Source organism: Leuresthes tenuis, unplaced genomic scaffold (genome assembly GCF_036924035.1).
Source record: "Leuresthes tenuis unplaced genomic scaffold, fLeuTen1.0.hap1 SCAF_9, whole genome shotgun sequence".
Lineage (NCBI taxonomy): Eukaryota > Metazoa > Chordata > Actinopteri > Atheriniformes > Atherinopsidae > Leuresthes > Leuresthes tenuis.
In genome coordinates this window covers 13,691,915-13,814,337 of record NW_027325363.1, presented here as the reverse complement: position 1 = coordinate 13,814,337, position 122,423 = coordinate 13,691,915, and the positions used below count along the sequence as shown (strand labels likewise).

The 122,423-nt window shown below is 40.2% G+C and overlaps 6 protein-coding genes across 7 annotated transcripts; 2 read left to right on the top strand and 4 right to left on the bottom strand.

The window, feature by feature from the left end:
* The first annotated feature begins 8,094 nt into the window (after positions 1-8,094).
* Positions 8,095-10,589, top strand: LOC140313742 (prolactin-releasing peptide receptor). Its single transcript, XM_072391729.1, has 3 exons — positions 8,095-8,551; positions 8,782-9,179; positions 9,875-10,589. Exons 1-3 carry the CDS (start codon positions 8,095-8,097, stop codon positions 10,100-10,102), a joined length of 1,083 nt encoding a protein of 360 aa, XP_072247830.1. The 3' UTR covers positions 10,103-10,589.
* A 7,075-nt stretch (positions 10,590-17,664) lies between these two features.
* gpr184 (G protein-coupled receptor 184) lies at positions 17,665-22,002 on the bottom strand. Its single transcript, XM_072392438.1, has 2 exons — positions 21,680-22,002; positions 17,665-19,534 (listed from the first exon to the last, which is right to left on the bottom strand). The coding sequence occupies exon 2, from the start codon at positions 19,500-19,502 to the stop codon at positions 18,471-18,473; it is 1,032 nt and encodes a 343-aa protein (XP_072248539.1). The 5' UTR covers positions 19,503-19,534; positions 21,680-22,002; the 3' UTR covers positions 17,665-18,470.
* Positions 22,003-33,306: 11,304 nt separating this feature from the next.
* On the bottom strand, positions 33,307-65,485 carry prkd2 (protein kinase D2). 2 transcript variants are annotated; one of them, XM_072392445.1, is made up of 19 exons: positions 64,508-65,485; positions 43,597-43,735; positions 43,026-43,157; positions 42,657-42,856; positions 41,763-41,946; positions 41,609-41,680; positions 41,421-41,438; positions 41,084-41,243; positions 40,265-40,376; positions 39,516-39,593; positions 39,101-39,419; positions 38,801-38,853; positions 38,627-38,699; positions 38,257-38,363; positions 36,986-37,147; positions 36,627-36,725; positions 36,106-36,373; positions 35,561-35,646; positions 33,307-34,854 (listed from the first exon to the last, which is right to left on the bottom strand). In XM_072392445.1, exons 1-19 carry the CDS (start codon positions 64,832-64,834, stop codon positions 34,630-34,632), a joined length of 2,814 nt encoding a protein of 937 aa, XP_072248546.1. In that variant the 5' UTR covers positions 64,835-65,485; the 3' UTR covers positions 33,307-34,629. The 2 variants fall into 2 exon arrangements, with proteins under 2 accessions (XP_072248546.1, XP_072248548.1); XM_072392447.1 differs by lacking the exon at positions 64,508-65,485 and adding an exon at positions 52,242-52,272.
* A 3,296-nt stretch (positions 65,486-68,781) lies between these two features.
* Positions 68,782-84,901, bottom strand: strn4 (striatin, calmodulin binding protein 4). The gene is made up of 18 exons (XM_072392437.1): positions 84,410-84,901; positions 77,592-77,695; positions 77,371-77,447; positions 77,116-77,194; positions 76,804-76,989; positions 74,937-75,114; positions 74,695-74,851; positions 74,015-74,110; positions 73,553-73,671; positions 73,267-73,442; positions 73,039-73,086; positions 72,811-72,932; positions 72,554-72,721; positions 71,997-72,137; positions 71,787-71,885; positions 71,321-71,407; positions 70,959-71,147; positions 68,782-70,178 (listed from the first exon to the last, which is right to left on the bottom strand). The coding sequence occupies exons 1-17, from the start codon at positions 84,722-84,724 to the stop codon at positions 70,978-70,980; spliced, it is 2,322 nt and encodes a 773-aa protein (XP_072248538.1). The 5' UTR covers positions 84,725-84,901; the 3' UTR covers positions 68,782-70,178; positions 70,959-70,977.
* A 783-nt stretch (positions 84,902-85,684) lies between these two features.
* On the top strand, positions 85,685-89,377 carry fkrp (fukutin related protein). Its single transcript, XM_072392436.1, has 2 exons — positions 85,685-86,067; positions 86,282-89,377. Exon 2 carries the CDS (start codon positions 86,401-86,403, stop codon positions 87,994-87,996), a length of 1,596 nt encoding a protein of 531 aa, XP_072248537.1. The 5' UTR covers positions 85,685-86,067; positions 86,282-86,400; the 3' UTR covers positions 87,997-89,377.
* A 562-nt stretch (positions 89,378-89,939) lies between these two features.
* Positions 89,940-99,020, bottom strand: slc1a5 (solute carrier family 1 member 5). The gene is made up of 8 exons (XM_072392435.1): positions 98,416-99,020; positions 94,781-94,823; positions 94,585-94,653; positions 94,306-94,472; positions 93,531-93,764; positions 93,176-93,370; positions 92,955-93,089; positions 89,940-92,852 (listed from the first exon to the last, which is right to left on the bottom strand). Exons 1-8 carry the CDS (start codon positions 98,946-98,948, stop codon positions 92,612-92,614), a joined length of 1,617 nt encoding a protein of 538 aa, XP_072248536.1. The 5' UTR covers positions 98,949-99,020; the 3' UTR covers positions 89,940-92,611.
* Between the last annotated feature and the right edge of the window lie 23,403 nt (positions 99,021-122,423).

The following is a 122,423-nucleotide window of genomic DNA, read 5'->3' as shown; positions in this document are numbered from 1 at the left end:
TTTATATTGGTTCAAATCTTTTAATCTTGTAAAATTTCCTCTTTTGACATGACAAGCATATCTGATTAAAAAAAAAAATCGTTGAGGATTTTGACAGTGCTTTTTAACTTTGTGGTCTAGAGTCTAAAAGCAATGTCCGGTTGGTACAGCTGTCACATTTTAAATTTATCAGAACCTCTTATTGTTTCTACTTTAATCTTCTTATAATCCCCTCATGCTAAGAAAAAAATCTATTCCTTAACATCCTTAAGATGTTATTTGTGTTAGGATAAATCACCAGTGTCATGGCTGAGGATTCTTGATTCTGCATTTGGAGGAACCACTGACAATCAATCCTGTCTACTTGTGGGGATGGGCTTTACAGTCCTCTGAGGAACAAATTAAATGACAAGCTACCAAGCTATGAGGAGAAGTTATTACTTCAAGATGCAGAACATGACAGAGCACTATGCGGGCTGAGGGAGATGGTGATAACCTCAATCACTTGCTCTCAGTGGAACAAAACCCACTAGCTTTAGAAACACTCAGAGATCTGTAGCTAGTAGAGCTAGCCCTATTTCCAGGTATCAAGTTCAGCTCTTAGTTGTTTAGTAGAGGTAGTTGTTTCTTGTCAGCTGGCAGCCCGGCTGAGACTTCACTCTGATAGCTAGCAGAGTAACCCAGCACTTCCGGAGCAAACAGAGTTTGCAGTCAACCTTGGTTCTGCAGCTAATCCCAGGAACTGGATTACCTCCAGGGGTGCTGGGCCAGCACCGGAACTGCTGAAAGCATAGAAACTGAATACATCTGAATACTATCAATCAATCACTTGCACAGACAGCGGTGACACTTAGATAACAAGGTAAAGGAGATGTCAGCTAACATTAAACTGTGAGTGCTGAGACCTTTTCCATTTATATATTACAAACAGTTGATTGTGAATAAAACATTATGTAATTGCTTGTCACTCAGACAAGTCTATTCATCTATTCATGTTCCTCTGATGTGTTTATCTTTATTAATCATATCTCAAAACCATCAGCAGAAAATCTTCTTTTTCGCTTTAAATTCTTTTCGCTATAGTGATACAAACCAATCAAATTTTCAGTTTTCTGTCAACTGCCTACAATAAAACCTGGCACCCAGACTTCTTCTTCTGAAATATAGCAATAACTGTGTCTTTTCACTCTGCCTTTTTGCTCAGCGCTCACATGGGTCGACAAAATAGATCATACCATTGAGTGCTCTGTCTTGTAGTGAATCTGTCTCCTAAATTGCTGTGTTGAGAAGTGGTCAGAGAGAACCTGTAGAGCAGATTTCTGTGCTCCAGTGTCAGATCCTCAACACACACTCAGCATTAGTGATAAGGAACAGCCTCTATCAGAGACAGACTGTGAAAACAGAACAACAGTCTCAGCATTATTAGATGCTGCTTTCATTGCAGCCAAGATCAATGTAACAGCAGGGTTCCTCTGTGAAAGGTTTATGTCACAAAGAAAAGAACAAGGACAAATTGGCAGAGGAGTGATACTATGGATTTTCAAATGCTGCCTGGTATAGAAAAGCTCCTGTTTGTAGGTGTTAATACCTTTAAAATTTGACTTTTTTCATGATTTATAGAGTGTAAAGAAGATAAGTCAGTTGTAATCAGTTGTATTTATTGTTCATTGTAAATTACAAAGAGAAAATGAATTAACTTAATTTGATATATTCTACGACTTCTCATTTTAGTATGCATTTGCATGTATGATTTCTGCTTTTTCAGCGGTAGTAACTGTACAGTGAACCTTCTTCCATATCCTGGAAATGACACAGCGATGATTATGATCCGGTCCTTTTATCCGATCCTTTTATCACACGAATGACCAGTTTTTTTCCCCGGTACTCTACAGGTGTGGGAATATCTGCAGGCGCTCAAGGCTTTCAAATACACCAAAAAGATTAGGTTTTTCTCAACATGAAGCTAAATAACAGGTTGCTGTTGCTGTTTTTGTGTATCTGTGAAGTGTGGATGTGTGTGGATGCAGACACAATAAAGGAGAAAATGTGGGAGGGTGAACATTTTGTACGGACTTGAGGGAGAGAGGAAATGTGGGTCCCTTCCCTCTCCCTTTCTCTGTCATTTTCACTCAGCACTGAATGAGAAACACCATCTCCTTGCCTGACGCCCAACATCTTTGTGGAATCTTCCCTGCATCATCTAAGCTGCAGGGAAGCATTTCGAAATTTAAGCTCTGTAAGTAAAGGAAGGGAGACAAATAACTAGAAAAAGAAAAGTAACCCCATTTCCTGAAGTGAAGAAGAAACACACAAGGAATTTTCTGTAATTTGCACAGGTAAGATACTTTATCTGCTGATTAATGAAATACATAAATGATTTCTTCTTTTTGGTTAAAATGAAAAAATAATTATTTTCTGGGGTACATAGTTTGCATATCTGCCTGTGAACAGGTTTTATTTGCTAAAAAATGACTGTGTCAAGTTGCTGATTCACAAATAGAATTATTAAAGAAATATCTTGGTCCTGGATAAAATAAAGCATTAAACACCATATGCAGCAGAAGATTACCACAGTCTGATATTGTTTAATTACACCTAAGAACAGCAGTGTAATTTGGCCTGATTCAGGAAGGCTAATTAGCTGCATCTGTTATCTTTGAAGGTGGTCTTGCAATAAAGGAGCTTTAGTGAAACGAAAGCATTAGTGAGAAATTGCAGCATTTTTCTGTTTTGTTGACTTACACAATATATTTTGTTCTTATGTTGTATGGAATTTAGGGTAGTTTGATACTCTGTATGTTGTCAGCTCACATCCATGCAATAAATATATAGATATAGATGTAGATATAGATATAGATGTAAATATATCGATATTAAGCTGCCAACCATTTTAGCCAACCATTTTAGCCATTTTGTGTGTTTATTTCTCTTTTGGGTCCTTGTGAAGTTTATTGGTTGAAACCTGAGGAGCACCACAGCTATATCTAGATATACACACATCTAGATATAGTTGTGGTGCTCCTCCTGTACTGTATATATGTATATGTATAATTATTATTTTTTTAAACTGTTAGGTATTGCATGAATGACAAGTTTCAAGCCAAACAAACATGTTCATTAGTGGACAAAACGTTTTGGGACCTATTAATTCTGTTAAATGGAAGGTCAGCTTAACGTGGCTAACCTTAAAGCCATAAGTGTTAAGTTGTTGCTTGACAGAGCCAATACTATTAGAGAGGCTTTCAGCTCTGGTAATGAAATGGTCAGCAGGCGATAATAGCATTTAGCCAGCAGTTGATCATCAGCCCTGCAGACCAGGAGACACAGTTGAGCAGCATTGAGAAAGTTCAATTACTGACTTTAAGGCACCTCTTGTCACTATATAGTTTAAACTATTAAAACACATACATTCACAATAAACATTCAAACATTGTGGGCATTGCATTGCAATTTAGAGAGACAAATATCTGTTATTCAAATAAACAGGGACTACCACATGAGTATTAGCACTGAAATAATCCTACTTTCTGAATGCCAATGATCCAGAGTCTGCCAGACCTTCCCATTTCAGACAATTAGGAACCAATTAAGTTGTCTCATCAGAACTGTTTAGAATCCCCTTTGTCCTCATTTGTGTTTCACATTTGCCCCTTCTCTGCCTCCAGCTTGTCTGGATGCCCCAGCAGGCACAGAATGATGGACATAGGAAATTCATACGAAGTGCTCATCTTAGGAAATGTCAGTGGAGTTAGAGAACAAAAATGTGAAATTATATAAGGCAGACTAAACAAGATGAGAGAGCATTTATTGGAGTCGTCCTTCCTGTTTTGCATTTTGAGGGTGCTCAATTCTCATCACGATTCACAAATTAACTGTAGGGTCTGGATGATTTCCACAAAGGCCATGGCAACAGCGTTACTAGGCAAGGGTGGGTTTCTTCGAAACTGTCAGATAAGGTAGATGCTTGTGAGACCAGATGGGATCAAGAAGCATGCTCCTGCTGTGGAATATGGACATGGGCATAACAAATTAGGAATTGAAGACATAGTGCAGTCTGCCACTGAGTCAAGCAGCTCCTAAAAGGAGAGTGATGCTAAGAGTCGGACGTGCTGCTACAGTACACATCAAGTCATTCAAGTAGATCCATCTGCTAAAGATTTTATCAGCTTACTTAATTATATATTCTTGCTGTGAAGAAACTAAGCTGTCACCTTTCTCAACCCAGACTTTATGACGTTTGTAAGAGTAATTATATGTGTAGACAGAGCAATCTTAGCATTGTAAGTGGTGTTCAGTCTCATCTAATTGGGATCATTACAATTTGTTAAGCTAAAAAAAAACAAAACAGAATTCAACATGACTCAATTACATTGGATGTGGGCATTGTTGTCTTAAAACATGCTTTCTTCAGGTTTTGTTTGTTACTTTGTAACTGTAAAGGTCCTCAATTGGTCTAACATACGGGGCTGAAATGCCCCACTGATGTTCAGTTTCTTTAATCCTTAATGACTCGGGAGCCAACAGCATGTTAGCTACATCATTTCATAGCCTATGAACAAATTAGTGACTTCTACCACTCTACAAAAATCAAGAACATGAGATGACAGCAGACTGCCAAGAATTGTTGATCTTGATTAAATGCAAAATTACCAAACTGACCTTTGTGAATTTACACCCCCTGATTAGCTGAAATTAGCTCACTTGATCCAACTACAGTTGGACTTCACTGGTCTCCTTTTATCAACTTTCTCATGCCTGAAAAAAGTCATTTGATGTATAGTTGTTAGAAAGATTATATCTGCTTCATCTCCTTTAAGATGTGAGCTCATCTGTGTTTGAAAGACTGATTATGTAACATGTATTATCAAAAATAACTGCAATGAGCTGCCAGATATCAAGATTCCACCAGGAGAGCTTGATCAGGGAAACTGCAACCACATTCAAAACAAATAACACTATCACACTTCATCGACTAACCTTTCAGACTAAATAGTAAAAGTATAGACTCATAAATATTTGGGCTAGTGTTGCTGAACGTTACTGAGGAAAAAACAACCTAAAACAAACCATCTCTCTAAACGTTCCCTCTTTCAAAGCACAGAAGAAGGCTGACACTTTGCTTTTGTTCCTGTATAAATGCTGCTCCCTGGCTGGCTGGCAGGCACAGTGTACAAAAATACTTTGTACCTGGTATCCTGGGTAAACAGGGATATTGGACGTGTAGAAACTAGTAGGAACTGAATGATGCAAAACACAAAATCGCTCTTCACCTCTGTGATAGTTTTGAAATGTAAAGCTTTTTTAACCCTTCGAAAGCTCCTCTAAAGTGACACCTCAAACATTATAAAGGAAATAAAAGTGCAATAACTCACTAAGACCCAACTGTAGACTACTCAGCTCCAGTTATTTCTTCTTTTCAGTTCTCCAACTCATGACATTAATACATGGGCATTCATAAGATAAATATTGTTCTAGGGTGGGTAAATCATATGACATGCTGTATTGCAGGTATTTACAATGGCTACGGGAATACTTGAGAAGAAAGACATTTGATGCACAGTAAAGTTAGTTCTCCATGCAGTAGGCCAAGTCAGTGCATTATGAATCTGTTTAGCGTCAGCAGGAAATAATCAGCTTTTAAAGGATACAGAATTTGGAGTTAGTCTGACGGGCTACAAGTTGCACACTGATGGTGGGATGGCATCAGTATCAGACTGTGGCTGCAAAATAATAATAATCTTTCCTAATAATCTGTACAAATTCATCTGCCTGCACAACTCTGCCTTACACCAGAAAGTGTATTAGCTGGGTTGGTCAAGAATGCAAAATGTAGCAGTTGAGCTAAGATAAGATAAGATAAGATGAGTGAAGTTAAGATGAGTGATCTGTGAAAGTGGCGCATGCTCAAAATCTGTAACTAAAACTGATATGGGCTTCAAAAGCATTGCATGTCTATGTTTTCCTTTGCAAATTGTAATCTTTCTCCATTGCACATTAGCTTTAGACTTAAAAATACATGTTTAGGTTTGAATATTAATAAATACAAAGCAAGGATTGGATATCAATAACTATATGAATACAAATTATCATCATATGAAGTGAGAACTGGTCCATACTATTGTATCATCTCACAATTTCTGCACTTTTATTGTGGAACAGCTCCTTGGAGATGATGAAACTTGCCTATTGCACTTCACTTCTAAGGGTGGGCAGAAGTGCAGTATCTTGATTAACCTTTCATTTAATGTATATTTTCAATTGCACTCAAACTGCTTTTTGACTCAAATATCTTGCGGGAAAAACAACAAATCTATCTAACAGCAAATAGTAATAAATATATAGAATGGAAACACTGTTATATGGATAAAGGTCAACATTTTGATTCCAAATAAGAGAGAAGTAGACTTTAATGAAAGAGCTTCACTGACATCTGAAGTGTATGCAGCGATTTACTTTATAGCCAGTGCAGCTGTTTGCTCTTTTATTACCAGCCAAAACTTAAAGGCCACGTGGTGATGGGGAGCAGCCACCTCAGCTCTGTGCTAGATGAGAATGTGTCCTGCATGTGGTAAATAAAAATGCCAATAAATACAGAGCCAAATAAGATCAAAACTAATTCAAATTGTACCACGATGTAAGTATATCAGAAATATGATTTGAAATCTCATTTTGCTCAGAAAAATCTAAATGCAGCTGAAAGAATTTGTTATTTTTAACATATAAAGATCTCTAAATCCACCTCAGATATCTTGCCAAATGTTATTGAAATCAGCTCTCTGAGCTTATGATATCTGGACATGTCTGTGTTCACTGTTGCACAGTAAATTGATTGTAATTGCTTTTACCAGACACTAGTATCACTTTCATTTCAAATTATGGGAAAATGACTAATCCTATCTTTGATATTAATGCAAACAATACCAAATAGAATTTAACTGATTTCCCCTCTTCATGACATTTTCATGTCTGTGCGCACTGTGGATCTAACAGCTGCACTGAGCATCAGCCAGAAATGGAATTTGGCAGCGAGTTGAAGGAAAAGCCCTGAGTGAATATAATGTTTAAACGCATGATACATCACCAGGCCCTGGGACACACAAAAAAATTCCATCACATGAAATAGCTCCATGGACATGTCACAAAAAGCCTTTCAAACCTTCCTCAAGAAACGCAATTACCAAAGTTAATTTTCTCTACACACACAAAAAGTTAAAAGGAAAAATTCCCCTCTTCCCATGACAGTTTAGTTATGTATATTATATGAAGTATCACAGAAGACCCAGTTTAGCATGGAGAAGTTATGAATCTGTGAAATTCCTGTGAAAGTGAAGCTGATCCCACATAGCTAAGAGCCAAAAGATAAAATACAGGAGTTAATGTAAATCCAATATCCATCGCAGTCAGGAGCATTTTAGAATGTGTTTTGAACAGTAACAGCATGCCATCTTGATATATTCACTTACTCCAATGGTCCATACAACCAAAAGATTTAGTAGAAGAGAGACGTAGCTATGTGAGAGGTGATTTATAAAGCACAGATGCAAAAACATATTTTTGATATATACAATCTGAGGTTGTATCTATGTTGAAGAGCTAATGATCTCTTAAATCCTATTATAAAAAACATTTTAAGTACAATAGGGTGTACTTCTTGTTCCTCATTATATTTGGAGGCCCCACTTTTTCTGAATTCAATAGACAGGAAAAACATTGAAATGAAAATAGCTGTTTACATTTCCCCAAGTTAAAAAATGTGGAAGATTTTCACGTCAAAAGAGTACGTAAGCTTGGTCACTCTTGCCAATGAATCTGTTGCTATTGCACTTTCACTTGGCTTTTCAGGAAACTTTAAAAGAAACACTTATTTGTTGTTTTGGAGATTTTTGGCTGTCTGGTGAGTCTGTTTTTATCTATGCTTTGAAACAAAAGTCTCAGTAAGTTGCTGTAGAATTGCAGTAATAGGGAATTTGATTGCTCTCCATTTAAAACCTACTCTAAACCATTTCATCTTTCTCTTTCTCTCTCAGATCTTATGTGATCCACACAGAAACTATTTCTGCTTACTTACTTTTTGGTTCCAGTACTTGTGGATTCATTTCGTTTACCAGCAGGGGCATGGAGATTTTCACAGGTGACAACTTGACCACGAGTGCTAACACCAGCCATGAAACAGGAGGAGAAGAAGGCAGTAAAGTCCAAGGACTCAACCACAGTGACCCCTTAGACATGTTTGTAGGCATGGAGCTTCTTCTGCGATTCAGACCTCTTTTCCTGCCTCTCTACTCCGTCGTAGTCATTGTTGCCGGAGTTGGAAACTCATTCCTGCTGGCTTGCATCTTGGCTGACAAGAAACTCCACAATGCCACCAACTTTTTCATTGGTAATTTAGCAGCCGGCGACCTGCTAATGTGTTTGAGTTGTGTTCCACTGACTGTGTCGTATGCCTTCGACAGCCATGGCTGGGCTTTTGGAAGACCACTCTGCCACTTAGTCCCCTTGCTGCAATGTGCCACAGTGTTTGCCTCAGTGCTCTCACTCACTGCCATTGCTGTGGACCGCTACACTGTTGTAGGTAAAAGACTTAAAATTATTGTATGTTCATTGAAATGTATTCTTTGATGTATGTTGAAATCTGCAATAATTTGAAAATAGCATCCAATGGGTATTGATGGAGGTCATAGTTCAGACTAATAATTTACAAATCTGACTCAGTGTGATGATGATGAGTTGTTCAGGGTGCATTTGAAAAAAGATAAGTGTTTCCTTCACACCGTAACTTATGTTTCTTTTTTCTTGTTTCAGCTCACCCAGTACGGAGGAGAATCTCTCTGTGGAGTTGTGGTGCAGTGACTCTTGGTGTCTGGCTTTTATCTTTGGTCCTGGCTGCACCTCCGTCTTTCTACACACGCTACCTGGACCTGCGGCCCAACGGCATTGACCTAGTGGTGTGTGAGGAATTCTGGCCGAATAGTGGCAATCTACGGTTGCTTTATTCCTGCTTCATTCTCACAACCACCTATATGATCCCACTGCTGTCTGTCAGCATATCCTACTGTGCCATCACCGTCAGCCTCAAACGCTATTCAGTACCCGGGGAACTATCCAGCAGTCAGCAACGCTGGAGTCAAAGGAGGAGGAAGACCTTCTCTCTGCTGGTGGCCTCAGTCCTGGCCTTTGCTCTCTGTTGGCTGCCTCTCCAGGTGATTGTAAGACAAAATTAAAATCAAAGTACAAGTTAATTCAAGCCAAACTATGTTTGCATTTTACTGTTTATCTCAACTCTTCAGTTGAATTTAAGGTAGATGTTGAGGGAAACTTCTTCATTCTGCTATTACAATCTACCAGCAAATCGTGAACTCGATAGTAGTGAAATGACATGAAGCAAATCTTTTACTGCCTGTGAAACAATTCGATTTCTGGCATCATTTAACAAGGAGACCCATCATCAAGTAATTGTGTCTCTAAAACCAACATTATTTCCTCAGTGAGCCATGAAGGAGGCAAAAGGATTAGGCTGTCATCATCATATTGATTGAAGGAGAGGATGAAGTTGACAGTGTGCTGCATTTGCAGAGAACAAATGTTTTTGCATGCATAGCTTGCATGTGACGAATGTGTCACGAATGGTGGTTGAATCTCATTTGCATGTTGCATGCAAATTGCAGGCATTTGTTTTAATCTTCCGAGGCTGTTGAAAGACTTCGTGTTGGCACAAGTATTGCATTTGTTAACATAAGATGATAAAATTTCATAAATTACCACTTGCATATTGCCAATTTGGAAAAATAGGCTCAGTGACGTCTACATTTCATAGCCTAAATCGCCCTTTGAAGCAAAGCAAAGACAATAAACCACAGCTGGGGTAAAGTCTAATTGTTTTTATTTTGCCCTGTAGGTGCTGAACCTGTTACTGGATCTGGACCCGGATTTCCTCATAATAGGGAAGCGTTATATAAATGTCTTACAAGTCTGCTGTCATTTAGTCGCAATGAGCTCTGCGTGTTACAACCCATTCATCTATGCCTCGCTGCACAGTAAGGTGCGCTTGCACCTGAAAGGCTACTTCTGTCCTTGCCGCAACCGCCAGAGGGGAATGGTGGAGGGAGCGACATCCAGGAGCTGATTTTTTGGGAACAAATTCTATAGCAATACCTGAGAAGCAGAGCACATCTTTACCCACAAACCAGCATTTCCATCTGAACACCAGTGTTAATTATGGAGATGAAGGAGAATACAACAATTCTGCTCAACGCTCTTTTAAACTATTTTTCTCCATGCCTTTCCAGCATTTTGTGATTTCAAGACATTTGGTCCTTTACTGACCCTCACCAGATCTAGAGCTAAATATGGCTTATTAGCCTCAAAAACAAGTGAAGAAGCAGATCCAGACAGGGTTGTATAATGTGACGTATGATGATGAAGCAGAGGAAAGATTAAGTCACCCATTTGGATCCTGCTGTTGTTCTTGGAATGCAGACCTGCTGGCATTGGCATTAAGCAAATTCTGCAGCTTAAAAAAAAACAAAAACAGCAGAAGCATAAACTAGCCCTGAGGCTGAGCGACAGTGTAAAAGACACATGGTGGCGGTTTAGACCTGGGATGGTTACACTGGTTGAAAGACTTGGCAATACTTGCTGTAAACACATAACTTCAGACACTTTACTGAATAAGGAACTCACTCACTCCCCAAGGATTACAGGGTTAGGGAAGAAATGTGAAAGAGACATTTGATTGTTTTATTTTGCCTATGATAAAAGTCTGTATTTCACAGTGATTTTTAAAGTCAACTACATCTCATTTACATTAAATTGAATCTACATTTCATTAATTTTGTTGAAATACTCAATAAATGGCTTATTTTTTTGTTACCATATGCTATTCTTAGATAGTAGTGTGTTTCTTAGACATTATGATTCACAGCAGCACCACAATCACATGTGTACACATGGAAATTTATGGAAATGTAGGATTGAATTTGTGTATATAGATAAATTAATCACTGCTTATGGGGGCATGGGTCAAAAACATCAGTGTTGACAGAGGTGAAAGATGAATAATGAAGCTTTTATGATACCTTCTGACCCAATCATTTAAATTCTAATCAGTGCCATATTTATAAAGATGTTCCCTAACAAACACAGACAGTACTTTGGATCTGTCTGGAAAATAAGACTGAGACAATGGTCAACTTAATATTCAGAGCATGGACAATGCAGTCGCTCATAAGAATCTCTGTGCTTAAGTTCCCATCAAATGATTAATGCTTTCAAAGCTTGTATATCAGATAAGTTTTAGACACACCAGTGAACTGGCTACTATGGTCAAATTTACATGTAACCAGAATTAATGTTCAGTAATAGCTTTCAGTGTTGCTTATTATATATATATAAAAAAAGGACCATGATTTTTTTCTGCTGCTCACTATAAAATTAGAAAAAGGATTGAAAATAAACATTACATACAATAATTGGTCTGAATGCCCATCAACAGACATAATCAAACCATAAATACTATTTATGTGCCCCTGCTAGATGAGCAAAATACCCAGCCCAGCTTTAGTGCCTCTCCAGCTGCCCAGCCAATGCTGCTGAAGCCAGCTGTCAGTTTTTAACATTCTGAAAACTCTGCTGTCTGTTTCCCAGCAGCTGGATTATCTCCTCATTTATTTTCTCTCTAAGTGAACCTTACAAAAGGATTCAGCTCTAGTTGTTTTATTTTGGTCCAGGTGCTCGCTGTGAGAGATTTATAGTTTTAATCTGTAGAGGATATGTCATTGTTTTAAAGGTGAATTTTGTGTCCAGTTTCCCCCAATGCCCCAATGCCTCATAACCTAATGTTCCAGATGCTTTACACGGAACCATTTGTAAAGTTGTGTAGCACTGAATAGTAAAGAAAAGGCTCTTTCAAATAGTACTACGCAATGGGATGACACTTATCACCGTCTAGCTTCAACCAGTCATATCTAAAAAAAAAAAATAATTTTTTTTTTTTTAAATGATGACAGTTTAGGAAGTAATCGGCTCCAAAACTGCAAAGTGGGTAATGGACAAACATCTCATGCAGCATAATCAAAGGCAAATTATTACACTGTGGGTGTAAAATGTCTGTATTATCTCTCTGCCTTTCATAGTCAGCGGTGACAAGCAGATAATGCCTAAACACTAAGTGGACAGACATCTTGTTAATAGAGCCCTGATTGCCAATTCAATTTAACCCCAAAGCCTTTTCACAGTATCCGCTGTTGTTTGGATAAGTTATGCATCACCTCCCCAGCTTCAAATTCAAATATAACAATGCATGGGTACAAGCTTGTTAACACTAGCACGAATGTGTGTGGATACTGGCAAATAATTTCATCTTTCTTAAACTTAGATGCGGCAAATTGTCACCCTGAATTACCTAAAAAGGTGTTCATATGGAAAAAGTCATATCAAAAACATAGCCTGTGTAATTTTTTGGGTAAACTGGATCATACAATTACCACAAGGACAGGAAATGAAGTATTGCTGTGGGATAATCAATGCAGTGACTTTCGATAATAGGCTAAATGTCTAACTTTGGCAAACAGATATTGTTAGCTTCTGGTGTCTTTGTGCCTTTTTCTTGGGTTTTTGAGAATGTCAGTTCTATTTAAGCACATGTCTCGCATAGATTTGCAAGTTCATTGGTTCACAAAAAAAAAAAAAAACAGATGTAGAAAGTGTCGTGATCAGTTCTGAATGATTTCTTTCTTGTCTGCCAATTAAAACTGGGAACTTATTTTCTGTTGTTATTTTTCTATACATGAACACTTACTACACATCATTAACAGAACCCTGAGATGAATGAAAGTACGTGTGAACAAGAGCAAATCATTGTTAAGATGGAGAACTTCTACCAGTTGTTCTCATACTGATTTATGTTCAGATGCAACAGCTATTTTTCCAAAGCTCAAACAACAACAAACAATCTCGTGCAAATGGATGGAATGACCTGGTATAACTTTGGCAATGAAGGAAATAGGGGGATGATTTAGCACTGGAATTGGTCAAAGTTGGCTACCAATAATTATAAAATGAACGCCCAAGGATTCTACTGAGGCATGACCTACAGATTTAAAGTGCTTCATTTCATCTTCATTTTTAGCAAGTGGGTGCCAATGACTGTAAAACTCAACAGTCAGATTGTTTGAGCAAAACACAACAATCTGTGTGTATAATTTTCCCTTTTTTTTTTTAATCAAGCCACTCTTTATCAGCTTTAATGGAGGAGCTGCCATCGTTGATTTGCATCCTTTGACATGACTTTCTCTTGTTTTTCATATAAATGGACAAAAAATATCACAGTTCATAGAAATGTAATCTAAAAAAAATGTCCCAAATTGAGTTTTTAAATCAGCTGTGACAGGAGAAAAAAGAAAGAAAGGAGTGTGCAGTGGTGGAGCAATACTTATCTGTCATTCAGGACCCAGTACTTTGAATTTGATGAAATTAATTTACTTTTCCTGTGTGTGTGTGTGTGTGTGGGGGGGGGGGGGGGGGGGGGGTGGTAGTCTGTGGTACTCACAGCTTTCACCACCCTCCGCAGTGCCTTCTTCTCTACCGCAGAGCAGTGATGCAGGAACAGAGGACGCTCTCCACCACACATTTGTAGAACGATGACAGGACTGAGCTCCCAAGTCTGTCGCGTCTCAATCTCCTGAGGAAGTAAAGGCGCTGGGGTGCCTTCCTCATCAGGCACAAGTGTTGTGTCAAATAGGATACTGACTTCAACACTGTCATCAACATGCCTCAGTGTTGTTCTAGTGCTGCTCTTTCATATTGTTTTCTGTTACATCAACGTAATCTAACATTGACTCAATAAAGAACATTTGTCTTTTACAGTAATCTATTGTGAAATGTCAAATAATCATTCTAAACTACTGGCTGGAAAACACTGGAGAACACAAGTCTGCGCTACTACGACTTTCTCTCGATAGCTTTGTGTGTTTGCTTTAGTTAGCTCATTTTCAACAGCATCGCTGAAGAGGTTGTGAGTACCACAGACCTTTAATGTATTGATCTTCTGATGTTGTGGCTATTTAGATACAACTGATCCAGTTTCAGCAGAGCAACTTAGTGCTCCACTCAGTGTCCGTTTAGAAACCTTCAATCTCTTAAGCTTACGAAGCCCTATGTTGCTTGAAATAACACTTTGACTTTTAGACTCTTTCAGTCATACATTTCCAATATCATAATGCTACTTAGTAAACACTGCAAGCACTGCTTATTTTTAGAGAACACAATTCTACAAATGACAAATACCAAAATTAATAGATAGCACTAAAGACCTAATTTGCAATGAATACAAACTCAAAAAGCTTATAGTATAAATGTGTAAACATTTACTTTGGAACAAAATGTTGTACTTTACCAGTGAGAGTCGCGATCTATATCATAAGAGAAAATGTATAATTATTCTATTTGTATTGTTGATTAATTATCATTACACAATTATAGAGCATTTTGGTTCTCTAATAAATTGAGTCTGAATATCAATACTTGCTGTTTAGTTTAAATGACACAATAACATCAGTGGCAGGAGAGTAGCAATCCAATGGTAATAAAATCAAGAAGTATAAAGTGAGTAGTGATTGTCCATTGTGGGAGAAGAAATTTTAAAAAAATAATTGTTTGTCTCACAATATGTGCCTGGGTACTAAAAGAGTCCAAGAATAGCCTGTCTGTACATTGCATTTAAGACCAACCTTGAGCTATGAGTCATAACAGCTAATCAATGAAACCATACTGTATTGATTTTCAAGGAGTTCAGTAACCGCCTGAGTTGGCCCATTAAAAGCTGAGTCTGGAGAAAATGGATTTGTAATATCTTCTACCTAATGCTCCCGGATGATTGACTGCAATTTTATTTTCTTCAAACTTGACAGCGTTTTAACATTTGCAAACATGAACTGCATTTCTTTTCAGGTTGTGCTTTACCGCTTTGCCTCAGGCTTACACTTTTAAGAGTATTTTGGGGAAACAACAGAAAGACGGAGGAACAACGCTCATTGTGAGCCTTACAAGACCTTCAACTTTTTTCTCCTATCTGTACCTTTCTTTCTCTTGGCAAATAATCTCAGCACAGTTGTCAGAATAGAATGTTGGTATTTTACACAGACTGCGATTTTTTTTGTATGTAAACTATACTGGGATGAACTGAGACAGCAACTGTGCTGCTTCATAGGCTGAAAGGTTCTGTCTATGACAAACACCTCTTTCTCCTCAATTTGACTGTTGTTGTTGTTATGTCAGTGTTACCGCTTTTATCAGTCACTCCTTCACATGAGGAAAACCGTTTTCAATATATAGAGAGACTGCTTGCAGATTTACGGTACTGTTGGAGAGGAACTTGATTTTCATAACCTGCTCATATGGAGCAGAATGCTCAGTTCTGCTAGTGAGCAAAGAGTCTTCATGAGGGGTCGATTGACGAAACGTTTGGACCTGAGATCAGCTGAGAAATGGAAAGAAGAGACTAGAATTAAATCTCTGCCCTTCCCAAATATATTGCTGGAGGTGGTGACTGGCAGTCGTCCCAGTCTTTTCACTTAGACATTTAGAGAAAAATTTCATTGAAAGATTACCCAATTGTTTGGCTTGAATTTCCACCATTATCTATTCTGCAGTGCAGGATCAAGAGGAAGGTGGGACTCTTCTTTCTTTCAAGTCTCAAGGTATCTTTATTCAAGTCTAAAATATCTTTATTGTGTGTCACTGGCCAGCGTCTGTGAGTCGAGGTCTGGTGTGTTGGCACCTGAGTCATCTCCCAGAGGTACTGGAGGTTCCTGTACAAACCTCCTACAGATGAATTCACTGTGGATCATCAGTGGAGGGTGGTGCATCCCTCCTGTGGCTATGAACAGACATGTGGCAAATACTGGTCATAGGTCAGAGAGTCAGTGTTATATTTTAAACTGAGGAAGCCTTACAACATCTTAGCTCTCCTCAATATGTATGGTGCCTCATTTTTATTTTGGGACCTAAATACTCTGCAGCACAGCATAAGAATTTTTGTTTAGTTGGATTTTAATATGTTAAGCAGAAATTAAGGAGGACTAAAATGAGGAGGGGAGACTACATAAGTTTGGTGTCGGCACGCTCACCTTAGAGAAAACTAAGTCTGGTTGAGAAGATTTTCTTCACATTTGGGGAGTTAGGTTAGAGGTTAATGGACACCAGTCCATTACAGGGCCCACAAAGACACAAACAATCATGCTGCTCTAACGCGCTCTTAAGATCAATTCAAAATCCCCATTTGACCGTTTTCGTGAGTGTGAGAAATCTGGGGGGAACCAGAGCATGTGCAGAGGGCGCATGTACACTCCACAGAGAAGACCACAGCTGAGATTCAAACAAGAAACCTTCCTACTGTGAGGTGACAGCTCTAAGCTCCACATCACTGTGCAGCTATAGACAGTCTCTTCAATCTCTTCACTGCAGATTTTGTGGGTGTTAATTAGTATTGCATTTTGCTTGGGCATTTGCAGTCTGACTTACATCTAGCAGCAGCCACTGTCTCGTGTAAACAAAGGCTAGTAAGGCTGTAACTGTCACGGTTTATGTTTTAATATTCTTGTTTTCAGGTTCTTCATGTTTCAGGCTCTTGTCATGTTTTTCCCCTGCCACTTAGTTTGACTCTAGTCACCTGTTTTCTGTTCCACAGCTGCACATCATCACCAATCACTTCCCCGCAGTATTTACTTTCCAGGTTCAGTCCCAGTCTTTGCAGAATCCTCACTTACCCTTCATGCCACAGTCACGAAATGCTAAGTCTGGTTTTGCCTCACAGTTTCATAGTTTATTTAATCATCGTCTTGCTAACCACAGTCAAGTTAAATCCATAGTCTTGTTTATCATAGTCTTGTTGTTTATCCACAGTCTTGTTTTGCTACCGTTAAGTATTTAGGATAATCCGACTCAGCCGCGCTTTCTGTTTTTGCCTTTTTGCCTTCTAGAAATAAACCTTTATTAAATTTTGAAGACTGCATCTGGGTCCTACCTTCCTCCATCGTTCCTGAAAGTAACACACATGTATCACAATATATTTTATTTACAGATGCCAAAAGACCAAGATAAACAGCACTCATTCATCTCATGCCTAATCTACAGAAAGAGTGCTCTCTCATACACATATGCAGACAGATGTTTTTTCCACAGTCGCTGTATTAGTCCTCTATAGCATTAAAGAGGGAGCAAAGTCTTTTCCCACCCCTTACTTCCACACTGACTGTGGTACCTTCAAAACTACAATGAAATTCAAACATTCTAATACATTGAACATGAACAGGACACTAAGCACAGGTACATAAACCAAACACTTAACTCCACTATTTACAAGTACATGGAAAGATAAATCTTTACAACATCATGCCAAAAGCCTGCATCACTTTTCAAATTTGCTAAAGTTTACAATGCCATTTCTTTCCCATGCATTAATTTAATTTATTTTCCTTACCCGTTTAATCTTATTCAAGCTCCCATTTTTTCCCCCCCAGGACGTTAATCTCGATAAAAGAAAAGTAAAAGCATCTTTCTTGTAACAGCAATTCCAGTAAATCTTTTCAGGAAGATGATGGGCTTGCATTTTAATGAAAAAGCATTTTTCAAATCACTTTGATAGTCTTATTTTAGGAAAGTAACTTAACAAATTAGGACAACATTACTGTTTATAATGATGGGATGCCTTCTATTTTTTTTTTCATATTTTTTCAATTGTGCACCAAAATCACAGAATTTTGAATCTTTTCTCACTGGGAATAAAATTATGTCTCCATCACACTAGAACTCATACCAAGGCCTCTAGATTATTCTCCTCAGTCACTTGACAAATATGAAGCACACAGCTGTGCTGAATTTATGATTACCTTTATGACCAAGTACTTTGGTGTACGGGCTTAACATGTTTTACCCCTAACTCTGCATATGTTTTAAATGCCAGCTACAAAAGTATTCCTTACATATTCTAACCATAATTTAGACAATCTAAAACCAAATCACTTGTTCAAACCACTGCTGTATTTTGTCTCCCATTATACAGTGATGCAAATTTAGGCACAACCCACCTGCTTTTGAATAAATGCATATTTAGTTGTATGGGGGTCATACCTTTTTTTTTAATAGATGGAAAACAAGAGAACTCTTCAGTTCAAGCAGTCCAACAATAAACCAAAAGTGGTTCCAAATGGAGAGGTCTGTGGAACCACAGCGTTACAATCTAAGTGCACAGCTCTGAGATACGTATATTATTCAGCCCCCTCCTCCACTCTGTGCAAAAAAAGAGAGAGAGAAAATGAACAGACAAATTCACAGCATGGGCTCTCAATGGATTTCAAGTTGTTTATACAAAAAGGGATGTTGACAGGATGGATTTTAAAAATCAAAAATTGATGCTGAACACTTATAAAAGGCTACATGCATAATCATATGCTTACATGCAATGCAAACACAGTTTTTCACACACAGCCTGTTTTTTATATTAAGTCACTTTTAGTAGGCTTTTCTCTGCTATATTTAGTTAAAGCATAGTCTTCTGTTGATGTCTGGTTACGCTTTCTACAGCACAGTTTGAATTTCTCCTTTAGTCCATTAGTGACCAACACATACAACACAGGGTCCACCACACTGTTCAGACTGGACATCGCCAGCGTGCTTGAGAAATAGAAGTGCATAGCTTGTTCAAACTTGCAGTAACTTCCTTCTGCTGAGGTGTCATTGGCATTGTAGAAGACAAGTGAGCGTATGAGCAAGAGAATGTGATATGGAGCAAAGCAAACTGAGAAGATACCGATTACTCCGAAAGAAAGCAGACGGACCTTCCTCTTAGCCTGGGCACTCAGGCCAGGACTTTGGCCCACAGTGGCCAGTATCCTCCAGTAGCTCACTGCCAACACCAGCAGGGGAAGAAAGAAGCCGATGCCCACTCTGAGCAGGTTAAACAGGGCCACAGGTTTCTCCATGGGGTAATTCTCATAACAGCGGTCATTGTTGTTTTTGTCATCATGGGCGTCTTTGAGGTTGTCATGGATTAACACAAAGATGTGCATTGTTACCACTCCAATATAAACAACAGCACACTGGATCCAAGCATAGCGAGATGTTCGGTGGGTCTTGAAGTGCAGTGGGTAACAGACCACCAGGCAACGATCCACAGATATACAACAGAGCAAGAAGATGCTGATATACATGTTGGAGTAATAGAAAAAGCCAGCTACACTGCAGGATGCAACACCTAGCTTCCAGTGGTGGTCATTTTGGTAATAGTTGATCCAAAGGGGCATGGTGCAGATGAAAAGGAAGTCAGATATGGAAAGGCTGAGCAGGAAGATGCCGAGAATATTTTGCTGCCTTACTTGTTGAATAATGGGGCACAGAGTCAGTACATTAAAGATCAAACCAAAGATAAAAGCCAGTATGTAAACAGACATGAGGAAGTCACTGAAGGCACTTTCTCCAATGCGAACACACATTGAATTAGGGACTGATGTGTTGTTGTTCATTGTCATGTTTTCAGTCCCTTTCCTGGTTAGAGATTTACCTGCAAAAGAAATGAATAAAAAAAATACAGTGACTTTCATTTTTTTTATGCACACCTGGGTTGTGACCTCACTCCTACTATACCTAGTACAGCTAATCTTTTTTTTTTTATGTCCCATCCCATTTTGTAGTTCAGTGAGCACAAGACATACAATCATGTTCACCAAATGTGAGGCAGTCACATAAAGAAAACTTGTTTTACATTTCTTTTTGTAAAAAATATTGGTTCTATGGAAACTGAGCACATTAAGGAACTATTGTCCCTTTCAGATTCATTTGATGTGTTCTCACCTCCAGAAAACTGATTACTTCATATTTTTTATATCAAAACACTTTTTTGTTACAAAATCAAATAACTTTTCCTCTTTTGATACCATCCATTAATTTTCTATACCCACTCCAATGCAGGGTTGTGGAAGGGGAGCTGGGTCCTATCCCAGCTCTCATTGGGGGAGATGCAGGGTACACTTTGAACAGGTTGCCAGTCCATCCCAGGGCCACACAGAGACAAACGACCAACCACACTCCCATTCACTCCTAGTACTCTTAGGATCAATTTAGAGTCACAAATTAACCTAACATGCATGTTTTTTGGGAACTGGGAGAAACCGGAGTAGCCAGAGAGAGCCCACACATACACGTGGAGAACATGCATCCCCCATCTGGGATTCAAACCACGAGCGCTCTTGCTGTTAGGCGACAGCGCTAATCAACACACCACCATGCAGCCCACTCTTGATATCGTATTATCTAAATCTGAGTGGCAGACCAGGACAGATCAGCTCAAACTAGTAGTTAGTGTTTGCCTTTGGCAGTAACCATTACATAATGTAACTTATATGCAAATTTTCAGTGCAATAAGAATTTGTGATTCTGTGGGGACAGAGCAAGATTTTAATTAATCCTCCCAGAGACAGACTGACAGTTAAGTTAATTCTCTAGCCCTAATTTAAGAGCATTTGCTGTGCGATCCCCATCTACTCATTAGACAGATACTAGATATTTATGTGATACTTCCTATGCGAAACTTTCCATTCCTAAAATAGCAGAAGAAGGCCAAAACTCACCACTATTACCACTAACAGTCACCAGATTATGAAAAATAATATTAATGATAATATATAATATCATGAACTGATATTAAAAAACCCAAATTGTAGACTGCTTCTATGTAACATTCTTTGATAATTGTTTCCTGTCTGTGTTGGGCTCCATCTGGCTAAGACCTGTGTGTGTTTATAGGGTCAGGAAGCATCTAACACAATTAACGTCCGGAAAACTCAATAATGGAGAAGCCATCCAGTCAGTCCATCTTTAGAGAATGATAATGTCAGGCTTTAAATGTGTGCATGTGTGTGCAGCTGTGTTTGAAGCAGGTTTGATTTAATGTATTCGTTTTTAAACCAGACATGCATTTGGTACTACAGTGCTATTGGAAAATATGAATGTGCTTCTAAAATCCCTCACAGGCTGTGTAGTCATAAGTCTGGGTGCTATGACTAATCACACATTGGTATTCCCCTTTTGACTTTTTTGGTTACTGTTAGTTTCTGTTCTTGTGCGTTACCGTTTTGGTTCATTAGTTCATTATATCATCACACAGCTGACAATTCACTTTTTCATTCAACAGAGCCAATTCTGTTTGTCCATAACATAAGTTGACTTGAGCCTGTTTTTTTGGTAGAATGTTTCTGACATCCATGAGCTTTTAAAAGAAAAAAACATTTATTTTCTCTCAACAAGGGGGTATGTTGAATGCCACATTTGCTCCTTCTAGCCATGTGGAAATATATTTTCATTATATGTTTCAAAGCTTGCTGTAGTGAGCTTGAATCTAACTATAAATTTTGCTTCTTGTCAACCAGCTTTCTGTTGTGCTACTCTCAAATGTTCTATGGTGACCACCACTGGGAGAAAAGCTAATAAATATTCAACAGTGCAGAAATTCAACATTCCAACCTAATTACTTTTAATAATTCATGAAAAACACCGCTTGCATTATCACTTTTCCCTCGGTAACAGCTCACTCAAGGTTAGATAAAACTCAATTCACAATATGCACTTTAAAAACCAAAGAGCAAACGCTCTGCTGGCAAACATGAGCAAAATACTTCACATACAGAACTTTAGTAAATAATGACCTCACCTGTGTTTTTTTAAGGAGGGGTGTCTTGTTTGTCAAAGAAAGGTCTCCAGGTGGCAAAAATCTTTAGACGCATTCCACGGCTGCTTTGGACTCAGGCAAGGCAGGTCAGACAAACAGTGTCTTCAGAGCTTCTGACATGCAGACAAGTAACAACACTCCCACGCGGTCGTCTTAGAGGTCAAATAGTTTGAAAATGATCAGATTTTACACTAACTAAATATTGCACTGGTTTCTTTTTCTTTCTCCATCTGATAATTTTGTTTTGAGATAGCTTCCTGTTGAGAGCAACAGCTGAAATGTCAGGAGGAAGCATGCACAGGGAGTGAGACACAGAGAGGGGAAGAATTATAGACAGCCGTGGGAGGGAGGTTTAGTTCTGCTCACATGCTTTAAGGAAGTAAGGCATGGGCCAAAGGTAGGCTGTGACGGAACAGAAATTGTATATATGTTATAATGCCTGAGAGATAGTAAGTCCATATTTTAGCCAAAGTCCATATATGAGTTGAATTTGTGTGGAAAGACATCCACAACACATTACATGTTCTGGCAACACTTCACAGTGATAAAAAGCTTCTTATATTGTGAAGTTAGTTTTGCTTTATCATTTCTTTCCCTCAGTCTAAATTTGTTTTCAAATTAGTTGTTTTTTTTTAAAAACCAAAGAACTTCCATTGCGTCACAGCAGACTGGTGAAGATATGAGAGTGATTCACATGCAGGAAGGTCTGTACCAGGTGAAATTAATCTTGAAACTTGTGTTTTTAAAGATACAAGAACCACTGTGAGGCAGTGCAGTCTCCATTGCTCTTTTTATGTTTATGAACAGTCTGTAATGGCAGCTTGCTTCAATCTGTTAATGTCTTAAGTAAACACTGAGACCAACTGTAAACTTTGCATATTTGGTCTTTTTAGAGCAAAAATGCATACCTGAGGTAAGCTACAGAGAAGCAGAAACAGGATGTTTAAATAGGGAAAACATCTGGGTTTTTTAAAGTTTTTTTTCACCAGACCAGAATGATCTAAACAGGGCTTCCCCTGTCATTTTTTTTTGTTAAAATATCTTTGTGGTATCTTCTTTGTACCATTTTGTTTCAGTTCCTACTTCCTACTAATGAGTGTTGGGGGGTCAACCCCACTTAGAGGAACTATTCCTACACATCACTGTGTAATAAAAGTGATACAAAAGACTTTCAATCACATTTAGGATCATTCATAGAGACATACCATTTAGAATAAGATGAATGCTGCACCTCATTCTAAATTCTGATTCTGTTTCCTACCCTTTGCTATGTTTGTACTCAGTTTATAATGTTACATGTAATTAGTTTTACAGCCTTGCGCAGTAACAGTCAGTTAAATTATAGCCCCATAAAATCATTGTTTTACTGGCCGTCCATTCCCAGGTTGTATGGTCAACGATTTGGTACCATAAATTTGACTTATTATTCACAGAATTATTTCTGTTAAAGTTTCAACAAGACTGCTGCTGCTCAGGATTGGCTGTTAGTTGACACTTTAAAAGCATCATTTGCTGAGTAAAGTTCCTTGTAGATTTTATTTCTAAAATGGTGTAGTGCTAAATGTTATATTTCTTAAGTTCTCTTCTGTCTATTCAGCATGTTATGCTGCAATATTGAAAATAAATGCTGCTGGCAATTAGATAATGAAAAAGAAAGAACGTAAAATGGCCACCTATGTTTGGATGCATCTCATATTCAAATGATTTCCAACTACAGCAACGTCACTTCACTCTTTTGTGGGTAGCATAGTTTAGTTCATGCAATTCATAAATAAAGACTTTCCTTTTGACAAGGTAGTGACTCTTTAATGGTCACCACAGTTTTTCACTAAATATCACTACACAGAAAAAGACAGAGACGTGACTAACTGGATGGACACTTTTACTCGTGATGGGATCGTTTGCCATCATAAAACTAAGTATCATAGTCAAACAAAACTGGTATGAAACAGCACAACACTGTCTTCCGGAAAAATAATCCACTTTTAGGTAACTTAGAACACAATTAAACACAACTTTTGCTTCACAAACACAGTGTCACAAAGCATGCTGGGAAGGCTCCTTTCAGATGCTCCCCTAAAATACTATAATATCAACACAGAGTTTATCGTGTTGTTGACCGCTGCCACAAAATGTCAGACTATGCTGTGCTTCCACTGCTACATAGAGCATGATATCACAAGTAAAACAACAGAACCAGCTGTTTTGAACTCCTGGCATGTATATTTCTCTGACAGGTCAAATCTGTTTAGCATGTGGTTTAGTGTCTGAATGAGAAAAAAACTGATGTAATCAGCAACAGATAAGTTAACTGTGAAGGCAGAGTGATGATAAAAATAGTTTTATTTTTAACACTAATCTCATTTTACTGAACTTTTCGCAAACTGAGAAATGCACCAGTCAACTGCAACATTATCTCCTTCCAATCAATGTTCCGCTGAGAAAACTTGCATGGTGGCATTTCACATCAACTTTACTTTGACTTTACCTTTTACCTGCCTAAAATATTTTGAAACAGCACTGTTGTGGACCCTGCAAAAATTGCTTAGGAAGGGCTCGAAGAGCACAGCAAACTAACTCACAGTGCCTAAAGGCTCTACTTTGAATGTCTAATAATCTTTTATTATTAACATTTATTGTTAATTTCTGTATTAATTAATGTAATTTCTTTAAACTTTGTTGAATGAATTTATGTTAATCACCTAACGTTCTTGAGTCTTTGACCCACAGCATTACTGGGCTTAGTGTTGTGCACGACTGTGCTAAAATCATCACATTCATTAGCAGCACTCTAAAGAAAGAATTCAATAAAACTCCAACTCCACCTTCTCCATTTACCCAAGACGGAGCCTCAACAGAAGCCCAGCACAAGCATCTAGACTCTGGGCCTTTCTTATCATCCATCATCTGAAGTCTTGCCTTGATGCACCACCGGAGGCTAAACATCAAATTGTACATAAAGCTTTTTCTGATTATTTTACAGCAACAAATGTGTCAGCCTTTCATTTGTTCTCTCCTATTGAACTTAAAATAAACTCAGCTCTCATTCATAGCACTGGATAACATTCTTGTCACCAGTTGCTGAGTTGCGCCTGCATGTCCACTGATGCAGTGGAAGCCTTTAATCCTTGCAATGATTTCGGCACCAAATAAAGACATGACTCCATGTCCAACTAATGCAACTGCATTAGGACAATTACAGACAGGTACTATTACAAGTTGTGTAGCAACAATTTTTACAGACCACACCCAATGTCAAGGTTAGTGGAGTAAGCGGATCCAAGAGTAAACAATGAAGAGAGAGGCGTCTGATCTGGTTTGATGAATACTCACTGTGAAAACGAAGGCAGACAAACAGAGTCCAGAAATCCTATAGGTGACGTGAAAAGCAGCAACAAGAACAGGAGGGAGGAAACGAAAACCAGAAAAATGTAATGGTGGGAGGGAAAAAATTAACAAGGATCAGATGAGGCAATCTGCAAATTAAGACCTGGTATGAGGCAAAAGCAGAAGTCAATTCAATAGGGTACATTGGGGGGGCTCTTCAAAATAAAACAGGAAGAAAGGAAACTGAATATCAAAAACAGAAGTTTAACTAGAATATGAAACCATATGAAACCATAACATGGCATCGAACAAGCTCTACAGAGACAAAAACTGACATAAGTGGTGCACCGCAGTGAGGCCTTGCAGATGAATCTGATGTTTTATTGGATGACTTTGCGCATCAGAAAGCCAGAGCACCAGAGAGAGTACCAGTAATGGAAGATTAACTTTTGTTTTGGCCTTTGCGCAGATGGCTGCACATGAATCTGTGTCATGATTCTTATCTCTTCTACTGTTAGTGTGATATTAATAGTGAGACTGATGCAATTTCACTGGGCCTCTGCAGAATAGCAGGCTTTCACTGGTGTGCCAAAATGGTTACAAATGGTGGAGAGCACATTGGATAGTAAGCTTTGTATTTAGATGCATTGTGATGAGCAGAGCCTGCTTTGGCATTGGAGCACAGTACGTCTGTTTTTTTAAATGAAATATTTAATTTGATGTATGATGAATCAAAGCTCATTTGAGCTCTGCAGTTTGTGATCATTGAGAGTCATTCATGTGTTATACAACACGACAGAGGTAGAATCTCTGTGATAAGAATGGTAACATGAAAGTGACATCTGCACTTAAGCTCGATCAAATAAGGAAGGCAATGAAAATGTTGTTTTTAATTAGAGTATGATTTTGAGTGTCTTGATAGTGATAAAATGTGTAAATGCAGAGTTGCGCATGCATCTGCTCAGATGGCCATGATGCCCCTGTTCATGTGCTCCATAGCACTATGTACCATAAAGTGGGGATAATTCAGAGAAGCTCATACAAAAATAAGAAATTAACTCAAATTCTTCATTTTGTGAACTTGTGACTCATGATAACAAATGGTGAACTCTAAATGTGAATGTGATTAATTTTACTAAGTTCAGTGACTATATTTTATCTTAAAAATACCTGACAGATGTTTAATTTTGTGCAAAATAGACTTAACATATGATCATTTATTTAAAATCTTTTTTATGCAAAAGATATTTTTTTCACAAAAATTTTTGTGATCCATAAATCCTCATAAGTCTTCCCAGTCATTGTACCAATATTCTTCCTCTTCTCAAGTAATTTCTAAAAATCACTGAGCCTAAAATCTTTTCATTATATTAATGGATTAAGCTCCGTACAGAACTGTTGACTAATTTTGTCCAGGCCCAAATTTACAGCGGGAGTAACATTTTAAACATTTTGAATGAAAATTGTATAGCTTTCTGCAAAACATTTGGTATTTTCCCATCATTGCAAAGGGCTTATGTGAAACACTTGAAATGAGTTTGAATGATGCAAATACAGCACACATATTTTCAAAATCAGGAAATTAAGCAGCTAATCTGAAGAATGTGAGCTGATAATATCTGCTGCTGTGAGTACTTTTTTGTGCTCACCGGTTCACTGATAGTACAAAGTAGTACAAAAATCCAACAGAAAATCGTCTGCCTCTCTAAACTCTGTGGTTTCCTCTGCATACATTCGGCTTCCTGTACACACAGTATTTTCAGTCATCAACAGCGTCTCGTAAATCAACACCCCTTTACATAAGCAGTTGGAGATTGCAGAGACTCTGCTTGTACTCAGTCTATGATACTTGCTACTGAGCAACAGGAACACGCATGCAATCAGACCTAAGCAGGAGGGGGACAAAGTAAACACACACAGCAGACCTTTTTCTGTCATTTTCTCATGCTTACCTTTTTTTCTACCAACAATTTCTACATTTTTATCACTGTAGGGTCAAACTGACCACAACAATGAGTTCTCAATGAAAACAGAAACTAGCAGGGGAGTTAAACTCAAGTCAAATAATGAATTCACTGTTCCGTATTCCTATTAATAAAAGCTGAAAATGGGTCAAATTGACCCAAACACTACACAAAAGAGGATTTACAAAATTATTCACATATCTTTATTATGGACCTATCCTGTAACAAGCTATTCTAGAAATACCTTAGAATGTAATGTACACCCTCACTTTTGTGATTAAGTATGAGCCAAAAATTATCCTATTGTAATTGTTTTCAAATAAAGTTGGAATGAAGTTGTTGCCATGGTAGACTGATGTGATACAAGGAGCTTGTATTACTGTATCTGTTTGAAAACCACTACTGCACTGCAGTTTTTTGTAATTTTGTACATTGTCTTACACAGTTGATCTATTATCTTTTAAACTGCATTATGCCTAAGTGCAAGGGCAGACTCAGCAGATGGACTTGCTTGTTAATGCACTTGATGGCAAAACAGCCAATCGTGTGTTCTGTAGCTAAAGCTCATGAGAAGAGTGCAATCAGAATTTGGGATCAGGTTACACACTTACAGACTAAACATTTCCTGAGCAACCAAAATTTTTGTATAGTTTGTTCACAACAACCTGTCAGTTAATGGTTATCTCAGGAAGCATCTTTAAGCAGAATTATCTTGATGATGGCAAAGACTAAAAAGCCCATCATAGTTCAAATACCATCCATTAAACCTACACTTCCCTGGAAATAACGTGCTGATGTGCAATTTGTGTGACATTCAATTAAGTCTGGAAATATGAGCTTCTTACCAAAACATATTCAAGTTACAGTTAAATAATAATGAAAATGGGCTTAAAGTGCAGACTATCAGCTTTGAATTGAGAGTATTCACAGCTTAGGTGAAGGAAGCATTTAGGAATTACAGCACTTTAACTAGTCAACCATTCTCTGTCAGTGGCTCACATGTAACTTAACAAATTAACATGTAAATAAAATATTAATTTCTTATTCTTATTTTCTTATTGTTTGCACGCAATCCCTGTCTGGAACCCGTGAACATTTTCTCCGCTGTGCTGCTTTCCAAGGTCTTTACTGCACTGGTTATTATTAGTTAATTTGTGGCTCTTTGTGCCTTTAATTTTGCCTTTATCGAGTGAAATGCAGCACAGTCGGGTTGTGATGAGGTGATTGACTGAGCCATTGCAACAAATTATACTTCAACTATATTATACTATACAATCAAAACTTCTCAATTATGGGATATTGTTCATCTGTACTACGAGGCACCATCAAGCATACACCTCAAAATTTTGATTCACCAAGCTGCCTCTGTCTCTGTCATTATCAATAAAAATGACCCACTGGCATTTAAGTCACGCATGCTAATGCCATCACACTGCCTCCACACGTTTTACAGATTATGTTTGCTTCTGATCTAGCTCATACTCCAGAGAATTATTGCCATTTTACACAGTGATAGTTTGTGAGGAGCTTACAGATTTTGTAATTGCTGTACAATCCCAAGTCCCAAAAAGTTGTCTGACTATCATAGATCAAAACTGGCATCTCTGATGGTATGGGGGTGCATCCGTACCTATGGAACTGGCAAGTTGCACATCTGGAAAGACACCATTGATGCTGAAATGCATGTACAGGTTTTAGAGCAACATGTGAGCCCATACAGACAGTGTATTGTGTTTGCAGAAAAGAACAAAACAAAAGAGTAACATAGCTCCTTAAAGCACATATACATGATACACAAGGGTAACCACTGCTATGTCATCTTGAAAATCAACATGGCAGCCTATTTTCTAGAGACAGGGTGATGTTTTTCAAGAGCTATTCCAGTACTTTATTCCTATTTCTTCCCCTCATTCAGGCAAAAGTAGATCTTACTTTCATCTCTCCGGAGAATCCAAAACTCACCTAGCTGTTTGGATGCGTTTTGGCAAAGTCTGATCTGGCTTTTTCTCTTCTTAGACATTTGCATGGTTTACAACTTGTGTTGAATCTTATTTGCACTTACTAACCTATCTCTTTATGGGTGGGTGCTGTTCACTGAACCGGATGTTGGGAGATGTTTTGTTTTTTACCATGAAAAGAATGCTGCAGTCATCAGCCACTGTCATCTTCTGAGGACATTCAGGACTTTTAAAGTGCATCAGTGTTTTCCTTTTTTCTTATGCACCATGTTGTGGTTTGTCGCTATAGCTTTCAAAAGCAATGTCACTCTTGGAATCAAGTCCATACCTTTTAACTGCTGAACTAATTATTGATGTATATAAAAGGAAAAATCTATACCTATCAATAAAACAGTTTTTTAAGTCAATTATACATTGTAACCGTGCCTATTAAAAGTGTATGTGTTTTACAAAGCTTTAATTCTAAAACCCTTTCTCAAATGAATAGGTCTGCACCTTCATTAGTATAGCATGTTTTAGGAAACAACTCATCCTCACTCCTAGCTAGTGATATAGTGACACTTGGTCATGTTGCATCCCTTTTCAACTTGTTGAGTAACCCCAAAAGTGTGCCTTTTACAAGCTTTTCTAATCAAACTATGTTTTAACACCTAGTTATGCTGCTTTTCTAACCTCAACCAAGTCCATTTAATGTGTAAGGGAACAGTAGTAAACGGAAGGAAGTCAAAATGAAATGATCCCAGGTCCCATAGTCAGGCAACTATACCCCGCCTCAACCTCTTTACATCTCGTTATTTGCAGTTTTAGTTTTTTTTTTTGCCGCCATTGCTTTTATCACTTTTGTTTCATTACTTTTGTTTAGATAAGGGCAAACATTGTAACATCGTCTCACTGTGCTCAGAGATTATTTTCAGTGATTCTAAATCAATCACTTGAACAACTAATCAGCCAATTAGTAATCATAAGTTGTAGTCTCTATTTATTACAACAAAACCATTTTTCATCACATTTACATCTTTACGTATGAATAATATATTGATATATTATAAAACTCTGGCATTTAATTATCAGTATTATCATAACCATGAACCACAAAGATCGCTTTTGTAAGAGTCTCCAGATTCCTGACTATTCTGGTTTGTTTGAAAAAGAAGAGTAAGCTAGTAAAAGTTTGAAGCTAAGATGGCTGTGTCATGAGGCATGTTGAGTGGAGATAGAGGACCCTCATGCAGAGCCAAGTAAGCAAAAGCCAAGCAGGGACCAGAACCACAAGCTTTACTGAAACTAAACAAAAATTGTTGCCAGAGCGAGGACTACAGGGGCTGAATGTTAAAACTCACAAAACAAAGAAGGCTGACTGACAAAGGGGAAGGGACCACAATGATGAAAAGGATTTAGCAGGGAACATAGGAATCTGGGCAGAATACATACTGATGGGAAACTAATGACAAATGCATTACAGATGTGTAACAAACAGTTCATTTGGACCAGATGAGCAACAAGTGTTAGGATGAACTGTTTGTAGGGAAGGTCCAAAATAACTGACAACTTGGTTTTTATTCACAGGTGATCATAAAAGTCTGAATACTACTGGAGGAAAATGAACTCTGATCTGTGAGTTTCCCCGGAAGGCAGGTGAGAGTCTGAGAGACGAGAGGTGTTTTAATCCGAGTCTTTCCAATGGAGATTTCCAATGAGGCTTTGTTCCAGAATTGTTTGTACTGACAGGTTAATTGTTGGATGAGACTTTGAGTACTTTCCAGAAAAGATTCTTGCGTAATGAAACAGAATTTGTAGCAGAAGCGGTAGCGATACAGAGTGGCTTCTCCTTCTGGTAATGGTTTGACAAAGCACTGGTTGTCCTGATCACAGTCTCTCTGAAAGGGAAGTACAGAAGTCTTATCAGATTCCACAATAAACGTAATATGATGCAAACTTTTCGATCAGAAATGTTTGAATACGTTCTGAGAGTGATCATAGCAATCTGAGCACTCGAGAGTTTACCTCTGATTATTGAAGGAAAAAAGATTGATCTGTAAATTTGTTTTTCAGATTAATAAAAATGCACATGTATTCTTTAGTCATGCACACAATACAGAGTCCGTATGCACATATGAGAATCTGTTATTTATGTTATGAATTGTCTGCTGAACTTCTAAATGTCTTTAAAAACAAGGAGTTGTGACGTGCGTTTGGCTGCTGTAGTAGTAACAACTTCAGAATTCTATTTACTGTCGGTGTGGCAGGTGTCAGCTTTATGGAACAGTAAACTCATCTGTTAATCCTTTTTTTCTGGGTCGTGGGGTAAATGAAGTCCTCCCAGCTGCCACTGGGCTTAAGAGAGGGAACACCCAGGACATATTGCCTGTTCATCACATGGCACAAACAACCATGCAAGCTTAAACTCACTGTTATGGTCAATTCAAAATCACCAACTAACTTAACATGCATGTTTTTAGAGTACCGGGAGAGAACCCTCACTTGCACGGAAAGAACATGCAAGCGCCAAACAGAAAGGTCTCAGCTGGGATTCAAATCAGGAACCTTCAAACTATAGAGGTAAAAGTGCAGCCCTACACCACTGTGCAGCCCCATGGTGAGTAAGCTTCAGTATGTGATGAGTTTAGGCGTTTAACTAAAAGGAAACATTTTCTGGGCCCACATTTCTAAGTGATTACAATCCAAACTTGCACCTTATTAGTGAATTGGACAATCCTGCAGATCAGGACCTTGTATGGCAGCTCTGCAACAGCTTGTGAGTATGGGTGTGTCTATCTTTTATTTATCTATTGCATGGTTTATTTATCTATGGATGAAGGATAAACATTGTCAAGAGCACTTTGTGATACCTGTCTAAGGTAAAAGGTGCTTTTAAAGTGCAGACCGTTTACCATTTAAAGCAAGCTCTTTGTGGTGTCATTTGATCGATACGATACTCTTGACACTCCCGATAACCTCTTGAGCACACAGGGAATTAAATTTTGATGAAAATATGTCTTTTTCCCCCACAGACTTTATTGAAACAGATAACTTCTCAGCTAACCATACACAAAATTCAATTGCTCCTGCTGGCTATAATCAATTGGCTTGGTGGGTGTTGTGTGCATGAGTGTCGCTTCTCATCCCAGACAGAGCTAGAACACAACACTAGACATAAATGAAATGAGCCTAGGGGGGTCTCAGAGGTTTGAAGGACCTAAAACAAGCAACAGTACAAAGAAATCATAGCATTCCCTGCCAAGCCAGAGTTTGCACTGATACACAATTTTATTAAGTATCATGTACATGGACAATTTACAAATTATCCCCAATAAGTGCACTATTCATGTTAATTCTTTATGCTGGCAATTATCAGATATGCTCATATCTACTGTTATGTTTCACTACAGATCTGACGAAAAAGATGCTACTATGATAGCTGAATGCAAGAATAATTTCAGAAAAGAGCCACCTATTTTAAAAATCCTACAACCCTGGTACAATGCTGCTTTTAGTGGGAAATTTATCAAGTCATCATCCTCTTCTGGTTTGACTGACATGTCTTTTCGGGACTCAATTGAGGCAAAATAAAAATGTAATTTCCAGTTCCAGGTTTGTGGTTTAGCTTATTTTCTTTTGCTTTCATTCTCTACTTGCCATTGCAAATATAATAGCTCGTAGCACGGCTCATAGCATAGACATAAAACTGCCAATACTTTAAAGAAACTAAAAGAAACAGAAAGAGTGAAAGAATGTGTCATTTGACATAGTTTGGCAATGATGATGGAATACAGGAGGAACAAGGATGCTTTTTCACCAGAACTGGCTGAAGTGCATCGATCACAAAATGGAAAACAAATTACTGTTCTCGCCTCTGAAGCCACAGAGAGCTCTTCAGTGCCATTCAGTCTGCGGGAGTTAAAAAAATAAAACAAAGAAAAAAACTGCGGGCACATAAATTCTTAAGTCCATCATATCTATAATTAAGTCTGTGTTGGGCCCATATGAGAACTGTGTTCAGGCACTGATGCCAGTATATCTGGGCAGAAATTACAACAGGCACATCTAGAATAATTTGCGCTTCTTCAGAGAGGGAAAAAAAAAAAACTGCTCATCAGTCAGTGAGGTGAGAGGTAATTTATTGCTGCTGTGCAAATGGTCCTCACTCCCTTGTTATGTGCTATTCAAAGCAAGCCTAAGCTATAGAAACCTTGACTGACAGTTTCTCTTGTAAAAATTGTTGTGAAAAAGCTATTGTCTGATCGTGGCAGAGAACAATTTAATTAGTGAATCCCTATTTGTTCAGTTTTGAGCATGGCTTCTCTTATGAATGCTAAAAATGTAAATGGGTGGATATATAAATAATTCAGGACAAGCAGGACACTGTTGAATTTTTGTATTAGCTGTCATAAGGGTCAGGATCACCATTTAAACATGTAAAACACAGTCTACACATACTGCACAGTTATATAAACTTCAGGTTATACATTTATATGATAGACCATCATTACTACAGAACATTCAGTGGTACATCTAGATAATTCTACACAGAAACACTTAACATATTGACAAGAATAGTCAATAAATGAACTAGATACACATTAAATCTAGTTTAGGGACCCAAGCTGTTCATCTAACCACGTCTTCTGCTGCTCACGTCTGCTGCTGGTAAAACACATCCACTTATCTGCTTGTCATTAAAAGTATAATACAGTCACTTGTGAAGAAATCTTAGTCATCACTGCGATAAACTGCTTGAATTCAGAGATAGATCGGCATTTCCACACAACGGCAGCAATTTTCACCACTCAGAAAATGCTGCTGAAGCTCAAGTTGAATAATCTGTTGGGTGCAGGTAGAAAGAAAGAAAAAGAAGAAAAGGTTTGATAATGGAAGGAAATACATAACCAAAATCAAGAGTTCATTTAAACCCACAATGGCATCTTTAATTACACAAGGAACCTACTGTGGCTTGAAAATAGGGGTAATTACTGGAAGATTTGCTTTCGCCAGATCAATACTTCCAGTTTTTAGGCTACTGCAGGACATGAATTTATGGGAATACATTTGAGAAAACAAATGGCTTTCATGCATGCACTCACTTTAGCAATTACCAGAAGAGAGGAAGTCATTTGTCACTGTAAAGAGCCCCATCACTTAAAGACATTGTGAGGATATTAATAGTTTTGTATTGAGGGTATACGTTGAAGGCATTAGTTTATATTTGACTATTTGCATGAGAAAAAGAAAAGAAAAACACACCTGCAGACTTCAGCTTGTGGTGAAATGCTATTTCCAGATTAACACTGAATCACATTTCAGGGGAACAAAAATAACATCCTGCTACTCATTTCCATGACAAATTTAGACTTGCCATGTCATGTGCAGAGAGAATGTGAAATAGAGTTAGGCAGTCTTTGTGGTAAAAAGAATTCAACTATTCAAAAGATGACAGAAGATATACAAGCAGAGGTAATTGCTACAAATTAAAAGAAGTACTGAGGATCTCCGACTGGAAGAGAGATAATGGATTTATTGCAGTAAAACTGGCACACAGCAGATTCAGAGCATGAAAAGTCTAAACAGCTAGGCACTCTTCTTGTTGGAATCATATTATTCTCTGCAGCTTCCTGTGCATTCAGACTCTAGGTAAACTGCAGCACACTGTGTCTCATTTCTAAATAAGTCCGTTGTTTCATCGAGGTCAGAGAATGCTGACTCTCTCGGTGAGGCCTTGCACATCTGCATCCTCCCCACAGTACTCATCATCAGAGGCTGACGCAGGGGGAGGGGGCACAAAGTGAGCTGGGTATGGCAAGGTGTGTTCACGGGCAAACATTTGCCAGCGGCTGTCGTCACTCTCATGGGTGATGTAACGCTCGCCCAGTTTAGTCTCCAGCTCCCGCAAGTCCAGCCACGTCTGGTAATCCTGAGAAAAGATGAAACAGCACAAGGATGACGTTTCAGTTTCAGGGGCTTTGAAATCAGATAGAAGTTCAAGGGGCTTTCATTGGTTTGTAGTGCACCATCCAGCAATTATTTTAGGTTGTTTGTGTGTTTATCTGCATGAGTCCGCCAAAGAACTAAAGAACGAGAATAGCCCTGAAATTATAAATGACATTTTATCCAGTTAGGGAGACTGTGACAGACTAATTAATGCATGGACATTCTTGCAACAAAAACAACAACATTAGGCTGGTTTTAATCTCTAGAGAAGGCTGTCTGTTTTTCCACTGCTACATGCTGTATTTTCCTTTGAAGACATTTAAGAGTCAGTCAAAGAAAACACATTTCATAGCTAATCTCTCCTCTCATATCCGCCACAGATTTATCAGGAGCAGCTTTGAGTTTGCATGTCAATGCCTTGACATGGATGCATAGTCCTTGTTTTTAATTCTGCTGCTTTTCCTAAACTGGAGTGGATTTTAACGAGGTGATCTCAAGATCTTCAGCTATTGCTTTGCCTCTATGATAGTGTCTGTGGAGAGGCAGCTACATCTTTCATCTTTAATTGGGGACTATAGTTGTACCGGAAATCTGAGGAAAATAACCAAAGGCAGACCATCTCCCTCTTTCATGGATATGTGTGAGCAGTGTGTGCATTTGAGTCCACATGAGTAGTTCCTTTACATTACCTGTAAATATGTATGGCTGAGACTTTTGTCGACACTGTAGCGTTTCCTCATCTTAACTTGCAGCAGGTTGTTAATCAAGTCGATTGCTGGAAACAGAAAAAGTACTCAGATTATTCCATAAAAACAAACTGACTTCTTGCATTAAAAAGCTTCTCCTTTTAACTGTGTATTCGGAAATTAAATTCGGATTTATCAAGCAGAACAAGGTCACATTACACAATCTATTGTGAAAGAATTTCTCTCTTATTTTTGGTCAGTTTTGCTTTAATACCCTTTCTTATTCGCAGTTGATAGTTTATCAGCTACACATAATTAAAAGGTAGCATTGCATCATCTCATGTTTCATTTAGTATTTCATGACAATTATACAAGTGTTTTATGGCATTATGTAAAGAGGTGTTTCCAACATTTAGCATACCCTTACTGGCATAAATGACGTGGAAAAAAATTTAAAATGTATGATTATTTCTTTTATAAGATAGCTTTTGACTAATGTACACATCATTAATAATACAACTCTCTGTTCCCTGCTACTTCCAGTTTACCATCTTTCGAGATCTGCTTCCAGGGATTGGGAGGATACATGAAGGCTGCGTTATGGATCTGATCATTGATATCCTCGTCTTCATTGAACGGGAAAGTCCCGCTGAGACTGACGTACATAATAACGCCGACTGACCACATGTCCAGTGAGCGGTTATAGCCCTGGTTCAGCAGAACCTCTGGGGCCAGATAGGCAGGTGTGCCCACCACTGAGCGGCGGAAAGACTTCTCACCGATGATACGAGCAAAGCCAAAGTCACATAGCTTCACCTGAGAGGAGAAACCAGACAAAAATGGTGAGCAAGGAGGGAGGCAGTATCAAAAGACATGTGTATGAAACAATGAAACTGGTGAAGTAATGGATTCATTTGCAAACGGTAAATAGATGTGAGAAACCACTTAGCAACTGCACATCAAGTACTCTGATGTATTCCTTGCAGAGTGTGAAAACCACAACTACTGCTCAGTTTTTAATTATATAAACTGTATATATATCACAATGTGTTTGTCCACATAGTGGTACCTGTGGGAAAGGATCTGCAGAGGCAAGCAGCACATTCTCAGGTTTCAGGTCACAGTGAACGATGTTCTTGAAGTGCAGATGTCTGAGAGCAGCGAGGATCTGCTCAAACACACATCAACATACACACAGGCATGACCATAACCACAAAAACAGGAAATGACTGAGGCAGAATGCACTATGAAAGCACGTTACACGTTTGAATACTGCTCACATAGGAAATACGAACAAAGACAAAGCAACATCAAAATATCATTGATACATATCCTACATGCAGACACACTTAACAACAAATGCAACACTTTGCCTATCGTAATGTATACTACAAACGTACTTCTACTTTGCTGAGGTAACATACGCACCTGTGTGATGAGGAACTTGGTGAGCCTCTCAGGCAGTCTGCCTCTCTCACTGGAGAGGATCATCTCCAACATGTCACCATGAAGCTTCTCCATCACCACAAATACTTTCTCTGGAGTTTCAAACATGCACTCCAGGTTCACAATGCCAAGGTGGCGTAAACTCTGAAAATAGCACACAGGGGAGAAGAGGGGGGAAATATTGAGGTGTGTTTTGACACAAAAAAAGAAAAAGGAAGTTGTGAAAGAGAAGTATCGACTTAGTTCACCTGAAAATTGCGAGAACACATACTGTTATGAGAGAAAGGGACAGTGAGACCGAATAGGATTTACAGTTCAGATGGAAAACGGTAAACTGATCAGTAATACAGTTATAAACCAAAAATGCCCTGAACTAGTCCTACGATGGCTATTTCATTTAATCTTTTTTTCAGAGAAAGACCTATTTTATATTAATTTATTACTATTTAAAGACATTTTTTTTACTGGAATTCTATGAACGTTGAAGTCCAGTTGATTGAAGCCAAAGGGAAACTAACTGTAGTTAGTTTAGAACAAATAAAGACTTTTGAGTCTCTGTCTCCATCTGCTGTGGAATAATGTTCAGTGCATTTAAGCATGAACCCATTGCAAACCAAATAAATCCAGCAGCAATGCTGAATGAATAGTAATAATAGTAACGATAATAATAGAAAAAGAGTTTATTATTACTATTATTATCATAACAGCATCATATAATGTGTCTAAATCCCAACAAAAAGAAACACTATAAAACAACAGAAAGGCCATTACCCCCATTCCTTTATTGTCTTCAAATAGCTCACAATTTGCATTGGAGGTCCTTTTTTTTTGATAGTCCCCAATTTTGGTAATTATTATTTCATAAGTTAGTTATTTCCTGTTTGTTGACAAATTTATTTATTTAACTATTTATTTAGTTGTTGGGTTTTTTTTTCAACATAATTTTTCAAAATAAGCCAAACATGGAAGCTTCGGGGAAATATTAAGTTCTGCGATTGCTTTAAAATCTATTATACCTGAGAGCAAACACATTATCAGCTGGTTTCCAAGTAGACTGGAACAACATGTCAAATACAAAATAAATATTGGCAATGACTGCTGGCAACATCTAAAATATAAAAAAGTCATAAAAGTCATAAAAAACTTTACACTGTAGCTTTTATATCTTCTTAGATGGAAATTTGGCTATTGGCTAACTGTGCAACACATGGTCAAATGAACATGCAGTATATGTACATTACGTGCATGCTCACCTGTAGGATGGCCACTTCATTCCTCAACTGGCTCTCTTGCTTGGTGGGAAATCGAAGTTTGTCGATAACTTTGACAGCAACATCTCTCCCCGTCTTTCTGTGTTTTCCTAGAATTAGTTGAGATTTATTAGGAGATGTGACTCCGAAGTGAATATGACTTTGTGATGTGTGATAAAGAGTTCTCCAGTAATAAAACAGATCTTGAATGAAACTGTCAAACTCGCGATGAACATTTTTTTTAAAACATGTTCAAAATTTAAAGTCAAATCCAGGCATTTACATTGTTTATTGGCATAAAACCTATTCATCTTTGTTACTTAAAATGCAGCAACCTACAACTCGGTCACTATCACTGAGCAAGCCTCCATACCTCCATAAACTACTCCAAACTGCCCAGATCCTAGCACTTCATCAGCAAAAATCTGATACACAGTGCCAATATCCTGTAAGAAAGGAAAATTCCATTCAGTCAATATCATACATAATGTATAACGCACTAAACATTTGAAGGACCTTGCTAAAATGGATAAAATGGAAGTCATACCACATTTTCTTGAATTTGACTGTTGGACACAGATATGCTGATAGAGGCTTGTCCTAATAAAAATAGAAAAAACACAGGAATGTACAGGTTGTACAGTATGATGTCAAGTTCTAAAGGGGGGGGGTAACATCTGAATCTATCTAAGCAGTATGTTGCACACACTGTTTACTAAGAACTTTGCTCAAACTTAGATCCACAAACTACACTTGTAAAGGGGCACTTTGGCAAGCCAGCTTATTTGGCAAGCCAGCTTCCTCTAAATGCCTGCTCTTTATTTAACAAAAATATTTCCTGACTTACTGTGAGGTGTGTTCCCTTCAGCTGGCGGCGCATCTTGAAAAATGACTGGCATGAGTGCCTGGCGAATGGCAGTCTCCCATGCCTTTGCCACCTCACGTCCAATGCCACTGTTAGGCGCCACCTGACTAGGGGAGGGTGGCGCCTGAGGGAGAGTCTGTGGGTTGTTTGGAGACACAGTGGGGAGGGTGTTGGGGTCCTCCCCTACAAAGTAGCACATAGTGCCTGTAATAAACTCGAAGCAGTGGGGATTGGTGCCTTGTGGGACAAGGGTGAAGTTACTGGCAGGACGCACCTCCAGAATCTCAGACAGAGGGATTTCCTGCACGAGAATGGATGTGTAGGTTAGGGAAATAAAGGTGCACACTTAAATATATGTCTTGGCATCAGAGCTTGTAATTTAATAAATCAAACTTACCTTGTAGTATTTGTTGGAGGTGTTATTCTGGAAAAGGATAATGCACTTACAGTCCAGGCGCCAGTAGTGCCTCTTCCTCTGTTGGAGAGTCAGGGGGGATGGGAGGGGACAACAAAGGTAAGACAGGACGATGAGGAGTGTAATGGGCAGAGGGCAGCAAATAAGGGATTGGGTGATGATAAGCAGTACATTTTAAAAGGAATAGGAAGGTGTAAAGTGGCCAGATAAGAGGGAATATGAGTGAGAGTACAAGCTGCAGGATGCAAGGGAGGAAAAAAGAGAGAGGAAAAAGAAACAAAGGGAAAAGGAAGAAAAAGAGTGTTACTGCAGCCAGAAAGGAAAAGTGTGAAAAAGACCACACACTGATCTTTAAAGATGAAATATAGTAAAAATATTAGGGGAATGAAAAGGCAGAAAATTGTATTTTACAATGAGTGAACCATATATATGCTGAGTGTGATTGTGTTGTCAGAGAAAGTCAACTTCGTCATCAGTCTCCAGATTTTCCTTCCATACACATACGCACCAACACACACTCCCAACATCCACATCGGAATAAAAAGAAACAGAGGAAGCAATAAAGGCAGAGATCAAATGAACAACGTCACAGCTGCTGTAAGAGAAACTGTTGAACAGAGAAAATTAATTGATTCCTATTTTGTGAGTGACTGGAAAGTAAAGTGAAAAGAATAAGGAAAGTTAATCCATTCATCTGAATTGATTTATACTGATATTTAGTGGCCTTTTACCAGTGTGTCCTTATTGCTGTAGTGAACCATCCATCCTTCCTTGATAGCTGTGCTGGACCGACGGGTTGTCTGCCTCACCGACTGGACCACCCTCATTAGAGGGATGTAAACACTAAAAAAGAACAGAATTCAGGTGAAATATGTTGTAGAGCTTCTTTATGTGCTGTTATTTTCTAAAACTAGTTCTATTAGGGTTAGGGTTTATGGGTTAGGTTAGTCCGAAGCAACTGGGTGTCTCTATTGGTTCTTGAGGATGTTTAATCTCTCATCAAAAAGGCTTCCTTAGTTCTAACTGGACTTCTAAGTGAATTTAACTTTCAAAGCAACAGATTTTTCAGAGATGTGTGCAATTTATAAGATCACAATCACAAGAAAATCCATCTTGCCTGGCTAGAAGCTTTATGTTTTTTACTTCCTACAGTCAAGGCCCTTATTGCCAACCATGGGTGGGTTTCACGTGTGACAACAATCAACAATGGTGGCTCCCATTTGCTGATCGGTTCCATGTGGTTCCATTCGGTCCGTTGGATTGGATAAAGTTTGCTCAAGAATTTGAAATAAGGGTCTTTTGTCCAATCAACAGCTATACATTGTGCCTATTCTTTCCCAAACGGTTTCCAGGTTGTTCTTTGGAACACACCATCTTGCACTCTAGGTTAGTAGGTTGTCTGTTGAATAAGAGATTCGATGTTCTCCAACAGCCAAAAGAGAAATACAGGTCCTTTCTTGTGGAGCTTTTAGGACAACTGTGACCTGGATAACTGAAAACCTACTCAGATTTGTTTGTGGTTTATCTGAACATTCAAAATCTTCTCATACCTTTGGTCTCCACTGGTTCCATCTTGGTTGTTGTCAGGAGAAAAGGACCCAGGGATGCTACAAGCTTCATCTGAGTCATCCATTGAAGACTTGTCTGAGGCATCGTACTCACTGCTGTAGTCCATGGGCACCTCAGGGTCTGCACTGGGACTCAACATGTCTACGGCAACAACAAAAGGGAGAAAGGGTTGCGTTTGGCCTTATTCAAATTGATATATGCTGTGAAAACACATCACTACTTGCAGCTGCCATAACAACCACTAAAACCATCAGCAACTATGTATAAAGGGAAAGTACAGCTTTGCATGCATCTGTACAGAGAGCCAATTATACTTACCAGAGTTACTTCTGTTGTCTGAGAAGATAAAGAGATTAGTGCCAGTGAGTTTTATTGTTAGACAGTGAGTTACAACATGTATGGTTATTAGTGTTGACAATGACATGCACAGTAAAAATATTATGAAATACGTGCAGGTTTAAGAGAATCATGAACACTTTAGGATGGTGAGTCATATTTTCCCTCACCTCCGATTGTCTCCCCGAGGCAGTCATTAGGAACCTTGTATGCACAGCGTTTATGGCAGTTGAACTTACAGTCTGAAAGGAAGGCAGCAAAGTTGTAGAATACTTTGGATACCATTGGATATACAGAAATAACTTTGTTTTTGTCTACACTCACCTTTGCACTGTAGACCCTGCCTGAACAGTCCTCTAAGAAGCCTTTTGCAGTACTGGCACACCGTTGGCCGTGTGTACGAGTGAACAGCAAACGTGTGAGGCACCTTCACCTTGCTCATCAGCATCTTATCCAGATGGACTGGTCGGCCTGTGTAGAAACGTCGCGCATCACTTGGGGTCCGTGGCTAGCAGAGTAGAGAAGACATCAAAATTATTTGTAAATGAAGATACAAACAGGTTTGGCTTTAACATGAAAATCTATTAAACTAATCAATTATAAAATGTGTCGAAAATTGTTGATTTTAAGATGTGATTTAAAACTTGAAAACTTTTAAATGAGACGGGTTGTTTTTCTCTGGGAAACTTAAGGGCCGAAACATATTTCTCTGTACTGTCTCCATCTACATGTTATAACATTTTAAGACCACTTGATTGCAGTATCATATGTGGAACAATCTGAGCAACGTGCTACACTTGGTTGTGTTAGTGCTGCTGTTGGTCCTTCAGCTTTGATCCACTGTGGAAAAGACAGAAGTTAAAGAAAGAAAGATCTGCTTTGTGATTGAGCGAAACTCATTACTCATTAACTAATTAGGACTGTCCAGTGCAGCTATTGTCAGGACTTTTCACCCGTACCTCTTTGCTATACATGATTTTTGGAGCTTTGTTGTAAAATCAGTTGTTGTCTGTGTCCCTTTTCAGTTGTAAGTTAATTCAATTAATGTATTAGTGAACAGCTGGTCATTTACACGTCCAGTTGTTACAGACCAAATATGAGTCAAGTTTTTGTGGGTCTGCCTTTATGAGATCAAATAAATGTTGTTCACCGGAAACATTTATCAATTCCAATAACCTAAGAGTGACCAAAACATTGTGTGAATGACATAAGCAGTACCATTTGTGTGTGAGAGCGAATGAGACTGATCTCTTCTGTACAGGTGGAGGCCGTCCCAACACTGTACACTGACTCAGTGGTTGAGAGACGCAGAGACTGGCTGCTGCTCAGAGAGGTGGTGGACAGACGTCGTTTGCGAGCTCCACTGCAGTTATTTGGAATGCTGAAGGCACAACGCTTGTGGTAGTTCAGTCCACATCCTGCAGGGGGCGGCATGGATCAAAGTGTCAGTGAGCAGAACATCAACAAAGCAGCAGAGTGGAGAAGAGAGCATATTTGATGAGTGTTACAGTTAATTTCACAGAGACATTCTCACATTTCAACAAAACGTCTTTTCTAATTCACACTTCGTCTCTCTGTCTTTCTTACCGTCACACTTAAGTCCTTGTCTGACCAGTCCAAACAGCATCTCTCCACAGTGATCACAGAAGGCTGGGGCCCGGTAGGAGTGAACATTGAGCGCGTGGGGCCGAATCTGGAAATCTTCAAAGGTGGCTGCCGCTAAATGAGATAACAGGGGCACAATGGGGTAAGAGTGGGTGTCAAGATACAATCGCACTTGTGCAACTGGACAAACTGTAGAATGATTAGATGGATAAGTTGGAACCTGGATCAGAAAATAGATTGGTTCCTTTCTGATGGAGGAACAGTAAAGACACTATAGTTTGAAACAATAAAAGAGAGATTAACCTTGAGGAAGATACAACCTGTAGTAAAATAAGCTGATGGGAGATAAAGGAGGAACACCAAAGGAAGGAAGAAGGAAGGATATTTATATTTTAATATTGTTATTATGTGCTGTGATGGGGAATAAGAGCCACAAGAGAAGAGAAGAGAAGAGAAGAGAAGAGAAGAGAAGAGAAGAGAAGAGAAGAGAAGAGAAGAGAAGAGAAGAGAAGAGAAGAGAAGAGAAGAGAAGAGAAGAGAAGAGAAGACTTACCAGAGAGCACCACTTCTACCATGTCTCCCTCCTGAATGTCACTTGCAGCTTTAACAAGTTGCAGGATGTTATTGGTGGTTGTGTCATGCTTAAACAGCAAAATCTTGTCATAAATGCCATAAAAGCCGCATTCAGGGAACTACGACATAGAAAAAAAGAAAAGAGAAATCATAAGTAAAGCAATAGAAACCAATGAAGCACTTAAACATCCATCACAAAAAAATAAATAAATAAATTAACAAAATAAGTCGAATTCTGTCAGCAACAGTTATACATTCATACAGTTCTGTTGTGTTGTATGAGTCGGGGGCATTAGAGAAGAACTATGAACTACAGTCTTATCTTCCTGAGCACATTTGTGAGATATGAAAAACTAAAAGTCTATTTTACTCCCAACACTGTAAATTACACCGTAAAACAAACACTCAGTCCCACCAATGTCACTGCAGCCATTCTTAAAATTCTCAACTGCAACTGCAATAAACGAAATAGTCTGAATTTTCATCGTCAGGTGCTCGTTAGCTGTCGTGCTGCTTGTTGTTCATTCTGTAACAAACCAAGTAATCAGCTGCAACATCTACTTGGCTAAAACAGCTGCCCTTAAATTTGGAGGACGGCCGTAACATAATCATCATGATAACTCGCCAATACAGTGTCTTCCTTCTCGGAAACTGCAGTGGGATGGGATCATGTGAGAGAAAGTGACTAAGGCTGCTTCATTTTTCATAAGGCGCTTTCTGAAAATAGTAGCTAAAAGGATTTGGGGAAAAAATGTTTCGAAGTCTAAAACTTACTGAAATGAGTTGGCAGTGTTAACCCAACAAGCATTGCCCCATTGCATGATTGATCCGGGCGCGTGTGCATTACGATGGGAGAGACTGATGTAATGTACATGTGAGAGAGAGATAGATTTCCCTTCATTATTATTGATTATAACAAATATAAACAAGTGGGTAAGATACAAAATATGCTTGTCTGGCTTACTCAGGTATTAGCATTGTGTGAAAAACCCTGACCAGTAAGCTGTTAAGACAGACAAAAACCAGCTGATTAAAGCCAATGAATACAAAACACACGTTAATACTTGGACAAGAGGAGGCTCTATTTATGCCCACATGGTTCAAGACGTCATAACTCGAGGACCTAAACTGAATATTGAGTTAACAATCAGAGGAACTTTTAGGGGGATTGATTTTATTTTCATTAGACTGATTATAATTTTATAACTAACACAAAGCCACTGTGTTAAATTTGAACTTAAACAGTATCCCAAAACAAAAAGGATAATATCGAAACAGAATACCAAAAAGGCCAGTTGGGGTCTTTATGGAAATATGGAAGAGCATGCCCATGTAGCCTGCAACCAAAGTTTGAAATAAAAATGAGAATGGTCTGAAAAAAATATATCTTTTTAGGAATCTGGAAGAATTCTAAAAAAGATGTAAAAAATAGCTACTTTTTATGCTCTAAATAGCCTTTTAAACTTCCACATGTGAACAGCAGGCAAGGTCTCCGCAAAACTATTGGACCTCAGAAGTACAAAGGGCTCCCTTTGGTCCCCACAACTACAGTAAACACAAAACCAAGCAGATAGGTGTAACCACTGTTACACAAGAAACTCAGGTTGAATCCACATATCAAGCAACTCAATCAAAGTGGAAAGTAAGACAAAGGGGAAACTTTATCCTATGTTCTGATCAGTTATACAAGAGCACTCACTCAAACACACTCACACACACACACATACACACACAGGTGTTTCCATGAAGCTCTCCCACAAATATGAGAGATGAAAGTGTCAGTCAGAAATCAGCAGAGCGAGGGAGGCTGTCATAGGAAAACCCTGCTCTCCTGAATAGTTAATACTGCCTGGTTCACTTCAGTGGCCACAACACATGACACCACAGGTCCACACACACACAGATTCATACACACAGGAATACTTTTAGGGGCTTTAAAATCAATTAATCTCTTAGTAAGTACATGTGAGATGCGACAGGAAGATGAAAAAATGGCTTAAGTCCTACATTTTCCACAGATTTCTCCCCCCACACACTTGCTCACACAAACACACAAAGTAGTCATCCCTGCTCCCTTGTTGCTTTTCCCTTGCGGAGTCAAGATTCACAGTCTTGCCAGGCTCTAACAACTTACAGGAAGGGGAACCCTGGTCTCCACCTTGGAACGACACAATGATACACACATACACCTCCTCACTTAACAACAGACACACCCTCCTTATAAACAGCGACACACACCCTGTCTTTCCTCCAACCCCCCACCCCTTCTCAGCATATACACAGTCTGCCTTTCAGTTTCCCAACAGGCTCTCAACACTACCACATCTGAAATGCAGGCCTGGCTTGTACTGCTGCCAAGCTACACAACAAGGCCACCACGCCCCAGCTGTGGGCTACTGCTGCTGACCACAGTCAACAACGAGACACAAAAAAGCACTTTATTTCAACATCAACAGAAGCTCTTTCACTTATCTAACAGCATCCACATATGATAAAGGAAAAGACATACAGCTTGATGGAGATACAGCAGCTTGGCAGGGATAATGACTTCTAAGGATATATCGAACGGCTGTAGCGTAACCATCCAAATGATGCCTTCAGTGTTTGCAGTGTTTTTTTGCTGGAAAAAGCTGGTTGTCTTATTTCCACAAAAATCTGATGAGAGGAATGAAACAAACTTCACCAAACCAAAATTATAGACCATGAAACCAAACCAATGTGCTCAGGGACAATGTGACATTCAGTAAGTGACTTTCAGTTTTATGGTGATGGGTTAGGGTTAAGGGTTATTCAAGAGGGCATCTGATAAAAGTGTTTAATGCAAAGCTCCGATTAGTGCTGCTTTAAATAATGGCTTTATTCATCTGCATTAGGTCTACTGGTGTCTGGCCGCATACATGGTTCTCATTTTGTTTGACAAAGTTAAGAGATATGCATCTCTGATGTTTCATTGTTGACAAGTTGCAGTAAGAGATGTGAACAACTGGGTTGTCATGGACAGATGATGAAACAACAAGGCCCTGCACAAGCACAAACGTGTGCAAAGTTGCCAGTCTTCCTTTTGAAGACTAAGACATCCAGGCTGAAACAACCACACAGCCACACACGATGCAGATACAAATTCTGGTTGTGAGTTATGTTTGTGTATCTTAAGACAGATTCAGCAAAATTCGCCGTCACTTTGCAGTAGTTTTGCAACTCTTTATAATGCATCTCTATATGCTGGGGCCTTTCTGTGTGGTTTGCACGACCGTTTTTGACTTGGACATAATACTTCTAGGAGAAAACTAAAGGGGACCCAGACTCCTCGAGTCATTGAGTCTGTGCATGGTGCGCTCTTCCGGTTGTTTGCCTATGGAGTATTTCACCGAAGTAAGGAGTGTTGCCCGAAATTAACTGCACGGTGCTCAGAGTGACGCGGGTCATAGGGCAGCAGAGTGCCATAGTAACTTACTAAGTTTTGACATGGCTTGGGGAACATTTTAGCAAACCAGTTACTGAAATTTCCTTTCGCCCAAACAAAATAAGAGGATAATTTTTACAGGATTAATACCTTGCATCCAGGCTTGACATTGTCAATCATAGCAGTGAAGCTGCAAGCTCAGTAAAGCAAGGTGTGGTGTGAGGAAGACTCAGAAGCCTGAGGTCAATGCAAGGAAGAAGATGAGATTGGCCTTGCTAATGTTGGATGAACACCAGATACCAGAGGCAGTAAGCGACCATGGAGCCTTCAGGCATGCCGTAAAAGAGTAAACACCTAACCTTCTATAATTAAAAGGGCAGGTTGGACATGTGTTGCAGTGAGATAATGCCATGCGAGTGTAGTGGCAAGGCGCTTCACTTCATTAGTGGTGATCAAAAAATGTAAAAGAAAATTCAGTTGCATCATGACTTCTAAGAATCACTAAAGCCTTTCTTCATCTCCATAAAATATGCTGCAACAGTATCAATTGGTCGTAGTTACTGTGAAAAGCGAGCTGTTAGGCATATGGATTATGCAGTGCGAGCTGGGAAGAAATGCCTCTGTTTAATTTTTGCACATTTTTGTTATGTTCTTCATCTCCTTAAGTCATTAACAATGGAAGACAGTTCATAAATATCTCTGGCTTTGGGTCAGTGAGATGATACAGACAAAAAACTTTCCCAACAGTTTTTGTCAGACTTGAACGCCCATGAGCTCTCTGAGAGAAGTGATTAATGTAATAACTACATGCATCAGTACTTAGGATGGCCACAAAGAGGCAGACCGACTGCTGCCATTTGTAATTGCAAACACCCACAGAGCCCAGATCAGAAGAAACTTTAAGCTCTGCCCAAATCAACTGTCAACCAACTTCTGCAGGCACTGTTTAATGCCAGACCATCTGCTATTAACCCCAGATTATTACTGCTACCGCTCACTGCTTTCTGGCTGAGCAACTCAAGAAACAAGGCGAGTCATATTATCCTGCACCTATTTTCCAAAACATACACAATGCGCCGACCACAACTGCAGCTGCCACGTCTGTACAGACCACAAGTCTTTACAGCTTCACTGACGAGCATGATATCCAAACTTCCCAAAACCACCGTTCCCTCAGAGAAAATAACCATTTTCTTCTTTTTTCACTCTCCCTGTTTAAGTTTTCAGCAAAAGTACAGACTAGAATGAGCATATCCACCACTTATTACTTCCATGTGTATAGCAGCCTGGTGAGAATTTGCATTATTTGACTTGCAATTATGTAATCGTCTCCATATATTTGTGCATACACTGTGCATATATCATTGAGGGTAAAGGTTTGAGGTATTATTAACATGAGATTGCATGTACGTGTGTGTACAGTGTGCAAACAAAAAGGCTGGCAGTATCATCCTATACATTATACTGTAGTAGGTAGAGTGGTTTGCCTGAAGGCAGGGTGGGTCTCTGGCCGCTTTCTTTAGGTTGTCAGGGATCAGGTTGCTCGGTGTTTCCTGCACTATTCCTGCAGCTCTTCGGACCAATGAACCCATAGCAAGTTAAATGAATTATGGACTAGTCTATCTTTACCCCGTCAACTGCCTTTGTTTCCCATCACTTTTATAATCCCTTGAGGGTTAAACTCTGGTCCTACAGAACTAATTACAGTATATGTGTCTTAAAGTTATTCATAAAGACTCTAAGAGTACATTCATGTTCACTGACAATTAGTTTAAGACCCTTTTGAAGTGAAAAAAAAACAATAATAAATTGAAGGAAGTCAAGAGACAACATGTCAAACTCTCAGAGTTAAGAATTTATTTGTATTTTTTAACAAATATAAGCTCATTTTGAGTTTGATACCAGACAAAATTTAGAAAAAAGATAAATTGAAAGGAGGCATGTCTGCGTCGCACCGTCTCTTATTTTGTATGCATAAATTTTGGAAAGTGGAGGGACCGATTGCATTACTTTTAAAACCCGGAAAGAACCCACGCATACATGGGGAGAACGTGCAAACTCCACACAGAAGGAGCCCCAGCCGGGATTCGAACCAGGAATCCCCTTGCCGAGTAAATCTATGTATTGTTTGCGAGCTAAGGCCCAGAGAGCGTGTCTGTATTTCTGCATCTTGTTTGTTTTCTGCCTTTGTATGGTAGAGTTCATACTCCTGTTCATGGATGCAGCTATGAACAGTTGTGTCTGTTTTTAATGCAGCGCTGCTTGAGAGCTGGAACATCTTGACCATTTCACAAGAGTTTCCTGAATCTTTCCATCATATTATGAACTGCAGACAAAAAAAATCAGGAATTCTGCAATTCAATTTAAACTATTTTGTCTGACAATCTTTCACAGAGTGGGATGACTTCATCCCTAAAGGTTGATTATCAAACATGCTATGAACTGGTATCACCTTAGTTATCTTTGTACCTTAGATAACCTTACTCAGTGGCAGTGAGGAAGTTATTCAAATGGAAACTGGAACTGCAAAAGCGATCAATTTGCAGCTGATGCAGCCACCACGATCATCAATCTCCATGTTGTAAACTGTGACTTTTTGTTGCTGTGGATGTAAGTGCTGTTGCTACTGTCAAATGTCATTAGGGGCAAGCAACTTTCTCCAGATTATCTGTAAGTCATTTATAAGAACATTTATCTATTTGAAACATCCTCATGTCATAGCAGTTTGATGCCACAAGGACTGCCTCTTGTGAGAGATAAACGAGCTCAAAAACTTTACATTCAAATACAACGTATGGCTGCTATTTCCTCTATGCTTGCTTGTGCTTCCATCCTGTTGGTTTGTTTATGTCTTTGTTGACCACCTAAGCCTGTACTGAAGATTCCATGCCTAGAGGTGATGACTGAGATGGTGTTTCTGACAGCAACAAGCACAAACAAACTGGAACCTGTATAGTACCTCCTTCTTCTACTTTAGGTCTTTGCTCTTACATTGTAGACGCATACATCAGATTAATGTAATCATTAAGTTTTCATTCAAGGTTTAATTTAACAAAACAAGCAATAAGCAATAAATTTAAGGTTACCGCCTTAATAAAGCATTGTTGCTTGCACACAAGCTCAAGCAGAGATGTCTTGAGTTGGATTTATTTCAACCTTGTGGGCCTGTCAAACGCTATAGGGTTGCTCTTCTTTATATAGGACCTCTTTATATATAGATGCAGCATGTGTGAAGACTTTTATGTCCCGCTGAGAAAGCTTGTCGCTTCTGCTTTTCATTCTCCTCATCACTTCCCCTCTGGCAGTTCAGCATGAGCCACCTTTGACCACCAAGCCGCACAGACACACAAGCATGCATACCCAGGCACCTACAAAATTATATAGAGTTGACTTCTGTGTCAACAAGCTATCGCTTTACAGCTTATAGAACGCAACGAACTAACTGTGCATCAACACTGATGTCAAAAATCAACCTTCGAACTGATCTTGCATTTCTACAGCTCCATGATTCTTTTTGGATCTAGTGAGAGAAACATTTGCCCAACTTGGTTTCACATTATTTCAGAGATGCAAAATGGCTTGAGTGACAGGAGCTTTAAATAACTACATGATACTTAGGGTGTAACTTGTACCCTAGCCAAGGGCTTCATTAGCTATTAGTACTGGTTGCTGGGGATTTCTTTGACACAAACATATGGTCCAAAAACTAAAAACAAATTGACTTTTATGGCTGCTTTAGGGCAGGGGATCTCTAATCCACACAAGTTGCTTCAGAACTGTATTGGTAACATTTTATGCAACATATTCCTAAACTATTATTTTGGTACATTTGAGTAGTAAGTTGCTGTTGTGGCAGTAGAATTCGTGGTATGACTGATATTTCATGTGTGTATCTTATGAGTGTATTAACAATATTTGTCATTTCAACTCTGTCCATGACACAGGACGCTGCAAACCTGAGCGTGTGGTTTATAGCTCTCAAAGGTGTAAGGAAGCCTGCATGTAAAGATGTAATTAATAGGTCGCCTCATGAAAGAATTACGACGTTAAAACTATGTCACGGTCACAGAAAATACGAATGCACACAATTAGCTGTGAATATCATTTAAAAAAAAAAAAACTATGGCTTAGGCTATTTCAATATTCAAATCTAAATAGTGCTTTATGGTCTAAAAGGCATGGTCAGATTAAAAAACTAATGTAAAAAGCAAAAAAAGAATCAACACAGATTTTTATGTTTGGCGTATAACTCAATTTATCATCTTTTGATCGCATGGCAGATCATTTCAAGATCCAAGACTGAAAACACACATCAGAACTGACTGAATAGTTAGTTTTAAGTCTCTAGAACAAGGAGTAAAGTTTTAAACTGTATATGGTCGCTTTATTTTTGTATGGGTCCAATGACGAATGACTGGAGAAGTGAGATGTTACAGAATGACAGAGGCCGGGTTTGTGTTTACACAGTTCTGTACGTGAGAAAAACAACACAGTTTGGCAGAATCAACTGGGCCAATCTTCAGTGATGACAACACATGCCTAATAAGTGGGAATCAGCGTGCTGTGTATGACATTTAACACCGAGCTCTGTAAACATTGTGACCTCTATATCCCTACATGGTCCTCCTCACTGATGTGTTTCTGCAACAGGAGCTGGTTATCACAACAGGAACCTTATCCAGCCATTTTATAGTCAGGAGGAAACACACTGCATCCTTCAAACAACAGACATTGTTTAAACATCCACTTCTTACAGTGTAACAAATCACCCCCCGGCATGTGTGCGTGCACACACTCACATTCTTATGGATTATGATGGGCTTTGATAAACCTGATTTCACTCCTGTGTGGATTTATGCTCTGAAATCTATACCTCTCCCACTGAACCAGTCCTAATTGTTGGAATGGAACTCACCTCATTAACGCGTCAGAAAAAAGGACAGAAAGAGCCTCACCTTTCTGAAAATGATGAGGTGTTCAATGAGGGATTGCCGTGGCAACAAGCACATAAAGACGTCAATGTTCTGACCTCATTAGCTCCTGACAACAACTTGGAACAACGTAGGAATTTTTCCTTTTGTGCTGACAGAGTTAGTGATGGAACAGATGTAATACTGGCCCAGTATTCTATTTTTAACCCTTGTGAGGTCACAGCTTGGTGACGATATGGAGCAGAGGATAACAAGGACAACCATCCCTTCCCTCCCAGTGCCATCAGTTACCTGTTGAGTCTGCCCGACGAATCATAGTGTCCTTAAGTAAACAAAGGATAAGAATTAGATCTTGCCTTTAAAACACTCACATGACGCTCTAAATCACATGAACGAGTATAGGCTCTGTTCCAGGAAGACGAGGAATAAAGTAATAACCGTGACGTCAGCTCACTCCAGGGCTTGGCAGACAAAAAGAATGAAAACAAAATAAGACGTGTCAAGGAGGAGTGAATGAAAAGCTGAATAATGCAGTAAAGTAAACCTTGCTCCTATGATGTCACAAACATCGTATCTTCTTAACACACTTGTAGTCTGCAATTAATGCTCTGAAACTTCCTGTCTCTGCTAAAAGCATACCATTATCACTTTCAACCCGCCTCACAATGCAAAAAGTAATTACACGAATGGTTGAAAGCGAGTCGAGAGCTTCAGCTGTAGAATATAGCTGGAAATAATGGGAATATTTGTGTACACAAATTTAAGACGAAATGCAAAAACTTTCTGCTTCCTGGATTTGACATATTTCCTGTTAAACTAGTAAACTGTAAAGAAGGGGGTGGGGGTATACGGTTGCTTTATTTTGATAGATATTTAGTCATTCAAGTCATGGTTGAACAGAGGGCAACTGGACTTTATTTCTTTGTTTCACACGTCCTCTGGAACCCGTTACCTTTTATTCAAACACCTAAGAATTACTGGGTAATGTAGAAAAGTTAACATTCTTAAATGCATGCAGTTTTAAAGCATGTGGAACAACAGTAACATATTCAAAAGCAGCAAGAGCACAGACTGCATGCTTTCTGCAAAAACTGTTGCCTTGTGTATTGCTCTGTTGCCATGTCATACTTTCTCCTGGCTTAACTCATCGTTGTTTGTTTTGCCGTGTGAGGACTTGACAGCACACAAACTCAGGGAGACTTGTGGTGTCAGAATTTGAGGTCCTCACAAGCAGAGATTACCTTTTCATAGCCAATTCTTGGTTTAGGGGAAACGGTTAAGGGTAGACTAAGGGTTAGGTGACTACTACACTGATTAAGGTGAGAATAAGGTGCTGGGGAAGGTTAGGGGTTACATGCATTTTGTAAGCAAGGTGTGTGTGTGTTATCCTGGAGTACAGAGATATAATCAGGTTCACATTCCTGACCTGCTAGTTTCTACATACCACGGATGATTCTAAAAGCCTGAGTGTATGTGTGTGTGTGTGTGTTTGTGTGTACTTGTTTGTCCCATACACAGAGACAAAAACACCAAAAGAAACATCTAGCACATTATCCATGATGTACAAATGATAACGGGCTGAATGCTCAAAATCCTCAATAACAACTCCACCCCTACTCTGTCTGAGTATGTACATACATAAACAGACACATTTGATATGTTCCATGGTTTATTCCTACAGAAACAAATCAGGTTTATATGTACAGAGAGAAGATCAGGCTAAACCAAATGGAAAAGGTGCACTGTACAGTTATGTGAGGGTGCATGAAGTAAGCGGAAGAAGCTTAGTCTTAAGCAGGGGCACAAGGACAATGCATCTCATTCTGCTCCCAGCATCAAGGTGGACGAGAAAGGTAATACGAGAGCCATAACCAGGCATGAGAGAGGGGCCCACTTTTGCTCTTAAGCAGCCTTTGTTGCTAGTAGCTCCCCTCTCCATCAGCCCACACCATCCTCCTCCTCTGTCTACCCTTGGCTCGGTTCTGGGCAGGTAAGCTGACACTGGGCTCAGTCCACTTTGTTTGTAATGAACAAATGACTCATTCATGACAAGGAGGATAGACAGAAGACAAAGCTATTACATATATTTTACATATATCTTTACAGTGAAGAAGCAGCAGTGACCATAACTCTCGTGTAAATCAGAGAACTCAAACAATAGCTTTAATGTATTTGCATCTACCACAAGTGCCACATGCTACTGATATTGTTCATTTCTTTATAAAAGTCTATCGCGTTTACTTGTGCCTCATAAAGCAACAAAGTAATACACAGTGTGCTTATAAGTTATGATATGAAAGAAGGCACATTTTCCTAAAAAAAAAAACTTTGATATGGAATCTTAACTTTTTGATTTACATCCTTGACATTCCAGTAAGGACATAATGGTAATGTATTCATTGGAATAAATAAAACTCTGTTTATTATTTCTTAGAAGGTTAAGCTATTTAAATTGAATGATTGCTTTTGACACCTTCCCTGACTTTCTCAGATGGCAGAAATAGACTGTAAACTGATTTGAAAATAAACGTCTCCGGAAAAAACGTGTCTGGAAAGTCCAAAGGATGTGATCGATGCTTCATTCTTGCTCCCCTACAGCAGCAATCATGTGCAACATCAGGCAAGACTTTCTTGGAAATGGAGGGCTTTTGCTAACAAATGAGGAGCTCCCAGCACAACACAACCCCAACACTAATGCCAAGTTGGCACAAAGAAATGCAATTAAAAACAATAGTAAAGTTTATGAGGCTATATGCTTCCACTAGAATTAATTCTTAATGATTCGCTGTGCAAAATTAAAACCAACAAATCCAACTGAACAGCTAGGGTACAATATCTTTGGTGAAGGGTTGCATACGTGATCCTTCTGTTATTGGACTACATACTGGTTACTACTCTCAATACAGATAAGCTAAGCTGGTTTACATATACAGTAATTTAATGGCTGTTTTGTCTCTGAGCAGCAGACAGAGATGATTGTTTCTGCTCCCCGTTTCAAATTTACTATAAAGTCCCAAATCATCTTCAATTACCCCTATTTTCAAACTCTTTCAGAGTGAAAAGACCGTAAAGAAAACACACACACACACACACACACACACACACACAAGGGACGATGTGAGGAGTGTTTGCACGTTCTCAATGTGCCAGGAGGGACACACACACGTATACAAAAGCTGCATGCTCCAGGCCACAATGGGCCACATTTGTGCACTCTGAGTCATCCTCTCCTCATGCTCTCTCATTGCCTACTTTCCTCTCCTTGCATGCTGCTTGCCTTTAGAAAGTGCCAGAGGAGAAGGGAAAAGGAGGAGATAAGGCGAAGAGAGAAACTGTGAGAAGCTCCACACCTAACTCTGGTCATAGAACAACTGTGGGGTTACTTTTACAGAGATGAGTTGCTGTAGCCTTGACTAGCAACCAACACTTTTTTCTGTTGAAAATGTTAGAACAAGAAAAATCCGGTTAACAGTTCTATACGATGTTAGTTCTGCCCAAATTCAAGATGCCCATACTGAACTGACAAAGACACATGCGGAAGGACCACTCTCATTTGGTCCTAATCTACACAACAATGAAATTCACCCTACTAAGATTATTCAGTGCCATTACTGAGAGATATGTAGTGGCACTGTGCTGCCCAATAGTTATTCTAACATTTCTAAAACATCATCTTTTTTCTTCTGCCTTTGGAGTTAGTGGCAGCCAGTAAAACTATTGAAATTTGGCTCACAGTTTGGGGAACAGCCACCTGATTTATCTCACCAAGTGTCATGTCTGTGCCTGAAGCACTAAAGCCCCAACTAGAGGTTGGAGTTGCTTTTATATGACAGTGACATTTGAGCTATGTGCTCAATTTGAAGTCTTGTTTGACTCCTTGGATCCAGCGGTCCAAACTTCAAAGTATCCTGTGATGGAAATTCCAACCTTTCAGACTTCCATTGAAACTTTTATAATTCTGCAAAGGCTTCACTTTTTCATGTTTAAAGTCTGAGTTTCAGTATCACAGTTGCCCATGTACCTTACTAACAACATGTGGGATCATATCTCATTAGGCTTTGATCTATCAAAACCTAACTTGATACAGGGACTGCATACCTCAATATGAGGAAGCACAAAACAGCAGTATTTGACCGATACAAGGGAGCAGCAACATATAGACCTATTGACTGCAAGCTATTCCCCATGTGGTTCTTCCACTAACCAGTCGTCTGTATTGATGTAATGTGTTTATCTACTGAGGTAAGACTGTGGTTTTCCCATTTCCCCTCATAACTGTGCCCTGCATGCAGACATACACAAACACGCATTTCAAGTGTCTGAGCTACATTAACACACACTCCACACATGCCCCCTCGCAGCCAAACCCATCCTGTCAACTCTCACACTGACCCCATTGTCTGCCGCCTTCAAAAAAGCACTCTCTCTCACACACACACATGTCTCAAACACACAATATTAGAACAGCAAATAGTTTCATGCCCTTTCGGTCCCCCCGTGATTTCTACAAGATCATACGAGATCTGTTAGTGCACTTCAGTTTCTGCTATCATCAAATTTAACTTCAGTAAACAAGGTCAAAGAACCAAAGGCATGACACAAATTACTTGTAAGTCAATCACTTTTGGGGCATTGCAGGGGTAGTCATTAACTGGGTAGTCGTCATTCTCTGTGTTTAAGTGTGTTTGCATGTGAATGTGTTTATCTCCCCTTGATTTCCATTGTGCATTTGTCTCTACAAAAGCCCCATGCCTTCTATCGTGCTCACACAAACACCTCACATTGTTAAATGCCACCAAATGCAGCTCAGCTCAGCTCTGCGGGCTCCAATTGGATTATGGTAGAATACCGTTTTCACCATTACTAATCGGTGGATTAGTACCATAAGGTCTCCTTTTCTGAGAATAAGAGAAGGAATGCAGGGGTCTGATAGGCTGAATGGGCCACTGGAACACATGAAGCATAAAGCAAGAATAAATGAGAAAAAAGAAAATTCCAATTCCATAACCTGGGTCTCATTTTAGAAGTTTTGGACATCATTTTTACTAAACAAAACTGTACCCGGAACAACTATTGTAGCAGTAAGTATTTGGAGACGGAACTGTAATGGGGAAAGTAAGCACAGGGTTTCAGGCACTCTTTCAGGCACTCTTTCAGGCACTCTTTCAGGGTTGTCTGGAATGTTGCTTTTGCTTTTGGCTACCAAAACTGAAAGTGAATAAAGAAGCAGTGGCAATTCTGCTTAGAACTTTGGAGATTATCTGACTGTCTCATCATTGCCCTTACATCCCCAAGAAAATTTGTGAGCGAGAAAAACAGCATCATTTAGCAATAACTAAGTGAAATTTTATCCCTCCAGATTTAATCTGTCTGAAAATTACACCTCATAATAGTTCTTTTAGAGTCACAACCTCAGCGATTCCGAAAACACTTAAAAATCTCCTTCCGTCATCCCATCTCCATATTTTCCCCAGTGATAAACATCCCTGTCACTGTTCTCTGGACAGCACCGTGTGCTTTGAATAGTCAAATGTCCTTGTGTGCCAACCAAGCTTCCCCTGAAATGCATTACCAACAGCTAGGAGACACCAGACACAGTCAGCCATGCAAAGCTGTCCCGCTACCATGCAAATCAAGAGAGAGAACACACACACACACACACACAGTGACGGACCGGGTTGGGTATGCAGAACTGATACATACATATCAATGTACAACACGTAGTATTTCCTTTACAGCTCGTTTTTTTGTCAAAGTAATTATACCTGCTATAAGGTGCGGAGGGTTTGACTATAGCTGCTGCATTTAGTCAACAGCTGCGTCATCAAGGTCTGAATAAGGTTTTATTTTCTCATGCATGTCCATCTGTCAGAGTCATGCATATTGACTGACTGGCGTTGCTTACAGACCGGTAAAGGTTTGGTTCGATAAGCAGACTTTTTTTGCCTAACAGAATATACACAAAAAAACATAATAGAACATCAGTACTGCGGGGGAAAGTCAACCTTTGGTTGTAATTCTGACTAAATCAAGTCAGTAGCCTCACTTATAGCTGTGCTGAATATAGAATCATGTTGTTTGTCATACAAATAAAATAACTTTGCCACACTTGGCCCTTAAATGGGAAAAATCTGGGTCAACTGCTGCATTACTGAGCATGTGTGAAGAACACATGAACAAGTAAGTGAGGTAAACAGGAGGTAGTGTGTATGATCCCATTCCCAGGGCCAAACCTCTTCTCCAGGGAGAGAGATAAACTTCCAAAACGGAGGTGGAAACAATGGTCAGGGCAGGGGCTCTCAGTCACAGCTGTGTGTGTGTATATGGTTATGTGAGTAAGGCATCGAGAGCCTGTGTTTGGAGCCACACATATTTTTGTTGTGTTTTGAAACGTCCAAATTTACGAAACGTCTGTCCTCAATTTCTTGACGATTTCTTGTCACAGCGTAACCAAATTAATTAGATCTTAGGTGCGACCCAAAACTGCCTTGTACTAAAGATCAAATGTTCGTGATTTTCTACACCAGCCTAATCCCTCACAACCACAGAGGGATTCTCCAAAGCTTACTGTATACTAAGTGCGTTACATAACTCATCACAGATTAGTTTGCAGACGCGTAAAACAATCCAGTATGGTGACAGGGCCCAACAGGTTTGTACTCGTGTTCACAGGCTTACGTACTTGCACACGCACATTACACACCTAGTGACATCAATCCAAGTGATTGTGCATCACCTTAATGATGAAAACAACAAGTTCTTGGTGTTGAGAGAAACTGTTAAGCTTCCAAACTTATTGGCAAACTAGGTGGGGCAGGGACTCCTCAGAACTGTACTGATTTACAGCGACTTGTGTTTTGTATGTCTGAATCATTCTAACCAAGGTAACTATCTGATGATGCGTTCTTCCAAAGAAGTACACATCCTCCAACCCTGGTTCCTTTGATTCATACAACACAATCAGGCAAGAGCATGGATTACTCCATATTTCTTTACTCTTTTGAAATGTGTGCAAGGTAAACAGCCTACAGAAGAGATGGAGCAATAGGGAGATGCTAAAAAGTTCAAGTGAATAAACAAAGGGTGGGATTAAAGGAGGAAGAGGAGTCACAGCGCCAAAGGAAGATGATGATAAGGAAGGATATGGCGAGGATGTATGGAATCAAAAGCAAGGTTAAGAGGGAAAGGCATAATAGGAGGAGGAAGAGCAGGAGGTCGCTATTCTTAGGGCAGTTTGAGGATACTGACTTATTTTACATTTTCAAGGGAGAGGTGAGAAGAGGAAAAGAAAGGAAAGGACATTTTCTGAGGAGGTAAAACGGGGGCAAAAAGAAAAGTAAATGGGGTGAGCAATGAAGTAAAATGGGGAGAGAAACTAAAATTAAAGTGAGTGATAAAAAAGGTGACTGTGAGGCCTGAGGAGCAACAGAGCAGAGACATTGGAGCGGCATTATGGTTGAATGGAGACACAGTTTCCAGCCTTCTCTATTAGTTCCTAATAGATCAGGACTGAGTGGGGACTGAGGTGCAGCTGGAGGTAGAAAAACTGAATGGGATTTTAGTGTGCACTATTGCATGTTACAGAGCAAATCTATGGTTTATGAGGGTATTGGAAGTTTTTTCCTTGTTGTTATTTTCTTATTTTTATTGAAGAGAGATCAGAGCTGTAAAGAAAGTTACTGCTGAAAATCAGAGGGCTGAAATGGAAGGCCATTTATTTGAGGGGGTGGTGCTGGAAGCAATGCAAGGGGGGGTGGGCACACCATCCCAGTGAGAAGTAAATGGAAAAACGTGTCAGTGGAACACAAGGAGGAATTTTGTGAATAAACAGAATCGATGACTCACCCTTTCTTGGATGGGAGAGATTACCGTGGGTGGGAGTGTGGGTACCAAACTAACTTCACTAAGACTCCAAAGACACCAATGTAAGCATTCATGCGTGTGCACACAGTCTAACTTATGCGTCGCACTCAGTTGGACAAGCTGTCTATTGTCCCACTCTCCTACCTAAAGCTGCAACTTCAAGCAGGGCAGGAGTTTTGTATTTAGAGGATTTGGGGGATTGCTGAGTGCACATGTGTGATTGGAATAACAAGATTGGAAAAGGATCAGCATGTTTTTGTTTGAGGGAACATAGTTGTGTTTTCACATTTTTTTTCTCCTTGTTTCATTTTTCAGTAAAAGTCATCAAGTATGAATAACGATGTGCTCCTCCACCTAATCCCTCTGGACCACACTCAACAACAGCACCTCTGAACTATTTATCTCAATTTTTTTTAATCACAGACATTTATTGTAAAACTACTGTTTTTTCAGTTTGAACAGAACTTGTATTTGATGACTTCATGTGCCACATTTGTTCGTTACCATCTGCATGCAGGGAGCAGTGAAAGCTGGCTGAGGCTGGAGCCACGTTTAAAAAGAGGGGCAGGAGTGCCCTGAAAACACAACTTTCATATATTGTGGAATGTCTGCAAACTGGGGCACCCAGAGAAAACAAAGGGAAAGCAGGGAAATCCCTCACAGCGGGATTCAGTGTGGTCTATAATCTGGGGTGCTGTTACGCTTCAAGATTCCAACCCATCACTACTAAAGGCAGGGAGATGCAAAACAAGGCAAACACTAACCTCAGCCATTTTAAGCTCAATATGTAAAGACACAGTTGGCTTGTGGGTTTAACCAGTCCACATCCACGTAAATTCTCTAACTTTTTATTCCCTTAAATGTTAAAATGTTTCCAACCTTAATAACATATGCATTTGTTTGTTTGTATTTGTTTGCTTTTTTGTATAATGGAAGACAAATAGTAAGTTAAATGAGTAGCCAGCACCATGGGCTGCCATGTGCATTTCTTCTAAGAGTCACAACCACTGATTCACACAGATGGAGACATTAGAGGTAACAAACCAAGGCAATGAGTCCTATCAAATGGAGCTGTTCAGAGCTGCCAATTCATGTAGATCTAGCTTTGGCAACACATTATCATTTTTCTCTTAATGTTGTCAAGTTGAAGAGCGGAGACTGTGTCAAGTTGAGGGTGCTGCAGACAGGGAAGCAGCGCAGACAGAGGTGGAGATAAACTGCATATTGATAGGTCTGCGCATATTAAATGAAGCCAAGCTGTAGAGTTACAGCTTGGCTGTGTTAGGGCAGGAAGGGATGGCAAAACTCTGAATGCATAAACTTAAACAAAGGGAGTTTATATATTTTTTTCAAAGCTGGTAAAGTTAAATTATATCTATATATTATACTATATAACTATCTGATAGGACATCGTTGTTTAGGGTTTTGTCAAAGCTGTTTATTGAAGTAATACAATCTTTGGACGGAAAAAGATATTCAAAATTAAGGCTGCAACCGTTCTTAAACTTCACCACTGAATATGTTGTGACAGTCATTTTGCACTTATTTCCAAAGAAATCTCATTTTTGGGACCTTGAATTTTTGGATGTTCCTGGGATTTAAAAGTTTAGGTTTAGTGTTTTTGACCAGCCGACTGCACCAGGGCCTGTTGTATTGAGGGAAATAGGGATGAAGAGGCAAAAAAAAATGATGACAATTCAATTTGTTTTTTAGCTTTTTTATAAACTCAAATGCTGTGCACCAAAATCTAAAAACTGGTATCCATATGTATACTGAAGATTCGGCTGTGGAACTGACATTTTAATTTTTTCTTGCCACGAATTTGACTGCGTCTCCTTGTGCTTCTCGTGTTTTTCTGTTTTTTTTTTTCCTCTTGGCGGTCTCTCTTTGAAGCTGTTTAGCTCTGTGTGTGTGTGTGTGTGTGTGTGTGTGTGTGTGTGTGTGTGTGCGTATCTCAAGCTTTTCCACCTCCTGCTCTCCTTATGACTGATCATAAGCCAACACACCTGGCCCCCATCATCTCTGCAATATTGAATCCCAAATTTTCAGCCTGCTTCTTACTATTGATCCTTCTTCACCATTGATCTATTGACATACTGCGCGCACGTTTCCAGAATTTTTTGTATTCTGAGATTTGTTCATTTACTTTTTCTTTTTTTTTTTACTTTGTCTTTTCCTCTGTGTTTCTGGACCTCAACTTTCCTGTCAGCAAACAAAACTGCCTCTTTCGTCTGTTTTCTTCTCTTACTCATCACATACTCATTACTATCACACGCTTACTTTGCTCAGTCTCCAAGCTCGGCCCTTGGCCCTCAACCTGAGGTAGTCGTTGCCCTCTCTTTCCAGCTACCCTCCCTGAGTAACAGCAGTAAATTTATTCACCTGCATCTAAGTAAACGTGTTCGAAGCTCTTTGTGACTCAGGTATTCACACTCAGCTGCAACACTTGTGTGGTCATTTGGGATCAACATTTAACTTCCAGCCTCAATCCCTGTTGAGGCTTTTCACTGCAGTGAAGATGCACTCACGTAAACCATGTTATTCACCCCCACCTATCTACTTCCTGCCTTGCATTTTACTCATTTCTGACAACAGCTTGTCACTGTGTGGAGCTAATGAAATAGTTAATTCACACAAACGCAAGGGAAAGTCCACAAGAATGACCTAAGAACAGAGATTGTATTCTTGGTTGTACTGTCAAAGAACAAATATTACTTTGACTGCAGTGATGCTAACAATCACCCATTAGCTCACTAAGAAAAATATTGATGTTTTAGACTTCTCACTAATGATAAAAATAAAAAAAATGCTCTGGAAATAGCCACAGTAGTGACATCCCAGACAAACTGTTTTAAAACCTTGATCACCTTACGGGTAATTGCTATCGCCTTATCGTGTTTTTTTTTAATTGAATTCCATTAAAGCTTTGGTCCAAAGTGATTAAACATATGCAGTTGATTAATCCAATACTAAAGCAGTGGAAAAGGTTTAATAATACTGCAGATACCCCTATTATGAAGCAGTTGCTAAGGTTTTCATGCCTCCAAGGTAATTACTGATGAAAAAATGATTTTTTATTCATCTTTTGAACCTTTTTTTTTTTATTTTCTCCAAGAGGTGGGAACAGATTTCATTACAGATTTTGAAAGAGAATGGCAAAAGAGGAGGAAATACCTCAAAAGGCAACAACATTAAGAGCACAAAACTTCAAACTTATTTTTGTTTACACTTGCTTGAAGGTAAGCGGCGCTTCTAACTTTTATCCGGCCATGTTTGCGCCCATCAAATAAAAACCCAGCCGGAATCAGTGCAAAACAAGTGCATGACAGAGAAGCACTAAGAGTACAGGAGAGAACAAAGAGTGCTGTGCAAAGATTTATCTGATTAGCAGATTGGGTGAGCTGGCTGGAGAAAGCTACCACTGCTTCCTGGAAAATGTACATTTGTGGGGAGTTTTACCAAGCTGCTCTGAGCAGGGTGTGGAAATCAGCTTATAATCACTCCTCAGCCTAATTGTAGGATAAAAACACTTGGCCTGCGCAAACCACAGCCTGAATGCGGGGATAATGTTATCTTCTGCAAATGTTTTTCAGCTGTATATGGTGTCGATTCTCACCAGATTTCCCATAACGCACATTGCTTCCTGTTGCAGAAAGGATGTTACTACTTCTCTCCCCACCGCACCCTCCTCCCAACACTTGTTTCTGCACGTGTGTTTTGAAGTTTTGTCTTTCAGTTGAGTGAAAATGATAAACACTTTTGGAGAAAAACCAGGTGGGTGGGTTTGTGTGTTGGGGGGAGGTGGGTTGGCTGAGCTTTTTTCATATTTGACATAAAGTTAGAGGCAGTAAGCCTTCAAGATTGCAATGTTAAACATGATGGGTTATCATGATGGAATTAAGTTATGTTAGGACAGATTTTTTTTTAAAAAGAAGAGGAAATCAATGAAGCGTTCAACATTGAGACTGAAGCTGGCCTGATGTGCTCTCATGGCATGAAATGCAAAACTTCTGACACTGCACTAAGGAGAAGTGAAAGGGGCTTTTGACCATCATGGGACTGGAAAGGTCACGGGAAGTGAAGAACCTTCACCTGCAACAGAAGCATACCAAATCTAACGAATTTGCATTAGCTCATTAATATTCAGGAACTTCTTTTCACACCTATTTAACAAAACAATAATTAAATTTAAGCAAAAATGCCCCACAAGTGTCTGGCTTTCTCTTTGTTTCTCTGCACACTAATAAACTGAAAAACCCGTAAAATGAGGTGCGTTTGCTTTGCTTCAATAGCCCCAAAGGTGACCAGCGGCATGAAACTTACTCATAAACTCACTTAAACCTGTCAAACGCCCCTCTGCTACTCTGCTTTGCTAGATGTGGCATAACAAAGTCTAACTGAACACAGTGTTCTCTTCCAACTATGTGTTGAAGAAAAAAAGCTAATTGCCGTAATTAGTGCCGTTTTGTGTGAGTCCTCATAGTTTGTCACAGCTGTCTGAATAACAGAGTACGAGCAGGGGTTTTACTGGGAGTCAAAGAAGGAGGCAAAACAACAACCTCAAGCATTCATCTCACATGCAGCTTAAAAACCCAGGGAAATGCAGTATGGGGGCCTATGCACATGAACAATTTCCCCATCTTCAGAAAACTCTCACCTGACATGTCACCTTCCACACTATGCATATTTCTTACCTTGGTGTCCACAATGGAGCAGGCAATTTGTTTCACGTAAGCCAGATCAGCTGACTGGGGCAACAGGACAGATTCTCTAGTCAGACCAATCTGGATGATGAAGGACACTCCAGCCGGGGTGGGAGGCAGTGAAGGCATCACAGCTGCACCAGGACACTGGACTGGTGTCAGGTCCATCACAGGAAAACCACCCTGAGAGGGCATAGAAGGTGTGGATATAGGGGTCCCGTGCTGCATCATAGCTGAGCCAGGTGGTGAGGGACCCCCAGGAGGAAAGAAGACCTGGGCCATTGCCCCTGAGGGCATACAGGGGCTAGCATTAGCCATTCAGAGTCCACGAGCTCTAATCTGCCGGCTGCCTGAAGCTCTCAGCATACACAATGATCAACACACACCCAGGTGCAGTTGAAAGTTCTCAGAAAAGCCACAGTCATTCAAAGTGTCCCAGAGGAACAGAGGAAACGTGAACACAAACGAAGCAGACAGTCCCGGTCTGAGTCTCCTCTGTCCACTCTCCTCCAGTGGATCAAGGAAGAAATCCTTATCCAGGAAGCAATGCTTTTACCTCCCCCTTGACACTTCTTGTTGTCAGACTTCTTTTATTGTCCAGGCATGACAAACATGAGTAATGTCTATGAGACACTCAGAAAAGAAAGATACCCTGTGGGAGAAAGCTATCCTCCTGCTGCTGTTCCACCTCCTTCCCTCATTCAGCTCCTTTGTCCAAAGAAGTTGCTCTGCAAAGGAGAAAGTCCAAACTTGGTTGTGAAACTCCCAACCATGGGTGAGAGGAGAGAGAAAAAAAACAATGCCAAACTTTGTTGTGCTCTGCTCCAGGGCTGTGTAACAAAATGGCCTCCTTAAACAGGAAACCGTGAGAATGAGGGAGAGCAAGAGAGTACACTCCTTTTACAAGTCTCACCCTGTTTCAGTTTCAACCCCAGTACAATCTTTTTTTTTGTGAAAAAGCTCAGAGAGATAGAGCTGCGCGAGGGTACCTCCCTCTACCCTCCCTTCTGCCCTCCCATCTGTGCTCTTTCCACAACCAAGGAGGAAGTGAAATGACTGACACAACCTGAAGCCAATACGCTCTCAGTAAGTTCTGCCTTCTGACTCCTTTCTTCCAAGCTTCTCCCTCCTCCCTTTCCTCTTTCTTCCCTTCCCCGGTTTAGGGTTATTTGGCTTGCTTGCGCCCTCCCTTAGACGAGGTCAGCAGAGATCATCTTACACTGCCTGAGGGGGCAGCTCCACCCTCAAAATCCCTCCCATAACTTCCTCATCCTTCCTCCAACTACATTAGCCACTTTCTGCTCCTTTGTAAAGTGACAGCTAGTGCTTCTTTTTCTCCTGTAACACCTTTTCTTTTTTCGCATTAAACAGACATAACTCTCGCAGACAGTTTCTGTAAAACAGGAGTCCCGTGGTCTGGGATTGGTGGGCATTTGATAAGATGAGGACAGTGAATTACAAATAAAGCTCAGTTACCATTGTCATCCGCATGACTGTGACTCCTTTTGGTAATCTAATCATCTGCCACAGAAAGTATGCATATGAAGTGGTTTTCTAATTTGGAACACAAACCTCTGTAGATGCTAAAACTCTCCTCACGTTGTTTGTTATCTGCTCCTTGTCTTCTTGCCAGTGTCATGATGTAATCTTATCTTTTTAACTCAATCTCTCAATTTTTCTACTTTTAGTAAAATAAGCTAACCACAGACAACTGTTCAGCCATGTGACCAGAAACCTCAAGCAGTGGCAACTAATGTCTAATAGGGTTTATCTTTCTACCACAAGAAGGCACTGTTTCCCAAGGCTGGATGTTGAATAATTACTTATCAAGGCCATGTGACTCATTTGTTCACATGGTGATTTGGTCTCAAAGTGTAAGTGAACATAAAAAAAATCGAGTGCAGTGTGATGACATAAAAATAGACTTTCATTGGATGAAATGAAGCATCTTGCTACAAAGGTCATCATAACATTGCATAATACTGGAAAACATGAAATTAAGAAAACATTATTCATCTTTCAAAGTTAAAAAAATGGTATCTACACAGGGGTGCTAAATGCAACATTTGCAAACATTTTATGATGAACCTAGAAACTGGTGCTTATTCTGACAATTAAGATTGGTTTGCTCATTCTAACTTGTGAAAATGGCCATGAAAGACTCAGCAGGGCGTAATTAAACTGTAACTATTCAAATTAGCCACTAAAATGTGTCTATTGCTCATTGTTTTTCCTCTCAGAATCCTACTAAACTGGGAATCCTTCAGCCAAAAGACACAAATTGTGACTTTAAATCCTTTTACCTGTTCAAGTGCAGCAAGTTGCAGAAAAATCCCCGAATAATCCCTTCACGCTTTTTTTTCTAGTGTACTTTCATGCCCATCAGCATTAATACTTCCCTCTATATCATAACAAGAAAGACACAACTCTCGTTTCGCTGTACAAAATTTTCATTTTTTGTGTTTTCTTCCTTAATGACATCCAACAGGGGACCCGTAAACAAAAAGAGTCATTTGATACAAGCTTGAATGCCGTTCAAAAATATATAATAAAACAAAATCAATAAAAAGCAGGTCTCTTATCCCTTGTAGTTAGAGGAAATCGTTTGAATACAGCTTAATATGATGTACAAAATATCACACAGTGATAAATTGCTAATAAAAAAATAAAAACAAAAAAAATGAGAGTCCTTTACCTTGGCCTCTGACTGGTAAGAGATCTTTTTTTTTTTTTTTTTTTAACTTTTTTCAAAATTTTTCTTGTTTTTTAATTTTTTTTTTTTACAAGTTTTACATTGTCATTATCAATCACAAGCAAGTTCTATGCCTAGCGAGGATGAATGATTCACTTATGATACTACAGTATTCTTACATCTTGATAATCATACAAAGAAAAGAAATGCAAGAAAGAAAACAAAGAAATGATAGACATTTACAGCACATTATGGCAACTCTAGTCATCATTTACAACCTCTGTTTCGATTTATTTGTATTTTTTCGATGCGTCACACTGATTTGTCTTTTTTTTTTCTCCTCAGAGGGCACACAGTAGCACAGGGTGAAAAGAAAGCGGCAGATTCCACCCTCGCGGTTATTCACATCACTGTTTTTTCTTCACCCTGTCTGTTAACTCCTAAAACTACTTTTAGATGTAGTGCAATATGAAGCCAAATAGCAGATAAATGTGACAACAAGACGTTATGACCTGCTGCAGAACAATAATGTAGTGGCACCTGTTTTTTTTTTTCTTTCCTTTGACAGATTAATGCCAAAGCAAGAGTAGACTGACATGTCGTCTAATCCCACATATCAGTCCACCACCCTGTTTGGAAAAATATATATCGATGAACCATGAATGCTAGTGTTGCGCGATTAGCAAAGGATCCGTTTTAACCTCTAAGCTACTTTTAACACTTTGATCCCATATGTGACCCTGTAGTTTACCAGCTGAGTAACACCACATTCTAGCAGTCTCCTCAGGTAAAGAGAAATCTATCTACTCAATAAAAGCAAATAAGTATGCGTCCTGTTGTTATTGTATAAATGGAATAAGGGAACCCATCAGCTGTAGTCTAATAACTGCACCTTTGGAGGATAGCATTCCTCTGCCAGTCAATCATCAGGTCATGTTTTTCAAATGGTCTTTTAGCCCACATGCCGCCCCCCCCACCCCCATCTTCTTCTCTCCATACAATATTTTAGTGCATGCAACCAAAGCTTGCTTAAATGCGATTGGTCGATACCGCTCACGCAAGCTTCTGGTATCAACAGTCGTGTCTTCTCCCCACAGATTCTGCCGATTGACACGCAGAGGTTTATGGCAGAGATCGGTAGAAACGCCGACCACAGGGGAACACTGTTCAGGGGAACACTGTTTCCATGAAAAACTCGAGTGATCTCTGGGTTATGCTCAAAATAACAAATCAGCTCGACAGATTAGGTGCCAAATTGTGTCACTAACCTCAAAGGACGCGCACGCACACACACACACACACACACAATACTTTCTCTTTGTGTAACGATTTCGGTTTTTCCCCAGTATGCCTCTTCAGAAACAAGGGGCCACCTTCATCAGCTCCCTGGCTTCCATGCCGTTTGTGCAGCTGATGCACATCTTGAGAAAACCTCAACTCAACGCACGAGCGAAGGTGACATTCAAGCTTTTCTGAAAGCCTGCACAAACTGAAACAAACCAGAACCAACCACCACTCACAAGTTGGCACCAACGTGAAAATGACCCACTTCTCATCTGAGAAAAAAAAAAAAAAAAAAAAAAAAAAAAAAAAAAAAAAACGTCTCGGATCCAGCGGGCCCTCACTGCGATTCCACCGGCGTCGGTTCCGGACGCCGATCGAGCCGGAAACAATCAGTGTCCGCATCATTTACATCCCTCTGATCACGACATTAACGGTGTCCGTTAATTCTGAAATGTGACTACAGTTAATGAAATGACTCAACAATTAAATGCAGCTTAAAAAGGTGATTCATACATTTGTAGCCCCATGAGTGAGAAACACATTCTCTCATTTACACACAAAAACAGGTCCCTGATTCTGACTCAAGACTGACGAGGTCTTTCATAGCACCGTGGTTTAACTAGTGCATTTACACACACACACACACACACACACACGTTCCTCTGTACAGTAAAAAGCACCAAATGACACAATCTGTGCCATTTGTAGGGAGCGTGCTGACCAGCCTTACACCCCTGCAGTCTGCTGACTTCAGCTGTGCTCTCAGGGAAGTGAGGGAGCATCGGGCTGCGCAGTCGAGTTTGAAATCAACCATGACCTTGGAAATGTAGTCTTTTATCATGTACAGCAAAGAGACATTTAATCCCAAACGCGCACACACACATAATCAGAGGCAGAATCACAGGGAACGCTACTCAGACAAGCGATGAGACCAAATATCTTGCTGACAAATTTGAAATTAAAGCTATTTGTTCAACACTGGTTAGCAACTGTCTCCTCACACACACAACTAAGTTAAACTATCTGTGATCCAAAAACATGACAGCGCACACACACACACACTACCTGGAGTCTTTGGAATGTTACACATTGATTCCCATTGCAGAGATCGGGTCGCGTGTTTCTGTTTCCTCTCAACATTGGGAACCATTACTGTTTTAGGTCATGCTTAAAAGTTATGTTAACCCACAAGCACTTTCTCAACTATTCAAAAAGAAGCTTAAAAAAAATGTGATGCGGTAGTGCATTTTTGCATATGTGTGCAGTGTTTCCTTGTCGGTTCTCTGTAAAATATGGGTAGTGTGTCAGCAGCTGAAGCCCGCAAACATGTACACAAGGTGCTTTGTAATAATCATTGACTGAAGAAGAAAGACAAAGAAAAAGCAGAACAGAATATAGAATATTGTAGTGTAGAAAAGTGATTACTTGAAAACAGAGCAGCCAGGGTTTTATAAAAAAGCATTACAAGATGTGATTAGTATTACAAGAAGTCACTGAGGCATCGGAGAACAGTGTGGAGTTGAAGGGGAAGGGTGACGTCCTGTGGTGACGACCCAGCCAGTGGGGTGCAGGACAAGAGTGTGTGTGTGTGTGTGTGTGTGTGAGTGTGTGTGTGAGAGAGAGAGAGCAGGTGAAATGTATCCACTGTAGTCTTCAGTCTCTTTTGGCCCAGTTGTTGATGGAGGACTGGAAAAGCAGGAAAACAAGGTTAGACCAACAGCTGCTTGGAACACAAATACAGAAGGCAAATACAAAGTCCAATGTCACTGTGAATGCATCTAGGTCAAAAAGTACTTGGACACTGACAATTGTTATTTGAAGTGTTCAACAAATTACAACTTTCTGTTACAGAATAAATGTGGGCTAAAGACAAAAAATTCCAGGGGCTCTTTACGAGCTAAAGCTGTTTAATACGGGCAACACTATTTTCCAGAAATTACGGCATCGCTAAAAAAAAAAGTGACTCGAAAACAATTTCGTTTCGTCTTTATCAGTTTAACAAGAAAAAGAGCAGAGTCCAGGATGTGGCAGTTACACCCAGAGGCTGCTCCTGTGAACCTGCAAGATTCGGTCAAATGAGCGAACGAGCGATTTCGCGATAATTTCCTTGCCAAAGACAAACAAGTTCTGCCAGGTGAGAAACATTCCAGGAAGAATGCGTATCATTAACCAAGTCTACCACAAAAAGAAGACGTACAAGAGGTTCAAAGCTGGAACAGGGGGCTTTATAGTTTAGAGCTTTTTCTAAAAAAGAAAAAAGACTGAGCCAAAAAAATAAACTGAATAATAACAAGTAAAATGTGGTTTTTTTTATGTCTTTATTTTAAATGACAGGGAAATAACTTATGTGCGCATATCTGAGAACTGAACCATATTCTCCCTAATTTGGCTGATCTTAACGTGATCAAATCTGTAAACCCCACAAAAATATCCCGCTCCTTGTTCTTTCTTTTCACCCCGTCTCACCAGAATGACAACAGTGTTGTCACACGAAGATCTTGGCGAGTGCATCTGCGCCGGCACTGGCAATGAAGGGCTGGGAAGGGTGGAAGGCCACGTCGTGAATGGCCTCATCGTGCTTCTTCCTGTGGGCGGTGATCTCCTGCACGCACGTCCTGTTGTCCAGCATCCACAAGCGCACCGAGCAGTCGTGGCCTGCAGGAAGTAAAGAGCAAGAGTGTTGTGAGGGGCAAAGGTCACTGTGGAGTACCATGTAAAGGAATCCTAAGTACAATGTTGCACATCTTCTTCTGCAATATACCACGACACACACTGTCAGTGGGACAGGGTCAGAATCAAGACAAGACAATACGCTCAGTAACACTCACTGCCAGAGATGAGGTAAGTGCCTTTAGGGTCTGTAGTGAGACAGGTGACCGCATCTAAGTGGGCCACCATCGAGTGGACAACTTTACCTGTATGAAAATACAAGACAAGGTTACTTGTGAGGACAACTTGAGGACGAGCAGGCAAAGATGACATCCCACAGCCATCATCCATCAGACTAAATCTGTTCACAATATTCATATCTTAAATTTCTTCCCACCTGGAGTTTGATCTACCCATAACTTGGTTTTGCTTCTCCCTAATTTCTCTCTAAAAGTTGTGGTCATAAGAGGGTTTTGGGTCTGCTTCCCTCCTCAGAAACACACATCGGTAAACTCACTACTATACTGGTATGTCGATAAAAACATCACCATGGCAAACTTTTGGAAGTAAGCCCGAGTGATTTTCAGAATGAGAAAACTTTTATCGATCCCGGAGGAAACTGCTCGAATTTCTTCAACAAAGCACCTGTCTTGTTATCCAGGAATCGGATGGTGCGGTTCTCGTGTGCAGTGATGGAGACGGGCTCAGTTGGGTGACTCACAACACGGTTGATCAGCTCGCTGCCTGCGAGAGGAAACAAACAATTCCGTTTCATATATTTATCTCACAGGTCATTTCTAAACGGGAACATTACTCATAGAGGAGAATTAACTGTTCGGCATGTTCAGCGCGTACCATCTTTTGTCTGTGTCTCTAGGGCAGTGACGCTCTGCTCTGTGTTGAGGTCATAGAGCAATGTCTCGCCAGCGTCGAATGACACCACCACCTGGTTGGGGTCAGTGGCCACAAAGGCCACTGAGGTGGGTGTTCCATGCTCTGGAAAAAGGAGGGAGACACTGAAGCCGTGGAGACGGGACACAAGAAATCTACATAAACAACATGACACTGGACCTGAGGTGCAAAACATAGAAATCTTTGATAAACAAAAAAAAAAAAAAAAAAAAAGGAAAAACAAAGAAACTCTATGGTCTTATGGTTATTTGTCTAATTTGTGCCTGCTGAAGGAGCCATAAGTTAAGATTATGTGGAAGTTCTTCCTGTATCTGCTTTGGGTCGACACGGTAATTCCATGCTAAAAATAGAATTGGACATAAATGCTGCATTTTCTGCTTTTTCGCAAAACAATTTTTCACGGTGCGTTTCCTGGTTTTGTTTGTGGTGTTCGGTGGAATGAGTGTCTTGCTTTGTTGCCGCTTTGCACCTCAGGGCTTCCATACAACACGGATGCGTACCTTTCTCCTTATTGAAGACGGACACACAGGGCGACGAGTTCTGAGGATCCCAGATGCGAATGGTGCCGTCAGCTGAGCAGGAAGCAAGGCGGTGGTGAGCTGATGAGTAAGTCAGACCCCAGACGCTGTCCTCATGGCCTGCGAGTACACTGCTCTCAATGCCAGGATCTAAACGGTGGGAGAAACACATTTTAACATAACACAAAGCATAAGACATATGCTTTAAAGAAATATTGCAGATTGCTGTTAAGACTCACCATAGTTATCGTATGGATCTACATTGAGGTCAGGCATCTTCCAACACCTGACTGTTCCATCCAAACCGCCGCTGTAGCAGGATTCTCCTTCCTCGCTCATTGTCAGTGACAGAACAGCTCCACTACACAAAACCAGAGAGTCGTCAGTGGAGGGGTGAGTTGGACATGAGCGGCAAGGATGTGCACCAAACCCTTGTAGTACTCGTACATGTCTGAGACTGAACTCACCTGTGCGCTCTAAATGTGTAAATGGGTTCAACATCCAGAGCTGCGTTCCTGTGGACAGAAACAGTCTTTGAAACGTGCTTCAGAATTGTATTTCTGTGGCTCAGTGTGAGTTTGTGTTTGGACGATATCAGCAGGAGTAGCAATGTTACATTGAAAAGGAAAAGAAAAGAAAAGGGCAACAAGTGAGTTTGTGATTTGAATGATTTGCCTCCATAGGAAAGCTCTTACTTTTTAGAGTGCATGGCCTTGTTGAGGTTCCACAGTTTTAGTGTACCATCCTCAGACGCTGTGAGCAGCACTGCTTGGCTGGGGTGAAAGGTCAAGGCCCGGATGGCATCAAAGTGGCTGCGTAGTGTAAAACGAGGGTTCCACGTCTTCTTGAACTCCTCTCTGTTATCCTGCATCTAATGGCGCACAGACACACAAGAGGGGGGGTATTTACAGTTTTTAAGAGTGCACACTGGATACGGGCTGGATACATACTGAGGATCGACCAGATCAGATCTGTAATTACATCCATGGAGAGATCATTGTCATTGGCGACGGTGAGATCAGCCAGTTCGCCCAGGTTCATGTCCCCTCCTCCAACTGCATCCATAATGAAGACGTCAGAGGAGAAACCAAGGGCACCACCTGCAGGTGAGAGGTGGTAAAACACAAGCGTTATCTCTGGGTCTTGAATAACACCATGGCTCTGAATGTTCTACAAAGCAAAAACTCGTGGCAAGCTGTGTCCATTCATCCGGTTTCCTTACTCCCACACCATGTAGGAAGGAAATATTCAGAAGAGTGGGAGAAGCTCTGCAAGTTTAACCCGACACAGATTTTAAAACGGAGTTTCATCATCTAAAGCTGCAATTGCAGGAAGTGTGGGATAGAGTAAACTGACTAATAACAGTTGGGGAAGGACAATCCATGTTTTGTTGTTGTTGTTTTTTTTGTTTTTTTTGAGGCGTTTTAGGTGAGGAAATCTTACCTTCCCCGGGGCGAGCCTGTCCTGATACAGAGGGGGGTGGGGTAGGTTTAGGGGGGAAATCCGACATCATGCCTTGTAACTTGTTCCTGCGGTTCTCTGAACCCGGCAAGAGGAGAGAAACAAAAGATCCAGTCATGCCGAGAGGCGGAGGAAGGACGGAGAGGCCAACAGATGGACAGATGACACAAACGCAGGCAGAAAGAGGCAAAAAGAAACACTATGTTCTCTGAAATAAAATTATTTTAATCAGTCTCTATAGAAGATGTTAAAATCTAAAGGAAAAAAACAAATGAAATAAAAAAAAAAAAATCACAAAGCTAGTGTGTAAATATGACTGAAAGAATGAAATGTGAACATGTAACAAGAGGAGGTAGCATGCGTGATAACCTTTGCAATGGCCCCTGGACCACAGAAAGTACATCTACAGACAAAGCTGACAGCCACACAGCTCTAAAGAGTCACAGACTGACAGCTCGTGAAACAGGACAGAGACAGGTGGTTGGGAAAAGAGGTTGGTTTTATTGACAAGAAGAGATGCCAAGACACAACGAGAAGTAAAAGGTAAAAAGGTGAGCGAGGGGAGGCAACAAAAAAAAAAAAAAAAAAAAAAAAAAAAGACAGGGTTCTCTGGTGGCAGTGATTCTGGCAGTGCTGGTGATGTTGCTATGGCAACAGCGTACCTAACTCCCGTCCATCCCCCGAGATCCGGGCCTCTCCCGCCCCCTCCCCATCCTCCCCTGAGCCAAGAAAGTCAAATTCACTGAGGGCGTCTTCTGAGTCGTCTTCATCCTCCTCGTCCTCGGGGTCCAGATCGGTGGTCATCGGCTCCGAACTCATCTGGACAGAAAAGAGCACGGATTAGTCATCGCTACAGTTCGGAGCTGATCAATTTTACAATTTCATTTCTCATCAGCGGTCAGACCTTTACACGAGTCTTTTTGTTTTTCCGAGGACCATCGATGCAGTCAGTGGCCATGCCTTGGAAGTCATCTTCCTCATCACTGTCATCTTCATCATCATCCTCACAGCCATGAAGGAAAGGGATCTTATCCAGGACTGAACCACCCGCATGCACCTTTGAGCTTTCCTTGCCTGCATTCCTATGGACAGATATAGGGGTTTACACATATTTATAGGGGTTTGAGCAAACCATATAGTGCTTTTATGTGGATTTTTACAATGCATCACATTTGCATCGGATAGTTACAAGGGATGGACCCACATGACAGGGTCCGTTTTCAGACTCTAAGCATGTTTACATGACACTAGTAAAAAATATTTGTGTTAGTCTGACAAGTGCAAGACTTTTGAAATGGATAAAAACATGTCGGTCCAACTAAAATCGTACGTTTGTGCAGTGAATTCGGCCATTATTCCATGTGTGATGATCTCCCCCAGAGAACATCAGAAGTAGCAGAATGTCCTGAGAATTTCCTCACAATGTTGGAACACACTTCAGTCAGTAATGAATTGATTCTGCCCCTGTGCATGTATAATAGGATTAAGATGGTGATGGAGCTGTAATCGTAGCTCGACTCAACAGTGCATGTGACTGCGACCGCGTTACATGGACTACGAACCACATTAAAGCATGAATGTTCTTGCTGTGGAAAAAAAATGTCGTGACAACATAAATGTCTAAAGCAAAAGAGACATTGGCACATGCCAGAGGATGCCCTCCTATTTAGTCACTTTTAGTGTATCATGTTCTACTGGCTTTTGAGATAAGGATGTGCACGCTGCACACTTTCTGCCAGGTAAGTCTAGTCTCTTGAACACCATTTGTAACAGGACATCATTCACTACTTCATTAATAAATAACTGTCAGACAATATCGACCTCATTACTGTGTAACAGTCATCATGATGTCCTGACCAAATCCTGCCCTCACGAGTGTAAAACATCTGTTAGAGGGTGTAAGGTTTAGTTTAGTACACCGTCATATGTGGGTCATGTCCGTCGGTGCTCTGTTGTGGTATTTGAATGAGGTTTTGTATGTGACTCTAAGTATTTTACACAGATAACTTTCCTTTTCAACTTTCCTCAGTTTTTCGCTGGGTTTAAAAAAAAAAAAAGCAATTAGGATGTGATCAAAGTGTAGAATTTTAGCTTGAATTCAAGAGCTTTAAAGTGTCCTCTCAAACGAAAGACTGGAAATTTACTCAACAGACTCCCATTTTAAACAAAAGGATTATTTTCAACACTTTGGTGAAAGTTCTTTGCCCGAAATCTTGAAGCCATGAACGTTGTCAAATGTTTCCTTCCTTGAGATACTTTGCCAAGCCTTTACTGCAGCTGCCTTTGGTTGCAGCTTGTTTTTGCATCATCCTCGATGAGGGGAAAGCATGCCGAGTGGGTTTGGGATCACGTGAGTGAGAAGATAATGTTGCTTTGATTTGAAGAGCTCTTGTACGGCTAAGTGCTGTCTTGTTTAGCAGCATGTGACTGAATTTGAAAGCAGAAAGTAGAGCTCGATACACTCATCCTGCTACTTTTTGTAAGCCATCACATCATCCGTAAACGCCAGTGACTCAGCTCCACTGGCATCGATACTTGCCAGCACCATTGATGATGTGGTATACTTTAGGATAACGCCATGTTTCTCCCTATTATTCTGGTAAAAGTGAATTCTTTTCAAGACATAAATGTTTTAGTTCAGTCACACAAAGGAGTCGTGACTTTGCTTTGTGCAGCACACTGTAGGACGTAATTATGCCACACCAATCATATCATTATACTTGTGTGTGGAGTGAAAAACATAGCTAGAGTATTGGCTTTCACAGTCTCACCTTTTAATTTGTTCCTCTATTTGTCTGACCAGCAAGGACTCTCCACCTGCTCGTGGCTCTGGCTCAGGAGGGCTTTCACTGGATGGGGGGCCATTCGCCTCCGGGCTGCTCCGCCCCAGCAGGGAGCGCACACGTTTAGAGCGCATGTCCAGGATGGTGTCTGAATAACCCACTTCCTCAAGATATCTAAATTTAAAAGGGAAAAAAAAAAAGAGCATAAAAATATATACACACCCACACAAATTGGTCCTTCAAGCCCAATAACAACAAAAAAAAAAAAGCACACAAATGGAATGACAGGGAAAAACGTACTTGCGTAGAAGTTGACGACCCTCCTTCCAGGACATCTGATTGGCTGGCTCAGAGTCTGACTCAGCTGGTCCGTTGGGAACTACAGAAAATAGATTATTCGGTGGTGATGCAACAGGAGGGCATGAGCAGAAGTAGAGCAAAGCAGCATAAAATAATAATAATAATAAAAAAAAAAAACTTGCAACAGCAGTTGAAAATGCAATATATCCAGACAACAAAGAGACAACAAAGAGATAGCAGATTCTTTCAACATACGCTGATCTGCCTCCGTCTCTGGCTTCTTGTCTCCAGGACTCTGGTCGTTTCCTGTCTTCAGTTTCTGGTGCTTCGACCTGCAGCCCAACAAACGACCATACAGGCAAATATAAGTAAATCTGTCACTACCAAATCCCTATGCCTTGGGCCTGCAAACCGTAATGATGACAGACATAAGGACATGGGGGCAAAAAGAGGGACTTTCTGAGGATGTGTTCTACCTTTCTTGTTTGAGGGCGTACTCCAGCATTTTGATCCGCCTCACCAGGTCCTGTTTCATATTCTCCTGCCCTTTCCTCTCACCCTGTAGAAATGCCACCTGGGCCTGGAACACACATATTTACAGGATGGAAATGAACACACAGAGTACATTCTGAAAGGCACACATGCCACCAACCATCATAAGTATACACAGGAAAGCCCAAAATTATTTCTACCCATTCCAGATTTGGACTTTAAACTCATTTCTATCTTGACCAACATGAGTTTTGATAGGAAATGTCACAAAGAAAAACATAAAAGCTGGTAATATGTGGTGTCAGACATGTTAATGATGAATCAAAATCATTTCAAAAGGCATTTGGTTTATTATTTCTTGTTCATTATCAGTTTAATCAAAGATGTACTGAGCACCTTTCCCGACTCCTCTCTCTTTATTCTCCATGTACCATGGAGACCAACCTGCTTTCTCCACGATGAGAGACAAAAGCCCACCAAACCTTGCAAAAGCTGATCATGACAAAGATTTTTGATCAATTCTACAATTGAAAACAAAAAATTGTATCATTAGCTTCTCCCACTCTCTCTCTTTTTTTTTTTTTTTGGATCAGCTGTTGATGACATTTGCAACCAGGGGAAACGTATTGGCGAATACATTATTTTCCCATGAATAATGGGAAATAAACAAACCCGAGAAACGAAACAGAAGTGTCAAGAAAAGACTGATGTAAAGAGTTTGACCCGACAAGCACAGCAAACATGAAACCAAGAGAAATAAGTAGAGGGTTGTGGAGCAGGCCAGGGCTCTTATTTTTAGCTTTTCCTAACCAAGAACTCAGTGCGCATCTGCAGAGGAGCAAAAACAAGACACAGACCGGCCAAATTCAAACACCCTCTTTTAGAACACATCCTTCCTCTCTCATTTCCAATTCATTTCCTTCCTCACTGCAGATAAAATTCTTAACTTGGGATTTTTCTCTGCCCATCCAGGCCATTTGTCAACCGAGGGAAAACAAGCGATAATACCGAGTTGTTGTTGTTTTAAACAAACTATTTTAAGTTGAGCTTTTCTCTTGAGTAAACCAAAAATGTGGAAGCCCTGCTGGAGTTAAAGATGCAAATTTATCTCACAGGTGATAGCTCACAGTTCACATAAGACAGCAAAACTCTTTCCTTCTGTTGGCTGGAGAAGAAAATGCCCCAGAAAAAAAATAAAAAAAGGAGAGAGAGAGAGACTGATCCCAATTAGAAGCAGGTTAAAAAAGCCCAACCTAGTTTCTACTTTAAGGATTTCAAAGCAGGTAATTATCAAAAAGCTTTTGTCACATTTCCTCTCCCGTCCTCTCTTTCACTCCCAGTGCCAAGTGGTGCGAGAGCATTAATTCAGCTGGTTTTACAGCCCATTTCTCCTCTGCTCACCCCTATCTGCGTCCATGAGCCTGCTCCCAGACGCTAAGGCCGTTCTGTAAAACTAGAACAGTCTAAAAATGCCTTCTAATGGGGCAGACTTTTGGTCTGCTTCAGAGTGTAGTCAGTCTAAGAGGACAATGCACACGCACACACACACACACACACACATAAACAAGCACAGAGTCATGTAACCAGCAAGGAGGGCTAGCGGAACATGGGATTATCTGCCGAGCAAACCTCACTGCTGCTGCTGAGTAATCCTGATTAATGCAATGTGATTTTATATGCTTATCTGAGAGTTTGGGAGATAACTGTCACAGTCAGCATGTCTACGCTGCAGGTAAGATCTCCAGAGCGTAGGTTATACTTCACCTAATGTAAGAGGAGCAGGTCAGTACATGCAAACTGTCTAAAGTCCATGACATCAAGTACAATAACTAAATAACTACCTGTCCTGGTGAAACACAAAGACACTAATTGACCGTGCATATAAAGCCATGTCATAAACTATAGTAGTCTTGCTGCAGTTATGGGGATTCTAAAAGCAGCTGGCACAGGATAGGCTACAACAGCTTAAAGAGCATTTCGAATGATGTGTTTTCTAACAGTAAATGCAACACTGGTTTCTCCATTTTACCCTTAAAGAAAACTTGTTCCAGTGTGACATAACCAGTAAAGTACAAGCTGAACAGAGCTCTGCTCTAGTGATAGCTGGGCAGAGTCATGCTGTGGGAGGCTCAGCTATAAGAAGGAAGCGTGTCTGTATACTGGGATTTATAAATGGTTAAATACTGGAAACGGCTTAAGAAGGGATGGGGATCTCAGCTGGCACGAAAAACTTAACGAATCCAAACGTTTAAATGTTTATTTTTAAGCAGGAAAGTCACATTCAAGCTTGATCTAGAATATTCCTGCTGAAATAGAGGCTATAATCATATAATAAAAGGGTATAAACAGCAAAGCACGAGAGGGGCAGAGTGGAATTTGAGGTTTTCTGTAAAACAAACGAATAAATAGAGAGCACAGTGTCCTCAGTGCTGACTTGTTGCGGTCAATGACCAAATAAGTGTTTTTTCTTGCGAGTGAAAAATACCATTTTCAGCTCAGCAAGACAAGTAGGTGCAGATAGAAAACCGTGAAGCTCATCCCCCCCTCGAAATGATTCCAATCAGCGATGTATTTCATAATTCCTGACTCAAAGCGAGATCTGTGCACTTCACCCTTCAGGGGCATGATGTGCATTTTTTTTTTTATACTCCTACTCACATACAAGCGAGCCACAGCCTGCCCTCACTTACTGATATGCATCAGACCGCTGTGTGTCAGTGTCACTATGTGCTCATCGGTTCCCACTGACAACCAGCATCACTGACACGGCTTTGTTGGCCCCTAAGTCAACACTGTGTGTGTGTGTGTAAACACACGAGCAAATACACTGTAAGAGCTGACTTTTGTTGACACATAAAGGTGGCCGAAGCACAGGGATTATAGAGGCAAATAGTTCCCTGCTTTGTGATGTATGCCATCCAAGCGCTTTGGCTCCGATATTGTTTTTCTTGCTCTTTCTTTTCCGCAAGCAGTTTTCTATGCCAAGATGGTGACGATAATGTTAAGTATGATAGCAAAATCTGAGGCTAAACACGTAGATTAATCCTACAGCTTCCACTGACTGCCTTAGGACCAAAAACAAATGCAGTTTCCAGTAAGAAAAACGAGTTAAAGGCTCCAAAGGGTGCGTGAATAACCTCGCCTCATATATCTATTTTGACGCGTGTTGCAGCGGACTAAAGGCAGTATATTCAAGATTTCACTTGCTTTTTTTCTGCCTTTTACCTGCCTGAGATCATGCAGGTTATGTTTGGGTGCGGGAGCCGGGCCAACAGATGCAAAACAAGGCAGCCCATTCATCAGCTATTTAAAGTGTTCTTATCACTTCTTATTATCACTTGTTATGTGGGAATACCCGCCAAAACTTTATCAAGGAAGCCACAATTTAATATATTTTCCATATAGGAAAAGCACACGAGTAACAAAACCGTCAGTTAGTCTCTATGATGCCATTTGATTTAGCCTTGCTAACAATGATGCCGCGGTGACTTTGTCCAAACCATGATGGTAAAGCAACAGAACAAGAGAACAAAGCAACCTTGTTGTGAGCTAACCTGTCATACCATCTGATCTCTCTTTCTTGTGGTTGGGTTTTCTTCCATGTGGCCTACTCCTGCTGACCTTTCCAGAATTTTTTTTTGTCACATGGAGAGCTGACACTCATTTAGCCTGTTCTGTCAGTCCTTCCCTACTGGCTACAGAACAGGGTCAAGGGCAGCTTTCCTCCTCCACTGGCCACCCTCCATCGTTTTATCCCCTCTTTCCCATGAGAGAATCCATGAGCAAACAAGTAGAGCAATGAACTTTTCTGGGACAGTGTGCTTTGAGAGAGTGCTGGTGGCACTACAGCAGTCACTGGAGAACAACATCCTAAAAAAATTTGGGCTCCCTGGCCAACGATCTTGACTCGGAAACAAAAAGAAATCTCTATGTCATGAAAGAGAAAGAAAGAAAAAAAAACCCAGAGAAATTCCCTAATAAGGAGAGTTGCATGTTGGAAAAAAAAGACAAACAAAACACCGAAAAGAATCTCATATCCAACAGAAGTGCTGCAAGTCTGTTTGAGTGGGAGGCACGCGGTGTAATGATGAAATGCATACAAATGTCATGCAAACAAGTGTGTCGTGGCTGAGAGCATGGACCTATTAATTAGAGATTTGTACCCAGGAGCCCTTCAAGCTCACACTAAGCAGGAAGTGATGTCATCTGGGTCACCAGTAATCTATTCTACACACTAGTGAGATGGTTAATGCAATTAAATAGCTGGGGGGGCAAAGAGGGACAGGTATATTTATGTGCTATACCCTGCAGGACAAGTGCCATGACTTAGCTCTTAACTGGCAACACAGTTGGTCTATTAAACTATTACTGAGGATCAGGACAAAGATTAATCAGAACTTGTTCAGAGGCGGTGCAGTGTACCTACAGTTTGACGGCAAGTTCTTTTAATAGCTTATTTTGTTTGTCTGAAGAAGAGAGGGACAAGTCCACAGCCACCTGTCTCCTGTGCTGCTGTCCTATGTTTGACCTGTGGAGTCCCACCTGGTCCCGAGAAGGGGGAGGAAGGGGCTTAATTTCTTGCCTGTCAATGGAGACATGGCACCACAGGTGGCCTCTCAGACTAACAACACACTTACAGAGACGGCACACATGTTATGGTCTCGCGGAGGGACTTTGTGTGGTCACGCATAAAGTCCCACAGTTGACAGATGAGGAATTTGCTACCCAACATTCAAGAGTTTCCAGTGTCCTTTATCCTTCTGTCAAATGAGGTGCACAGAATGCCATGTGAGCTACATGTGAGCTAACTATAATATGCACACATGTGCAGTATGTTGTTAACTCTCCAGGGTTCAGCCGGCGGGTATGATAACTGGCATGCTAAGAGCTCTGCGAGCACGCTGGCAACAAAGCCAGAGGCCTGTGGCCTATGGGTGTTAAAATGTAAGCTAGGTCAATTTTTCAGCCCGACACTCCAGTGATCCTCCCATTTTCTCAGCACAGGACGTGGTGCTAATTGTACTTGTGAAACCAGATCATGTGCAGCAAATACGCACATACAAGCCCCGTTCCATAACAAGCCCCAATAGCATGTTGGACATGGCAATGGCATGCGTCTGGTTTCCGTTCCCATTCTTTCCCCCGGCCGATAAAAGCAGCGACACTTTGTTATTGTTCATCCATGTTTTATCAAACTCCTATTTATAACCTCACAGGTTACATCGGGGGCAACGCGGGAAGCAGAGCAGAAGAAGGGAGCCAGTGATGTGTTTTTTTCTGTGGGTTTCATCAAGCTTGTGAACTGCAGAGGATAGCTCAGCCTACTGTAATTACAGGCGATCTGTGGTAGCAGGAGGAAGGCCACTTTTGGGTCTAAGACTGAAAAGATGAACTGTTCCAAATGCAGAGCATAAACATATTTATACTTGTTCATGTTTTCCTAACCTTTCTGAATCCCAGAACAACTTGATAAATAAGTCTCACAGTACAGTTACATCCACACAGGAGAGCGTCACGGTGCAATCTCTTGCTTCTGCTGCTTCTAGCTCAGCAGCAGGGCCCATCAGGGGACCAATGCCTTGCTCAAGGGCATTTGGTTGGCAATTCGTCACACATTCTCATAGACCATCCTGGCCATTTTACAGTTTCAAATCAATGACCTTTAAAAGATGCTCGCCCACTTGTCTAACTTGCAGGCAAAACTGTGTGGATATATGTTATACGGTCTAACAGTTATAAACGCCACCCACAAGCCTGAGTGTAGGTAGAATGGTGCTTGACAATTATCTAAGACAGTCAAGGATGGATTGATGATGCTGAAAAATACAACTGTATTACAGGCAGCTCTCCCACACCACTGACTCACTCAGCTGTGTAGCAGCTCAAAAGGTTGATTTTGCTTTCAGTGCCACCTCGTACAGGCATAGTCTACACTGCAGAACACAATGGGTTATGTCAAAGCATCTCGTCCGAGTATGATTTCAAGTTAAAACTGCCAGCTGTCCTCTGTGGATGTGGAGTACGGAGGCCTTTGTTCAAAGGTCACTCTGATCATCTTTTGTTTCACTGTGGTAATTATTTTGCTGAACAAAACAGGTCAACAATCAAAATCCTCCACACGTCACTCCCTATTCCTTTGGTGAGGGCAATTTCTGGATGCCCAACTATTAAGCTCCAAAGCAATGAGTTCAATACACAGCTGTCTGACACTGACGACTTGATTTTTTTCCCTGTGGGGTATGAAAACCATAATAGCGTCTGCTTAGAAGCGAGTTTTGCACATGCATGCCAAAGCACAATCTTTGATAAACAGACTGTGACTCAGACATGTCTTTGATCTATGTCTGTATAAATAACACGGAAAAGCAAAGTAGCCACACCTAAACTATTCACCTCTTTTTATTTGTAGTATAACTTGGTAGCTTTGGCAGGCTGATATAACGCTCCATCATATCCTGCGCTGTAAATCTGAGATGTTATATTGGCTTTTGAAAGCTCGAAAAGCGTAAATAACAGTATCTTAAACCTATGTTTATTTGCTTAATAGAGACTGCTGCTGGTTGTCTTCTAATTGGCGAGCATCAACTGGAGGTCGTATGGTACAATATCATTTATTGTTTGGTAATAGTGCATCCTGCTAAATACAATAAGGGAATGTTAGCCCATTAGCATGTTGACATCCTGAAACTCATTGTTGGAAATATGACCACTCACAAAGCACAACTAAAATAGCTCTGGCAATTTCCGTTCTGGCTTTAATTAGTCCCGCTACAAACGCACGCCTGATGATAAAGAAATTTACCCTGAGTTCGTCTCTCTCAGCCTCCCAGCGGTATTTTTCGGCCTGGAAGCGTCCCCACTCGTACTGGATGAAGTGCAGGATTCCGGGAAGCGTCATACCCGAGTCCCCGTCCTGTATCTCCCGAGGCTGCAACGACCCGGGGACGGCCCCGGCTGCTGCTGCTGCTGCCGCCGCCATAGCCATAGCCCCGGCAGCCGCAGCTGATGTCGCCTGGCCCGGTGCTGTTTTGGGCCCGTTTGGGTTGCGCCCCGCTCCGCTACTGCTGCCGCCTCCGGAGTTCGGGTTTGGTCCTCCGCCGGATCTGTCCGCCTCCATTTTAACCGTTCAACCTTTCGCCACGATAATGAGGTGGACACGGGCAGAATGTAGGGGAAAAAAATAATAAAAAGTACCCCGTACCCTTTTCCAACCCAGCTGTTCTTCACTGTAGGCTACCCTCTATTCTTTCTTTTCTCATACGGTACAGAGCAAAATTACTATTCGCTTGGCAAAATACAACACTTCCGCTTTCAGACCTTCAACATAAAACGTGATTTCAACACAGATTTTAGATTATTTGGCAGTTTTGGTGATCAACTGGCAATATGTATGAATGAGTCCTACTCACAAACTTGAAACGCATATTAAAGGAAAGTAAAATCCATATGTGGCCATTTGCTGAAAACAACTGTTCACGTTTAGTTTAGGACTCTTATTTTGCGTTGCTCTGATCTGTTTCCTCCTCCCTGTGTTTGCTGCTGGAAATGTCCAATGTGGGTGACAAATAAAGAGCAGTGTTTTCCCTAACACACAATCGAGCATGTCACCAGGGGAGTTGATTTCCTGCCATTTTGTGAGCGTTTCGCTGGGACTACAAAAGTTATCCAAAATTATCTACCGTTCTATTTCCGGTTTCAGTCTAATTTCACAAGAAAAATATTTTGTATTAATGTCTGCTATATCAACAAAAAAAGAAATGAAAAAACAAACAAAAATGGAATCAAAAATGATTATTCACAATCTTTTTTTAAACAATGCAACAAGCTTTATATGCAACAATTTTTGCATATAAAGCAAAAGTTTTGGTACAATAAATTCTATATAAAAACTCAGTTTTAAGATTATTCAGAAACATTATGCCTGAACATTAAAGCAAAAGAAGAATTCGAGCAACTGTGAAATATATCGATTAATTTTCTTTGCTTTTTCTTTTTTAGCTATTCTCATGTTTGAATTGTGCACTTTTATTCTGAAGGAAATTTACCGGAAGTCTCTCTGTTGCTGTGGCTAACGGAGACTGAAAACATGATAGCATGTTGCTAAAGTCGTGCAGGAGGACTTCATGACTGGATATTTAGCCGTCATGCGAATGAAATACCCTGATGTCCCCTAAGTTGTGGGGTTATATTTTAACGTTGGAGAGTCGATTCAAATCTAAAGTATTCAAAATATTCAGCAGATAATGCACATTAGTATCTGTATTTGCTGCGACGGATTCAGACAGGTTTCTCCTATTCTACCACAGCTGGCTGAAACAGACGCAGTGAAATCGAATGGTTGCTATGTAGCTTGCGTTACCGCGTCTGATAATTACTGCATGATATGAGGGCCCTGCGTCCTGCAAAAGTTTTGCATTTAGCCAGATACATATGAATATTATATAAATATTCAAAATGAAGGTGAGTTGTGACTAGCTTGTTTTTATCAATTGATTCTGCAGAACCTGTTTGTGGCTTGGATAGTTTTGATTTGACTATGCTAAATATTTCAAATGAAGATTAGGTAGTTCAGTCTTTCCTTTGTGTCACTTCAAAGTACTATGAGATTTGTATGATGCATTCAATTCAGAGATGAGGTTGTGCAACTATGAGTAAAACTCTTTTTTTCTTTCAGTTTAACGCAAACCCGCAATCGTCTACTTCTAAACACACGGGGACCCCCGACCTGGCACTGGATGTCTTTATTGAAGATTAGATTCTTCTCAAAATAGTCTGGAAAAGCAATCAGTTGCAATGCGTATTAGCTTCTGCCAGGGCCTGTTAACTGGTGCCATCATCCTCAACCTCCTTATTCTCTATTATGTATCTCGGGCCCAGCAGCAAATGATGGAGAAGAGGAAGGAGCTTGGCAGGGCCACGAAAAGGGTTGTTCTGCCAGCCTCTGGTCTTGGAGGAGGTCTAGGGGTAGTTGGAGGGGCTGGAGCTGATGGAGGGGTTGGAGTAGAGGGACACAGTCGCGGCCCACGAGTGACTGTTCTTCTTCGAGAGTTTGAAAATTTTGAGAATTACGTTGGGGATGTGGCTAATTCCTTCCTTCATCAGCGACCAGAGCTTCCCTTTCTTGCTGTGGCTGACTCGTCTCCATACCCTCCCCTGGTGCTCCCTGAGGGCGCTCGGCTCCTGGTGCTCTCGCCAAGCCCAGACCAGCCACCTCATGCTCACAGGCCAGAGTTTCATGTGCAGACGGAGTTTGTGTTGCTGGTGCCTGATGGAGTGGAGCTGGAGCAACCTCGTGTCTTTGAGAGGCTCATCAAAGAGTTGGAAGGTGAGGGCGGAGGGCCTGTGAGGCTCGTCGCTGCGCCTGTGCTTGCGCGAGCTTCTGTGCAGTGTCTCCATTTGCGGGTGAACCTCAGAGAGTGGACAGCCACCTATTCACCGGCTGCCTCCGGGAGCAGTGGGAGCGTGTGCACGGCACTGCAAGGAGATGCGGTCGTGCTTATTCGCACCGAGGATCTTTTCAATCTCTCCGTTCCTCTGGGTCGGCCGCTCTTTTCAGCGCTGTTCATCCAGACTGTCTTGAGAGGTTGGAAGGTCAAACTGCTGGAAAGCCCCTGCTTCTCTGCAAACCACCGGCCACTTTTCAGCTCTGCGCACAACCAGTGGAAGGCTGACACTGGACTGAAGGAGGCTACAGGAAAGCTAATGAGGAGCTTTGGTCTGAAGCGCATCCTGCTGCCCGAAGGGAAGGAACAGTGGTATGGTTGCAGCAAAGAGACGCCTCGGTGCTTCGGTACCGTGCAAGATGACACACCAGACTATCTTTATCTGGACCGCTGGACGCCTCCTTGCTGTTTGCGAGCACTGAGGGAAACCACCAAGTATGTTATCAATATCTTGGAGAGCTCTGGTGTTCGCTACTGGCTAGAGGGTGGCTCTCTGCTGGGTGCCATACGCCATCAAGACATCATCCCATGGGATTATGATGTGGACCTGGGTATCTACCTGGATGACATACCCAACTGCGATCACTTAAAGAACCTGGACTCGGGCTCTCTGGTGGATGCTAATGGGTACGTGTGGGAGCGTGCAGTGGAAGGAGACTTTTACAGAGTGCAGTACAGCGAGGCCAACCACCTGCACGTCGACCTTTGGCCTTTCTATTCCCGCAATGGTGTAATGACCAAAGACACTTGGACAGAGCACAAACAAGATGTGGAGTTCCCAGAACACTTCCTGCAGCCGCTGGTGCCCATGCCTTTTGCTGGCATCACCGCCTACGGCCCCAACAACCACAGAGCCTTCTTGGAGCTTAAGTTTGGGGAGGGCGTGATAGAGAACCCACAGTACCCCAACCCTGCAAAAAAGAGGCTGGACAGGGGCAAACTGTGAGTGATACTCACAAGCTTTTTTCTTTTTTTTTTACACTGTACTGAGATTTCTTTACCCATAAAACTATACCTCAAATGGTTTTCTTTAAAAGATGCTGCCAGAAGATGAATTTATGGTGCCGAGATGACTGACAAACAAGTGACTAATCACATGGTCATGTGTCATGGACCTGTTTCAAGAAGGGGGGGGGTACTTTAATAGTCAAGTGTACTTTGAGCTGCATAGTTTACTGAATGTGTTGTACAATGTAAATATTACTACTGTAAACATTGCAGGAATAATTTAAAACTGTTAAAGTATTGTGTTAAAAGTCTCATGTCAGATGGTCTGAAGCAGGATTTAATGTACTGTACCGAGTTGTGTTTGAAATAGGTTTACGATCTTTTTACGATCGACTGTTGTCTGCCTTGTTTTAAACTTATTTCATTCCAGTTTTGCACACTTTATGAATGACGGTTGGTGTATTGCGAAGTGTATTTCGAAGCCGTTTGGTACCAAACGGCTCCATGGACAGATTAGGAAACAATTGCCCCTGGGGATAAACGTGTAAATGTGTAAAAAAAAAACTCCCCAACTGTCACAGGGAGGACAAAGAAAGTCTGAATGAAAGACACAAAGCAACCACAAACCACTCAGGTGTGATTTAATCGCACAACATATTGCACATTTTATTTTCATCATTGTATGTGGGATTTTTAACTGGGGGGGTACAAAAAATTATTTTTATTATTATTATTTTGCTTAGTCCAATTCTTGTCATTGTTAGTGTCTCTTGACGTTTTTTGTCCTCGTTGTTGCATGGTTACAGGGTTAGGTTGTTTCCCCGTCTCTTCTGCGTCGTTCAGTGTCATATTTGTGGATTTTTTACACAATAAAAGCACGCCTTTGTTCGAGGTCCAAATGTGCATGAAATTTTGTCGCATTACAGTGGTATAAGTCATTAGTCAAAAGACTAATACTGTGAAATTATGAAGCATGGTTCCTGTCCGCTTTTGTGGTTACATTTTATGTTAATGTCTCATGTACACTTTTTTTTCTTTTGGTCCCCCAGTCAAATTTTGGTTGTTTTGTGTCTCTTTATAGGTTGTTGATTTTAAAAGGGATGAGATCAGGTCACCCCTGGACTCTTTAAGTCCCTGGGGCCTGTGCCTAATTCAGTTGTCCAACCATGAAATAACATTTTTAAAAAAGCACACAGTCGATCATCCTGTTATGGATGAAACCGAGCTCTGTATGAAGTCCTATGTGTGTTACCATTACGACCACAGACACATTTACTGAAATGGAATTTCGTTTCAGAAGATTGTTGGAAGAAAAGATTTGATGTTACAAAAACGATGCTGTACCTGTGTGGTTCGCTCCATTTAAACAAGCCGGCGAAAAATAAAAGTATTGCCGTTTCACTGCTTCTTCAGTTAAAGACTTTTTCCCCAAGCTCTACAGAAACACGCTGCTCTAACTGAACACTAGATAGCACCATTCACTTAATATTGCATCACAGGGGTGGGCTATCATGAGGCTGAACAAACAGGAACATTGCTCAACTTGGGACCAGCCCAGTCAAGTTGGGAAACTTCCTGATTCCACACATGCAGAGATTACAGCCAAACGATTTATATCCCTAGAGGTGCGTTTACATTTCTCTATATAGACCCTGGATGGCCAACTGTGTTCATAAATGGCCTGATAGTTACACCGAGCAAATGACAGGCCGTCTGCGGTTATTTTTAGATGCAATGACTTGAGACACACAGCACTTTAAGCATGTCTCACTACTTGCATGCACCTAAAGTGTAAGGATGACACATCTATGGAGATCAATGCTGGTGAAGTTGTAAAACTTGCAGGCTTCAGTGCTTGTAACTAGCCACAGGTGTAGGTTAATTAAAAAAACAAAAAAAAAAACAAGGAACATTTAAAAAGAAGCAGGTAAGAGCCAACCAAATAATTAAAAAAAAAAGCTTTTAATGCTTTGAAAGCTAATGACTGGACATTCAGATGGTAATCAGGAATTTATACCCACGTTGTATTCAACTTATTTTAACCATCATGAGCAAACACAGGAGTAGCATGATTGAACCGGACATCCTCGTGATGCAAGATTACAGAAAGGAATGATAACATATTTACTATCTAGCACTTGCATTACTCTCTCATGACACTTTACAGGAGAAATGGTGCAATTTCACCCCTGTAGAAAGGAACTTTTTTTTTTTTTAAATGCACCAGAAAAAGATAGGCCTCTATAAAATGATTATGCCGACTTTATTTCCAATTATGACACATGAAGATATGGATGAAAAAGAAGCCGTTAACCTTGCAACTCTGTTGCACATTATAGTATTAATACAGATTTACATGTCATTCCTGCTTCGTCACACAGTCTCACAATTTTCCATCACATGAAAAATAGAGATCCCCAGCCCATAATAAAAACAGTGTCCGTCGCTGGCCAGTTGTTAGGATAAGACTTGAAGCCAGCGAAAGGCCGTTTTCAGATTGTCATAGTGGCCAAAATAAGTCTTTGGATACAATTACAAATAAATACTAATCAAAACAAATCATTAAAAGCGTACAAGTAGGCGTAGAATCCGCATGAGAAATATTTTTGTTTGTGGCCAAAATAGCTAAAGCTTCAAGAAAATAATAAGGAAGAGACATGTTTTCACAAAAGTTCATTAGGTGTTCAGACTTAGGAGTAACAAAAAAATAAAAAATAAACAGAAGTTTACTGCTGCTATTCTGATCATGTAACACGAGGAAGTAGTTTCTAACCTACATATTTTTACATTTTACAACATTTCACAAGATTCTTCATTGCAAACATATCCCTACTTTCAGAAACAACTGGGGGCCCGACGCAGAAGCAGCAGCATGTGTAAAATTGGGGCTATATGTATATATATATATATGAAACCAGACAAAAAGAAAAGCTATCCGATGTCTCCGGGAGGTCAGCGGCCTCCTTCCTGCTTGCTGAGTCTTTAGGATTTTTGGTCTCCGAGCTTTTAAAGGAGAGTTTGAGGAACAGTTTTTAGACAAAAGTCAGACCTGAGGTTGTGTTGTGCACCGGCTCGTCACTGTGTAGCTGAAGAGGCCGTTAGACTAAGGTACGATGGTGAGGCTATTCATGCATCTGTTGTGCTTTCCTATACAATCAGAACTCTATTGATCATTTTTTCCCCCCCAAAACTCCGCATCAACTATTAATCGTGCATTTTCATCAGTACTATCACAGCCATTTTCATGCAGGTGTAAGGCATACAGCTGAACAACAGTCTATTAGAGGTGTGCATCTCCATCATTGGAGGATCAGTAAAGCTGAAGATTTACATGAAAGCGACTCAACCTTATTGCAATGCGGGGGGGGGGGGGGGAGAGTGCAATTTGTACTTTTAAAAACCTAGACTCTGGCCTGGACCTCATTTTAAACCAGTACTTTTCCCCATTTTCACTTCCTAGCTACACTTTCACATCACCTCACATATTAGACATTTTAGGATTGTCAGAATAAACAGTCAAGCACTGTGCAAAATGCCTAAATGACTTTCATGAGCAGTGAGGCTGATTTCTGTCTCTACATGAAAAAAACAAAAAAACAAAACAAAAAAACTATTCATACTCTATCCACCAGTCTTCCTGCTGGGCGGGGGGCACTGCTGGGTCTACACAGAGCCGAATCATCTGTCATCGCACCTTTGTACTTTAGAGCAGTACGACCCACTTTGCCAATTGCTTATGCCAGTATTGCTCAGAGATGGCAGTGGACATTTAAAAAAAGAGAATTGAAAGTCATTGGTCACGATTATTGGTCTCATTTCAAGTCAATAAAAAGGTATAAGGTTTCTGCAGATAACGTATAAATAAACTGGGTTTTATATATGAAAAGACAATGCAAAAACAAAACATATAATTCACCCAAAATGATCCTCTGCGCACTTTGCGGCAATGCAAATGAAAACCTTCCCCTACTGAATTAACCCCAGATGACAAATGCTATAAACTACACACAGTTTAAATACAGCACTGGATGAGACCTGCATGAAAGAGGCCATTATTCATGTAGAATAAAATGTTGGGACTCTGACAGACTTGAATATAAAACCAATTAATTAAAAAAAAAAAAAAAAAAAAAAGACTTGAATCGAACAGATTCCATACATAGACTATAAATTATGCCAGACTGGGTGCAGCAAACTGTGCGGTTGCCCTTGTCAACTTTTAAAGTCAGAAACGTTTGTTTGAAAACCGCTTCACCAGCAGCAGTTAGTGATAAAAACTGATTTGACAAAGCTTTAGCAACAGACCAACGCCAATGTAACTTACCCACCACAAATAAATGTAGCATTTCTGGTATTTATAGCACACGTATGACACTTTAAGATCACTGGTCTGGCTGATATGAACACAACATGGTCATATGACAATAGTCTGACTAGCTGCTCCCCAGAAAAGTGTTGAGGTCAGGGAGTGTTTGCATTGTAGTGTGCAATGTCCTTCCTCTCTCCTTGCACTCTTTTCTTCAGGGCCAAAAACAAAGGCAAAGGGGGCTTAAACTTCAGGTTTTCTGCTTACAGGAGTGTCAAATAAGTTCTTGATACCGTCAGCAGTGGCATTACATGGCAGACTCTTTTTCACTAGAAAGCACCATCTTGTCCCCCTCTGCACTGTCCCTCCTGCCTCGTTTCTCTATGAGCGGCGATTGCTCGGGGACAGCGGCTGACAGATCTCCATCCAGCCTGACCTCGCTCAGCTCTGCTCCTCCTTCATGTTTGGACGAACGGTCCACAAAGAACTGCAAGAGCCCGGCTCCAAATGCGTCGCCTTCCACATTCAGCACAGTGCAGGTACGATCACTACAGAAGGAGACAATGGACGGCATGCCAGTTTAATGCATTGTTGTAGAAAGACGGCCATCGTGGACCCCATAAAAAAAGACAAAGGTTGTGAAGACTCACACAAGCCAGTCGACAGCCAGGATCAGAGAGATGTCAGTGGTGGGAAGTCCTATTGCTTCCAGGATGATAGCCAGGGTCAACACACCACCTGCAGGTATACCTGCTGCTCCAACACTGGATGCTGTAGCTGTCACACTAACAGAGAAAAGTGCAAATGTCAGAAATGTCAGACACAGCATTCTGCTTCACTGGAGAAACGTTTCAGTGGCTTCCGCACTTACAGGATGGTAATGACTTGGATGAAGTTGAGGGACGTGTCGTTCAGCTGAGCAATGAAAACCGCGGCAACACACTGGAAGAGAGCAGCGCCGTCCATGTTAACCGTTGCCCCGATGGGAAGGATGAAGCGGCTGATGTGCTTGGATACGCCGTTATTTTCCTCCACACACTTCATCATGAGGGGCAGAGTGGCAGAGCTGAAAAACAGGAAATAAGGGGCGTGAGTGTATGAGAGCAGAAAGTAGGCAAATGTGGCGAGAGCAGCGTGCTTATTTTAGAACAGAACAACCACGGTATTTCAAGTCAACTACCTCACAGAGCAAAGGAGTGTGCGCGTGTGAGAGTCAGTGTCAGTACCTGGAGCTTGTTCCGAAGGCTGTCGCCAGAGCTGTGAATATCCCCCAGAGGAAAGTGTACGGGTTCTTTCTTGTAATGATAAAGTAGATGCCAGGCAGCACAATGAAGCCATGGATGGCATGTCCAATCATGCAGCAGGCTATATATTTTCCAAGACTGGCAAACAGTTTGCCAACGTCCTCCATCTCCACAATCTTGCCAGCGACGAGGAACATGATACCAACAGGGGCATACCTACAGAAACACAAAGGAACAAGAATGTAGATCAAGTTGACTGCAAAAGGTTTCTTACTAATCAAACATTTTCTTTCTCTGCCTCTCAAGGAACTCTCAAGAGTTACATTGCACCACTGCCGTTCCTAGATCAGTTATTAGAGCAACTGAAGCCGGCTTTCAAACTTAGCACAAAGTCTGTCTTTTCATTTTCAGCCTGATTTCTAGGGTAATCGAAGCAAAATTAAGCCAACAACAAGCAATGCAAGCCCAAGGAAAGCTGCTGCCTATGGATTAAGACTTACTAAAGAAGCTGGAAGAGTTATTTCATAATTTCATGACCCATAAACACAAGAATACAGAGACGCAAAACACAAAAAAAAAAAAAAAGAATGTTTTCTCACAGTGTTCTCTGTCTTTATTGCAAAGTCCTAGTTCTCGCTTTATTTTCCATTTTTGTCACGTTTTCTGACAGTTTTGGAAATTCGATTGCGTTTCTGGTTTTACATGTCGGCGTTTCACACTTCGGGGCCAACTTTGATGGACATGCGGCTTTCCTTACCACATGATCCAGGACACCAGCACCATGGTGGCCTCGTTGAAAGAGTTGAAGAACTTGATGAGGATCTCTCCTTCTTCGCCCAGCTTCCTCAGAGCCACACCAAACACGATGGCAAACACGACCAGACCGAGAATATTCATCCCATCCTGGTCTTTTCCAACAGGCACCTAAAAACACAACATGCGCGAAAAACAATCCTTAAATCAAATTCAGAAGCACAATTTGCAGTACATTTATGATCCAATGCATCCAAATGACGTGGCAATTCACTTTGCTGACCTTCTCAACCGTGATGTTAGGGTTGCCATCTGTGCCGTTCTTTGTAAAGTTCTTGTAAGAGGTCACATACTATTTCAAAGAGAACAGTTTGTTAGTTCAGAATACTAATCGGTACAAAATCAGATTATCCAGCAGCTCCATTATATAATGTCATTACGATTGTGCAGAAATGGTGGAATTAGGATAGAACACTCACAGACTGAAAGGCAGCAGACACCAGGTTGGAGGGAAATATGTTTCTGTGGAAAAGAAAAAAAAGAGAGAAAACTTTAAATCCATGCACATTTGGGAACGGGGAGCAGAACTTCAGACAAATGTTTTGGGTCTCGATTGCTTCTCCTCATAAAACTCCAACTCCTTATAAAACGGACACGCAGTGCAGTTTAACAAAGACAGATCACGTCTCAAACCATCAACTGACCCTTCTGAAGCGGTTCTGACGAGGTTAGCTCAACACACAGGAGTTTCAATAAACTAAAGGGCCGATTTATGTCATAGCCCAATCATACCTTTTACCTTGCATTCAACAGAACTGTCCCCAGTAGTGCTTCGGGACTGTAGCCATTTTCTGTCAAACGATCAAATCACATGCGTGCTCATGTGAAAACGGCTAAAGGACCTGAACCATTAGTGCAATCTTTCCCCCAGTTCGTGTTATGACATTAATAATTCTTCCTCCACTATGTCCAACCGCATATTAAATCCAAAAGAACTCAGAAAACCCTGTGCCCTTGTCACCCCCGAACTCAGCTGTGTGTAATAGACTCAGAGTAAAGAGGGATTAACTTCATAAGCTCATTTCAGACATTAATTTCTTTTCATTAGAAAGAGTCCATCAACATCATGTGACGGAGCAGCGTGAAACTAAACCACAGGTTGTACTCTAGTTGTATGAAAAATATATATATATATATATATATATATATATATAGCAGCCAAGCCATCAGCCAATGTTATACCATTTGGACTTCTATATGTAATTCTATAAGCGAAGTCTTTTGACTCAACTCCAGTGACTAGAAATGGGGAACCAGAAATGGAGTTATTAGTCACTTGAGTTCTGTAGAAAAAGAGTCATTTGGCGTTGTATCACATGATATGATACTTTTTACACATACTGCTAGTTTTGTAATTTATAAACGGGGCATACACAAACCAACAAACCATGTTAGCAACATTATGTTGCTAATGTTACATATTCAAACCCACAAAGACTAGATTCAGCGTCCTTCTGCATTCTTCTCTGACACGAGGCAACATTTTCATTCTTGTACTCGACACATTCTCACTATGCTTGTTATCCTTTTGACTCAGGGACAAAGCCAGTGAAGGTTTTAATGAACGGTGACAGGTTATCCGAGGCCATTTTCATAGAATGCTTAGATTTTGAGAGGCTTTTGTTAAAGGGGGCTTTGCATTGTGCATTTTCAGTTACGCTATCATTGAATGGAGCCACCATGTTTACACCTGACGTATTCTACTTCCTCATTCTGGCTGCTTTATTCCTGGCACGGGAAACTCTTGTTGAATGAACACATCATGTTTCCATTTACGCTTCCTACAGCAAGGGTTCCCTTCACAATAAACATGTTTAAATAATACCACAAAAAAAAAAAAAAAAAAAAAAAAAAAAGTCGTCAGTGCAAGTCTGACCAAAACCAGACTTTTAAAATGCATGTGAACACATTAGACCAACTGAAATATTTATCTCATAAACAGAAAGCGTCACATTCTACCACTGTAAAACCATAGAAGATTAACATGTCACTAAGCTGTGTGAATTATTTCTTATTACACAATGAACATGAAACCCGACACAGAGCTTTTGTTTGAGTTAAACTATTCTGACGTCTTCACAGAATGCTGTTACACCACCCACAGCCGACAGCGAGCACCCAACAACTGTAATTGTAATATGTAAAATATGCATACCTTGTCACTAGAATTAACCAGGTATTTTTCCCCCACCCATGAAGCTTCTGGTAAAAGTACACATTTAGTGTCACCTCTTTTCTGCAGCCCAAGTTAGGTTCCAGATCAATGAACAGGGGACATATCATTGCTAGCCATTATCAGTGTATGTAGAGATAAGGCTTGTGGGAAAAGAAAACACAGAGGAGATAAGGAATGTAAATAAGGATGTGTAGGAGTGGCAGTCATTTACTGTGTGGTAAAGCCATGTGGTCAACTTTACACAAGAGTGCGTTTCCAAACAATGACAGCTAAGCATTATATCGAGAGTCAGTATCTGCGAACGATGACCGGGCCATTGTTATGCTTTGGCGAATAATTCAGTAACAACCCAGTAAGTTCCACTCAGCCTTTGTTGTATGAACCCACCAGGGCACCAAGTGAGAGGGCTTACGCTAATGAGAAGCCTGCTGTTCAGTTAGGATAATGTGAAAACATGTGCAGCGGCGGCATGTGTCCAACACACGGTAAACATTATTCCCCCTTTCTTCTTTTAGACCCCAAATACCTGACTGATAGTTGTTCCAAAAATCAATGTAGTCTGGGGCCGATTCAAGACACAAAGTTGTTCACTTGTGGAGACTTGTGACTGAGTGAATACGCAAGCTTTGTTTTCCCATGCAGGCAACTTTAATTCCGTAAGACACAACTGTGTTGCAACTTGCAGATCTGGTTATGCAAAACTGTTAATCTAAGAAGACCAGCCTGACTTTTGTTAACAGAAGTAAAGCTTAAAACACGGCACACAAAATGTGCCTGATCAGAGGGCTGTTTGGGTGCGAGGTCTCATTAAAAGACTAAATTTGCCCCTGCACTCCTCTCATCTGCCCGTGCATGGTGGCCATTCACAAGAGATGTCGACACAGCCTGGTCTGGAGAACAGGAGTGGAAAATCCTGGCTTTTATGGTGCATATGTCTACAATTAGGAGAAAGGCAGCACTGAGCACCAAACTAACTGGTCAAAGTAGGAGGAAAGAATTGTGCGTCCATGTCAATTTCATCTTGATACTCAAATGAGAAAATAAAAAAAAAAATTTAAAAAATAAAGTGAAGATCAACTGCAGTATCAACAAGAAAGGCCTTTTGTTTACCCTGCCGGCTATCAGGAAAAGTCAGAAAAGTTTTAATCATTTCTCCACACAACTGAGAAATGCGAGTGCACCGCTTATGCAACATCAGCTCTCCTGAGCTCAGTGGTGGGTAGAAGTGTTGTGGAATGTGTATCCTAAAATGAACTGCGCAGTGTCCAACATCCAACAGTCTGACAAAGTAGTTTTAGTAGTCATTTAATCAGCAAGGAAAATAATGTGGGGAAACTGGTGTACTAACACAGAATATACTTAGTGAATGGTGACATCAGTAGTACCAGGTTTATTTTTACGCGCGGCGTAAAGACGGCCACCGGTCAAAAGCCTGACGCCTACTTTCCTTTCAGAAAATGGAAATCCGCAGAATTTATTGTAAAAAGAGTCTCACTGCGACGGAAACTTGCGTCGCTTTGGGGGACGCCCAGCAGGAAGCTTGTCTACACTCTCTCTCCAGTCGTAAAGGAAACGTCTCACCCACGTGTCGTTTAACTCCACGGGTTGATAAATACGAAATTTCACTTAAATGCGGTTATTCGTAGTGGGGGAAAAAAAGTATTGTGACGAGTTGGTAACAGCTGTTTTTCTGGTTAGGGAAGTCAACCCACATGAGAACAGCAGCTGATGCAACTACTTGTTGTAGTTACACACTCGGCCTGCCGGCAAAATAAATGCGCTCCATGCGCCCATGTGTGTGAGGGGGATGTGAAAATATTCAGAAGCAGTAAACTGTTACACATCACAACTCAACTTTTACGTGGGGATATTACTCACCTTATCAAATCTAAGAAGGAGTCTAGAATTTCTTTATGGGCCGGCACGGTTTCATCTAGGTTTGCGGGTTTGCTGACGTCCACTGACCCCGGCGAAATGATGAAAGCCATCACCACCCCGATGGATGATGCTATCAGGGTGGTGACCAGGAAGAACAGCATGGCCCAGCCGCCGAGTTTGCCCAGGGCTTTTGGGTCGATGCTCGCCGCCCCGGACACCAGACTGCAGACAACCAGGGGGATGATGATCATCTTCAGAAGGCGGATGAGCAGCTCACCTGGGAAACCGATGTATATTATCTGCGTTCGCGTCAGCTCCACGTTGCGCACGCCAAGTCCAATAAAAACGCCGACGATGACCCCGGCCACGGTGAGAATCACAAGTAAATTTGCCAACACGATTTTCCTCACCCGCTCGGAGAGCGGCTGCGGGCTGCTCTTCTTGTGGCCGGTCAGTCCGTTGGCCAGCGGCTCCTCGGCGTGCGCGTCGCCGTTGGATGCCTTCGTTTCATCCATGTTGATCTTCGTTGCCATTGTGTGCGTTCAAAGTTACCCAGAAACTGTAAAAGTACAAATACTTGTCTGAAAAACTTGTGCAAGCGAGGGTCGGGTGTGTGCTTCCTTTCAGTAACTTAATGCTGCGAAGATACTGGCTTATCTACCGGTAAATCCAACCCGCCCACATGACGTACAAGGGCGTGTTTAAACGAGGAAACATGTGGGCCACGAACTCCATTAATTAAAACAATAAACCACTGTCTATATGGCTTGTCTTTAATGAACAGATGGTACTCAGGTCGTCTTTTTAGTCCCATTCACCTCAGGTTTGATGCCAGTTTCTCTCATAGAAGAACTATTGTGTTGACCATGTATGGAGAGGAACACTGCGTACATACTGTTCTTGGAAATTAGAGGCGGTGGCTTGTGTCCATTTAGCTTGACAACATACAAAGCGAGTGAAGATCTATTGTGAAATGAGTATTGCTTTAGGCTTTTTTAAATGGAAAAAAAAAAAAACCAACAAAAATATTAAAAAAATAAATACCTCATCGGTTGTATGACTACTTGGATTTTTTTTTAAAGAAGACCTAGTCTACTATTACACCATGTAGTATGTGTGTGTTACTAATATTTTTAAGTTAGATTAGGTATGTACTTTTGATACATAGCCTGTATGTTTAAATAAGCAGCGCCTTTTTCAGGTTTCCATTCACCTGAAATAAGTGACATCTATTGCATCACTGCAGTGACAAGACAACACTTCCTCCTACAGCAAGTATGCAAATACGGCAGACGTAGGACATTTTAGAAAACTTTTATACTGCATAGATTAAGTTGTACCCACAACCTTCTTTAAAACTCTGGATCATTTAGTTAAACTTAAAGGCGGACCATTTTCAAATGTCCATATTTTTTAAATGAATTGTGGGCTTATATCCAGCAAATCCAAGGAATTCATCATGATTCGATTATTAAGAGTTTTCTACGTTCAAAGTAATGCAGTTGCATTGTAACGTTGGTGAACACTAATCTCCCTGCAGAAAACTCAGTTTTATTAGAGTGGCAGTTAAAACCAGGGCATATTGACTAAGGAGCAGACCTAGAGGCTTGGGCCAATACAGCTGTGGAGACAGCCACTGGACTTTGATGTGACCTCCCTCCTTTGTGTGCTTATTTGCTCTCCCCTCAAGTGCCAAATCAGCAAAGAATACAAATTTTTGTTGCAGTCGTGGCATCAAAGTGTAGTGCACGTGGATCAACAAGCGCAGCAATAACACAAATCTAACATTTGGTTTGTTTATATGACAAAGGCAAAGACTGCAGAGGAGTCAACTGTGCTGTTTCCAACCCAGTCATTGCTGTAGTTGGTACATGAATGTAAGGTATGGCATTACACCACATCTGTCTCATTTCCAATAATCTTTCAGGATGTGTGATGGCAAAAAAAAAAAGAGGAAACAAAATTTAGAAATGGGAACATCTCTTACTTTCATTCTTATTATTGTTTCATTCTTATATTGTTATACGCAAGTATAACAAGGGTTTCAAATTTCCTTGAAATGATGTGACCCTGGCTAGCAACCTGCAATCTTTAGCAAGGTGAGTGTTAAACTGTAACGAGAGTCAGACCCTCATTGTCTGGGATATAGAGCCCTACAGTCTGATACCTTAAGATTTGTGCATGGGGTCCAGGACGTGCTGGGGTTAGCTTACACTCAAACAACAATCTAAGTCCCTTTTAAAAAGGGTCCTGCTGGTAGAAATTTGTGGGAAAAGCACCTTTAACACCAAAGAATGCCCACAGGACCAGAACACAGGCTGGTAGGGAGCTGTCTACTCAGTGCCCAGTTTGTTATATCAAGCTTGTCCTTTGTTCCCTCTCACTGTGTGAAAGATTGGAAGGAATCGCCGGGATTCTGTGAAATAGTGCATTGCTCTGTGAGAAAGGACAACTTCAGTGACTAAACCCGCAGACACATGAGAGCTGAGAGTTTTTCTTGAGTAGGCCCCATCGATAAAAACACACACTGCACACAGTCTGTGCTGTGAAGATGGGTTTTAGTGCTGTCATTTGATACATTCAAATTTCAAAGGTGACCTCAAAATATTATCGCATTCACTGCCTTACTCACTGCCTTACTGCATTTGTGAATGGCACTGGACATGACAACAGAAACCCTTGTGTTTGAATGTAAAGACTGCAGGGAATTATGCTGATTTAGCTGGACCATACAGTGTTTTGCTCTTTTTCTTTTCTTCTATCTTCTGTCCTTTTAGAAACCACCTGCAGTCTTGATCTACAGTGAAATATTTCTAATGTCTCTGGCATAAGCAGGGATGTTGGCAGGTCCGTCACATGACTATCAAAACGGGGACAAGGGACATGTCGGATTACAAAATACAGCCATCTCAGGTATCGTGCGAGCTACAAGTGAGAGACTGACAATGAAGAAATTAGAACGGTGGAGACAGCAAGGAAACGTAACACCCAAATTTGAATGGGCCAGTGCAATAACTCCTTACTTTTTATTTTGGTTCTGCTGTATCATGTAGCAGGTTCAAGGTTCACCAGCAAATGGCTTTCACTTATCTCTAATGTTTTTTTCTTTTTCTATTTTCTCCTCCTGCAATGGATGATGCACTTTATAAGATCCTACCCAGGAAACAGAGGATAACATCAGAGGGATGTTTGTCCAACACGGAAAAGTGCTGAGTCATGGTGAAAATGCAGTGCTGAATGTTAATCTGAGAGGACTGTTGGAAAAAGGAAAGGGAGACTTTAAAATTGCTGATATATATTTTAGATCCTTAAGACCAAATTCATTATATCATGTATTTGATTTTTGTATTATTACGCTTTTTTAGAATGATGCAGATGCAAATAACAGTACAAAGATACAAAGATAAAAGTAGAGGCAGTAGTGAGATGACAAGATGTCAAGAAACAAGGCTAGAAGAGGAAAATTAGAATCTGTTGCATTTTGTGTATCAGCTTGGAGACAGCACACAGAAAAACTTAATTTGACTTGTTTTGAAAGTATACAAAGAAACTGTTGTTGTACTGTTGTGCAGCACTGTGTCAACTTAACTTACAGTTATGTGGGTTGCATTTTAGTTCTAATAAAAATGCTTGAGCAAGAGACATTTTTTTCACTTCCAGCTTGTCAGTTAGGGGTGTTTGGTCAGACGCTCTTGGCCCCACATTTGAACACACCAGACACCCCTTTTGTGTCATTTTTCAGCCTACAGGGTACAGATCACTCACAGGGTTGTTTTTAAGGGTCAAGATGTATCAAAAACAACAAGGTCTGCATTTGACAGTGGTTGGTGGAAGCATAAAAAACAAACTTTTCCATCCAACACAGTGAAGCTTGAGTTCTGTTTTGAACCTATTTTTACATTTTTGTTTTGCTTTTTTTCAGTCACTGTTCAGTTAGTTTTAGGCATCAAAAGTACTAGGTTTCAGAAAACCATCATGGTTTATGGTAAAATACACCCTTTGACAACGATAACCACATATTAAAAGAAAACATCCTCCATCTGCTTCACCAGACAGCAAGAGGGACATCCCCAAGAGAGAACATTTGACTGCTGTTTAATTTCGACTGTCACAGCTATCCCTGTCGGCAAGAGGTGATAGGATGGCCATTAAACCCTGTCTGATCTCTTAGAGCTTTATATGATCATGAGGGGCCTCCTGTAGTTATTTGTGGATTTACACTGAGTAATCAGACTCACATGCCCTGCCACAACCATCCTCTCTGTCTGCTGCAGCCTGCTTTTGATTACTAATCTTCCTCTATTTGAATTAGAATATCTCAGTTGCAATAGAGTGCTAAATATTCAGCGTTACATATACAGCTAAGCTGCTAAGAGCATTTTCAAGCATGTGGTATGTGCCTTAACCTCTAAGCCACTGGATCACCCTAAAGTAAGGGTTCTCGGAAAAATAAATATCTTCACACTAAATGCAGTAGGCAGGAAAAAAAAACCCCTCAAACTAACATTTGATGTGACCACATTTTAAACCTGCACAGCTTGTTCTGATGATTTGCAGTTGAGTTAGCGAAGCATGGTAGAGAAATTGTCACAATTAAGGCTGTCTCGGTTCACTTGGTTTCTTCATATAATCGCAGAGCGATTGAATGATCATTGAATCAGGGCTCTGTGGCTACAATACTATCAGCAGAAGAAACAGTCACATGACAATCCCTGAAGGTATAGTGTGGAGGATTTATGAACTGTAGTGGTATAAACATATCAAGTGTCTACATTGTTATGTGCATCTAGAGTAAAATCTTAAAATCCTGCAAACTGTGCTTGCCTCTCGTTGAGCACAAACATTTGTAACCTGTAACCAGATTATGTTGCACGACTTTGGCCTTTAACAAGTCATTCAATCTTCGCTAACCTGAAAGACCAACTTACTATGACCATCACTGCAACAGTTAAACCAGCTTTATAAAGCTGTGCATTTTTCTTTTTTCATCATCTTCTATCCCTACACATAAAATCCCATGTGAGCTAATTATCGACCCACCCAGTACAGTACATCCACATAAGGGTTAAAGTTAAGAGAAGCTTGTTTAACGGCGCCATGTGTTGGAAAGCTGTTTTTGTGCCCAATATATGGTATCTGTAAACGTTCCTTCTCTACTGTACCTCCCCTTAGTCCCTTTCATTTTTGCTCCAAGACTTGGATTTAAAGACTAACTGTACTTTCTAATGCTGGCATGTGTTTTGTGTTCATGGGTGATCTATTTTAACTGTGACTTGTAAGTTTTAGTAAGCAAGTCAATGGTGTCTTTCTAAATTTATAGATTTTGGTGGTCAGCACAGAGATCTAAGTACTGTTTTATTGTTCATTACGTTACTTACAATAATATTTCCAGACAATCCACTTTCCATTTAACTGATGAAAATAAAAGAGCACAGCAAATGGAAAATAATTTTCCTTCCTCTGCTTCTCTTTACAGCTCTGCAATTGGATCTCTCTGCATGCTCTCTGCAATAGGCAGAGTCAGTTACCTGATAGAGGTCAAAGCTGTCTGTTTGAACGAGACTGGTGAAAATACTCCCACAAGGGGATTAAGACCTTTCCTCTGCCCCACTGTCAAAGAGGAACATTACCCAACACTACACTGCTCATGTGCATGCATCATCATATTGTGCGGATTTGTATGTGTGTGTGTGTTTGCAACACTGTGTGGATCAAATGAATGACCTACATTAGGCTTAGGTCAATCAATGCACAGATTACACCAGTCTGCTGGGTCTTGTTCTCCTCTGTGCTTTAACACAACCTTACTGCAGAGTCCAGTTCATTTGGATTCAATTCAGTTCAATTAAGTTTTATTAATATAGTGCCAGATAACAATATGCTACCTCGGGGCATTTTCCAAAGTAAACAGTATGCAATATGCACTTATAGGGTTCCCCTTTAATCTTGGCAATGTTCCACTAAGTGCTTCCAAGTGTGTTTCTCATTAAGCTATTTTGCATCTCTTGTGATGTTACTTCTTGATGATGCTGAACACTTATAAGGAGAAAAGAAGGACATCTCACCCATATTCACATTTCCACTTGCAAATGGTTTGGTTGAGAGTTGAATTAAATGGTTTGGGTTTATAACATATATGTTGTTAGTGCTGACATGGTTTACTTTTCACTGATTCCAGTTCCTGTCAAGTTACATGGACACTGCCCCACAAAATGCAACAGCATAAGGATCCGTTGTCATCCCAGTTACTGATTTTTGACAACCATAATACATATTTTCTAGTGAGACAGGCTTTCTTTAGATTGGTCAGCCGATTTGCCAACTTGAAGTTGAACCGCGGTTTGACTCCATGGCATCTAAAAGGCTGAACATAGTACATTGATGTGTTTTGCTCCACTTGTGGTTAGTTTCATGAATATGTGGGACAATCTGAGCTGTGGACTGTACTAAGTTATATTTGTGCTGTTGCTGGTTCTTCAACTTTGCTTTTCTGTGGAAAAGACAGAAGTAAAAGTGGACAAAGATCTGCTCTTTAATGGAGGCAAACTAAGTGTTAGCAAACAGTGCAGCTGCTGTCTGTCATTCACCTGAGTTTCTTTGCTATTTATGCTTTTTGTTGCTTTGACCTCTTTGTTATGAAATCATTTGTTGATGGCCCCCTCCGGCTCAAGCTTGCTCAAGCAAACTTTTAACAAATCAGCATTTGATTAGTGCATAGCATCATCTTTGGAGCTTTTGCATTGTTACTTTTTTGGTGAGCTGCCTTTGTTGAAACTTGTTGTTTTAAACCACAACCAGAAATGATGATCCTTCACTATAACTCTCCAAATTTAATTCTATGTTTGCGTTATTGTGACATTACGCCATTTCAAAGCTTTGGACAAACATAGTTATTACATTTTATGAAGTGAGACCGGGCTGATTATATAGTAAGGTCAACATCTTACAGTTTTTACAGGGAAACCCGATGATTCCCTTACCGATAGTGGGAAGAAAAGTCTTCCCTTGAACTTGAAGGAACTTCAGACAGAACCATACTTGAGTAGCAGCATCTATGGGGAGAGCGAATAGCATTGAGGAACAACATTGATATAACAATTAACACTGGGCAAGTTGGCCGGGCCAGTGAAGACGGATCAAAAGTCAATTCCCAAGGCTAAACAACTTTTCTGGCACCCTTTTAAAATTCAAGTGACTAAGGGATGTCAATCTGTGAGTATTCAAATCGAAACTCAAATAATCAACCAACAAGTTGAGGTGAGACACAAGGGGAAATATCCAGGATGCACTAGATGCACTCAGGCATTGTTATCTAATCCATATCTTGTTACAACCATAAAACAAATTACTAAATATATTTATCCACTGAGTCAGGCTACGTTGTAGTAATGCTCCTACCATGCCCTGGAACACCTCAGGTATGCAAAATCTTTGGGCAATCATATTGTATCAGCTGAGGTGTTGTCAGGCAGTAACAGTCATGCTATAGTGTCAGCTAAAGCTAAGTGTCTGACTTGATGTTTTAACTATGTCATTAAAGTTGAAATTGCCCTTTTTTTTTGTTAATGTCATAATTATTTTTCTTAAAAGATTGTTCTGCTGTCTTTAACAAGTTAATCAGTAACATGTAAATAAATGGCTGACCACTACATCAAGAGATTTAGCGCTATAGTATCACTACCCTTTAGTAATAGGCTCGCTGAGGGTTGTAGTGCAAGCAACAAGAGGAATGTGAATGACTGGGAGAGCAGGCAACCTGTGCACTAAAAACACTGGCAGAACAGAATCTTCCCACAGGACATCTGCAGGGAACATTCAGGCTGGGGCAGTACAAACCAGATTGAACTAGTAAAGGGATATGATTCGCTGAGATCAACACGCCCTTCTTGCCATGCCTCCCCTCCCCATTCCCAGCTCCTTTACCCACAGTCTTGTTATGAAAGTCATATGATACTGAACGACACGAAGGAGCTCAGAATCTCCTCTTTTCATCAACCCACCCTTGCCCTGTCTCATTTTCTACCTCCTACTCCATTCTTGTACAGTTGGTTTCTTTGTGTAGGTAAGGACCAGGCCTGATGAACAAAGAATTCGAAGGAAAAATTCGTGACTACCGTTCCTCATAACACTTTTGCTGCCTTTATTCTAAAATGTCAAGGGAGTTACATAAAACACACCTGACAAAGGACAAAGTTCTCTCTGTGAGACTATGAAGTGAGCTCTATTGATATGGGCTGTGCACTCACTGATGATATATTTGTCATTTTAGATCAAAAATACAACACTGGCAACCTGTTTAGCTGAGTCATTGTTATTTGAATATTTTCTCTTCAGCCTTGTCATGTTGAGAGAGGGAATGCAGCCAAATGTCATAAATCACATTTTACTGCTGCAGAGCCGCAGGAATCTCTACTCTAAAGCACCTGCTTTATGTTGCCAATAACCTTGTGGGGAACAAAGAGACAATTAAAACATTTTGTACATATTTGGATAAGTCTCAGTCTGTTCATGTATCTCAACGCTTGAAACTTGCAACCTCAGTATTCTAAAGAGACTGACTGAAGCTGGCTTGAGGACGCTACAAACTGACCATTTTATAATGAATTATACAACCCCAGTTCCAAAAAAAAAATAAAATAGGATACTGTGTAAAATTCTAATTTAAATTGAATGTAATTATTTGTTAATTATGTTAACCAAATGTTCTATCCACATTAGGATATATAATCATATCAAATGTTGAAAGCTAACAATTGTAATATTTTATGAAAGATCTTGAGTTTGACATCAGGCAGGCCAGACCAGCACCTGAATCTTTCTACAACAATGTAAATATGCCGTTCAGCATTGAATGAGCCTTTCCAGATGTGCAAGGTGACAGTTCCATAGGCAATGTTTGTGAAGGGCCAGCCCAGCACTTCCTTACTTGAGGTATTGGTGTTCAGTGTTGGAAATAACGCTGTTACTTTTTTTTCCAGTAACGATTAAACTAATTAATTATTTTCCAATCGTTGCCGTTACTGAGAATGTGAAGTTACTACAATTTGGTTGAATGAAGCGCGATGTGTCAAGTTTTCGCCACACATCAGCTGCCTGGAGAGAGCAGGGGTGAGGATGATGACGCTGTTGCAAAGGCAATGATGATTGGCTGGGTGGATGGGGCGGATCATGCCCTGCTTGCGCTGTCTCACTGCACGCTCTGACTGCCAAACACACAACAAGACAGCAACAATGGCAATGAGCAAGGGAAATTCAAAGATAGCATCCTCAGAGTGGAAGTACAATAGGCAATACTTCTCGCCCATTTTCCTTAAAGGCAAGAATGTTTATGTAACATGCACGCTATGCCCAGGAAAAAAGACTTTATCTACGTCTGCCTCAAGCAACTCGAATCTTATGAAGCAACTGACATCAACACATGCTAACATGACACTTGTTGCTGCTGCTGCTGCTAACCCAACCCCAAGCCCAAATATATAGATATAGTGTTCTGTTTATATGCAGTAGGCCTAAAAGTTACAGAGATTTTAAGCAATTAAAAGATTAGCTTAAAGTGAAGACATTTGTCAGATTTTGAGCTTCACCTTGTCACATCTCACTGCTTCTAACTGCTTGAGTTATTTCAATAAATCTTGTTTGGAATACTTTTTCCGTACCTGCAAAAAGTGCTACAACTTTGTAGGATTATTGCCACTATATCTGAAGTTTGTTTACTCACTAATCATGGAATTTGTGCACCTAACATTTTGAAAACAAACAGCGAATGGGTGCTCTAGGTTTTGGGTGACACCACGGAGTGTGTTCTCTCACAGCTGTCCCAACAACTGTGTCTGCACATGTGAACAGAATGTGCCTGTTTGTATATCTCATTTGTCATGAGAATGTTACACATGGGACATGTGTTTATTACAGTCCTGCTTACACGAGGAATGACTGGCTATTACAGACGTGCCCTCAAGTAGAGTTGACTCAGTAAGATTACACAAGATTCCAAGCTGACTTAGAGGTGTGACTTTGTTTACTGTGTATCTCTAAAGGGTTTATTGGGCTCTGTTTGGCTTGACTGGCTTCCTTCACATATACTTCCCAAATGTATTGCTCATACTCCGCAAGTACACACTCTTAAGAAGGTGTAACTCATGTAATACATTCATAGGAGCTCTCCAATGACACTATATAAACAAGCCAGACTGAATTAGTTGAATTGAAAAATGGGAAAAAACTGGTTTATTTGATGCTCGTTTGATTATTAAGTCTCTTATTCACATCTGAGACTGTCAGTGCTGCCATGGTGATAAGGGTGTCATCAACGTCTCCTGTGAGACCTGCAGGTAGCAAGGAAGGTTGTCTATGTTGCCATGAACTCTCAAATTGTGTTGATCCAATTCCCATGAAAACCTATTATTTTGGAATGCACAGAGTAAGCTGTGGTCGGGGTAAGTAGAGTTTTTTTAAAATCCAAATACCTCCTCTCTTCCTGCCTCCAGACCTTTAATAATTGGAATGTTTTCTCATTCTTACTAATTCCCCTCACAATCCTTCAGTGCATCCACAAATACCTTTCTCATAACCATCGCTGCCATCTGAGTCCCTCAATATTGAGAGCAGAAATCCATAAAGTCATAATGGTAACTGCTGAGTCTGTTTAATATGATTTCAGCAGTCAGTATTATTTAAAGACCATAAGTAAATGAAAACACAGTTGGAGGTCTTTGAGCTTGACATGCTACACAAACCCTACAAATAATTTTTCCAGTAATGATTTAGAAGCGTTGTTGTGCTTATTTTGCTTGGATTTCACTGTTATAGAGAGAACAGTGAACATGTAGGATGAAAAAAAATCTTGTCTGTTAACCTCTAGATTCACCTGTATCCCTCACCTATATATTTCACCCCAACCCCCCCCCCCCCCCCCCCCCCCCCCCCCCCCCCCCCCCAGTGTGTGAGCTCACATGGCAGCCTATAATCCCCTTACTATAGCCGATAATGCCTGCTGGCCTGAGCTGTTAGCTGCAGTAGTAGATTGGATCAAGCTGCCATAATGGTTAGAGAAACTGTTCACTGACACAGTTTCCCACTGTCATCTGACAAATGTTTTTCTGCCTGATCTGAAAGCTCAAGTCAAACATTCTTCCTACAGTTACTAGTCTCTACAGGTAGCCTTATGTTGCACTACCTCCTGCCTCTGCCCCAGTTTTTCACTGCCATAATCCTCCTCTTTTGGTTTTATAGGCCTGGATTAGACTACAACTGCCACCCATTCCAACACACTGGCCTTAGAGGGACTATAAAGCTGATGCATTAGGGGCTACCTGACCTGGGCCAGGCTTTGTCTCCGTCTCGTTTCCATGGTGTCTTATGTTTTCCCTTGGCATTGGTAACGTGTATTACTCGTCAATCCTGTTATTCACCTCTATTATTGTGTTGGTTCATCTGGCTATGACGTCCCAGTCCTCAGCTGCCTTCACGTGTCAACCTTTGACTAATCAAGATTTGCAGTTCTCTTTCATTTCACTTTGATAGAAACAGGTTAGTAAAGGGTAGGTCAGATTATTGGAGGAGCTGAAAAACAGACTATTTGTGCTGTAATTACAAGATCAGCCTAGTGCCACCCTAACATATTGTGAATGTTTTACAACTGGTGCATGTTGGGAAGGCGTTTAGTGTAAGTACCTACAGGAGGCAGTAAGCTCATAAAAAACTAGAAACCGCTGTTCCTGCGAAACATCAGTGAGAGTGCTGATAAGCTGAGTGGGGATAGCTGACCATGCTAAAAAAAGCTGAAAATAGGGAAAATTTTGCAGAAAGTTAGTTGCTGAAGGCCTGAAAACGGTTTTTGAAAGTACCTGGAGCTAGATGAAAGTAGAAAACTATAGTAAATATAAGAAAAATGCAAAAAGGACTGGAAGTTGGAAGTTACTCCTTTGATTTAGAGAGGCTTCTAATTCAAAAAGTGAAGTTCTGAAGGCTATGAAAGTCACATTGGCTGAAAGTGGACACATTTTCCTACATTTTGATGCCAAAATTATGTCTGCGGGTTAAAGATTTTGGAAACAGTGACAGTTTAAAAACTTTTTTTATGAAAAATGCTTAATCGGCATTCTCACAATAAAGGGAAACAGAAACACTATTGTGCACTATTGAGAAGAGGAGCTAAATTCACTTGATGAGACATTAAGAGCTTTTAATCAGCTCGAAGATGCATACCACATTGATGACAAGGACTATATGTACAATTAAGATCACAACTGAGCAAATACTTTGGAGAAGCCATAGTCATACCGAGACCAACAGATGATGGGACTAAGTTGAAAACAATTGCCAGTCAAAAAGCAAAACTGCATCAAAATTATATAAATTATTACTACATTGTTACATATTTATATGAATATTACATATCAGAAAATTGTTGGAATGCAGTTCAAGGAACTGAGAAACTGATTAAGGCACACCCTAAATAAATTGGATTATGTCTGAATGAAAGATTATCATTTTCCTCACAGAACATATTTTATCCATGTTCGACCACATGATATGGGTATGACCGATCCAGATATTTGTTTTCACTGCAAGGAAGATCAGGGTACCTTTTATCATATAGTTCGGCTGTGCAGTAACATAAAGATGCTGAAAATGTTGCACAATCTTTGGCTAAAGTTGTTGGTTGTACTTTTCTTTGGGATCCAACCTTATTCCTTCTGAACTGTAATGTTGAAGGAGTCCTGTCCGAAGTTCACAATCAAATTCTAATAACTGTATGTATGACAGCTTAAAGACTGATAGCAATACACTGGAGAGCAACTAAAGGGTTGACTGTAGTTGTTGACATTCTTAGAAATGATTTCCATGGAAGACGCTGCATCCCATCCAGCCAACCTTTATAAAGGAGAACAAAAGCTGTGGAAAACTATAATGCATATTATATAATATAATGCATTATATGCATATTAGTCATAAAATTTTGAGCCAGAACCCTGTGGCTGTTAGGGTGGATGAGTGGTGGTGAGAGGATGTAAATGCAGACTCGGATAGGCAGGAGGCTGAGGAGGAACAGAATTTCAATTGATTTTAAACTAGAACAAAAAGCGCAGCAAAGCCAGAAATACCATAATACTAAACTGTGACGACAAAACCTTACAAGCTAACAAAAACCAGTCTATAACCATGAACGTGACTAAACCAAAACAAGACGACTGAAGACAAGTAAATAACAAAAGCAAACATGAAACTAATTGTAACAGACAACTAAAGACTAGACAATACAGACCAAGAAACCCGAATAGAAACGAGCAACTAAACAAGAAAACAGAATAGAGACAAAATCCAGAAAGCAAAGACATGAAAAATTTGAAACCCTCAAAGTGGCAGTGTAATCCTAACAGTGGCAGTGTAAATTGGGCCACGTCTCTTTAATTTAGGCTCTCTATCTGTTAAACTCACTCTGTGAACCATTATCTCACATCCTGTACATCCCTCCTAGGACACCCTGTCTTTTTTTTCTTCTTCTTCTTCTTTACCGTTTGATTTAATTAATGCATTGTTTGTTGTGTTAATCGGATTTCTTTCCCTCCACTGTGTATACTCACATGTTGGTATACAGTATGTAATTGTCCTTTTTCAGTTTGTTGCAAATTAATGAAGTTTCAATTCTAAAAAGTAAGAATGAGAAGAGGAGCTACATTTTCTTTTTAAAAAGGATAACTCCTTAACTAAAGCATCTGTAATTAGTGTATTACTAACAAAGTATAAAGGGTGTTATCAAAAAATGTCACTATGCTAAATGTTGGCCAAAAACTGTAATCCTACAATATTTTTGATATATCACAGAGAGAGTAAAAAAATTTTTTTTTTAATTAACGGCTAAAGTAACAGCAGCGTCACTTTATAAGCCTGAAAATATTTGATCTAGAATCGTTAATGTTTTTCTAACACTCACAGCATATGTTGTGCAGCAACTCAATCACAAAGATACGAGAATCTGTCTTGCCACACACCATGTTATCAGTTTGTGGCCAAAGCACCAAAGGCCAAACCAATCAGCATCTTTTGGAACATTTGATTCAACTGGTTTAAGGTTACTCTTGATAAACAGATACTTCATTCAGTCAGTATTTTTAGACCCCCTGCACTCTCTGCAATGATTTATACGGAGGACTTTATGCGTGGTTCTAAAGTACAAACCATCTAACATATCAGGCTACTGTTTGCTGCTCAGGTCCTTTCTCAACCTCAAACTGTCCCCTCAAGACCACTACCTGAGCTCACAGTACAGTCCCGCTGTGGGATTGACACATTCAAGGCTCTCCTCTTGTTCTTACTGGCAGTGTTGGTGCTAACACTTCTTTATTTACCAGGGGACTGATGAATATTCCTTGCTAGCAACATGTTCTCTGGGAATATAGGAGTTTCCCACTTACTAATGACAAATTGACAAGCTCGAAGTTTTAAAAGCGTAACTTTCTTTGCTCTATAGTCCGCAATTCTGCTGACCAGTGCGCTGACCCCAGCAACAAGCACAGAGCATGCCATGTTAGGGCTGAAAGGGCCTTTGCTCTCCTCGGTCCTCTGCTGCAAAATAACACCAAATACTGACTCTTTCTTTTGAGTAAAAAAAATATATATATAGGGAAGCATGATGTCAAGTTTGCTTTGTTAATACTTTCAAAACACAAAACTTAAAAATGAGAGCAATAATAAACACATCATTTCTGCTGTTCTCTCACAGGCTGACATTAAAGGCATATAAAAGAATGGATTCTGTAATGTACGAAGCTGCAATCAGCCCTGTTTAGTATCTGTTTAATCGCCGATGTGCCAGAAATGTAGGACAGAGATTGGTACTCTTACTAATTGTTTTTGGTCATGTTGAAAACTGCAAAGGTATGGGTTCAACATCCTATCTGAAACTGATCAAATATCTAAAACTGTAGAACAGTAGAAACTGTAGAAAAACAAGATACTTTTTTTTGTATTCTGACTTATGCCGCAAGAAAGAATATTTTACTGTATGGGATCAAAATAAAACCACCATTGAAATATTTCACATTCATATTGTATTCAAAGACCGACCACTTCTTTAGAATTTGGAAGTCTTGTCTGATTGGGGCCAGAGTCTCTGCCATCTTGTTGCAAGGATTTCCCTAAATGTATTTCATGCACATTGCAGACATGTTGGGTGTACAAGACTGAGACGATTTTTCTTTTCTTTTGGATGTGAATATTCTCGTGTTGGATTCTGGTGTCATTGTTTGACATAGTTCTTCTTCTTTTTCTGTAAAAGCACATTGTTGAAACCAAGCAGAACATCTGTTTAAAACTACACCCATTTTCATTTAGTTTGCGCTGTCTGGTGCGCTTTACTTCATTGCTGTGTTAATATTGCACCCTTTTAGAAGTTGGTGCATATTCGACATAACTGTCTCCCGCTGCTTTTTTAAGACCCAGACCTGAAAGAATCTTGCCGAGGGGGCCTAAGCAGGCAGACGCCGACAGAGAGAGGCTTCGTGGGGCCCCCTGCAGAACCAGTTGGGGTCAGACAGAGGGGTCAGACGGTCTACACCTCACTGTGTGTTAGAGATGGCCCTGGGAAAGGTGCTCAGACACAACCAATCCCGTGAGAACAATCACACTACATAGCTCCCTAGGACACATGGACACGACATACAAATCAGTGTAAAGTCTGCCTAGCCAACCATCCTTAAGTATGTCTGTCACACTATACGCACACATGCATACACAATCACATAAACACTGGCATTATTGTAATTGTGTGAATGTCTGACGAATCAGATTCCAAATGAGTGCACACATAAACAAAGAAAAATATCTTCAAAAATAAAGATGCACAAGCAAGTACACACACAGATATCATTAACTGCATGCCTCACCAATGTGCATAAAAGACTGTATATTGATTTGACCATAAGAGATCCTGAGCCCAAGACTGATGCTAACAACCATTAAGAATTGCTTACTCATTCTGCTAATGTCAGCTTACAAAAGGTTGAACAGGAGAACAGCCAAGGGCTCAACTCTACAGCAGCAATGCCAAATGATATCATATTCAGAAATGATGGATTGAATAAGAACCTTCAAACTCTGTTTTTATTTTTTTTTTCATAAACAGATTCCATCTCCACATAGATATGCCACTGCTTTGATTAAACATTAGTATGAGATTAACTTTTTGACCTATGCACCTAAGGACTCTTATCCACAAAACTGACGTTAAGAACCAGTGGCAACTATAGGACCTCTGCTGGGTTTACTCACATTGCCAGCATCTTGGCAAATAAAGCACAACTTGAATATGCATCAAAATTACTTTCAACTGCTAGCAAGAAGACATAGTGTGCCGCTGCCAAAGGGGACAGTAGTGTTTACATTAAACAATCATCCAAACCAATATAGCACAAAGATAATGCAGTGTGTGCTTTGTGTTTTTTAGTAATATCATACAGAGCTGGTCTTTTTTTAATCAGTCTGTATTCAGTTTCTTTATTTCACATGGCCACATTGTTGTGAATGTGTTGCTTGTTGTGGAGAATTGAAGACGAATGAGCAGAGATTGCATATAACATGTCACAGGAACACCAAAGAATTTACCAATTTTTTGCTCTTTGGACCCCTCTACACTTGTGAGATGTACCACCACTTTCATAGAAACAAATCTCTGCATGAACCCTGCAAATGTTTTTATTATGAAGAAGCCAAAAAGACACCATCAAAACCCCACAAAAGCGACCATGAAGCAAAAGTGTCCCCACCCCTGCTCTAGTGTAGATTCAGCCCGAGGTATGTGCATTACATAAGTCGCTGTACTTCGAAACTAGACAGAAGGACATAGTTTAAGCTTCACACGCTTCTCTTATGTTGTTTTAAGTTATATGTTTGCTTTCTATCATCACTGCTGCCTTCCCTCTCGTGCACTGAGCAGCCAGTCCGAGTGAACTCTATCAGTGACAGACCCCACATGCTGAATCGGTTAAATGAACCTAAAAAAGCATTGACAGACTCTAACAATGCTGACGGTGCATTACACCAAAGGATGAAAATCCAAGAGAGACAGATGCTTCATCGTTGCTTCCCTAAAACACACAGCCCATCTTTCTTCGGTTAGCCAGAGTTTCTGCTTCAGTCCCCATGAGAACATCGTCAATGATTATACCTAAAAAGGTCCCTATGAACTAACAAAAACACACACGCTCATACAGTGTTTCAATATTAGGCTACTAACCCTTACGAACTAGACCCACAACACTGTACTGTTATAAACTAAACGCTAAGATTTTGGCCAATTTGTTTCCTCCATTTTGTTTACCAAAAAATTTTTACTTATGCTCAATTTAAGTCTGTTTAGCATAGAGCATTAATAGGACTACAAATCTTGAAATATTGTGCTGACAATTCACTACCTTTCTTTAGAAGTGCCACTGCTTTCTCATGCACCTAATGTGTCAGTCTTTTAGTTCTCTGCCAACTTGTGTCACACAAACCTTAAGAAAACCTCAGTTAAAAAACACTGAGGTGAGGAAAAAACAATGGGAAAATGCTTCAAAACTAAAAAGTGTGGGGAAAAAGTTGGCTTTGGTCTTAAAAAAGTAAAAAAAAAAACTTAATTTGTATTTGCCCTGATGGTATTGGCAACATCAATAACATTTGGAGAGGCTATAGGAATGTTAGGACATCCTATTGTGTTGTCAACAGTGAAGTTTCTTCTGTGATTGGGTTTGAAAGTTGAAATTCACTCCATAAGCTACAATAAACCAATGTTTACTGGCCAAAACGTTACAGGGTTGAGCAGGTCAGGTTAAGATAGACCGAGGTAAATCAGTCAGTGTGCTTGGTGCATGATTATATCAATCAAAGGAAAGTTGAAGCCAGACATCAAATTTCCTGTGCAATGGGTTGCTTGCACGACAACGTGTGTGTGTGTGGTCGGATGACTCCGTACAAGACCGAGAAAGCAGCAGCAGCTTATGAGTGCTCAAGGGGACATGACCCGCATTTAAAAGTAAAGCGCGGCACAGAGAGCCTGAGCAGGAGAAGCGGCATTACAAAACCCTTTGCAACATTTTTCTATGAAGTAAGCACACGTACCATGATAAACAGATGTGTAACTTCTTTGGTATATCAGTCATTCATGCTTTTGGAATTAATGTTCAAAGTTACCATGGCAACTTAAAGACACCCTGTGTTGTTTGACTTCATACGGGGCAAAAGTTGGTCCTTGCTCTGTTTCTGTCATGCATAACAGGCTGCATAACGGACAAACACATGCATTAGAAGAGTGACTCTTCTAACTATTAACAAGTGGTGATAAAGCACCAACAGCAATGCACCTGTAAAGGAAGGAAAAGGGACAGGTGCAAAGTGGGACTGAAACTTTTTTTTATCAGAGAATGGATGCCAATGTATTACCCTGCATAAAACTCACAGGATACCGATATAGTTCAAAAGTCGGGTCCCACATGTTGATGGGCATATGATGAAGATTATCTCTCCACATTATGCATTACTTTACATTTCTTTGAAAAAAAAGATAGATACGCATTAATGAATAAAACCCACGGCAATTATATGCTTACCTATTTGTTTAAATGAAAAAGAAAGCATTACATTCCACACCGTATTCTATATCAAATGAAAATTACTATTTGTTGTTTTCGACCTGCTCCTGCAGTATCTTCCAAATTCAGAGAAGGATGGAAAATCAGACGGCAGGAGAGCAAAGTTATTCATTTACTGCACAAGATAAGAGTCTGCGTTATTCTGAAATCCACATGTACACACACCGAAGGAACTGTAGATATTGTGTAACAGCACACCTGCTACTTAATAATTTCATGTACACCACACGCTTTCTCAAAATAAACAAGCCCCTTCACCACTCAAAAGCAATTGAACACAGACCTAAAAACTATTCAGTGCATACACAATTTTCGTGACTATGACTTTTCCAAATAGTAGCTGGTAATACAAACATAAATAGTTAAATGAATGAATGAAAAGATTTGTAACATGTAATCCACATTGTAAGGTCTATTTTAAGTCAAGCTATTGTGTTTTCCCTTCCCTGACCAAGTAACTAGTGACTAAACCGAACCATGCACCATGTGAAAACATTCAGTTTAAAGCTAAATTAAGGGTGAAAAGTACACAATGCTACAGTTCTGATAAGCACAGTTTTCTGAAAGCTTTTAACTCGACTGGAGGACTTAGGCCTACACAGCTGGACTGAGAGTGTTAAGAGTTAGCTGTTATGCAAACTGGCGCTCCTGTCAGTTTCAGTGGCCTCATGTGAGATGTTTCAGTTGTTATAGGTGTTTGCAGGGCAGCATGCTCAGCAGATATTCTCATTTCCACCGCTGTATCACATTAATGTCACCACATGTCCGAGATGGAAACACAGTTGCTAACAATAAATCAAGAATGGTGAATGGCACTCCCTACTTATCTGTGACTGTTTCTGTATAAATATCAATACTACACGAATTTGGATGCAAAACAATTTATGGTGCTCTTGTGTATTCATTTATGGATATTTTCTGAAGTTAGTACTAAGAAGTCGCAGGGAAAACCCTGCAAGGACTCTAAACTCAGTATTGTAGGTGTTCTCACATGCAGCTCTTGAGGGCAACTGTACATATGTGAGAGCAGTATCAGTCTCTCTCACACTCATACTCCAACTTGTTGACGGCGTTTTTGTCTAATCCCGTGTCCTCTCACAATTATTTGTTAAAGATCGTACATCTCTGCATCTCTGCATTTTTCACCACAACGGTATCATATGAATTATTCTTGACCAAGTAAAGCTGCCATTCTTGAGTTGGTATTTGTGTATAACAGATTCTATAAGAGTTTCATACTTACGTGTTATCTAAGCAACTGTGATAATATTTACAAAAATGTTGGGATGCCGTGTAAAAAGTGGATTGAAACGGTGCCTAATTATTTACAAATCTCACAAACCAAAATTTAATTCACTGTAAAACGTAGAAAGCATATTTGAAAGAATATTAGCTCTTCTTGAATTTGATTGCAGCAATGTCTCAAAACATTTAGTACAGGGGGCAACAAAAGGTTGGAAAATAAGTGGGACTGATATGAAACGGGTGGAGGAACATGTTGTAGCTAATTACAATAATTATCAACAGGTCAGTGGCATGATTGTGTGTTAAAAGAGTCAAAAATTAATATTGGATGACGGTGATCTTAGAACAGCTCTGCGTTAAAAATACAGACGCGAAAAATCATACAGAAAAAGTGTCAAAGTGGAAAGTTCTGAGGTCAGATGAATCAAAATCTTTCTTTTCTTTCAAGATATCAAGAATTGGAATACTCTGATAAGATAAAGCAAACTATATTCATGAAGCTGAACATCATTCACGTGCTCACAGATCATTGTCTGTGTAATTAAACTGCAGACATGAGAGAATATTAACAAATCCTCCACATTCTGAAACTCACATAAAGGACAGTGAGTGAGTATGGGAACATCTCCGAATGTAACACAAATGTATGATAAATAACAGGCAGAAACAACAGACAGCTATGAATGGAAACTGCGTGGATCACAGTAAAAAACAAATATTTGTTGTAGAGATCAGAGTTAAGGTCAGAGTAAGGCACTCGCGCTGAACCAACAGTCACTACTTACACGGTCAGCTGAGGAGCTGTATGGCAACTAAACTATTTATAGGAGTAATAACTTGGAGCAATTGCATCATTTTTAGCAGAGCCCCAAAATAAAGTCTATAACAGGAGAACTGACACTGATAAATGAACATTTATACCTTTATTTGATTCCATGCTTCATGTTGCAAACCACAACATCATGATTTATGGCAGAGTTTCTGGATGTTATGTGCAGACGGTACTTCCATTACGTAAGTGCACATGCTTTCTATGCACCTGCTAACATCTTACATGCCTGCTTTTCTCAGTACTGAACCAGCGTCTCTTTGACACGTGCATTACTTATTTTGAGGGTGCACTGTTTTTCTGTGGGGTGTGTGCATATGTTTTAACACAGCCGGTGCAATAAAGGAGACCTTGAAGATCCAAATAAAGTTTACTATCAAACCAAACTCCAAAATGAATGCCATTCCCAAAGACTAGTTGTTTCACTCAAGCATATTTTACAGTAAGTACTGACCTCTGGTGGTTAGACAGAAAGATACGGCAGAAAATAAACCAACACTGTTATGAAGAAAATAAACCACAAGATGGAGGGAGATGATTGCAAAAAACTTTATCAGACACTTGTAAGCACATGGATAAAAGGAGACCTCAATAAGTCATATGAACCTCCACATGTAGAAATTCTTTGATACACTCTTCAGCTTCTGCAGCAAAATAAATACAAAAAAAATCCTCATCTTACCTCCACCTTGTTATCACTTGTGAGCGTTGGCAGGTTTTCACACTGGGCAGACCACATGGCTTGAAAACCAAGCAGAGGCTCTCATATTCTAATAAGTCTGGGATATAAGGGTGTAGATGTTTACTGAGCAGACATGCCAACAACTGGGGGTGATGGTCTTTCCTCAGGGCTGACATATGGACTTATTTCTACATTCATTCATTCATTTACAGAGACTAATGTGTGCCATAAGTCTGATTATAGTCGTGTTTTCGTCCATTAATTCCCTGACCAGTAATTCCTTATTTGCTTCAAAGTTATATTCAGGCAAAGCTTGCCATTCATCATTTGAGACGTCTGACTCAATTTGTAAAGATTTCGAATAACGTGGTGAACATCTGTCACTTGGGAAGTTTTTTTTTTTTTTTGACGTTATGTGTTATTAGAGTAAAAACAAAAAGCAGAACAGACTAAACTGAAGCACTCTGATCTCACAGGTTACACTTCAGCTCTCAATGGACCGTGCTGTTTGTACTTTGGGCCCGGGACCGTGCAGATCAGGAGAAGAAGCTGGAGGAGTGCTCAAAAACAGCATCCACAACGACAAAGTGAACTGCCTTGGCATGTGTTTTTCTGCCCTTGCTGTCTATAGTTACCAATTGTCTGGGTCACTTAGGCTGCTCTGCTCAGGGGCGTGCAGAAGAGCAAAGGGGGAAAGACGAGATCTTTTTTGATAGATGCAAAAAGCACAAATGAATTGCATCAAATGAATGATTTTGACAAACCATTTGTTGTGATGATATGGTTGCCATGACATGAGGGTGATTGAAATTGAAAGGGTCAGAGTGACATGCATGTCAAGTCTTGCTCTTGCATGTGACCTGCATCCGTTGTGTGTATTAAACAAAGTGAACCTGCTTAACTGTGACTGTCATTTTTTTTTCTATATAAACATGAACATGTGCGTCAGGGAATAATAGAGATGAAACCATATGATAACTCACTGAGAATGTTTTGATTAATAAGATAATCATTCAGTGAGGATACAGTAAAAGTAAACAGTAACATGTCTGCCGGGTTTCCTCAGAACCATAGCTGACAACATCCAGTCAATAGTTTTGTCTGACAGACAGTTCACAGTCCACAGATGCTAAGTTTTAAATGAGATGAAGCAGAGAAAAGCAGAAAATTGCTATCTGCTTAGTATCTTTCTTTGATTTCACGTCACCAAATGTACTCCACTGTCAGTTTATTCTCTCCAGAAAAGAAAGAAATACGAGGAACAGTAATGATATCTTACTAACCAATATTTAAGAGAAAAAATCAGATGAGATGGTTGGTTCATTTGAAAAGGTCAGGAGAGAGGATGCTTCTTCATTTGAGTTAATGAATAGATTTTATTTCCTACAATACAAAAAAAATTACATTTTGGAAGTATTAACTCTTTATAATATAATGTGTATTGTAGTTTTGAACACATTATAACATTAGGGCTATTATTTCAAGTAAAAAATAAACTGTGCCGCATTATTCTATTGCCTATGTCTCATGTAGTGTATAAACATCTATCACTATGTTACCTGGAAATCTATATTTAACATTTATGAGACAATGACCGAATGATCAAAATCGTAAATGAGTTACATCAGGATCTCTTTATAGTAACCATTTCCTGTTCGTAGCTTAGTCAACATATTTAGCTTTCCTAAAAGTAAACAAATAGATCATACACAGCTTAATATCTATGGGTAGCGCGATAGATAACTGTTTAGCTTGATATCCAGATAGGTAGATAGATAGGACTGCATTAACTGTAGTTAAGTGTTAGTTATTAAGAGAATAAAAGACAATCAGCTCAACTTTTGTGACTCTGACTTCTGTGACTCTACTTGAATCAGGCAAACCCAGTTGGACGGCTGTAATGGTTAAATCTGTAACGCAGAGGCTGGAGACGGTTATCAGTTACCTTTTACACCATGAGTCATGAGAACAGATACATTTCTGTATATCTGTTTCCTGATACAGCAGTCACATAATGGTGAGCTCTTACAGTTGTCCATGCTCTTAAAAATACGCTTTTTTTGTGCGATGTAAATACAAAATTGAATTCTTCCAAATGTTTGTAAAAATTCGTGCCCGACAATGAAAAATCTCCTTTCTAACATAAGCACACATTTCAGAGATTTAGGGAAGAAGGAATCTTTATTCAAGTTAATCGTTTTAAGCCACAAAGAAAGTCTCTTGCATACCAGCGTCCAGTTTTAGTAATGTTAAACGTGTCTCTGAGACCTGGACTCTGTCACAGAACACTTACTCTGGGTTTATTAATAACCATAAGGACGGCAACTCTTTATTGAGCAACACGTGCTCAACTCGACTGTGCTGGTAAAGCGAATTCCCAATGCGTAGCCTGTACTTTAATGTACTGTAATGTAACTAAAGTGTTCCCTTTGTGGCTGATATATTTACAGAAAATAAACTGAAAAAAAAATGCACATTTTTGCAAAGCCAAATAATCCTTTCAAAGACTTTTGAGGATGGTTTTATCCCTCATGTGGAAAGAGATTGAGCGTGGTTGCATCTCTCTCTAAAAATGAGTCTGGAGCTGTTCCTTGTCTGATCTAACATGGAAAAAAAAATAAAG

Coding starts and splice junctions, on each gene's coding strand:
- LOC140313742 (XM_072391729.1), top strand. CDS start 8,095: ATGGAGATTTTCACAGGTGACAACTTGACCACGAGTGCTAACACCAGC. Junction 8,552..8,781: donor GGACCGCTACACTGTTGTAG/GTAAAAGACTTA, acceptor TTCTTGTTTCAG/CTCACCCAGTACGGAGGAGA. Junction 9,180..9,874: donor TCTGTTGGCTGCCTCTCCAG/GTGATTGTAAGA, acceptor TTTGCCCTGTAG/GTGCTGAACCTGTTACTGGA.
- gpr184 (XM_072392438.1), bottom strand. CDS start 19,502: ATGACAATGAACAACAACACATCAGTCCCTAATTCAATGTGTGTTCGC.
- prkd2 (XM_072392445.1), bottom strand. CDS start 64,834: ATGGCTAATGCTAGCCCCTGTATGCCCTCAGGGGCAATGGCCCAGGTC. Junction 43,736..64,507: donor GCTCCATTGTGGACACCAAG/GTAAGAAATATG, acceptor TCTATGTCGTAG/TTCCCTGAATGCGGCTTTTA. Junction 36,726..36,985: donor CCAAGTTCCTCATCACACAG/GTGCGTATGTTA, acceptor GTGTTTGAGCAG/ATCCTCGCTGCTCTCAGACA.
- strn4 (XM_072392437.1), bottom strand. CDS start 84,724: ATGGAGGCGGACAGATCCGGCGGAGGACCAAACCCGAACTCCGGAGGC. Junction 76,990..77,115: donor GGTCGTCAACTTCTACGCAA/GTACGTTTTTCC, acceptor TTTTAAATTTAG/ATATCTTGAGGAAGTGGGTT. Junction 72,933..73,038: donor TACACATTTAGAGCGCACAG/GTGAGTTCAGTC, acceptor GGTTTTGTGTAG/TGGAGCTGTTCTGTCACTGA.
- fkrp (XM_072392436.1), top strand. CDS start 86,401: ATGCGTATTAGCTTCTGCCAGGGCCTGTTAACTGGTGCCATCATCCTC.
- slc1a5 (XM_072392435.1), bottom strand. CDS start 98,948: ATGGCAACGAAGATCAACATGGATGAAACGAAGGCATCCAACGGCGAC. Junction 93,765..94,305: donor CTGGTGTCCTGGATCATGTG/GTAAGGAAAGCC, acceptor GTGTTTCTGTAG/GTATGCCCCTGTTGGTATCA. Junction 93,090..93,175: donor ATCCAAGTCATTACCATCCT/GTAAGTGCGGAA, acceptor TTTCTCTGTTAG/TGTGACAGCTACAGCATCCA.